The sequence below is a fragment of the Coloeus monedula genome (assembly GCF_965178545.1).
Source record: "Coloeus monedula genome assembly, chromosome: 15".
Taxonomy (NCBI): domain Eukaryota; kingdom Metazoa; phylum Chordata; class Aves; order Passeriformes; family Corvidae; genus Coloeus; species Coloeus monedula.
This window is the reverse complement of record NC_138795.1, coordinates 11503676-11647854: the sequence shown is the minus strand read 5'-3', so window position 1 is coordinate 11647854 and position 144179 is coordinate 11503676. Positions and strand designations below refer to the sequence as shown.

The following is a 144179-nucleotide window of genomic DNA, read 5'->3' as shown; positions in this document are numbered from 1 at the left end:
TTGCAACATAATACTGCCTACACTAACAGGGTATTTTAATTGAAGAAAAATGATGGTGGAATTGTGGACAGCAACTTCTTAGTGGAAAAAATTGTCTTTTCAAGTTCTGACTAGTACTGGAAAGATTCAGACAGACTTGCTGTGCCATGAATGAAATTGCAAAAGATCTTGCACTTAAGACAGTTTAAAAAGCATCACAAACAAGTGCAGGTCATACACAGTCCTGTGACAAAGTGGAAACTAGAAAGGGTCTCCCAAATACAGCAAGTGCAGGCATTACAGTGCTATACTGGCAGCAGGCATCCATGGGGACAAGACAGTATTAATGAACATGTCTTCATGGTTACACCATCATCCTGGGGACAAAAAAGATGATGGAGACATATATTCATCTCCAGAACTTAGAAACTTACTCCTTTTCTTCATATTACAGTAACTAAAGTCTTCTAATTTGCAATACATAGTTTTTCCTCCTCATTGAATTGGAACCATTTCAGGAAAAGAAAAGAGCTGGCAATGAGTGCCCAGAGTTAAAATCAATGGCTGTGTGAAGAGTAAGCAAGTCAATTCTCGCTAGTGTTTCATGTCTTGATCATTCAGATCTTTTCCTTGTTGTTGGGTTTTTTGGATGTTTTGTGTCAGGTTTTTTGGTTTGTTTGTTTCTAACCTTCTTGTTCCCAACTATCAGTTCTGCCCAGCAACTTTATTAACATGTTTGGCATTTCATTTCAAAAGCTAAACTTGTACCTTCTTGTCGGAGACTGAAATGTTATAATTAATGGCTAAAACATCTTCATTAAGGACTTTTGCCTATTATAGCAAAAGCATATAAAAGCTGCAGAGAAGACTACCGCACCCTGACTAAGGCCCTGCACTGCTCATTGATGGAGATAAGTAAAGTGACTCAGGTCTGGGCTGGGGAAAGAAGAATACATTCACAGAGGGATCAAGCTTAGCACCCTCGGGTTAGAGACCACAACCCTGGGGTTATCAGCTGCCAGGCTCGAACAGACCCTCAGACCAAAGGGTGGTGGGGAGAGAGGTTTTGGGTGTGTAGTGAAAAAGCCTCTGATGAGAGGCAGTGAACGCCCATCCTCCGCTGTGCAGACCAGCTCAGCTGTGGGCCCCTGCACCCCAGGAAAAGCTGCATCCACATGAAGGACAGCAGAGGAGGTGACATGGCCCATCAAAGGCCCCCCAAAGGGGTCCCCAGACCCTGCACCAGAGCACTGCAACATGATGCAACAGATCCAAAGTGTTGCAAGGGACAGTGTCAAACTTGCCCTCCCCAGGGGAGGCACATGGGCGTTCGCACCTGACCCAAACATAATTAATCCATTGGATTCTTTACATTTTGGTGGCAGTGGTGGGGGACTCTCACCACCAAGAAGACCAGATGGAAGGAAGCCACAAGATGTCATTGGGACCCCTGGAAGGGTGATATGTTTCTACCTAACCCCTTTCACTCTGTCGCCCCAACCCTGCACTCCTTCCTTCCTTCTTTTCTTGCTTTTCTTTCTTTCTTTTCTTTCTTTTCTTTCTTTCTTTTTTTTCTTTTCTTTCTCTTTGCCTCCTTTACTATTAAATAAAATATGTCACTTTCTTTGGCACCAACATCTAACCTCATTTGGTTTTAATCAAGTTTTGGGGTATATTTCGAACTTTTGTGGCTTCAATCTGTTTTATTCACAGAGACTTAGTTTTCTTTGCTCTTCTGTGTTTAAACTGGTTCGTAACACTTGTGTGTCACTGTGGCTCTCCTGAGGGAGTCTGCCTTTCCCAGACTAAACACAGACTTGTCACTGGTGTCAGCTTCAGCATCACTGACAGCTGCATTGGTGTCTGGTTCCCTTGAGGTCCTGTAAGGCTGCACTGCTTTTACCCTCAGGGTAGTTTGGAAGGGTCATGGTTGCTATAAAACAACAGACCAGGTGGCTGAGTACTTGAGGGACAGGGATTTCTCCAGAGGAGTGTTGACCCAAGCTGTATGATCATGTGACAAGGTGCTAAACCTCTAGGTACCACTAATGGAAAATTAATTTATGTAATTTGCCAATATAACAGGCTCTGTAAAACTATAAAACTTGATCTGGCTTGGGATCATGGTCTTTCTAATATAGAAATTCAGCTTGTCTCTTATACATATGTATGTTGGTAGAGGTGTACCTGTGTATCTGCACGTTTGTGCTTTGGAGAGAAGATACTTGAAAGTTAAAATGTTTAACTCTTTCTCCTCTGAAGGCTTGTTTTAAAATTCAGGTTAGATGGAAAAATGAAAACTAGCATGACCAACCCCAGAAATTTGCCATCTCATCTCATCTCATCTCACGTGTCACTCACAAAGCAGTTCTAGGTCTCAACAAATTTTGAACACCACGTTTTAACAAATTTTGGCATCTACCTGACCTGTACAGTGAGTGTTTTGGTAGCTCCTGTGCAAATGTGGATGCAGCAGTGGGGGGAAGGAAGCAGGAGGCAGCAGAGCCTCTTGTGCTGTTACTTCCAATGCTGTCCACTCCAGTAAATCCACTCCAGCTTTACAGCTGGTTCACCCTTCCATGAGTTATTGTTGTGTGTCATTGAGTGATATTTCAGGAACCAAGTCAAACGTGTTAAAAATAACTATCTCCTATAGTTTACTTTTATGAATTTATATTATTTTGAGTAGCAATTACTGGCTGACTCAGTCACTCAGGCAATGGAAAAAGTGTCCTTTTAAGTAACTCAGGCCAAGTTTTAAACAGGAATGAAATTATTTGATAAGATGTCAACAATGAAGTTTGCAGCCTTGTGAGTAATGACATTGCAAGTTCTCTTATGTCCTGTGCAAACTCTCATAACCTTTAAACAGGGGCTTCAGCAAAACGAATTGCTTATGTCACACAAAACAATGGGTCAAATCTAGACTGGAATAAATGGAAAGTTCAGTAGGCTCTTATTTTCTGGGGTTCTAAATCAATTCAAATATTTAATAAATAAAGTTTTCATAAAGTTGTACTAGCTTCTGTGGCTAAAGAACCTGACTTTGTGACTTGGAGACATAGAAGAATGTTAATAGTACTGTGTGATATGCAGTTTTTTGACTTTGAGCGTGAAAATCTTAGAGGCTGGAGTAGGTGGATATGATTAAAAAAAAAGGTGTTTATTGCAGAATGGGTAATGCTGTATACAGTTGTAAATGCAGGGTCTGTCAGTACATTAGTTCTTGAATTGGAACAAAAATCTTTATACAACAAACCATTTCTGCCATTGGAATAATTCCTCAGATAACCCCACCAATCAATTTTTAGAGTTCTGTTTTTATTTGAGTGAAACTCTACATTTAATTTAAAAGTAAAAAAAATATTCATTATGTCAAAGAGGTCTTCTTCTTTTGAATGGGCAAAAATCCCTCCAGTACTTGCAGAACTTAAATGTATAAACAAATGGCTTGTTTCATATGTCTGATTTAACCACAGAAAAACAGTGCACCAGAGGGCAAACACTCCTGCTTTGCAGAAAAGCAGTTGCCATTCACGCTTCATATTCCTGAGGATATTGGGTTGAATAGCTAAAGCCACCTCAGAAGTGAGTGGAATTGGCCTGGGAGAAGGTGCAGTCAGCACACCGAAAGGAATGTGTATCAGCTTTTCCCAGAAGTGGAAGTGAGGATTCTCTGAATCATGAAAGTTGCTGTCTCAGAACCAAGTGTTTACCCAGAGCTGTTCTGTGCAAATAGTCAGTGGGATTAACATGAACAGGAAAAGCATTGAGGGGCTGATGGAAAAGAGGTGACAAACATAACAGGATGTGCCATTTTTGGCCAGTGCACAGTCACTATTGCAGCCATTCACTTGTAACTGTTCATGTCCATACAGGCAATAACAGGTACTTATTATCTGTCTTTGTTAACTGCTGGGGCTTTCATCTTCCTCCTGCAAAGTGAGCCATTCTTTCCTAACTCCAGATGTAAGGTTTAATAACTCCTACCTTGCTTGGACATGAGAATGTTGTCTCATGTGTTTTCTAAAGCATCCCCTTTGTAAGGCTTTTACAACCTATTTTTATATTTGTACTTTGATGTGACTTTTTTTTACACCCAGCTCATAACACATGAAATAATAATAATAAAAAAAAAATAGATATAGGTACAATAATTGCCAACAGAGAATATTTGGCAGGAAATGACAGGTTCTTTCCATTTAAAAAAAAAAACACAAGGGTTTTCATATAGATTTGTACTAATCTCTTTAACAAATTGTTCTTATATTAAAGATTTTGCAGCTAATACATGTGTTACCTCAGAAAACAGTCAGACACTTTGAAAGCTCCTCATCAAGTTATTGTCTCTTTTTGAAAAATAATAAAAAAGAGCTTTTTTTGTTTCCAAAGGTATTCTATTAAAGTGTCCAGCTTGATAAATCTTCTGTAGAGAAAATGTCTGTAGTCAAGATAATAGTGACCAGCTTCTGTGACAATCGCTCCAGATGACAGACAAAAAGTGGAGAATCAGTTGGCAGTGCCCTGGCTAACATTCTCCACAGCTATTATTCACTTTTTCTGTCTGCTTCATCTATTCTTGTTTTCCTGCTTTACATACATTGACTTATTGCCACTATATCTCTTGAGGTGTCTTCTTTTTTTCCTTCCAAATGGTAAAAATCCACACTTGTCCTTAGTTTTGTGCCATCCAAAAATAATTTTTGTTAACTTTCTGTGTTGCTGTCTTTCAAGCCTCATTTAAAGAATGAATTCATGCTCCTAGATCTCATTGTGCCTTAATGTTTATTACTTCTTTTTATGGTAGAGGAAATGAAATGTCTTATCAACATCTAACTTAATATATTTTCTAATTATATCCATTCTTTTCATAACAGTCACCCTCAGGTTATAGAAGTGGTCTTCAAGAGTGCATCACTACCACAATGTGGTGCAATAGTGGAGGTCTCTCGGCTGGTTTTTCACTTGCTGAGATGTATGTGGTGTTATCTGGCCAGGACAGGAGCCTGGAAGTCTCTCTGTGCTTTTCCAGAATGCTGTACTTTTTACAGAAATTCATCTGCAGTACTTGAGCAGCATGTATAATGTGGCCTTCTTTCAATCCCTTCATTAGAAGAGAGACAAAAAAAAATTAAATAGAAACAAATCCAACCTTATTCTTCTCCACGTTAAGCTCCAGTCTTGCTCATGAATGGCTCAGCAGGGCTATTCACAACAGCTGAGCAGTTAAACTGAGCCTGCCCCAGCTGAGGTCCTGCCTACTGCAACTCAGGTGTCTTGGGGTCCAGAAGAGCAAATATGTTTCCACTCTGGAACCAGACATGTTTTTTCCACACACACTTCCTGGATCTGGTGCCTTACAGACACTGACTATGCAATTTTGCAGTTGTAGATTACTCCTCCTCAAAGTGTGGCTCAGATGGGGCTGTCTGGATCATTTCAATAGTTGTTTAAGCTCTGAAGATATTTGATCCCAGCTCCCATTGTGGGGATGATGATCCCTTCCCCGCTGCAATACTGACAGTTTTCTGAGCTTTTGCTGAAGATTTGCAGCAGTCTGTTTGCAGACATGAAGCTCAAAGAGCCCCTTCCACCATAGCTCTTCTTGCTTACCTGCCCTCCCCATAGAGTTCATGCTTTCAGCTGCCTTTGCTGCTTGAAAAAAGGCTCAGGCAAGTGAAATCCCAGGAGACAGAGCTGCCCAGGCTGAGGAAACACTGCCTGTCTAGTTTGCCAAATTAGTCTATAGTAATTACATTCTTAAACTGGTCCATTTTCATGGTTAATTTGGCTGGCAGAAAATAAATAAGCTATTTTTGCAGCATATATGCACCATATGAATATAATAACTTGGAAGCACTGCAGTCTCCAGGATGGAATGCTTTTTAAAAATTTTTTCTAATAAGCCTGAGGAGGCTCTGCTGTTTGCAGTTGTCTGGGTAACTGAGATGAGACCTTTACCTGGCTCTTCTGGTACCAGTGGAAGGATATACACTAATTCTGATGTCTGGGCTTTAGTACCCTAAAGTATTTTATGGAAACAGGAAAGGTCAAAAAAACATCTTTAAGACTCCCCATCCTGCATGCATCTGAGACAATGATCAAGCATTTGATCCCTTTCACAGGAGAGCTGTGTGTGACTGGAATAGAAAGGAGTTGGTTCCCTTCACTTCTGCATCTAATTGCAAATTCTATCCTGTGATGACAGGCACGAGGAGGCATCGTGGGTGTCTACTCCGAGTCTGATTGGACTTTGAGAAACAAGCATGGGGATTGCAAGGTGTTTTCCATCCACACAGTCAGGAGGTCTGTGGGAACCCCCTCCTGTGGGATCCTGGACCCTGAGGCCCCCAGCCTGGGCTGCTGGGCAGGGCTGGCTCTGCAGAGCACTCAGAAACACGTTGGTGCAGACAATGTCTGTCTGCCTTCACAGTGTTGTTTCCTGCAGGGAACGCATCTTCTCTGTGCAATTCAATAAGCTGCTTGAAATTTCTAAATTGCTTGTGTCCGAGTAAGCTTGGAGACTACATTCCTCCTACTGCTACAACAAAATTGTTAGAACCAAAGTTTAGTGGCCTTGGAACATTCTGCAAGGCTCTTTTATCTGGACGCTTGTAAAAGGGGGCAGATATGAAGGTGAAAATGGCACAGTATTGGTATGTCCTAGGTGTGGTAAATAGGCAAGGCAACCCAATCCTTAATGTTGAGATGTATTATACAGCAGATGGCTTGTGCAAGTACAGAGGAGAGGTAAGAGACAATGCAGAGGAGAGATTATCAAAAAATCCCACTGCTACCAGGAGGTGGAAAAAATGGATAAACATTTTAAGAAATATTAATTTAAATTTTACTTTAGCTTGTTCCTGACTTGGCATTTGTGACTGAAATAAAGGCTAGATTAGCTAAAAACTTGCTGCTGTTTTTTCCTGTGGAATAGTCAAAGAAAATCATTATGCAATAATTATGCCAGAATAGGCTATACTGTTAGAGCTTAATGGTAAATCTCTCTGTGTTGACAAGTTCACTGGCTGCCAAATAGACACAGAGGCCCTGAGGTTATTGCTGCCTCTTTCTGCTGCAATATGTCTCACAGGGGGTTTCACAGATGAGGACTGAGAATATGAAGTGGATTTTAAAATCTTTTATTTTTTAAACTGTGGGAAAACTAAACAGGGAACCTGAGATTTTTCTCCTTATTTAAGATTTCAATTTGCTACTTAAGAATAAAATCCCTTTTCTCTAAACAGGCCAAGAGAACTGTTGTTGTGAAACATTCTTCTCTGCAGCCTCTCGCAACTGCTTGATCTGCTATTTAACCTGGCATTTTTCCTAAGTGCCATTTTCCATCTGTATCTGTAAAACTGTGATTGTGTTTTTCAAGTTATTTCAATCAGAAAGCATGAGCGAATTCATACTGGATAACATGAAAAAACATACTGTTTTTTCCTAGGAGGATGAACAGAGTCCATGTATGATATAAATCCACTGAGACACAAATCTTCACGTCAGAAAACCAAATGAGTGCCACTGTTGTCATCTTCCTTTATACACAGCCATGTGCAATGGAATTTTTGCTTAAGAGAGCCATTACTGAGCATTGTGTTAACACATCTCAGAGCAAGGGAGTTCTGTGCATCAGAGTAGCATGGATGAATGCATTGACAGATGCCCAGGAAAATGAAGTGGCAGCAGTTCCTAAGATTAGCCTGCTTGCAAGTTCACTTTCATTGCTCAAAAGCACCTTCTTCCTCTGCTCTTCTGCATCTGGAGAGCTTGAGAACTGAACGGGCTATTAGGGAGCACTGGTTTCATAGAGAAAGCAAGGAAAGCTCAGGAAAGCTGCTGTGGCCATTCTGTATCTTGCTTTCTCATATATATTCAGTTTTCTGTTCTCTTTATGGAAAACAGCAGGGGGAGTATTTTCAGTGATCCCTGACAGGGAACTAGTTTTCTGCCACCTGTGACTTAGAAACCCTGTTGAAAACTCAACCTCTTTGCTTTAACTTTCTTCTACTCATACTTGGGCTGCGGTCAGGTGAATGATGGTGAATGACTAATGCAGGACAAATATCTTCAGAAAAATATTCTTTAGGAAGGTGGCAGATTGTCAGGAACTTGACACTCCATCCTGGGCTCTGTTGCAAATCTGCCTCACAGTTTCCCACCAAGAGCCACACATTCGCAAGAACACTTGAAAATAAGGCTTCAGTTATAGTTTGCTGATCTCCTGAAATTTCTGGCAGTAAGCTCTGCTGAAACCACCACCTTTGCAGCAGCCAGGGACAGCCCTGCAGGTGCCTTGTTAGCTCCCATGCAGCTCGGAGCCTGAGCTGTAACTGAAACACAGATTTAGAAGAAACATAAAATATTTTAGTTATACGCTAGCTGTGTTGAAATTAGTTAGAATAGGAAGGAATTTGGGCCCAGCTAGAGTTAATTAAAATAGTTAAGAGAGCTGGACCTGAATTGGTTTTAAGATGTTAGTAACTGATTACCAAATAAGTGATGATCTGTCATTTGTATGTTTGCTTAGCTGTGCTTAGAACAAGGAATAGAAACATTGCTAAGTTGGTGTAGGGAACAAGGACAATTACCGATTTCCTCCCTTAGTGGGAACCCATTCAAAAGTCATGCAAGAGGAAACTTAGAGGTCACTAAAGTAATTAGGATTGTTAAAGTTCAGAGAGGCGAAAAGGTCAAAATGAGGAAGATGAGTTACTTCATCTTTTTTGGGACCACTGACCCAATTCAAGACCACTGACTCAATTCAGGACACACACTACGCATGCTTAATGACATTTAAGCTCATTTCCATATGAAGCAGAGAATGGGAGGTGTTAATGTTATGAATATGCATTTGTATTTTGGATATTCATAATATTTGGAAATAAAAAGTGTCGTGTTTGCTTGTATCGGGGCCCTGCGTCTTAGGGAACTATCCCACGCAGTGCCTGGCGCCAAATAGAGATTTTTTGTCCCTCTCAGTTGGATATCGATATTAGATCAATATTCATATTTTGGTAAATCATTTTGGCAACTCTGGTGGGACCCTGCTCTATCTGGCTGAGGGGCCAGGGGTCTGGGGACCCCCCTCAGGCACCCGCCCTGCATTTTTGGGGAGAGGGGGCTCCTTGATCCTCTGACACCCCGGGGAGAGACCAGGACCTGCCGGAACCACAAAGAGGTGTGTTTTAGAAATAAAGGGGTACCTTAAAGAAGGCAGCTTGTAGGACACAGTGGGACACCCTGTGCGAAGTGGAAGCCTGGGAGAGTTTGGTTGTAAGTGTCCGCAGAAAGTATAGTAACTAATTTTTTTAACGGAGCGGATAACGGCTCCAAAGGTTCATCTCCCATAAGGGGAGTAGAGCTGCCTCTGTTTCCCAGGGAGGGGAACAAGGTACAGGGACGCTGCTTTGGTCTCTCGTGGAGGAGAGCTGAGCACGCAGCGTGGGTGGCGGTGTGGCACGTGTGGCTGTGGAGTTCGAGCGGCTGCAGGAACTCCAGCTTGGTTCATTCCCGTAGAGGGGAGCGAGGACCACGTGGTTGCACACCGGAGGAGTATGGGCGGTAGCGACAGGAGTGCTATCGGCTCCAGTCCGGTCGGTGGCTTAAAAGCAGCATTGGCTTGTAGTTTGGGATACAAGTGGTGAACAGAGAGAGAGAGAGAGACTAACTTTATTTTGAGTGCTGTGCGCATGCGTTAGAGACGCACCGGAGGTCTACAGGGGCCTCTTTAGGTCAAAAAGTACGGGCCCCCTAGCCTGCACAAGCACTGCAGGGGTATGGTGGCTGGGTTATGCCAAAAGGGTTTGTTGGAACTGTGAATTAGCAATGCGTGTTTAGTTTGTGAGAGTTTGTATTGTATGTGTTTGATTTGTGTGTATTTAGAGCAGATTAGCCATGTATTTGTATGAAAAAGTTATAAAAGTTTGTGTTTAGTGGAGTTGGCGGAAGGATTTTTTTGTGCTCGAGAGGGCAGAGGGATTTTTTTGTGTTTAGAGAGTGGGTTGTAAGAAAAGAACTAAGTAGTGTGCATGAGCTTTAAGTTGTGTGAATGGCGGTGGTGAAATTTGGTTAAGGTATTAGTGAAAAAGTGGTAACTGTGTGATTAAAAGTTGTTAAATTTGTGTTTAAAGGAGCGAGCGGAGCTAGTTTGAAAATATGTCTGGCGTCACTTTGGTGACTGGCGGAGTGATTTGAGTTTGTAGCTTTGGATTTTTGTTTTGGAAGTTTTTGGTATATTTCGAAAAGTTTGATTGCGAGTTTAAATTTGGTAGTTTGGTGCGGGGTAACATCCAGACGAAGGGCTAATAATTTTAACCTTAGCGGCAAGGCAGAGTGGCATAGCATGTAGCACAGGTCCAAGGCTCAGCAGCACAAGCGAAGAGGCAGGGGCTAAACCCCCCCCGCTCAGCAGTGAGTGAGGTGGCAGCACAAGCTGTAACTTGCTAGCTCACCAGATTTTAGTGGAGCCTTGTGAAACCCCAGCAGAATATTTGCTCAGGGTTGTGAAAGGCTTGTGGTGGGTTTTATAAGTTTAAAATTGTTGCTCTATGTGCTTTGAGTAAATTGTTTTAAGCATTTGAATGTGTGGAGTGAGTTTTATGTGCTGTGTGAATTTTTTTTAGATTTGAATAAAAAGAAGGGGGTTTTTTTGAGTAGTGGAGTGTGTGCGTGTGTTGTGAATTTTATTAACAAGTTTTTTTGTGGACTTTAAAAATGGAGGCAAACAAAAGCAAAGAGGTTCCTAAGAGTAGCCCCCAGGATGTGTTTTGACACACTGGAAAAAGATGATGAATCATAGTGGTACAGAGACCAAGAGAGAGCTTATTAAGTTATGCACCCAGTGGTGGCCACTTTATAAACTGGAACGGGGTGTGAAGTGGCCGCCTTTTGGTAAACTGGATTATGAAACATTACTGCAACTAATGCTTTTTCTTAGACGTGAGCAAAAATGGCCAGAGATTATTTATGCTGAATTATTTTTCACTCTTCAAAATCAACCTGAGTGACAAAAAGAGTGTTGGTCAGACCACCCTCTGATCCCTTAGTATTGGCTTTTGAAAAGGATAACAAAGTTAATAATGAAAAACCTAAGCAATGTTGCAGTGCATGTTCAATAAACCAGAGATGTACCCATCCTGACAAGGTATATCAGGTGGAAGCCCAAGAAGAAGAAGTGGCAGATCTACTTAAGTCACCCCCTAAAAAGGGAGATGGGGGAGGGGTAGCAAATGATACAGAATCAGAGTTACCATCATCTCCATCCCCGAACCTCGCTCCACTTTCTATTTCATCTCCCTCTGGGAAATCGATAACAACTAACCTGTACCCACCTGTCCTGGGTTGCAGTGTATTCTATTACCATCCCCATGAGCTGTTGAAATCAGGTGGGGCAGTGTTTCCTTGCCTCCTCCCCCCAGACTATCTTTCTGTTAATGGCCCATCATTGTCCTGCCTCATGACTCAGAGATAACTCCCTCTGGACTATCTTCTGTTAATGAGCCTTATCAACACTTGGCCTCATGACTCATTACCCCATTGTGAGATGCTCCACCCAGAGGGAGGAACCAAGCATTCCATCCTGGATATAATCTGAGATTCTGAACACCAGAGATAACCCTTCCACTGGATTTCCAGAGGACAGGAGCTACACAGCCACCACTGGACCTGAGGAGAAGCAGACCCTTTTTCTACAGGATCACCACTTCAGAGGACTGCAGCCACCATTCTATCGGACTGCTACCACCACCCTGATTAACAGGGAGTCAGATTGTATCTTGACTCTGTCAGTTTGAACCAGTGTTTTCTGCCTTTATTTTTGTTTTCCTATTAAATTGTTATTCTGACTTGGTGTCTCCCACTAGATTGTTTTCAGACTAGTACACCACTTTTACCAAGCAGTGACAGCGAAGAGGGTGAACCACCCTCCCCACAGGGTCCTATAACATTAAGGACCTGGGGGCAAACTAAAAAAATTATAGTAGCACCTTTAAGGGAAGCAGTAAATCATGAAGGGATTCCTATATTAGTTAAAATCCCCTTTTCTATTATAGATACAGAAGCTGGGGAAAAGTGGCCAGAAATTACTAGAGTGACCCAATAGGGGTTGCTAAGAAATTTAAATTTATGGTGAAGCAACACAATCCTGATTGGGCTGATATTCAGTTACTGCTTGATGCTCTAACTGAATCAGAAAAGCAATTAGTTATAAAGACAGCTGTGAATATGGCTGAGGATGATTGCAGGATAACACAGGGGGATGTTAAAAAGGTACTACCTCTTCAGGATCCAGAGCGGGACCCTAATGAGCCAGATGAAATGGCATAGTAAAAAAGGTAGTGGGGATTCATAATAAAAGGGCTAGAAAGAGCAATCCCTAAAGCCATAAACTGGTCAGCCCTGTATGCTATTAAGCAGGGTCCCTCTCAAACACCTTCTGAATTTTTAGACAACTTGCAAGATGCGATGCGTCGCCATACCACCTTGGATCCTGGATCGGAAGAAGGAGTGCAGCAATTGGTAAATTTATTTTTAGGACAACAGGAGACATCCGGCAGAAGCTTCAGAAGATGCAAGGTCCAACAAGCCAGAATCTAGAGACTTTGCTTAATGTGGCATGGAGAGTTTATAGCAATCGGGAAGACGGATACAAACAGGGGATGCAAAAATTAATAAGGGTGGTAAAAGAAGAAGAAAAAGGGCAAGGTCCACCAAGACAAGGACCGCCCTGACTGGGAAGGGACCAGTGCGCCTTATGCAAAACCTGGGCATTGGAAAAACCAATGCCCAAAAATGGAGAAAGGGTGATGAAAAAAGGAAATATGACCAGAGAGGTGTGGTGGTGGTTACTCATGTAAAAGAAGATTGGGTGCTACCCTAGGGGACCCTCTGGTTATAGTTAAACTAGGGAATGAAAAAAAGAAAGTGGAATTTTTAGTAGATACAGGAGCAACACATTCAGTGTTGAATAAAGCTTTGATACCTATATCAGGGGATTATGTTGTAGTGACAGGGGCAACTGGCCAATTTGAAAAGGCATACTTTTGTAAACCACTGAAATATAAATTGGGAAAACAGTGGGGAATTCACTGATTTTTATATATGCCTAATGCTCCATCTGCACTTTTGGGCAGAGATCTGCTAGAGCAGCTGGAGGCAAAAAATAATATTTAAAAATGGGGAAATCAGTTTGGAAGTAAAAGACCAACAATATCTAGAGTTGCTGAGCCAAATGCTAATAACCAAAGGAACTGAAATAGTGAATGAAGAAGAAATTATTAAGAAGATAATGGATCAAGTATTCCCTGGAGTGTGGGCCTCTGGTACCCCAGGGAGGGCAAAGAATGCCCTGCCAATTCAAATCAAGCTTAAAGAAGGGAAACGGCCTGTAAGGGCCAAGCAATATCCCTTGAAAAGGGAAGACAGAGAAGGGATCAGGCCAGTTATTGAGAACTTTTTGCAAATTGGATTGTTAAGGGAGTGGCAATCTGATTTTAATACTCCTATTTTACCCGTGAAGAAACCTGATGGGTCATACAGGTTATTACAAGATTTGAGGGCCGTCAATAAAGTGACTGAGGGTTTATGCCCAGTGGTTGCTAACCTTACACCTTGTTAACTTGTTTAACACCTGAACTAACCTGGTTTGATTTGAAGGATGCTTTCTTTTGCCTCCCTCTTCATGAAGCCAGCCAGAAAATTTTTTGCATTTGAGTGGGAGAACCCCAAGAGTGGACATAAAACTCAACTCACATGGTGTGTATTACCCTAAGGGTACAAGAACTCTCCAACTATATTTGGAGAACAGCTTGCAGAGGATCTAGAATCCTGGGAACCCCCACCGGGAGAAGGACAGCTGCTTCAGTATGTGGATGACTTTTTGATAGCAACCCAGACCCAAGAGGCATGTATGAACTGGACGGTAAGCCTCTTAAACTTTTTAGGCTTGCAAGGGTATCGGGTGTCCCAAAAGAAGGCCCAGATGGTAAAGCAAACAGTTATTTCCCTGGGCTATGAAATAAATGCTGGACAAAGAACCTTGGGATGAGAGCGCAAAGAAGCAATATGCCAGACCCCAAAACCCCAGAAAGCAAAAGAGCTGAGAACTTTTCTAGGTATGACAGGGTGGTGCAGACTGTGGATTAATGATTATGGGTTGCTTGCTAGACCTTTATATGCATTGACTACGGAAGGAAACAAGAGCCTGCAATGGACAAAGGAAGCAACACAGGCTTTCGACCAACTGAAGGCAGCTCTCATGTCAGCTCCAGCCCTGGGACTTCCAGACATGACTAAACCATTCTTTTTGTTTTCTCACGAAAAGCAAGGGATTGCCTTGGGAATACTGGCACAAGACTTGGGCCTGTATCGGTGGGCAGTAGCCAACCTTTGCAAACAGCTGGATGCAGCAGCCAAGGGATGGCCAGGTTGCCTCAGAGCCATTGCAGCAGTGGCAATAAACATCCAAGAGGCACACAAATTCACCCTGGGCCAGAAAATGGCTGTGCTAGTGTCTCATACGGTATCTGCAGTCCTGGAGGTGAAAGGGGGCCATTGGCTCTCCCCTCAGAGATTCCTGAAGTACCAGGCCATACTGGTAGACCAAGATGATGTTGAAATTGTGGTGACTAACATTGTGAACCCAGCTTCATTCCTCAGTGGGAATCTGGGAGAACCGGTGATCCATGACTGCCTGGATACCATCGAGGCCACTTACTCCAATCACCCAGATCTGAAGGACACTCCTCTTGAGGGTGCTGAGACCTGATTCACTGATGGAAGCAGTTATGTTATCAGTGGAAAAGACATGCTGGGTATGCCGTTACCATCAGTTGAGAGGTAATAGAGTCTTGACCATTGCCAATGAACACCTCTGCACAAAAGGCTGAAATAATTGCTCTAACCCGAGCCTTAGAATTGGCAAAAAGAAAGAAGATTAGTATTTATACTGATTCAACCATTTGGGGTACATTTGGGGTGGTTCATGCACATGGAGCCATTTGGAAGGAGAGAGGACTGTTAAACTCACAAGGGAAGAGTATCAAGCATACACCAGAAATACTGAAGTTATTGGATGCGTTTCAGTTACCTGAGAAGGTAGCTATCATGCACATCAAAGCACACCAAAAAGTGAGTTCTGAATTGGAAGAGGGAAATATGCTGGTGGACAGAGAAGCAAAAGACGCAGCCAAAGGTGAAGTACCCAATGAAAAGGTAGAGGCAACATTAATACCAGATGGAAAGATTTGCCTTGAAGGTAGGCCAGAATACAACAGGAAAGATAAGAAACTTATAAAAAAAGGAAAATGCAAGTTATAATCAAGAGGGATGGGCTGTAACTAAGGATAACAAGCTTATAGTACCTTCTTATTTGTTGTGGTCACTGGTGCAGAAAGACCATGAGAAGACACATTGGGGAATGGATGCTTTGTACAATTATCTGAAAGATAGGATTATGGCTAGGAGATTGCAAGGTGCAGTGATACAAGTAACTCGCCAGTGTGGTCTTTGCCTCTGAACTAATCCTAAGAGTATTCCAAAACCTAAAGTTGGACAAATTGGGAAAGGCTGCAGACCTGGGCAACAGTAGCAAATTGATTTTACAGAATTACCCAGAAAAGGAGGGTATCGATACCTATTGGTATTAACAGATACCTTTTCAGGATGGCCAGAGGCCTTTCTCACTAGGATGGCTAAAGCACAAGAGGTGACCAAAGCGTTGTTGCAAGAAATAATACCCAGCTTTGGAGTTCCAGCCATTATGTCTTCAGATAGAGGACCACATTTTATTTCAAAAATTGTGCAACAAATCAGTCACCACCTGGGAATAGATTGGGAGTTACATACCCCATATAACCCTCGGTCTAGTGGCCAAGTAGACAAGATGAACCTTTTGATTAAGCAACAAATTATAAGACTGGGACAAGAAGCAAATTTGCCTTGGCCCCAGGTTCTCCCATTGGCATTGGTGCGAATTCAAACAAAACCCAGAACAAAGGAAAAGTTAAGTCCATTTGAAATTTTATATGGGAAGCCGTATGTGGTTCAGGAGGGAACTTCACCCATTCAGGTGGGAGAAGAAACTCTGCATAGATATATGGTGGCCTCGAATAAACAACTCAGAGAAATTGAAAAATATGTGGCTGGGGCCCAAAGCAGAGAATTAGATGGGCCAGTACATGATGTACAACCTGGAGATTATGTGTATGTGAAGTCTTTTGCAGAAAAGACTTTGGAACCGCAGTGGGAAGGACTGTTCCAGGTGCTCCTCACTACCTTCACTGCAATCCAGATCAAAGAGCAGAAGGCCTGGATTCATCACTCCTGGGTGAGGAAAGCCCCTGAGGGAGTTTGGGAGGTAACGCCAGGCAACGATGAACTGAAGCTGAAGCTGACCTGAAAAGGCAATTGGTGAATTCAGTTATGATGGACATTATGTGGAAAGTTGGGACTTTACTAATTATTCTTATAATCGTAACAAGAGTTAAAGCAGTACCACGCCAGTCTAAAGCAACTGAAATATACCAATGCCAGGGGAAGGAATAGGATCCTCACTTTCGGAAGGCTTTGAACAAAATGCTCAGAGTCACAAATGCAAACCTGTGGGAAGAAAGGGATGTTTGAAGATGTAAATATGCATTCATTTGTGCAGGATGGGTTTCATGAGGCTTACCATCTGCCCATGAAGCTTATCCGATTTGGCCCTGACTGCTGTGAGAAATGCTTGAGCATTTAAGTTTAGACTTAAAATAGAGGGGTGTGCAACAAAAGCATATGATGAACAAATTGACCGCAGTAAGGAGTGACTTAATTAAATTGCAGCAACCATTGCAATCCTCCTTGCTGGCCCTGGGTGATAACCATTGGAAACTGTCCAAAATATTACCAGATTGGGAAGATACAGAAGAAAAAGACCATGAATTGAACTGTATTATACCCTTCTGAACATAGAATGTGGGCACAAGAAATTAAAAGCCAGTGGCAAACCATTAACCTAGAGCCCTGCTCTATGAGGGAGCAGTTAGGCTACATATGTGAAAGGATTTTAGGTAAAGGCATTTGTTTGGACACAGACCAAAGCATATGCCACTTTGAGGTGCATTCAATTAACCAAACAACGCAGCTATTGTATACCGGAAAAGGTTGCGTCTGCCTCAGGATGGCATGTCCCACCATAACGATAGACATTTGTCTCATCATTGGTGGGATGTGCTTTTCGGATGGTCACCGACAGCAACTGGTATACTCAATGCCTTGATTCATCCTATTATTTTATTGCTCATTTTAGTAAGTGCAAGTTGGATTTTATCCGTGGTGATGCCTGTTTGGTATAGGAAGATGCTGTGGAGAATAGCAGCCTCAACATCACTTTCCAAGGTGTATGGTTTAGTCTTGAATGAGAAAAAGGCTGACCACGCAGCTTGGATAAATGAAGAAGAATTTGTGTACTGAATAAAAGAATTTACTCACTGTTAAAAGAGAAGTGGGGAATGAAACATAGATTTAGAAGAAACATAAAATATTTTAGTTATACGCTAGCTGTGTTGAAATTAGTTAGAATAGGAAGGAATTTGGGCCCAGCTAGAGTTAATTAAAATAGTTAAGAGAGCTGGACCTGAATTGGTTTTAAGATGTTAGTAACTGATTACCAAATAAGTGATGATCTGTCATTTGTATGTTTGCTTAGCTGTGCTTAGAACAAGGAATAGAAACATTGCTAAGTTGGTGTAGGGAACAAGGACAATTACCGATTTCCTCCCTTAGTGGGAACCCATTCAAAAGTCATGCAAGAGGAAACTTAGAGGTCACTAAAGTAATTAGGACTGTTAAAGTTCAGAGAGGCGAAAAGGTCAAAATGAGGAAGATGAGTTACTTCATCTTTTTTGGGACCACTGACCCAATTCAAGACCACTGACTCAATTCAGGACACACACTACGCATGCTTAATGACATTTAAGCTCATTTCCATATGAAGCAGAGAATGGGAGGTGTTAATGTTATGAATATGCATTTGTATTTTGGATATTCATAATATTTGGAAATAAAAAGTGTCGTGTTTGCTTGTATCGGGACCCTGCGTCTTAGGGAACTATCCCACGCAGTGCCTGGCGTAAATAAAACATACACTTTCTAACTCTAAACTGTTAGAGAGTTTTTGGCCGTCTCAGTTGGATATCGATATTAGATGTTCGATAATGTATCGATATTAATGTTTTGGTAAATCATAACATCTGCAGCTCATCCCCAACACAGATTGAAAACTGTGCCAAATGCTGCTGCCACTCTGACAGACACTCCTGTTCCTGGGTACTAAAACACCAGCTCCTGTCCAGCCACATTCACAGAGTGACCTAAGCAAGCTTGAACCTCTAGGGCTCTAGATGGCAAGTGCTATTGGAGTGCTTTGGGAGTTTTCTCTTGCAGTGCCACCAGCATTTTTTTGTTCAAATGTGTTGTTTGGCTGCAAGTCTTTCTTTGCATTTGAAAGCTCACATAAAAACCTAAATCAACTTCTCTAGCAGTGTTGGCTGCTGAAAGATTATATTGCTTTACAACCAGGAGTCTGAAAATGAAAATGTTTTGCTTCTTTGCCACTTAGCCTGTTCAAACACTTGTGCCATCCTTTAAATAAAATCTGCTTATAAATGGCATCTGGAATAACTGGCGCAGAAAATCACAGAGCACAGCATTCTGTATTTATTGTTGGTTTTTCAGTGACATGAAGACTGTTTAGTGGACTTGATAGCAGTTCTTCCAAGTAAAGTATGTAACATAACTGCATTATGGCTTCTTGCTGTCCTTAGCCTAACTTCACCATCACAGTTTTTCAACATGAGGTCTCCTAAAAAAAATTAGCTCATTTCTATCAGTGATATGGTGGGCAGTGAGGAGGCAAAGTACAGAACACACCGAGGTGGCCGTGTCTGGTTTCTACTTGACTAACTGGGGTTGGTGTATTGGGTTGACCCTGAGTTGATGGACAGTCTTTGAGACCAATGACGCTTCTCACAATTTACATATTTAAACCGCACGGAAAGGCGGGACTTCCCTTTTTTGTCAGAGCTCGCCTGCTGGAAGGTGGGGTTGGCGGGCTCCGAGCTTCCCGGCCCCGCCAGGCCGGGCTGGGCCGGGGCCACTGCCCCTTCTCCCTTTCCCAACACTGCAGCACGGACCCTGGGTCACTGGGGGGGACTGTCCCAGAGCCGCAGGCAGCTAAAACCAGCCATGGACTGCTCACAGCTAAACCCATCCAGTGCGGGTTCTGGGGACAGGCGGGTTCTTCTCCTCTCCATGCAGAGCCGGCGGAGTCAACGGGAGCCGGCAGAGCCTCCTGTCTGCAGCCAGCACACTTCGTGCTGAACTGAAGAAGACACCATGGAGCCAGCAGCACAGAGGGAGCGAGGCTTTCCCCACCATAAAGCCTGAACAAGAACACCCTTCAACATGGCAGCTTCAGAGTCAGAAGAAAAAGAAGTGAGTCACGTGAGACGGAGCTGAGCATGGCGACGGGAGAAAAGAGGGCGGTGCTGCGATTCTCGCGCGTAGCTTAAAAAACCTTCTTGCATGCCGTGGTAAGAAACTGTAATACCACAAACTGTTTGTCTCTTTAATCCATTTGAAGAACGTGGGGGGATGGCGAATCCTCGTGTGCCTGTGAAGGCTGTGAAGAGTGCCTGTGCCAGGCTATATAGAAGTAGTAAGAGGCTGTTAGAGACTTGTGGCGAAGAAAAGCCTTTGTGTGCAGGCCAAAATAACTTATCCTTAAAAAGATGAATAACCCCATGTGATGGCCCATGTTTTGCAGTGTGAAGGAACTGTGAGATTTTTCATGGGGGAGATGTTCTACACACAGCAGATTGTTTGTTTCTGTGTGGGTCTGCTGTTAGTAGCAGTTTGGGAACCACATGCAACTGAAGAAAAACCCTTTTTTCCTTAAGCATAAGAGAGAGACTTTTCAACAACTGGAACACTGACTAACATCCCATGTTCTGTTATCCTTGTGTGAGCTGGGTAAAAGGAGAGAAGTGCTGGAAAGGGGGGGGGGGGGGGGACTTGCTTTAAATTTTTTTTGTTGTTGTTATTTTCTCTTTACTTTTAATTCTATTAGTAATAAAACTCTTTCATTGTACTGCAACTGTTTAAGGTTTGTGCATGCTTTGCTTTTCTCCTAATTCTTATCTCACAGAAGGAAAATAAGTAAGTAATGAATATTTTGAACCAAAACCACTACTTTAATTGGTGTTTCTGCCCGGTTTCGAACTCAACCCGCTACAGTTGGTCAAGGAGTAGGGGAAAAGGTTTCTGCCAGGCAATTATGAGGGTTGTACTGCTGTAGTTTGAATAATTTATCCAGTATGCCTGAGTGTAGCTGTAGCTCTTGTTTGCTGACAGTCAAATAACAGCCTATAACCCCTGAACCATTTCTTTGGCACTTACTGGGGTGTGGGAAGTTAGTTTCACCTCTAATCCTTATCGTTACTACCAGTCCTGTGGGAACAGCTCAACCCCTCTGATGCAGTTTAGAAACGCTGTGGTCTAAGCTCCCTTTGGAGCTTCACAACTCTAGTGCGACACACATTCTGCTCTCTGCCAGAGGTGGCCAGGGTTGGTCTGGCTGGATCTCTCACAGCCTTCTCTCATCAGGTTGGGGTCACTGATCCTTATTACAGTGCCACAGAAATGTGTTGCAATAGAAGATGGATACACCTCCAAGCTGTCAGAGTTTTCACATATCTCCTTTGGTTTTGATGAAAACTTCGTAGTTTTGATTTTGCTGACTTTTTTTTTGTCATATTCTGATCTGAATATATGATTCCAGATTAGTTGTATCCATTAACTGAGCTTCCAATTAAACTCACATTTAAAAATTTAGGAGTCAATTTCAAAAAGGCTGGGTTTAGTTAAATGAAAATGTTGTCAAAAGAGTTGCATTAAAGGCATTGCAGCTAAATTCTGAATGAAAATGTTTCATACTTCCTGAATATTAATTTTGATTAAATCTTTGACTCCAACAAAATTTCTCTGAATCATTCTACTATAGCTTCACTACTTTGTGTTGGAAATAATGTAGGTGTCCCACTTCTGATGCAGTAGCTAATTAGGTTAACAGCCCTAAACATGTATTAGACTGTAATTAAAAACTAGGCCACACTACCCATAACAAACTAGAGACATATCTGGCTGCAGAAATGTTTGCCCTTTATTCTGTACCTCTCTGGAGCATGAGTGGATTTTACAATGCAGAGAGAAGAAAGAGTACATTGTTCCTTCCCCTATCCTTTTTTTACTATCTAGTACAATTTCAAGTGGCTCTAAAAAAAAAAAAAAAGTTACTTGAATAAAAGGCTGTAGCTTTCAGGTCATGCCCACCTCTTCTAAAACACCTGCATTTTATATTGTGTCTAACTGGCTCAGTTGTGTGAAACAAGGAGGACAGTCTGAAATTGGGGAGATTTCTAAATATGTTCATCAGTTTAAACTCTGGACATCCATAGTGCTACAGTAATAGTGGATGGTGCTATTTTTCCAAGGTTTTCTGGATATTTAATAAATTGTTATTTATCCTTTATTGGATATTTGCATCTCCTAAGTGTAGATACTTAATTTAAAGCATTGACTTTGTACACTTATTTCCCTAGACAGTTTACATAAGACAAGAGACAGGTTCCTTGTATTATCTCAGATTCTCCCAAATCATCCTTTTCAAGTCTCTCACCTTTCCTTTTGCCTAAATGAAGATTAGGATATGAATATGTGTATTTTGGCAGTGAGTATCTCCCTAGAACTATTACCATCACACAGCAGAATTGGTACTCTTACGACGTCTGTGGTCTGGTCTCTGAATTTCTTAAGAAGTATCTGTGGTGCCTCTGTCCTTGGAGATATGCAGAACTTGAGTAGACAAGGCCCAGAGCAACCTGATCTACCTCTGAAGTTTGCCCTGCTCTTGTGTGGGACATTGGATCTTTAGGGGTCCTGGCTAGTGTAAATTATTCTGTGCCACTAAATTCAACAGCTCAGGGCATAACCTCACAAGAGTTTCCTTTCAAGCTCTCAATTCAGAACAGGTTCATCCCCTAGTTCCCAAGAAGCAGGAAATGAAGGAGAATACATAAATCTTATATGTTTATAAATGATACAACTATAATTCGAATTTGGATAGCAAGAAACATGCTCCTAGTGTATCATATATTTTCCCTTATATTTTCTCTGTGGTTTACTACAGTTCTTCAAGCTCTAATCATTCCTTGAAAGACAAAGTGCTCAGAAACCAGCAAAAATAATTTCTACTCTGTCTAGTAAGTCAGGAAGGAAAACAGTTCAGGATCTGGGGAGGATTTTCCTTGCTCTAAGTCTACAATGTTGCTCTCTGAAATGGTGCTTAACTATGCTGGATGAAAAGAGCATCCTGGATACAGCACTAAGTAGGTACAGTGATCTGGATGGGCTCTGAGGGCTGCTTTCCAGCCCATGTGGCTAACATGGATAATACGCCTGTCTCTTCCAATGAATAGTACAGTGTGGAGAATCCAGTAGTTGCAGGAAAACAGACTGAGAGCATGTGCCAAGAGGATTGTGAGATGGCCTGTTAAGTGCTGAGAACATAGTTTAGAGTGCGTCTTGCTGAAAAGGTCTGATTCGGTTGGTACTTGTTTCCAGCTTCAGCAGCACGTCTGGAAACAGAAAGGTACTGTCAATCAAAGCAGGGATATAGGCAGATAGAACAGGGAGGGGAAAGCACCTGTCTTCTGGAGCTGCCAGCAACGCGTGAGGTTCCCCAGGGGCTGTCCACATAAAGGAGCTGTCTGGGCAGGAGGTTTAAAGAAAGCCAGATGGCTGCAGTTGCTTGCAAGAAGGCTGATACGCCAAATAACTTTTTACGTCTCTAATGTGTGAAAAAGGATCAGCCCTTGACTTCAAAGTAACAAAGTGTTTGTCACGGTGCCTAATACTTTTCTGGCTTTTTTTCTGGCTTTTTTCCTTCCCACACAACAGGGTTTGCTATAGCCATCCTGCAAATAGCTCATGAGGTACCTAGTGCTTGATCTGTGAGCTGCCTAGCAGTCCTGCCACTGCAAATGGTGGGGATGCGGTGTTATTTAGTTTGGCAGCAAATGCAGAGTTCAGAGTTATGTGTATCTGGCTGAGTTCCAAATAGATAATTACATTCTGCCTACCTAAAATTCCCCCTTACAGCTTTTCAAAATCCATTGCTCAAAGTTGTTTTTATAATGTTGCTATCTGTTCTTAATTGGTAACTACCTTCCACTCTACAGGCAACTGCATGTCAATGACAAGTGAGGTGACCTAGTATGCATTGTAGTGTCCCCATCATCAACTGCAAATCCATGTAAAAAAATTATGGTTTTCCTGGATGCTTCACCCCATCTGCCATCTCCCCAGTGGTATGTTTCTTGTACTATGTACTTGTGTCTTGGGTTACAATGTAAGATGTAACCAAAAGTATGTATTCTATCACCATCTGTTAAAACCTGGTGGGGCAATGTTCTTTATCTCTTCCATGACACGTCCCTGATAACTCCCCCTGGGGCATATCTTCTGGTAATGGGCTATCAAGCCTCACTGCATGACTCATAAAATTACATCATCCCATTGTGAGATGCTCCACGCAGGGGTAGGAGCCAAGCATTCCTATCTGGATATAACCTGAACCCCACACTCAGCCCTTACCTACTGGATTCCCAGAGGACAAGCGCTACCACTGGACCTTCAGGTGAAGACCAGACTCTTCTACAGGATCACCGCTTCAACAGGACCACTTCATCTGGACTGCTACCACCACCCTGACTAACAGGGTATCAGGTTGTATCCTACTCTGTCAGTATTCCTGTACTATTGCATTTATTCTAATTTTCCTATTAAATTATAATTCGTACTTGCGATGTCCCACTGGTTTGTTTTCAACTAGTACAACTTGTAAAGTAGTTGCCTCTAGTTTACCTAAAAATTAATTTTTCAAAGTTTTTCTGTCACACAGTTACTTTCTGCTGTTTTAGCAATATGTCTTTTTTACCTCTTCTTGTTTTTTATCATTTTTTTCACTATGTGCAAAGCATCACTGGCCTGTATCCCTGTATTTAAAGCGACCTGAAATTCAGTGATGAGAAAGAGATTATTCCAGACGTGGACACCCCCTGCAGAAGATTCCACGCATCCAGAAACTGGCCATAGTGTTGAGTCATAACATTTATGCAACACAATGAACTAGTACAAAAGTAGGTAGTTCAACATCAGCACCCTCACTATTGTAGGAGATATTGTCATCCCGGTGGCTGGTCCATCCACATGGTTCATAAATTCAATTTTCCCATTTCAGGGCCATCTGAAAGCTGATGCCTTGGAGTGCTTATCACACAAAACTTTGAAGTAGGTAGTTGTCTCGGTTTTGAAAGACAGGTGTCTGCTAAGGAAGGCAGAAGCCCCCCTTGAAGTGGCAGATATAACCCTTTTCCCCTCCAAGTTATTATATTTTGAAATCAAGGGCCTTTAGGCAAAGATGTGGGAAATAGGAATAACAGTTCTTTACTATATATATATATATATATATATATGTATATGTATATGTATATAACCAGTCAAACAAAACAACAACAACTATGGCAGTAACAGCACACACAAACCCAGTCCCAGCCTTCTCGGCTGTCGGGCCCTTTCCCCTCGGGTGCAGTTCCGCTCGCAGCCGGCAGGGGCGCTGGCGGCTCCCAGTGAGCAGGGCAGGTGCGATGGTTCCCCCGCGGCTGCAGGGGGCGCTCCGGAGCGAGCTCAGGAAACACGCGGCACCCGTGCCCTGGAATCCCGGGAAGGGAAGGAACAAAGGCTTCACAAACCCCTGGGCAGCCGATCCCGGACTCTCAGGAACGGCAGGCTGGAAACGGCAGGCGGGAGCAGCAGGCTAAAGCGGCAGGCTAGAGCGGCAGGGATGAACGCAAATCCCGGGTGGCAGGCGAGATGTATCCAGGTGGGAGAACCCCACGGGTGCCCAGGCAGGCAGGGCGAGCAGGGCTACAGCGTAGCGAAAACTCGAAGCAGCAGCAGTGGGTCAGGGCAGCCACAGCTCGGCCTCCAGCAGGGCAGGGAAAGCGGCTTTTGGGGTCCCGGCGTTGTTTCCAGCAGGAAGAGAAGAACGGCCAAAAAGAAAGAAGCAGCAGCTCCTTTCTCTGCAGCTTCTCTCTCCGGACGCTCAGAGCGAACTGCCCCCACACCCAGGTGTAGACAAAAAAGTAGCCAGGCCCGCCCCACTCCCTTTTTGTCTTTCTTAAGTACAGCTATTTGTCCCCTAGCAACATGCATATGGGAGAAAATTCCTTTAACAGAAAAAAAACCCCTAAGACTAAACTAAAACCCCAACATTATCCACCCCGAATTTTTTCCCATACTAACATGTTACATGAAACTTAACTTTTTTTCTTAACCATATAAATCTATGCATTACCCAAATTATATACAAATATACATGCTGATAGTGATACAAGTACAGAGCCATGGGTAGTTCACCCTAAAACAAGGTCCCCTTGAGGTAAGCATCAGGTCTCTCCATCCTTTTGCATCACCCACCAGGTGCAACCTGGTCCCTGAGCAAAAACGACCCCACGGATGGGTTTGTCTTTGCTCAAGGCAGACTTTACCCAAACAGTTTTTCCAAGCATACCTCTCATGTGCACCACTGGAACCTTATCTCCGTCTGTTGTTTGTAGGGGTTCGGATTGGGCAGGGCCTGCTCGGCTGGTGGAGCCTCGGGTGTTAACTAACCAGGTGGCTCTTGCTAAATGCATCTCCCAGTTTTTTAAAGTCCCCCCACCCAGTGCCTTCAAGGTGGTTTTAAGCAATCCATTACACCGCTCAACCTTCCCAGCTGCTGGTGCATGGTAAGGGATGTGGTACACCCACTCTATGCCATGTTCTCTAGCCCAGGTGTTTATAAGGCTGTTCTTGAAATGAGTCCCATTGTCAGACTCTATTCTCTCAGGGGTGCCATGCCTCCAAAGGACTTGCTTTTCCAGGCCCAGGATGGTGTTCCGGGCAGTAGCGTGAGGCACAGGGTAGGTCTCCAGCCATCCAGTGGTGGCTTCTACCATTGTGAGCACATAGCGCTTGCCTTGGCGGGTTTGAGGCAGTGTGATGTAATCAATCTGCCAGGCCTCCCCATACTTGTATTTGGACCATCGCCCACCGTACCACAGAGGCTTCACCCGCTTGGCCTGCTTGATCGCAGCGCATGTCTCACAATCATGGATAACCTGGGAGATACTGTCCATGGTTAGATCCACCCCTCGGTCTCGTGCCCACTTATAGGTGGCATCTCTGCCCTGATGACCTGAGGCATCATGGGCCCATCGAGCTAGGAACAGTTCTCCTTTATGTTGCCAATCTAAGTCTATCTGGGACACCTCTATTTTCGCAGCCTGATCTACCTGTTTGTTGTTACGATGTTCTTCATTAGCCCAGCTCTTGGGAATGTGAGCATCTACATGACGGACCTTCACGGATAGCTTCTCTACCCGAGTGGCAATGTCTTTCCACTCTTCAGCAGCCCAGATTGGTTTTCCTCTGCGCTGCCAGTTTGCCTTATTCCACCTTTCCAGCCAACCCCACAGAGCATTGGCTACCATCCATGAATCAGTGTAGAGGTAGAGCTTTGGCCACTTCTCTCTTTCAGCTATGTCCAGAGCTAATTGGACAGCTTTGAGCTCAGCAAATTGGCTCGATCCACCTTCTCCTTCAGTAGCCTGTGCAACTTGTCTTGTGGGGCTCCATACAGCAGCTTTCCATTTCCGGCTAGCGCCTACAATTCGGCAGGAACCATCAGTGAAGAGGGCGTATTGTCTTTCACTCTCTGGTAGCTCGTTATATGGTGGGGCTTCTTCAGCACGTGTCACCTGCTCCTCTTCTTCTTCAGAAGATAACCCAAAAGTCTCACCTTCCGGCCAGTTCGTAATTATTTCCAAGATCCCAGGGCGACTTGGGTTTCCAATTCGGGCGCGCTGCGTGATGAGGGCAATCCATTTGCTCCAAGTAGCGTCGGTGGCGTGATGCGTGGAGGGAACCTTTCCTTTGAACATCCACCCCAGCACCGGTAGTCGGGGTGCCAGGAGGAGTTGTGCCTCTGTGCCAATTACTTCTGAGGCAGCTTGGACTCCTTCATAAGCTGCCAGGATTTCCTTCTCTGTGGGAGTGTAGTTGGCTTCAGACCCTCTGTAGCTTCGGCTCCAGAATCCCAGTGGTCGGCCCCGAGTCTCACCAGGCACCTTCTGCCAGAGGCTCCAGGACAGACCATTGTTCCCGGCTGCAGAGTAGAGCACGTTCTTCACCTCTGGTCCTGTCCTGACTGGGCCAAGGGCTACGGCGTGAGCAATTTCCTGCTTGATCTGGGCGAAGGCTTGCTGCTGTTCAGGGCCCCAGTGGAAATCGTTCTTCTTGCGGGTAACCAGGTAGAGAGGACTCACAATCTGGCTGTACTCGGGAATGTGCATCCTCCAGAAACCTATAGCGCCTAGGAAAGCTTGTGTTTCCTTCTTGTTGGTCGGTGGAGACATTGCTGTGATCTTATTGATGACCTCAGTGGGAATCTGACGCCGTCCATCTTGCCACTTTACTCCCAGGAACTGGATCTCTCGGGCAGGTCCCTTGACCTTGCTCTTCTTGATGGCAAAACCAGCTTGCAGGAGAATTTGAATTATTCTCTCTCCTTTCTCAAACACTTCGGTCGCGGTGTTCCCCCACACAATGATGTCATCAATGTACTGCAGATGTTCTGGAGCCCCACCCTTTTCTAGTGCAGTCTGGATCAGTCCATGACAGATGGTGGGACTGTGCTTCCACCCCTGGGGCAGTCGGTTCCAGGTGTACTGCACGCCCCTCCAGGTGAAGGCAAACTGAGGCCTGCACTCTGCTGCCAGAGGAATAGAGAAGAATGCATTGGCAATGTCAATAGTGGCGTACCACTTTGCTGCTTTGGACTCCAGCTCGTACTGGAGCTCCAACATGTCCGGCACGGCAGCGCTCAGCGGTGGAGTCACTTCATTCAGGGCACGATAGTCCACAGTCAGTCTCCATTCCCCATCAGACTTGCGCACAGGCCAGATGGGGCTGTTGAAGGGTGAGTGGGTCTTGCTGACCACCCCTTGGCTCTCCAGCTCGCGGATCATCTTGTGGATGGGGATCACAGCATCTCGATTTGTCCGATACTGCCGGCGGTGCACTGTCGAGGTGGCAATTGGCACTCGTTGCTCTTCCACTTTCAGGAGCCCAACTGCAGAAGGATTCTCAGATAGTCCAGACAGGGTGTTCAATTGCCTAATGCCCTCTGCCTCCACAGCAGCAATACCAAATGCCCACCTGAGTCCTTCTGGGTCTTTGTAATAGCCATTCCGGAGGAAGTCTATGCCCAGAATACACGGGGCCTCTGGGCCGGTCACAATCGGATGCTTTTGCCACTCCTTCCCAGTCAGGCTCACCTCAGCTTCCAAAAGGGTCAACTGCTGTGATCCCCCGGTCACCCCAGCGATGGATACAGGTTCTGCCCCCACATGTCCCGATGGCATTAAAGTACACTGTGCCCCAGTATCAACCAATGCATCATATTTTTGTGGCTCTGATGTGCCAGGCCATCGGATCCACACCGTCCAGAAAACTCGGTTCTCCCGTGCCTCTTCCTGGCTAGAGGCAGGGCCCCTCTAGCCCTGGTTATCATTCTTTCCCTGGGTGTACATGCTCGAGGTACCTTCAAGGGGATCCGACATATCATCCTCCCTTCTGTAATACCTGGCAGCTCGATCACGGGAGGCTGAGGCTACCTTCACCTTAGCGGAACCCCCTCGGTTAGTGCCTCCCTCCTTGAGTTCACGCACCCGCGCTGCCAGGACAGAGGTGGGTTTCCCATCCCACCTCCTCATGTATTCCCCATGCTCACACAGGAAAAACCACAGCTCAGCTCGTGGGGTGTACCCTCTCTCTCTAGCAGGGGGACGACGGGCTCTGACTTGGGGGCCTGTGACTCGCACTGGTGCCACACTGACCCTCCTCATCTCCTCCCTCATCTCCTCCCTCATTTCCTTCCTCATCTCCTTCATCTCCTCTTTGAGGTCCTGGACCACAGCAGAGACATGAGCTTTCAGCGGGCCATTGATCATGCTGTCATAATGCCTGAGCTTGCTGGCAACAGAGCCCACGGTTTCTCGGGTATTGTCAGCATCAATCGTTGCAATGAAGGTGGTGTATTGCGATGGCCCTAGCTTTGCCAGGTTCCACATCATCTGTCCTGTGCACCTGACCTTATCGGGGTCATTATCATGCTGTCCATCCCTCCCAAAGAGTACCTCTAATATTGCCACCTCTCTTAGCTGTTGAATCCCTTGCTCGAGTGTCTTCCACTGCATTCTATGATGATACTCCTGCATTCTTTCTTTGTGAATGAACCTTTCTCTCACACTCATTAAGAGCCACTCCCAGAGAGAAAGGGGCCCTGGCTCCCTCACAAATACCTGGTCCACACCTGGGTCCTGGGTCAATGATCCCAGATACCTTGCCTCACCACTATCTAGTTGCACACTTGTGCCCATAAGGTCCCAAACCCGAAGCAGCCAGGCGGTATAAGGCTCACGCCCCCTTCGCGCAATGTCGTTTCGCATAGCGCGGAGACTGTCGTGCGACAGGGACTCAGTGATGATTTCTGGCTCTGGCTCTCCTGCTGGTTGTGAGGGCCCTGGTTGTCCATCATCATTAACTGGTCGTACTGATTTGGTCTTACACTTCCTCTTTTGCACAGGGGCGACTGCTGCTGGCTGTGGTTGTCCTTGTGGTTCAGCTGAAGCCTGGACGGTTGTAACATCCGTGGGTTCTACTGCTGCACCATCGGACTCACCCTCTTTGGGGCAGGGAGAGGGCTTTTCACTAGCTGAGGAGGTGTATTCCCTTAGCAATTGGCATATCTCCTGGCGCACCTGGCCCATCTCCTGGCACATCTCCTTGCGCACCTGGCCCATCTCCTGGCACATCTCCTGGCGCACATGGCCCATCTCCTGGCGCACCTGGCCCATCTCCTGGCATATCCCCTGGCGCACCTGACCCATCTCTTGGCACATCTCTTGCATCCCTTTTGCCAGTACCCCCACCCAGTTTGGGTAGTCCATTTCTGAGGTGGACTGTTGGGCGGTATCAGTCTGTGGGGCAGGGTCTCTAGTGTCTGGGGCTGCGTCAGTCTCTGGGGTAGGATCTCTAGTGTCTGGGGCCGTGCCAGGTTCTGGGGCAGGATAGGGCTCTGGGGTAGGATCTCTTGTGTCTGGGGCCATGTCAGGTTCTGGGGCAGGATCAGGCTCTGGGGTAGGAACTCTACTCTCTGGGGCCATGTCAGGTTCTGGGGCAGGATCTCTAGTCTCTGGGGCTGGTGTCCGGGTAGATATCCAAGCCAATCTCAACTTATCCTTGAGTGCTAAATAGAGTAGGCCTATCAGCAGCAGATGGTTAATATTCAGAGGGAATTTAAACCCTTCGAAAATTGATGGGGTGGGCCCAAAGAACTGGTTGAGGGGTTGGGGGAAAACTTCCCCTGGTGTCATTTCCTCACAGAAGGTACCATTGTTAACATAACCCCAAAAACATGTGCTCAGTGTGTGATAGCCGTTTATCCATGTGCCCACATTCCGGAGGAAGCTAAAAACCCATGAATTCCTCACCTTCTCAACCCATAACGCAAGCTGGATAACAGCAATGGTAGCCTTAGTCAGAGGACCCATATTCAAGTAAGGAGCTGCAAAGGGGAAGAATATAGCTACGGCCACATGCCACCCGAACCAGGGTAAACTAGACCACATAGTGCAGCCTAACAAGGTTCCTATATCTGGCACACAAAATAAAGTTATCCAAGAACTGTTATTCCTTTTTTTTTCACCTCTCTCTCTTAATGCCCTCAGGCCTCACGTTGGGCGCCAAGATCTGTCTCGGTTTTGAAAGACAGGTGTCTGCTAAGGAAGGCAGAAGCCCCCCTTGAAGTGGCAGATATAACCCTTTTCCCCTCCAAGTTATTATATTTTGAAATCAAGGGCCTTTAGGCAAAGATGTGGGAAATAGGAATAACAGTTCTTTACTATATATATATATATATATATATATATATATATGTATATGTATATGTATATAACCAGTCAAACAAAACAACAACAACTATGGCAGTAACAGCACACACAAACCCAGTCCCAGCCTTCTCGGCTGTCGGGCCCTTTCCCCTCGGGTGCAGTTCCGCTCGCAGCCGGCAGGGGCGCTGGCGGCTCCCAGTGAGCAGGGCAGGTGCGATGGTTCCCCCGCGGCTGCAGGGGGCGCTCCGGAGCGAGCTCGGGGAGCACGCGGCACCTGTGCCCTGGAATCCCGGGAAGGGAAGGAACAAAGGCTTCACAAACCCCTGGGCAGCCGATCCCGGACTCTCGGGAACGGCAGGCTGGAAACGGCAGGCGGGAGCAGCAGGCTAAAGCGGCAGGCTAGAGCGGCAGGGATGAACGCAAATCCCGGGTGGCAGGCGAGATGTATCCAGGTGGGAGAACCCCACGGGTGCCCAGGCAGGCAGGGCGAGCAGGGCTACAGCGTAGCGAAAACTCGAAGCAGCAGCAGCGGGGCAGGGCAGCCACAGCTCGGCCTCCAGCAGGGCAGGGAAAGCGGCTTTTGGGGTCCCGGCGTTGTTTCCAGCAGGAAGAGAAGAACGGCCAAAAAGAAAGAAGCAGCAGCTCCTTTCTCTGCAGCTTCTCTCTCCGGACGCTCAGAGCGAACTGCCCCCACACCCAGGTGTAGACAAAAAAGTAGCCAGGCCCGCCCCACTCCCTTTTTGTCTTTCTTAAGTACAGCTATTTGTCCCCTAGCAACATGCATATGGGAGAAAATTCCTTTAACAGAAAAAAAAAACCCTAAGACTAAACTAAAACCCCAACAGTAGTGCAGGGTGCGGGTATTGAAGGCTGAAATTATACATGTTCTCCTATATTTAACTAATTAAGCAGATATTTGAGTATCCATTCATCTGGTTTGTGCTTTTTTAGGTTTGCCACCATTCAGTAAACACATAATTTTAGCTCTATTCCTCACATAAGGGATGTGCTTGGGAGTGATTAAAAATGTTAAGCTGTGCAAGGTGGACTTCACATTATTCTTGCAGAAAATGTGTTTTGATGCCATTTCCATACTGTCTCACTCAGCCTCCTCTAAAAAGGGGGGGGAAAAAATGAAGACTTATTTTAGGAGAGTGTGTTCCTTACTGGGAAAGAGAAGAAATCAGAAAAAAACATGTGCTGCACATTGGAGAGTTTCAAACTTGTTCTCAGCTTTTGCAAAAAGTGTCATAATGAACCTCCCACTTAGAGATCTGTAGTAAAATTGAATCTGTGACATTCTTGCTTATAACACCACGTTCCATGTTTCAGTAACCTGTTTATGCTCTGAGGCTTTGGAAAAACAACAAAACAAACAAATGGCTGAGCAGGTCAAGTTCTAAAGCCTGGTTTAGGACAGGAGTATGTCTGCTGCCTGTATCAGCCACTGCAGAACATCACAGCTACACTTGCACTGTAGCCCTTCTTTCAGGGAAGACTGCTGGTGCTCAAACTCCCACATTACTTACTTGTTCTCTGAGAGTGTATTTCTGCAGGCAGTCCTGTGAATCAGATTATATGATTTAATATTTTGTAGGACTTGTAATAACGAGGCAAGTAGAACTGTCCAACATGGAGCATCTTCCATTTCAACCAGTACGGGAAGCTGGAGGAGATTTATTGGAAAGAAATACTGCCTTCCTGCCATTAATAAAACTAAAGGGTTTAAGTAGTGCTGCACAGTTATTTCTCCATGTGAATTTATGAGGGCATTCAGGGAGACCTGTTTCTCTTCACCAGGTTCCCTTTCCCTTGCAGTGAGTGATGGTTGTGCCATGCTGGCTGCAAGGCAAGCAAACAGTTCATAAATGTAACTACCTTCAGGAGAGCTCCTGGAGCACAGCAAGGTGCTCTAACAGAGGAAGCAGTTAAGGTGGGCATGCTGTAAAATAAATGCATTGCTACTTAAAGAGTTGTCTTTGCTCTGTTTATACCTCACTTGCTGCCTGGTACAGACTGAGTGGAAATATTTTCAGTAGAGGTATCTCTGAATCTTAGGCAATTCTGCTCATCTTCAATGTGCTGTGTCAGTCACCTACTGCCTCTGTTCCTGTCCTGAAAATCTCTGTTGTGCTGCACAGGGAAAATAACCCTGAATCTGGGCTGGGAACAACTTGTGAACTTATAATAGTCATGTATCGAATTCTACTTGTACCTTGCACACTATATAAAAGGAAAGATTCTTACTCTTTTTAGTTTGTTTCTTAACACCATATAGCTCAGAGAGGAAGTTTGTTTAGTTTCTATGGTTCGAGAAGGGCACCTTCTAGGTTCATTAGGGGAAAAAAAGGAAAATTCTTAATAAATTTGTGTTCAAAATCTAATCTAGTAGAAAAGTGGGTTTTTTCCATAAAATCTGTAGATACTTTTCCCCTAAGGGTAACAAGATAAATATATTGTTTGGACTAAAACACTCATTTCTAATAAATGGCACTGACCTACTTTAGTGCTGTTACATGTGTAACTGGGGCAAAATAATGTGTTAACCTTTCTTTAAATATGGGAGTAGCCTGCAAAGCTCAAGCATGTAAACATAGGAAAAAAAAATAGGAAATAGAGCCCTGAATCCGCATTGTCTACCTGCTGTTTGCCTTTAAATATTGTGCTGTTAAAATAATACCTTGAATTTGCTAAGATCTGTTACTTGTAAAATGCTCAGCTGATGTGGGTTAAGGCAACATATTTTTCACAGTTCTACATTTTTACAAGAAATACTTTTATGTGAAATGCTGTTGGGATGAGTGTAAAACAGACAGTTGTTCTGAATTTTTTCCTTGCTGTGACACTAACAGTCATTTTTCTATTTGCAAAATGGGTGGTTCATTTACATCATCAGCTCTTTACAATGACTACCAGGTTAATGATTGCAAAACAGACAGAGGGCTTTAAAATAAGTGGTAAACTCTTTCTTATCCTGCTCTTATATCAAGTAGAGCCAGAATCATTTGATATGGCATCATTTAATATTTGAGCACTGTGACTGTTTTCTCATGCTGCCACTAGTTACCTGTTCAGTTGTTTCCTGGGTGATTAGTTGGGGTTGTTCAACCCTCCTGGCTTGCCTCTGCACTGAAAAATCTCTAGAAGACATTCTTTTTGTAACCTTAGCATCTGTGTTGCTATTCTTTGGGTAACCACCTATTTGAAGCATACTGTGTGACAGACCTTGAGGACAACTGCCTCATGTAGTACCACTAATCCCAAGAACCATCATCACCTTTTGGAAATGGTCTTTGCTTGTCAGCAAAAAGTGGAACTTGCTATACAATAGTCTTGAAAGTGCTTTTGTTCCTTTCAAATTTCTGTAGGAAATCCCCCTGCTGTGTCTATATATATACCTGTATGTTATGTGATTAAGAAAAGTTTGTTTTAGGAGAGATCCCTGCTTTATTTCTTAGTGTTATCAAATCAAGAATTCCATCAACCACATACTTAACATAGGAACAATTTGGTAAAACTACTGGCAAGTGTGGCAATAGGGAAGTATTGATGAGTGCTAACAGGAAATCAGGCTATCCACTCTCATGCCTCAGACAGCTACAAAACTAGGAACATTGACAGTCCATTTTTTAAAATAGCTCACTTTTCTCTTACTAGTGGAAGCACAGCTCCTTGGTAAGGATGCCACAATTAGCCCTTGTGAACAAGGTTCCTAAAGCGTATGTATTGCCTTTCATGCCAGTGTTCCATGAAAAATTTGCTTAGATATTACAGATGTACTAGACTGTTGTAATGGCAAGGCTGACCAATGTGACCTGTGGGTTTTGTCCAAGGGCAACTTCTGAAAATAATTTCTTTTTGTAGAATTCACATGGTACAGTAACAAACCATATCTTGAGGCACTGTAGTGCACTGATGAATGAAAAGGTGGTGTACTGGGTACAGAAATAGATGATTTTGCCGAGAGACTTTGTCTTCTAACTGCTAAGAAAAGCAGTAAAGCCATTATGCAGTAGCTTCTAGTTTAGACTGATGTAATAGTAACTACAGATTGCTGTGGTTATTTTACAGCCTTCACCCACTCAAGCAGTGATGGCGGTTAATATTATTAGAAGGAGCTTGCAAGTGTCACACCTCTGTTCCAGGCAATGTAACTCCCAGCATCCTATGGTATTTATAACTTCATTATATGCTCATGTAATGAGAAAAGACAGAGATAAACACCCACAACACTCACATTAGAGAATATAATTAAGGAATAGAAAAGAAGGAAGAATACAATTAAAGTTGTTGAATCTGTCTCTGAATTTAGAGGAAAAGAAGTTCCACTGTTTACAGCAGGTCAGCTGGGCTTACATAAGATACCTAACAAATGAGTAAAATTCCATAAAGTTAGACTGACAGCTTTCCAAGCTCATAGTACTCCCTGTTCAAAGCAAAGCTGTAAAAAAGATGGTTTCCATCACCCACTTCAGGGTTATAGCTAAAACCCATCTCAGTTAATAGCTGGAGAAGATGACTGAGTCAAGTTCCACGTGTAGCAGCAGATTGTAATCAACTTCAGTGTGAAGATACAGCTTACAATCTGGTGCTTTTAAAAGCAAGCTTGAAATCACTGTAGCAACGCACAAGTAGACTGCTCTGACAAAAACAGAACCTTTGGCAGTGATACAGAAGCTCTCTCACACATTCTGGGACCAGTTGTAACACTTCAGAATTCGTGAGGAAAACTTGGGTGCAAGTCTTTCTTGTGTCAGCAGTACAAGCAAGAAGAGGATGATAAGAACTTTTTTCCATTGACTCAAGAACAGACTCATGACCTAATGCGATTTCAGTGGAAACTACTGTATGTAAAAGGTCAGCCTGGAAGTGAAGTGATTTATACACCAAAGAGCATTAATGCTTTTTGTTGTGTTTGACTGAATGTCATCTGGTTTTGATTATAATTGAATTAATGGAGTATTTTGAATAACCAGTCCTAGTTTGCAACAGAAGTTAGCCACCCTCAAACTTTAAAGGCAAGCAAAAAATATTTGCTATTTTTGTTCAAACAAATCTTGGCTACAAATCATCAGAGTGACTTTATGCTTCATGTTTTGCTCTTTAAATACATACTAATTAAAACCTGAAATTTGTGCCAGTGTTTATGATAGTATAAAGTTCTACAACCAAACAAATAGCTTGCAGAAGAGAAGAACAAAACAGGTTTTCATGAGTTAGAATTTAAAGTCTCAGATTTTAGAAATTAAGGTAATAATAGCAGAAAAGGTATTTGGGTTGGTTGTTTGGTTGGGTTTTTTTTCATTTAGTGCAAATCTTCAGAATGTTTTTGCAGTCTGATACTTATCATTCTGCTTTAAGGACACATTTCACACGAGCAATCTTAAGCAGAATTAAAATTTCTTCATTTCCATTGGTTAAGTAGTAATTAACAACACAGATTATGATAATATTGTCTCAGATGTTGCAACCAGATGGAAATGAAGATCAGGCTTGGAATTAGATTTATTAAATTCATTTTGGATTCAGCCTTAACATTTTCTGTTCTGGTATCACTTGGATTCCATTCTGCCTCTCATTTCTGGGATCAGTCAACTGATTGCTCATTGACATGATTGTTTTGCATTCACAAAAATGACTCCACAAGTAATTTGTTGCAAAGCAACAAAAAAGTAAACCTAGGGAATCTTCAGAAGGACAGAGGCATGTATTTGCTTTTTACCTTAAGGCTTCATATGAGATTTCAGACCAGAAATAAAAATTTGCCAATGTTTGCTTTTCATTTCCTTATCAGAGATTTTGTGATAAACTTTACTCAAAACACAGAGCTTGAACATAGATTGGGAGAGGAAGTTTGAATTTGCCAAAGATTCTGACAAGGAAGTATTTGTATGCAGCCTGAGGAGATGCTCAGTTGGGATAACAGTCTGTTAGGCCCGAAATAATCACAGCATGGAGCATTTGCTTCCCATCAGCCCATTTTTCTTGGCCTTGCCTCATTGTATAAAATAAATGCACTGCTGAATAACAAAGTGGTGCCTCATCATGCTCCCTGGTTCTGGTATTTACATATCACTGTTCTCTAAATGCAGCCTGCTTATGCTGCCTCACTGCAGTACATCTGATACTCTGCAAAGATGTAGTTTCTGACGTGACTGAGTTAATTTCTCTTACTTCAGTTACGTATTTTTCTATGGGGATAAAATGTGATGTTTCCCAATTACCTAATAATTCCTGTTTCCTTGCAAAAGGTCTGGCTTGGGTCACCTTGCAGTACAAACATAAGCTCTTTTTGTGTCCATGGAACATTGCCTGTAGGCCACTTCTCCCTGATTTCTTGCTTTAGAAAGAGCCAGAATAGTTGACTAGTTTTAGGCACCTGCAGTAATTTGCAGTACAAGCGGATCAGTGTTTACCCCCTACCCCTGTCCTCTCCCACCTCCCTCTGTCACTGCTGCCTGAGCTGGCTGCCTGTCAAGTGACTCATTTTCTCTGGAACAAGGTGACATTTCCTAAGATTATGTTATACCTCTATGACTTGACAGATGGAGGAACAAGAAAGATCACAGAAGAAACGAGATATTAATAGGATTAGGTGGTTAGAAACCTTTCTAGGAAAACTAGCCTTGACTGGGCATACTGTAAATTTTGGTCTTTTAGATTTTATTAACATGGGTGTGGGGAGAAACACCCTGTCAACAAGTGAATTTTTGTATTATACTCTTTTGTGGTCTTATAAAATAGTTCCTCTCATATTACCCCATTTTATCTATCTAGTTTATTTAAATGCAAAAATGCATATCCTAGTTAACCTAGCCTGTGAGAGGATGGCCATATAGGAGGAGAGAGAGGATTGAAAGGAATTTTACTAAGGTTTTTAAAAGGGAATTAATGCTTCCAAGGAGCATTTCACAAGTACATATTATTATGCATTTTATTCTCAGATTCTTAAATCAAAATTTGTGGTGGTCTCCAAGGCCAAGGAAACCTGTGAGCAGGAAGGGGAGACCAGTTTCCTGTGTCCATTTTAACCTGTGTCCATCCTCCAATAGCTGACATGGTCCTCTCAGGTCTCCAGGTGTTCTCCATGTGGTGCATGACTGCCAGGAATGTGTTTCTGGACTGAAGTGATTTTCATGTCATTCTTTCAAAAATGCCTGAAAATAATTGCTCCAGGTAGAACCAGAACAAGTTTATCCTGTGTACACATTGTACATACCTGTGCCACCAGCCCAGGTTTCACTAGACATTCCTTCAACAATGCTGTGGGATTAGGTCCTGATCAAGCTTTCCCTTAATCTTTGATTGACATGGAACTGTGCCCTAGTGAATTGGCGGTCTTTTTAGCCTCTCTGTTTTTTGTTTCCATTTCATACAAATAAGTAACTATTCTCTTTGAGGCACTTTAATATTCAGATTTGGAGAACTGAAATTAGAGTCAGCACATTCTGACAAAAACATGGTTGCATAAAAGGTTTTTACATAAAGGATCTTCTGGTCAGTTTCCAGTTTATTTTCATTTTTTTTCTGCTTCCTTTTGGAATTTTTCAGCATAGCTGAGTTCCCACATGAACATCTGCAACATAATTTTCAGCCTAAGTGCTTTATAATCATACATACTATAAATATTAGATTGTCTTTTAGAGCCCATTTCACTTTGATTTTGAATATTAAGTGGAACAAACAAAAAAAATTATTATTCCGACAATTGCTCTAATTTTGGTGTCCTCATTTCTGGGCTAAAATGCTACTAAATTCTGCTATTACTGACGTTTGAAATACATGGTCTTCTAATTAAGTAGTGTGCAGGACCACTGAGAGAGCTGGAGACAGAGGTATACATTGGATAACAAGTATTGGTTTCTTTTCCAATAGCAAACTCAAAGGACTTCTGAATAGGCAGATGAGAGCACAAGGGAACATTTCCCCATCCTACAGCAGAGAATGCTTCTCATGCGATTTATTCAGAAAAACAAGAGACAGCTGTGCAAAAAGCCCCAGCCAGACATAGATATTGGGCTGGAAGGGTGTATTTGCGGTTTACTAAGTAAACCTTTTCTGATTAAATGGGTTTCCAGTACAGTGGGTCTACAAGTTGCCTCACTTTGCCTTACCATAATCTTCACTTGCCTCTCTATGCTTCTTTTTCCCCAGGATCTGGGTGGAGATTGCTTCTTACAGTGTTATGCTGGTGGCCAGGGTTGTGTCTACCCTGGAGGTTACTTTGCTCAAGCTGAGTTACTGTAGTCATGCTTAATTGATGTTGAGGAGGGCTTATTGCAGTCTGTTACTCCACGACTTCTTTTAGAATGGACTGGGCCCAAAATTCTTTAATACTTTTAAAATCCTTAAAGATGGACTTTTCCCAGCCATGGAGAGATGGTAAGAATTGTAGAATCCTGATGATGCTGGTTGCTGATGTTTTCTCAGATTATTGGTGTCTTCAGTGTTTTTATAGATGAGGCAGGTTCCCCAGATGCAGAATGCTGTCAAGAAGCAGATGTAAGCTAGAGATTTATGTCATGTCAGCTGAATCAGTGAGGGACACTGTAGCATACCCATCTTTTCATTTCCTTATCTGGGTTTCTTTTTCTGATAACCAGGTTATGGAAAGAATAAAGATGAAGTTTTCTAGAGCTCAGGAAGGAGTTAGGTCTGAAATATTTTTACTTTTTCTCTATTAATTACCCTTTCTTCTATAAGCAAAGAAAGGATTGAATGTTTGCCAGTATTTAAGACCTTATATGGAGGCTGTTTCCAAAGGTCAGTGGTATGGGCTGTATATACAGTTTTGTTTAGGCCAATGTATGTTCATGTGGCATAGAAAATTTTTTAGTATTATTTGAAGTGAACTATAAGAGATTCTGTATTATGTCTCTTATGTGTCTTGGATAAGAGTGATAAAGACCTGTTTTCAGAAAACGTCTGTATTTAGAACAGTACCTGCAAGTGCATCCTCAAAACAATATCCATGCCAAGACGTGTAGTTCTGACTATTTCTTAAAATGGCAACTCTCACTTCTGCACTGGCGTGAGCCTGCAATCTTCTGTCTGCAACTATGTTTACTTATTTGCAAATACATACGCACAGAAAATATTTTTAGGAATTCACTGCCAATGTCTGGCAGTAAGAAAAGCCACAAGAAGAGTCATGAAAACCACAGCCCTGGCTGCCATTTCCATCTGATGTCTCTAAGTAACACCTTGCCATTTTGAACTTTGTCAGGGCTCTGTGCAAATGTCATTTCCCAATGTGTCCTCAGCTGAAGATGTGAGTGGGGCAAATGTAATCCTTGTGTTGAAAAGTGGCAGAAGCTGCCTCTGCCTACACTTGTGAAAAATACAGTGAGCCCAAATGTAATAATAGCCCACTATAGTACTTGGGCGTGCTGGCAGCAGTGATACTCCTTGCAGCAAGCCAGATAACTTTAGTCTAACCATTTAAATAAGCACCTAATGTGGGAGACCAGAGCAAGCTCATTATACACAGAATGAAGTTAACACAGCACCCAGCATTACTGTTTGCAAGCTGGAAACTTCCTTCTTGAATAATATCTGATAATCATACTTGTCTGCATGACCTGTATGTCAGCATATGCTGAGAGCACATCTATTTTGAAACCGGTCTTAATAACACAGCTGCAGCCCTGCAGAAAGGAGAGCTGCCTGAACATGCCTCTGCACTGCTCAGCTACAGCAAAGTTCTGCATCAAGCACTGAAATTCTGCCCTGGGCTCAGGAAAGAGCCCTATAATTAACCTATTATTGCAAGATTTTGGGGTTTATTCCCTGAGGAAAGAGCATCTAGGTAAGACATGAAAAATGTGTCAATCTAGTACGGTAATAGAATAGAGAAACCCTGTGGTCTCATGACGTATTAGATTTACACAAAGCTCCTTTTTGTTTATGCCCCACAAGCACAAACTTGCACTCAAAACCATTATATAATTGTTAATCCATAATACATTTCTCTTGTCAGGTGAATGACAACAGTCTGCACTGACCAATTTTTTTTGAATGAAGTCATTTTTTGGAGCTCTTTTTTCATTCTAGTGACTTTCATGCTGCAAGTATTATAGCTCTACTATAAAATGCTACAGGATAATTTTAGGCTGTGGTCTGTATCCTGCTAATCAATACAACTGCATTCCTCATTCTCCCCTGTCTCCTTTCCTTTTTCAATTAGTCTTAACTACATGATATTTTCTCTGAAATGTGGCTGAGGAAGAATTTCTGTATAGTATCACCAAAAAGTGAAAGAGCTTTCTAGCAGATAATTGCAAAGCAGATAAAGTAGCTTGTGGCCAAAATTTCTATAATACTCAATTCACTTGGTAACGTTTATCTCTCAGGTCAAACCTTCCCAAGAGTGGCTCTTTTGAATGGATGCTGCATCATCCATATGGAGACACAAGAAGAAAAATTGTTGCTGCTTTCAGTTAGGAAATAAAATAGAACTTTTGGAATAATAGAATTAAGTCTTAGAGGGGACTTGCGTTATTTGAGACCTTCTTGATTTACAGGTAATGTAGAAGTGAAAATATCAGGTCAAAACTTGGAATCATTTACTTGGTTATAATTCTTGATAAGGCACACTCCTGCAAGCATTACCACTGCATTTTCTCACAGTACTGATTTTCAAAAATAAGCTCCACTGTGTCTGAAATTTTGCCCTGAAGTTCCAAAAAACTAGCTTTTGAAAACAAGGTGCAGATCTTGTCTTTCTTTGATAGCTCTGAAAGTGACTGTTAAGAATCTCTACCTTCTGAATTTGTTTATACATACGCCTATGAGCAGGGTTTTTTTTCATTTAATGTGGAGTCCTTTATAAACAGCACGAGGCATGATAGTGTAAAATTTTTGTGCATATGCAGGAGAGACAGGACTCCTTTCTCCAGCCTTTTAAGTCTGGGATGCAGAGATCTGCACCTGAGCCTGTTTGGCAGGAATGAGGCAACCTCAAAAGAGGGAAAATTGTTTTCTTATTGCTGGCTTTCTGGTGAGTTTTCTCCTACAGTTAGCAATACACAAGAGTCTTCAAAAAAGAGATAGCATTTGAAAAAATATTTGTATATGTCACAACCTCTCCTTCCTTGCTAATAACATCAGCATAGCTCTCTAATGCAGTCTGTTTCTATCATATAAGGGGGAAGTTTTCTCTAGTATTGGATGAGATGAAGCAATCACAAGGAGAATACTAATTATATAGGCTAGCTATGAAAAATTGAGAAGGGCTCTTTTGACACAGGATGCAAAAGGAAAACACCATCAGTACTCTGTTGTAGCATCCCTTTTCCAATAAAGGGAAGTATTTCCCAAATATGTTTTGCTGGCTTACAACTGCAGTAGTCACAAATAGAAGACAAAGTATTTGAAGATGTAAAAGCCAAATTGTGTCTACTGCATGCTAGGGTATTTAGTACTATCTTCCTTCTGGTTTCTTTCTTGTTAAGTTCTTAAAAAGAAAGTTCACAAGTTGCATAAAAATGCCTACAACTTCCCATTATAGTATGACATACATAAAATAATTTTAAAATAAGCATAGACCTGCCTGAGAAGGCTTGAGATGGGTGAGTATAAGGTATTTCATCTGTGATCTGCAGATCCATCTGTACATGTTGTAATCCACACTTGGAAAGAACTTGCCACTGTGATTCCCTTTGTCTCTGCCAACCCAGTGTGCCTTTCAGCTCTTCTAACAAAAGGAATAAATAATTATCCTGTTTCTCTCTTTTTTTCAAATGTGTTCATGTACCCTGGATACTTTATGTTATGGATACAGGCAAGGGCTATTTGTCAAATTTTATCACAGTGCAGGCTAAATCATGAGCACAGTGGCTTCACAGATGTTTAGGACAGAAATGTAACACAGTCTTACCAATGATGAAAGTTTCATTCATTGATTAAATACAGGAAGACGAAAATAAAAGAGGATTTCAAAACATGAATGGTGGTCTTGGTTTTTATAAGATAGAGTTAACAGCTGCTTATTGCAGTGAATACATTGCTGTTGTGTTTATTCCACATGCAAAATCGCCCTTAGGAGACAGGGTTGTTGATAGCTTTTCACAAACAGGAGCTTTTTCAGAGTACCATTACAAAACTGTTAGGCAAAAAGTGTCTCTTCCAGGAATAGCACAATGCACGCTTTTTAGTTAAAAGAAGATGGATGTTTTAATCACATGCAAATGACAAAGAAAAATTGTTTCCTTATGTTGTTCCTCTGAACTGCCTGATGACACAAGTTACCAAATCGAACCCCAGACTCTACAGAAAGAGTATGCCAGTACTCCGTTTTTTTGCAAAGAAATTCTCATTTTTCAATAGCTGCCTGATGACATTGTGAATGATACCATTTTAATTTACAGCATATTGTTTGCTACCTTCTTCCATTAAATATCACAAATCTTGAAAACTTTCTGGGACATACTTTCCTCCATAGCTTTTTGGGAGAGGTGCAAAGGTTTTCACACTTTTGTTATTGCTTCATATTTCAGACATTTTGTTGCAGCTTGTGAAATAATGTGAGTACTGCATCTACCCTCCTGCACTAACACCATCTTATACATTTATCATCTCACATCTTAGTGTAATTGAGTGCCTAGCTGACATATTTCTGTATGGTAAGTCACCTTCACTATAGATAGTAGTTTAATCACTTCTATGTTGATTGTCTGGTTTGTTCCAAATGCAGAAGTTCAAGAATTGAGAATACCTAGACATGTTTTAGATTTTTGCCCATCTCTTGAGACTGTAGTATCTCCACTGGAAGCACAGAGAAGAGTGAAAAAAAATTGGACTGTGGGAAGGAGTGCTTTTTCGAAAAGGAAGAATAAAAGAGGTAATGGTCTGTTATAATTTTATAGAATTGTAGTGGTTTGGTCCAAAATACTCATTACCATTTACCTTCTGTGAGATAAGAATTAGGAGAAAGCAAAGCAGGCACAAAACTTGAAAGAATATAAAGAAGTTTTTTAACAGACCTAAAAGAAGGGGGGGGGGGGGGGGGAAATCATACCACACCTTCAGAACACTTCTCCTCCCCCCATCTTTCCCCTTTCTCCCACGGTAAAAAGACAACCCTTGAAATGTTCAGTCTGTTTACCACTTCCATAATAACCTTGTTCAGTTCACTTAGGGAGAGGAGTCTCTCTTGCTCATGCTATGGAGACATCTCCACGAGAGGTTCTCTCATGGCTTCAGTATCACGAGACAGCCGCCCGTGTTGGTTCTCTGCTCGCATGTGAGAGTCCCTTCCCCCAACTTGCAGCTTTTCCCACAACTGCTTTTGAGGGTCCAATCTTGAGCTACTGGGGTACCATTTTAAGGTTGAGCTGTTCAAAAACAAAAGTTCTCTTCACCCATCTCTGGGAGTATCTTCATCTCTAAGAATAGAGGACCTCCTCCTTCCCTGGGAGAAAAAAAGCATCTTCATCTCTGAGACTATCTCTGGGAATATCTCTAAGAACAGAGGTCTTCTCCTTCCTCATTGCTTCCATCTCTCCCTGTTCAAATTTCTCCTCAAATTACAGCTGCTTCAGCATTTGCTTATTCCAGCACAGGTGCTTTTGCTCACAAGTACAAGTTGACCGCTCCACCCCTCATGCTTTCATGAAATTACAACGGGTACTCGGATATATCATAGTCCATCACCACCATAGCTTTACAACAGAATTTCAGCTTTAAGCATCTCCTCTTTCTTTTTAAGCATCTCCCTCAGGTTTTCAGCTCTTCACAGCACTAAAAGGGTTAATCTCACCTGGGCCTTGCAGCTGGAATTTTGCTTATCGCTGTTGGTCACATGATCTTTGCCAGGAAGTGGGTAGCGGGCAGCTTCAGCTGAATCTTCAGCCGCACTGGAGGGGGGGGCCACACTGTCTGCACAGAGCAGGGCTTGGGGTGGGGGGGGGGGGGGCGCGCGAGTGGAATAGGGCCGCACGGCTCCAGGATGGCTGTGGCCTGGCCTGGGCCCAGCCCAAGCAAGTCCTGGCCCAGACCCAGCAGGGCCTAGCAGTGTCCACCTGTCCCCCAGCCAGAAGCAAGAGAGAGCTGGCTTCCCAGGGTTTGTCCATTCTTAAATGTGGACCACAGAGGTGGTCAAAATTCTAAGTGGCTTAAAAATTTGTCAATATTCAAACTAACCTGTTACAGTGGGGATTACTGTAACACGCATATCAAACAAGGCGGCCCGTGGAAAAGAAATATATATATAGGCTGATTCTTGATAGATGTTTCAGAGATATTTATTTCTCCAGCCGCATGGCCGGGATCTGCCGAGGAACTGCCCCCAGTCACGGGACCTGAGGGTCCTTGCCCGCGCAGGGGAACACAAAACAACCAATGGGGAATGAGGTGTCTCCCCCCCAGGGCCCCTCTCCCAGGATTAGGACTACATGGTGGGGGGGAGGGACCCCGACATTTCACCCATTTATTTTTTAAAACAACTGGATAAACAAAACAACAGTTTTAAAACAAAACAAGCCACCCTTCTGAGTCTTTAAATGTCCAAACAGATTCTCTGGAACATCCTAAGGCTGACAGAAGGGAGACAGGACTCTCCGGGCATGCTTTGTGGGGAAACTGAGGCAGGAGAGAGTTTAATTTTTTTCCTCCCCCTTTTCATCCCCCCCTTGGCATCGGAGAAGAGTTGTAGGGAAAGGGAATTGTATAGGGAAGCCATGGCATGAAAAACGGATTAGGAATAAACTGGGGATGGGGTAAACTTAGGAAGGTGTTCATATTGGGTATAGGGTAAAAGGGGAAAGTAGGTTGAGGGTAGGGAAGTTGCTGGGATGGATATTGTTTATAATTTTGTGCATAATGGCTGCCTTTGACTGGAATACCTCCAGGCCCAGTAACATTCACTGCTTATAAACCCTTCTTTCCTTGTACTATATCAAATTGTACAACTTCCCCATCTCCTACACTTTGCAGGTAATTTTTAGGGTTATTCCCTTTAATGGCAGTTCTATGGATGAATAAATCTTCGCCTGTATCATCTCATGTTATAAATCCATCATTGTTTTTGACATTGTACCATTTCACAGTTCCTGTGATTTTTGTTGCTATAACTTCTCCTATCACGTGCTTGCGTGTTTGTCATGGCTGCTGGTCCTGCGTGACTGCCGCCTTGCCAACTCTGACGTCTTGGCCAGGCCCCTGCGTTGCAGCTGCTCTGTGCCCTCCGAGCGGCGCTGCTCCGGCACATGTCTGGGCTCTGCGTGGCCCTGTGTTGCCATCGCCACCGGCCCCGCGCCCCACGAGCAGTTCTGCTCCGCCAACTCCACGCTGCTTTGAGAGCGGCCCCGTTTCGGCTCAGCGCTGCACTGCGCGGCTTCTCGTGTCGCTATGGAAACCGCCGCTTCTCGCTCTACAGGGCTCTGTGAGCCATGTGCTCAGAGCAGGCTTTCACTCCGACCCCCGGTTCCTGGCTGCTCCTGGGGGCCGCCTCTCTGCTGCACGTGGCCCACAGCATCTGTGGCACCTGCAGCATCAATCCCTCATGGGGATGGGGTCTGCGATAAGGTGTGGGCTCCCGAGGGGGCTGGGCATATCCAGTGCAGGCACCTCCGCCGGCACAGCTGCAGTCACACACTCCTGGGATGGCTGCCGCATGGTGTCGGCTATGAGATTATGGCCATCCTCTGCTCTAGGGGTAATGGGACCATAGAAATGCTCCTCAAGAGCTTCACTGATTACAATTGATCCACGGAGAACTTCTGTCACAGTCCATGTTTTGTTTGATCCCTTATCTTATCCCAGATCTCATACCAAAACGACTTGAGGTTAGTTCCAGGAGGATCAATATCAAAAAGTAAGTCTCGAGAAATATAGAAGAAATTTTTGAAAATCCAGTTAAAAAAATGTTCTAGATCTCCCGGAACAAATATTTTCTTGTTTTGTTTGCCAAGGATTTCTTTAACTTCTAGATACATTTCTTTCTGTGGTTCAGAGAGATGCATTTCCCACGATTCTTCCATAGTCCAGAGAGAATATCCAAACCAAGGTCAGAAGAGAGAGATCTAGAGTGGTTTTTACTCACGAATTTTCTGTCCTTAGGGATTGGTGTCTTGCCAGCAATTCTCCACCATTTGTTATGGTGGGGATTACTATAACACGCATATCAAACAAGGCGGCCCATGGAAAAGAAATATATATAGGCTGATTCTTGATAGATGTTTCAGAGATGTTTATTTCTCCACCCTCATGGCCGGGATCTGCCGAGGAACTGCCCCCAGTCACGGGACCTGAGGGTCCTTGCCCGCGCAGGGGAACACAAAACAACCAATGGGGAACGAGGCTGACCAGGGGCAGGGAAACCCTGTGTCTCCCCTCCCAGGGCCCCCCTCCCAGGACTACATGGCAGGGGGGAGGGATCCTGACACTAGCCAGTTGGTAGGTTCTGTCAGGTCATAGAGGAAGCTGTAAGCACCTCTTTGCAAAAGACTCACTTCTGGGGTTATGCTTGCTAACCCATGACAATAATGAATATATCTCTGTGGGTCTAGAAATTTTGAGGGGCATCTACACAAGGACTTGTCCTAGGCTAGATTGCTTTTAGTGAATTTAAGGACATAGATGAGTTCTTTTTGTCCCCTCCTTTCCAAGCCTGACAGGTGCTGAGCTGCAGCTCAGCAATGGGTTGTCCATATATTTCTCATCCTGTTGCACAGGGACAGGGTGATTAAGCACAATGCAACTTTCTGCAGCCCTGGCTGCTCTTTCTGACCTTGTCCCATGCAAAGCCTCAAAATCCCAGTAAGAAATCAAGCAGGAGCTTACTGATTCGTTTCAAAGGCAGGATTTCAGAAGTGGCTGACAAAGCGGAGCTCAGGCAAGGCTGCAATAGTTCTAAATGTGCCAGCACTGGAAAAAGCACTTGTTGTAATCACTATGCTGAAGTGGAATAGATGGCAAATCCCAAACATAATGGTGTTGGAAAAGTCTGCATCACCTTAATCTTTCTCTTTCAGGACATGAATTGTGGTGCTGAAGCTTCACTAACCAGATGAAAGAAAGCCAGCTACTTTAGTAAAAGTATGTTGAAAAAATCCACACTTCATGGGTTCTTTCAATGATATCTCTGTGAAAACATAAATCAAATAAGTGTGTAAAACATTCTAGAATTGCAGAAAACGGATTTTAAGAAGGTCTTTCAGAGTCAGGACAGACACATTAAATATATTACCAAAAAGAATGCAATATTTTTTGTGGATTTCCTGCCATACGAAAGATGACATAACACATCAAAGTTCCAAAGAGTTGGAATATTCTTGTAAGAAGTTGTCTGAATTATAGATAATTGTCATTTTACAGAAGGACGTATCTTTGAGTGCTTTCTTCTTTCCTGTTAGGTGATCTGCTAATATTGATGGCACATTTAGGATCCTTTATGGTTTTAGTGATCTGAAACAACAAGTTCTGTTTGCTTCTGCTACTTTTTCATTCCCAGCACTGAAGTTCACAGGTCAAGAATGCCATTATCTTGCTGCTTTGATTATGCATCCAGTTATGTAATTCCCTCCACAGAACACTTGCTTGGTTCTGTGTGGTTTGTGAGGACATCTCTACATTTCCTGCAACACATTCAGTTTCCTGATGGCAGCAACTGGCCTCTCTCTTCATGGATATGACACTGTTTGACCACTGCCTTTCAAAGACTATCAGGAGGAGGGCTGATTTCCAAAGTGAATAAAACAAAATCGTTTCATTAATTCATTTATACACTAAGAAATTTTTTAAGATGGAGTGCAGAGACGCCCTCTTGTATGTCAAGCAGGCTTGCCTAATTGTGACTTGTGAAGATTTAGAAAGTTTCCCAGAAGAAGTTGTGGAAGACATGGTTCTATTATGTGTAAAGCTGCCTTAATTAATCTTGTCTGCTTTTATTTTTAGCAATATGCCTGAAACTATAGCTTTTTTTATTTAGAAATTCTAAGGAATTTCAAGCTACCTTGATGTATCTCAGATACCGAATGAGGTGCTCTGATAGGTAGTGTGTAACTCTGTCACCTACAACTTTTATGAAGATATATATATGTATAATGTGGTGAAAGATGTATGTAGTACAATAGGTGTCTGGGTCACTTTTCCATCCACTGTTCAGATCTTAATTTAAACTGAAATCAACTGGGGAGTTAATTGCTCAGAACAACAACAAGGTGGAAAAATTTTCCAGGTGTCGAGCCTTTAGCCTAGAAAATATGAGCTGCATCATTTGGCTACAATGTTTTCACTGAGTGCTCACTGTGTGTTTTTTGGTAACCACCAACAATGGAATTTCTGCCTTTTCATTATAAAATCCTTCAGCACCACTGATTGCACTTTAGGTCTTTCAGCACCTTAAAGGTTACACTGTAAGGATATGCTGGCTCTAAGACAGTATATGTTGAATATAATTTTGATTTCAGTCAAATACTCATTCATTTGCACACTGGCAGAGTAATTTTCTCTTCTTCCAAGACTCAAACATGTACATATTATTAAATATTATTAAGGGGTTTTTTTTCCAAAGAGGGTGACATACTCTGTATTTCCCCCAGTCTAAATGAGGTGGATTCAGTCACATGTTTTGTTCAGTGGAACCTTGAAGCTGTATAAGGCCAGTGCCTTTCATTTCTGGTTTGCTTTTGCACATTTAGTGCCTTGTCATTGTACAGCAGCTTCTAGTTCTCAAACTCACGCTGTTGGAGCAAGATCTTGTTATGTTTAGATTGAGCATAACAGCACCTATGCTTGCATGGCTGGAGCTCAAGCATCTGGCACGCTGGATCACACCTGCAGTTGTGGATGTGTGTACAAATCCGGAGACAAGTTTTCAATGATAATAGGATTAGTATTGGGAGATTTAATTCCTTTATCTCTCCAACCCATAAAACATCCATTGTTTTAGTGCCGGCTGGCATTTTCCTTTCAAATCAGGTTTCTCTGAAGACTTTGGAAAACTGTTATCTGAGTGTAAATGTGATTAAGCTGATACTGCAGTTCTTTATTATCTGAGCTATTAAGATTCAACACCTGAACCAGTCCCTTTATAAGTAAGAATGAACAGGAAAAGTATTGTAAGAAAGTCAGACATTTTGAGATGTTGTGGTTTGACGGTGGCTAAACACCAGGCACCCATGAAAGCCATTTGCTCACCTCTTTCTGTTATAGTTGGGCAGAGGAAAGGGAAAAAAAGAATTAATGAAGGCTTATGACTGAAGGACTGGGAAGAAAACACTCTAAGTGAAAAACAGGTTCAAATTTAAAGGTACAACATAAATTTATTATTAATAGAGTCAGAGGAGGATAATGAGAAGTAAAATAAGCCTTTAAAACCTTTTCCCCCCACAGCTCCTCCCTCTTTCCCACTGACAGCACAGGGAGACAGGGCATGGGGGTTTTGGTCAGTTCATCACTGAGCTCTTTTTCAGTTTGCTTAGGGAGAGGAGTCTTTCTTTTATTATGCTGTGAGTGCCTCCCACGGGATAAACGGTCTTCCCAAAATTGTTGTGGTGTGGGTCACTCCTCCACAGGTTGCAGTCTTTTAAGGATAGGCTGCTCTAGTTTGGAAGCAAGGGGTCTCCTTCTCTATTTCTGGAAGCAGTGGCCCTCTCTCTTTATTCTGGTCTCCCACTGGATCACAGTTTCTTCTGGCGTCCACCCACTCCGGCATGAGCACTTTTCCCACAGGCTGTGAGTGGATCTCTGCATCCCCTATGGACTTCATGGATTACAGAGGGACAGTTTTTTTCACCATGGTCTTCACCACAGCCTGCAGAGGAACTTTGGTTTCAACTCTTGGAGCACCTCCTCCCTGTCCTTCTCCACTGACCTTGATGCTGCCATGTTGTTCTCTCTTACATGTCCTCACTTCCTCCTCTTCTCTATCTAGAAGAAAAATTGCTGCCCATAGGTACTATTGTTAACAAGTTCCACTAATTCAAAGATTCTTGCAGCATCCCATAGTGCCAAGAGGTTGATTTTGTTTAGGTTCTTCATTGGGGAATCACTTGCCATGTTTCCACTGCTGGCCACGTGGCCCCTCCACTACCACACGGGTGGTGGTGGCTGCCACAGCATTGGCAGTATTTAACACCTCTCTTCATGCAGTGCACCGGGAAGGAGAAGATGCTGCTAACCCTGCCCTTCTGCCCACAGCACGGCTGGCTACAGGCAGCCAGGCAGGCAAGGCTCACTGTGGGCCACACTGAAATGGCAGTGGCTGCGGATCGCCATATGCTGCCCCAGGATAGCGGCAGTTGCAGTGCCTTGCCACCCCTTGGGAGAAAACTGTGCATGTGCTGGTTTTGATTTCCTTCTTAAGTATGTCATCACTGATGTGTTAACAACCTCTCTCTAATTGGGCCAACAGCATGTCCATCTTCAGAGCCATCAGAGAAGGTTCTAGCAGCTTCTCACAGAAACTACTTCTGTGCCCCTCCCCCCTCCCCCCCACTACCAAAAAACCGGGCTGTGCCAAATCAACACATAAGAAAAATGTCTGAATAGATTTGGTGGCACTTTATAATTTGAAAAATAGGATACAGGATTCATGATGGAAAAGCCATTGCTCACCCCTGTTAAATTGACTTTATAAGACACAGAAAATGGATTTTAGATATTTTCTGGTCCCCAGAGATAGAAATAGATTTTCTCATATTGAAGATTTTGTTGTGTCTTTTATTGTGTAAATTCTCTGCAGAAGTTCTGAGATGAAAGAACATACAGTGCACTGAGCAGGAGACTTGTCTTTGTGTTAAACCTCTGCTTGCAAAACATAAAGGGAATTTTCTACCAGAATGGAATTAGTTTTCAGCACTTGTCATGCATTTGTCTTTCAGCCTGCCATCCCTGCTGCAAATGTCTTCGTCTGTGGACTCAGCTTTGTACCGTTGGCAGTGACTGGGAGCTCAAAGTCCCTCCCAGGCTCTATCAGAATCAACACTACTGCTACTTTCTGTCAGAGACAAACCAAAACTCATTCTAAACAAATGAAGGATTGTATTACCTGACAATGGGAGACAGTGGAAAGACTGGAAACAAGCTTCTACATTTTATTCTGGAAACAGGAATATTCTGGAAACAAAATACACATGGTTCACTTTTCTGCCCCAAAACCTTTTTGGACAGTTTCACAGGTAAAAAAATTCATTCAGTGATCTGTGAGATTCAAAAACTCTCTCTGAAATGGTGATATTTGAGTGTGATGGAGAAGGGCTGCTTTTGTAGTTGCAACAGGACTAAAATTTAGGTGATGATAATTTGTAACAAAATTCATTTGACTCTGAAATTGTGGATTAAAGCAAGTAAGAACTGGGAGTCCTTAACCACTGCCGTGACCAGCTTTCTTAATAGAATGCTGCAACAGTTCTCTTTGTAAAAAAATAAAGTTTTTATTTAAAAATCCTTCTGGTTTTGTGTTGCATAAACCTCTGATTTTTAAGAGCACAAAAAAATTAATTGGATGTGTTGAGACACCTATGAAATTCTGTGGATTTCAGCAGCTCAATTTTGATCTATTTTTAATGTCAGAAAGTGACTGTCTACCGATGTAGAAATAGTATATATGTATGTGCAAGTGCTAGGTCAGGTTTCTTTCCAAGTGCTGGTTTGAAATTGTGTAAATCCCCCAGCATAAATAATCAAGGGTAAATAAAAAGATGCCCAGGGAACCATCATCACAATAAAGATAAATGGAAGTTGTATATCCATCTCTAGCTTTGAAATTTTTATTTTGTATACTAGATCGGCCTCTCATAATTTGACCTTCCATTTGCAGAATCCTCCATGGATTCCTGATGGGAACATTTCCACAGTTCATTGGTTTGTTTTTTAAGGTTTGGTTGGCTTTTGTTTGACTTTGTGCTTATTTTCAAGACTGAAGCGATGAGGGGTCATTAAAGACCTTGGAGATCCCAGAGATAAATAGTGTTTTTAACATGTGACAAAACTGGAGTTAGCTATAATAGTATGAAAATGTATCTCACAGACTCTGAAGAAAAGCAGCTGATCAATTCATTCTGGAGAAAGGAAAAGGAGGGTAGAGGAGTGAAATTATTAAAGTTCCTTTGACACAGAATGGGGGTTGTTCATTAAAGAAAGGATACATTCTAATTTCTGACTACTTTTAATATTTTTTATACCTTTTCAGGCTGGGTAAGCTTTACTTCTTTCTGGTGGTTCTGAACTGGTTCCCACAAGTGGAAGTCTTCCATACGGAGATTACAATGCTGCCTCTGGTTGTGGTGCTGCTTGCCAACATGATTAAGGATGCTATTGAACACTACAGAAAATACCAGTATGATAAGACAATAGACTTAACTAAAACCAGGGTATACAACAAGTAAGTAAACTAAATCAATTTTTTTTACTTGCTTCTGTTATGGTAGAAACTGCTCATCTGATTTTACAGTAATTCTCTCACGGACCTTTCAAAGTACTATAAGTTTGGGAAAACTGTTACAAAAGATTTTTTTCTACCTTTAAAAATGCCTTATTTAGCTCACTTAAATCATCTCAGTATCACTTAGGCTTTGTTTCATATCACAGCAGTGTGTGCTGATATATACAGGTTTTCATTCTAAGTTTTCAAAGCATCTTGCCAACACATACAACATCCTTTCCTGATAGCAGAAGGATCTGGAGCATAAATGAAACTTACCCAAGTCTGGAACAGAAAACTGGGGCTGTTAAGAAAATTGGAGCCATGTCTTTCAGATGTTTCACGCTAAAACCAGTAATACAGAAATTAATGATCAACTACATTCAAGGTGAATCATAATCAAGAGATGGAAAAAGTTCTAGGACTTCCAGTAAACAGAGAGATCAATACAGCCTAGCTTGGCTTTGGAGCTGGTACAACATCTGCAGGCAGCTGTTTGCTCAATACTGACTCAGAAGGGAGAAATATTTTCACTGCAATTCTTGTTGCAACATTTCGATTTCATCAGTTTCTTGTCCAAGTACTAACTTGACTTGAGACTGCCTAACTTGTCACTACGTTATGAAGCAAATAGGAGTTTTTGTTTAAAAGTTTAAATATTTGTGTGCTTTCCTTTTTTCATCTGCCCTTAAGCCCAGGCCATAGAGAAAAAAAATTGCTGTGGTTTGCATACATGTGATTAACTCTTCTGGAAATTAGCCCTCATCTGTGCTGACATACTTATGTGTCAGAGGAAGAAGGATCAAAGGGGAAGGGGTATCTGGGTGAGAGAGGAAGGTTTGGGGTATATTGGGGAGAAGGATCAGTCTGAGGGGCAATCCAGGCACATTGCCCTTCACTTGCTTATGGCTATTCCTCTGACTACAAAATCATAGGTTTACTTGGCTTGGGGGAATGGGGGTTGGTTGTTTGTTTAGTAATAATCCATGTTATGGTCATGAAAACAAACAATAGTAGATGAAATAAAAGAGAAATACTGTCTGTACTGAGGCTTGTAGCAATCTTCTGTTGACATCTGGGACGTGGAGCTCTGCCCATTACCTTTGAGCTTCCTGGCAACTCCCAGGGTTATAAAGTCATTCTGAAACTCGGGGAGTGACCTGTGAAAATTGTGTGCATGTTCTCAGCTGTGCCTATGCTCTGTGTTAAAGCAGAGACACTTCATGATAGCAGAGAGTTACTGCCAGGGAAATGGTCTGAACGGGGCCTCCAGGCATCTGCTGATAGGAAGAACAAAACATTCAGGATGCTTTTGGCATACGTGAGGTGCAGCTGCCCCAGCAGGCTCTAGGACCTGGTGCAGCTGAGTCAGGATGATCCCTGTCCCTGGGTAGCTGGAGGTTGGAGTGAAAGACGAAGCCCTGGGCTTTGGACATATCAACTCTTCTCTCCACCGCTTGGGAGTTCATTTGGATTATTGAACTCTTCTAACTTTGTTGGTTTTCATCTTGAAGATACATTTTGAAGGGAAAACAACATGTCAAGGAAAATTGTTCCAGGCTGCTTCTCTAGAATGATATGGAAAAAACATTTTTTCAAGGAAGCCTGCTGCCAATGTGGTGCTCCAGACATGGAACTCCAAAATGAGGAGCTGGAGAAGAGAGGAAAAATAAGGAAAAGAAAGAAGAAAAATGAAAATAAACGAGTGATCATCTCCAATTTTCCCTTTGGAAGTAAGAAGGGGAAGGAAAATCTGAGGAGATACTATGAGTCCAATGAAATTAAGACCACGAAATATACCATCTTAACTTTCCTCCCTAAAAATATCTATGAGCAGTTTCACCGCTTTGCCAATATTTATTTTGTCTTCATTGCACTGCTGAATTTTGTGCCAGTGGTAAATGCTTTCCAACCAGAGGTGTCTGTGATCCCAATTTGTGTTATAATGACCATTACAGCCATTAAAGATGCTTGGGAGGACTTTCGGCGGTATAAATTAGACAAAGAAATCAATAATATGGGATGCTGCATTTACAGCAGGTGAGCTTCGTATAGCTTTTATTACCAAAAACATTGGCTCGAGATCTTTTATCAATGGTGAGGCTTTTTGTTTAAAAAAATTAATAAATAACTGCTGAAAAATCAGTCATTAGATGAAATAGGGGAAGGTCATGGCTACTGTATATCACCTGGTATTTGTTCTCATGGAGGGAAAGATTTTTTTTTTTAAAGCATTTTTGTACTGGGAAGTTAAGTGTGAGTTTCATTATATTGGTGTGTCTATCAGCCTCTTAGACATGCAGTGTGCTGAAAATAGGTGCTTAAAGAGCTACAAGCAGCTGAATTTCTAACACATTTTCAAGAGGCTTTAATTCTATCAATATAAGGTAGCACAGAACAAGATCTGTCATGGGACTTATTTGCATTCTTAGATGCCAAGAAATCTCTTATAAACCTGGCCCTTTGAAATACATTTTATTTTCTACTCTACATTGTTGAGTAGCTTTCAGTTGTTTTTTTGTTCTTAGGCAGTATGTAAAATGAACATGTAAAAACACAGTATAGAAATGAAACATATATATATGCCTCTGTTTAGTCATCTCAAATGAATTAACTACATGTGTGTGTGCTCACTTCTTCAAAGTGTTTCATGACTTCTTGCTTTTAGGACATTCAGAAGATTGAAAATTATGTTTTGTTGTATCAAAACTGTTCTGTTAGCAAAGTAGCAAATTATTTCTCCCTGACAAAATATCACATCTGGGAATCAGAAGTGCAAAACTTTCCATCTCCGTGAATGTGCCTGTCATCCCTCAAATTAATCAGCAATGCTTTATATAACATGTGCTTTCACGAGCAAGATCTTGCAGAACTCTGGCTTTTATCACATGGAGCTGTCATTTCTGTTTGTTTCTTCTGCATGTGTTTGTCAGGTTTTTATTTTTATGTCCTGCTGGTTAAGCAGGAAAGCAATAGGTTTGCTTGTTTAGGGGCTAAACTTAGGCCCACATATAGAAAATGACTTGTAAGAAAAAAAAACTGCACTGCTCTCCTTTGCAACTTTTCCAAAAGAGCTGGCATTTTATAAGTTTCTAAATAATGTGGATTTAAGATTTCTTCTCTTCCATGGTGAAGACTGTCAATAATTGTAGCTCCTTGGGTAGGGTGGCAAACTGCCTCTTGTGCCTATCTTTGAGATTTCAATCTGGTTGAATGTTCTAGCTTTTCCAGTGTTGCATTAGCCCATGAGGCAGTGGATTGTTTGTTAATACTTGTTAAAACCAGTATGGGACAGAATAGGTGGGGCAGTAGGTGCTAATGAATAAATTCCCAGAGGGATCTTATTTATTTCCTCTTTACACACAGAAGCTATGTCAGTTTAGATCTGAAAGCCTTTTACCATGGGAACATGAGAAGAAGGGAATACAGTAAAACTTGTTTTGTATAAGGGAAAAATGTCCACGATGGAATTGCAACATATCTTCAAATCCAGATCCAAGTTATAGTTGTGAGTGCTCTGTTATGCAGCAGCACAAGATGGGCCTGCCTTAAAATTGGTTATTCCATCCAGTAAAAAAGATTTTGATCTATCAATCAGTCTTGTCTAGGATCTTGTCTTGCACCAAAGTTTTGTGGTCCAAAAAGGTGCTGTAAGGGAAAGGAAAATGAGAAGGGCTTCAGACTACAGCATTCATCCTGTCTGGAAAAAATGTGAGTAATGACAATTGCCATTAGATCAGTCACTACAGCTTATTATATAATGAATAATTTAAATCAGGCTTCTCTGGTGCTTTCAGAGGCTGATATTTCTTGTTCTTGCTAGATGCAAAGTCCTGGAAGGGCATGATGTCTTCTAGTTTTTATTCCTTATGAATCTTCTGCTGAAAATAGGTAATTGTTTTAACATAGGTGAAAGTCTTTTTGAGACACTGCACATTTTGTTAATATGGTGGCAACCAACAGTTATTTTTAATAGAACAACTGATCTTACATCCTAAGATGAAATATTACTTAGATTTTAAGAGGTAATCTTGGAGTGTATGTTGTCTTTATTTCAGATTTTAATAAAGACTATGGCACCTGTTCCAAAAGAAATACAAAGGCAAACCAAACTTTTCCAAATGCTGAATGTTCTCTAAAACTTTCTTGAAGACAAGGGGAAATGCAGTAACTTGCCTTCTTTCAACACAGAGCAAGGGAAGTTAAATAGGCTGGCCTGTAAACATATTTATTCTAATTTTCTTTTCACACAGATCAGCTGGAATGGGAAATCTAGTCTTCTGGTCAAATGAAAGAAAAGACACTTCCAGTAGTGTATTTAAACAATGTTTAATTGAAAAAATGAGAAAAATTAATAGGTAATAAAGTGTCTTGGGGAGGTGCAATAACCTAGATTTTTGATTGAAGAGTTTGTACTTTTGGAACCAAAACTTGGAATCATACTCTGTAGACAAACTGCTGTGCTGTTGGAACAAATCACACAACACCAAAAGGAGAGAACAAAAAATTGAATTGCAAATGATATAGACCTGTGTTTAAATGCCTGCTGTCTCATGGCATTCTTTAAAATATACTTTGTCTGCTTTAAAATTTTCCAAGCAAGGTGGACTTCCGTTACTACAAAATGCCAAAGCATTTTCTATGATACTATGCTTTATTATCCCTCTTTAATTGCATTTCAACTTCTCAAGCCACCTGATTTCATGCAACCCTAATTAGTTAGTCTACATCCATAACAGTTAATTAAAATCTTCAAATATGTGTGATTTTTATCACATTAATTTTGTTGCACCCTGACACCTTTTAGTCAAGACTGGTTCAGATTGCTCTTTTCATCTTTCTTGTCAGTCAGTCCCTCCAAACCTACCATGGTTATTTTTCTCAAAACTCTCTTCAGTTTGTCATTAACTTACTAACAGGCCAGCATTGAATGTGGTATACAAACCTGAAAGTGAATGTCAATACAATAGTTGCTAAAAGCTAGTATTTCATTTTCTTGAAGTTCTATAATGTTCAAGGAACTAATCGATATGTAATTATTATATAGCTTGGCTGTACTATACCCCGAGGGTTATTTCAAATTCTGTAAATACTCCATAGCATCTAGACAGTTTTTTGCATCAATTTCACTTTTTTGGGAGATTTTACCTATTTTTTCCTCAGTGTTTTGGTAGACACTAAGATACAAATGCAAGGGCTATGCACAGTTCAGTATGGCACAGCAGCCACAAAAACATTAACATTATTTAAGCTATTCATATTGCTTAATCTTAAGAACCTAAATTCAGATATCTGAGACTGAGACAGTGACTCAGAGAAGCCTTGTTTATATGCCTTGAATCATCCTGTGGAGCATTTGGAGATGTAGGTATCCTAAATGACAGGCATCCTAAGTAGCCTGATTACTCTTTCCATAGAAAGTTCCTCTGTAATGCTTTCAGGCCCTGTGGTTTTCAGGTAGTTCCTACAAGCATCAATCTCCTCCTCTTCTCTAAGTCCACTGATGTCTGTGGTACAAAAAATTTAGGCTGGCCTTCACTCTGACTCTTTGTCTGCTTAGGGTAAGATTTTAGAACATTTTAAGATTTTTGCATCAGCACTTACTCTGGGTTAGCCCTAGAGCAGAGATATAGAAAGAAGGAAAAAACAAAGAACTCATAAATGTGTTTCAGCTGAAAAGCTGAAAGTGGCTTAAGCTGGACTCAGTGGTTTGAAAGAGAATTAAAATATTTCAGTCAATTAAAGTATTGTAATTCTGTGCTGCAATTTTCTCTCTGACAGCAATGGAGATTTGCTTGCCTACAAGTGAATTTATACAGGGTACTTTATGTTTTCTTAGGGAATCTGGGCAGCAAAGGCAAAGGCTGCCCTTCTGTTTGAACCTCTTTCATATGCTCTGTTCTGCTGGATTTCTGAAAGGAGGAGAGATTGCACCTCCCGTGCATGCTCTCCATGTCTGGGATAGTGCCTGGGACTGGCCAGGGATGCAGTGACCAGGGGCAGTGTGGGGCATCTGGAAGAAAGCAGAGAAAAGGGTAGGGAACATGCTTGAAAACAGGAATTGACCTACTGTCAAGTCTCAGAGTTCAAAGAAAACCATTTTTCTCTGGACTCAGAAATATCATATGCAAGTCATTCAACCCAAGGTGAACCTGAAATTTTGTCAAGTAGAAAGCAGGATGAGAGGAAAATCCCATCCTGCCAAGGGCACAGTGAGCAGAAAGATTTCTTGCCAACACTTAATTTAAAGTATTGGTCAGCAGCACTGAGTTTTCACTTGTTAAAGACCCTTTTCTTTCTGCTTTATTATTTTTGTTTTCTGACAAAGCATAACTTTAAAGATTAGGAGCCTGCTGGAGGCTTTAGTAGGTTCATTTTATACACAAAAAAAGAAAGGTCTGAAGCCTGTGTCCCACTCAAAACCTCACCAGAGGCAAAATTTCAATCAATTTTCTCGGGCATAGCAATATCAAGGCTTCTACACCTCAGTGTAGAAATCTCTGAACAGTGCAGAAATCTCATCAGCTGGAGACTGAACACCTTCTGAATAGGTGCAGTCCTATGACAGCCACAAAGCATGAACTTGGATTAGTTGCAAGCTACTACCCCCCTAATGTCAAGCATGAGTGTGTAGTTCTCTGGCAATAGGCATCCTCTGCTCTGTCATCCCTACAACTTTTGTCTGTACTTCATGCACTGTGGAAATTTTGTATCTAGTTTAGCTGTGGATACCTGAATTAGCAGCGAGTTTGACTGAAGGTACAAACAGTACCTTCTGCTTGAGGCATTCTTCAACCTCCCAGTGAGCTGAGAAAATGTCCTTATCCAACAGTATACTCAGGTTTGTTACGTCACCATGATACTGCTTGAAACCAGTGGTACCAAAATTGTGAACAAATTAAAAAACCTTGTGTGGGGTATAATGACTGCATTGTGAAGAATTATGGGACATGCTGAACTGACTAAATGCAAACCTTCTCTCAGCTGGTCCAGGCACCACCATTTGAAAGTGAAAGAGTGGTGAGCTAGTAATTGTTGTCAGTCACAGTGTATTGCTACAGAGAAGATCCTTGGTCTCTGTGGAAGAAAATCCATAAAATACATTACTAAATCTACCACTGGTTTGTGTATTGCTTTGTCAGAGCTTTCTTCAAGATCTATTACCTGCCAAGGCATTTAAAGCTGCTTCACAGAAAAGGTGCAATGGCTTAGCAGACGGCTGACAGCAGGAGCTAATGACTAAACACTGGAACCAAATAAATGAGAATCTGTGGGGTTTGGCTCAGAGACCTGCAGAATCATAGCCTCATGGCATTAAGATTCATCTACCTGTCTGAACTTTTAAAATACCTTTAAAACCTGGAGAGTGGCAGGTTTCTACCATGTGACCTCAAGAGCTATATGGTCATATAAGGATATGACTACCAAAAAAGCTGATGTAGGCTATGCTTTCCAGAAACTTCACAAGTTAATGAGAGTCCCTAGAAACTAATGCTAACAATTAAGAGACATTAAGTGAGTGACCTTGGAATTATCTGTTCATTCCAGCTGGTGTCAAGAAGAATTGTAACAGTATTTTGCTCAAGGCAGTAAAAAACCCCCAGATTTTCCTAAATACAATAATGTACAATTTACAAAATGAACCTAGTAAAATCTAAGCAACACATTGTTTACATCTATTTTATTTTATTTCTTCAAAGGTGAGTTAAAAGAAATCCAAAACCATTTATATGAACAAATAATATTTTTATAAAGTTCTGGTACTTAAAGTTTATGTAAACTTCAGTTGGTTACAGAAGTTGAGCATAGGCTTGTATCAATGAGAAGTTACTTGTTATGATGCTATAGGCAGTTTAAGCACATAAAAAGATAGGATCTGTATTTCCACAGTCAATATTACCATGTTCCGCAGCCGTAGGGAGGAGGAGAGAAGATCCAGCAGGCAGGAATTGTGCAGCAAGATTGATTTATTTAATTATTTTACAAACTCTTTTAGAGACTTTTTCTTCATAGTCTAATTGGACAAAGGATCAGCCACCCCTTGGGGGGATTGGCTAAAATCCTAAAACATCCATTGTCAAAATATTTTTCTACTGTACCATAAACATAGTTCTACAAGGTTGCAGGTGTTCTTAGTTTACAGAATTTCTGCTATTATCTTTCATGAGAGAGAAAATTATCCCACAGTTTAGAAGAAGCAGGAAAATTCCTTGCTAACAGCATTTTTGTATCCACAGATCTGTTATTAGCATTGAGGAATTTGGAATGCCAGTATGATATAAGTGTATGTACTTTATTAGACTTTAGAAAAATTTCATTCCTATTATTTTAAAAAGGGCTTTTGCCGTCTTAACATAGTGTTCAAATACTGAGAGTTTGGCACTCTGGGGAAAGGCTGGGGCTGGATACAGGACTGGCCACTGCTAAATGACATCATTGGTGCTGCTGGGCTGATGTGCTGACATGAAAAACCCCTCCCACTCTGGGATGAGATCGTGGCAGGAGCCAGTGACAAACCCACACGTATACTATGGCATTTTCCTATGCTCAAACAGTATCTGCAGCTTGAGAACATTATCAGCCAATTGTGCTGTACTCTGACCTATGGACAGGTTTCAGAATCAGTTCCTGTTTGATCTTGAGCCTTCCTCGAGTCCTAAATCTGCTCCTTTGTTGTCAGTTTTTTTGTTTTGTGGCAGTAGCTCCTAATGGTGAGGTCATGGCCATAAAGTGATCTTTGAAAATGTTTTGTGAGGAGTTTGCGTATAAAAGCTGATAATCTTTGATAGCATAAAAGTGTGCGAAATTTCTATTTGCAAAAATAGACTGTGAAGGGTAAGCAGCTGTGTGATTTGAGATCCCGGAATATTGGCATTTTTTATAAAATATGTGATTCTTGAAAGAGGCCATTTTCAAATATAGCATTCTAGCAAATTTACATACAGAAAAATATTTATATGTCAGTTTCTCTATTGATGACACTGACACTGATATATTTTTCTAGTTGTCATGACGTGGTGACAATTTGGGTCGGGGTGGGGGGGGTATAGTGCAGAGCAAACAATATCTTTATTTCAAACTGCAAAGGATCCCAAGATGGAGCTTGCAGTAATTCTAGGGAATAAGATTCACTGGACTAATTATCCGATAAAATGCTTCTAGGTAACAAAGATTTCTGAAGATCTTTCTTTAAGGCAGTCTAGGACACACACATGCTGTGGAGTGCACAAAAAAAATTACTTTTATTCAATCTTTTCTGTATAGCAGAACAATAATTTTTATTTCCTTCCATTCACCGTCCATTTTGATCCAGTTTTTGTTTGAAATTTATCTTTATTGAATCCAAGAAAGCAAAATCAAATTGTTGACACAAAGTCAGTAATTTATTTAAGTTCCCCCGTGGTCTCCAACTGCAGCAGGGTCTTTTTATGGTCCTTTTTTTCCCAGAAATGACTTCATAAAATCTGTTTAGTTCACGCCTTCTGGTCAGATTTGATGAGTTCAATAACAGCACTGGCAGACGTCATTTTGAATGTTCAAGGCCTCTTTTCATTGGCACTATCATACTCTGATGGGCATCATCATGATATCTATTAACAAGGGAACACTTTTTGAATATGCTTTTGATAAATTGCCTAGTAAAAGAGAGAAGGGACTGAGGAACTTTTATCTTACATCCTGTCTTCAGTGTGCCACAGCCCTGATGCCGCATGCTATATGAATCAGATATCCAGATTCCCACCTATTGAAAATCACCACACCTTGTTTATTTTATAAGTTCAATACATTTGCCCTTTTCATATATTTCTCGTCAGACCATCTTGGATTTATTAAGCTCCTCTGTTTATTTAGCAACCAGAGCTTGTGCTATGAACTTTAATCACTGAACAGAAAATGGGCAGTGTTCCCAGTTACAGGGATTGCTGAAAGGAAACTGCTTCATCTGAAAAATCTTGTTAGACAACTAGGCCAGTGCTGCCATGGGGTGCACCAGTTTCATCATGAAGTACTTTTCTTCCTTTCATCTGCTGGAAATTCCCTACAATGTTCTAGAAAAGCTTTGTGCTATAGAAAATTTTTCATCTTACAAGTCCAGATGAAGAGTTTTCTTCAGGAGCAGAAAATGTGTGTTTTTTGAATATTCGCTGGGATAGAGGGACAGTCAGTTCACCTGAATGCAGGTTTGAGATTTTAGCAATTCCTGAACTGTAGTCCCTGTGCTAAGTAAGGCTTTTCCTCTGATCTGAAAGGCATCATTTGGCTTTTCTGACTCACTCTCTCCTCTGTAATTAGTGACTGGGTAGAACCCTGAAGCTTTACATGTATGTAGGTTTCATGGGGAGTTATTGAAAAAATATTACAAGTCCGTGATTTCCATGGATTAGTTGTGCTAGTCTGGTTTCTTTCAGCTGATGCAGAACACAGCCAGCTGGACAAGGCCCTTCTATAGCATTTTATGAGAGGACAAAATCAGAAATATATTCTGTAAACTTCTGAATTGCACAAGAGTTGACGTACAGAGAGGTAGATTGCTCTGCAGAAGTGACAGTAAACATAATATGCAAACTATAAATGGCATCCATATGTCTAGGATGGTAAGACAAGACATCTACTTCCTCTAAATTGATCTTGTACTCCTTCTTTCATGTTTTAAACAAAAACATTAAGAAGTCCTATTCAGAGGGTGTTTGGCATGGAAAGGATTAGTACTTACATAGTTGATTTGGTATATTAACTTAGTATCTGCTTTGTAGAGGATTAAATACTTGGCATATACTTGCTAAAACACTTTTCAAATAGAAATTTAGTTAGATTTTTTAAAAAACATCTAATTAACTTAGAACAAACTTCTGTTCTTCCGTGTGGTCTTTTATGTCTGTTTTTGAGCAAAAGAAAAAGGACATGCAGGTAAGTAGAGTCAGAAAAAAAAAGAAGAATGAAAAATACAGGAAAAAAATTAATGTAACATGAAAAAAATATTGCTACAACCCCATAGTTTAGTAAGTGCCTCAAAAGAAGCAGTAAAGGGATTCAAAGAATTAGGTTGAGGGGTTCTTTCTTTGAGTAAAAAGTGTGTGCCACTGGGAAATGTGCAGAATTTAACTTCTTGCATAACCTATACAGGTAACTGTTAGTTGATGTTGTTTTGCAGATAAGGGCATAAGCCAAGTGTGAGGGTTTGTCTGGCAGCATTGTGGCTGGCTTTGCTTTGCAGAAAGCCAGGAAAGTAGGTTAGCAGGAAGCATCCCTTGGCCTGGCTGTGAAGCAGTGCTTGGATGTGTGCTTTGAAGTGTAGCAAAACACTTTATCTGTTCTATCACTGCTCCCCTTCTCATGATATAAACACTTCAGTGAAAGATGGTATTCTCCAGGCAATAGATGAGGATGATTAAAAACTTAACCAGAAATGAGAATGAGTCATTACAAAAGGACTTTTATTGTCTGTCTGGTGAAGTATCATGAGCATTTCCCTCTCACAGAGCAAGGCATAAGGTGATTCAATGATTTATATTGAATAATAATAATTTCCTCTCAAGGAGTTAGAGGAACCAAGCAATTGCTGCCAGTGCAGTTTTCCCATTAACTAGTGTTAAAGTTTATTGTGCAGTTTTTGGTCTGCTTAGATGGTTAAGAGCAGTTGAAGGATTAATTATTGAAAATGTAAAGTCAAAAAAACTCTGCTGAACTTACTTTGTTGATGAAATAGTAATTTATTTTCCTTGAATCCCATAGGGTCTTTTTCTTTTACTTTTTCTTTTGTTTTAGAAGCTCTTTGTTTCTCACTTTACCTTTTCCATTAAACTTGTGCTCTGGTTGTATTTTTTTTGCTTAATACTAAGGGATCATTTGTCAGCTCTTTTACCTTTTGAAGTTGTTTCTGTATATTAAGCTCAAGATTTGTAATTACCTATTGAGAGTTACAAACTGGAAAGACATGAGGCAAGCGTGGCTGAGGTACCAGTTTTCTTCTTTCAGGATCTATATACTGATCTTGGAAAGTATCTGGGAAAGAGTCGTGTGGTCAAAAACAATAGGTTTTGGTGAAGTATTTAAATTTCTTCAATAAGAGACTCGAAAATATTGCTGTTAGTCTGAACTGCTTTCTATATTTTGCTGTGCAGATTATAGGACTAGTGCTAGAATGAAAGAGAACTTTTGCTGTATATTTTTTATTCCATGTAAAGATTTGGTTTGAATGTGACATATGGTGAAGTGGTGCTATGGAAGTGTCTGAATCATTAATTTCTAGCTTCTGTGCTGTGTCCCTTAAAAAAAAAAATCAGTGTGCCCCTATCTTCTATTTTCTCTTTTTGAAGCCCCACAAGTCAGCAGTCCTGCCTTCCTAATGTCACTTATCACCCATGATATGTTTTTAATACACAGGGAGGAACACGCTTATGTGGAGAAGTGCTGGAAAGATGTCAAAGTGGGGGACTTTGTGCAGCTGCAATGTAACGAGATCATCCCAGCAGATATCCTGCTGCTCTACTCCTCTGATCAGAACGGGATCTGCCACCTGGAAACTGCCAACCTCGATGGGGAGACAAACCTCAAACAGCGCCAGGTTGTGATGGGCTTCAGCAGCCAGGTGAGTCTGAAAATGCAGCCCACGGGCATATTGTCTCCAGCTATGGCCATTGTGCCACAGCAAAGCCACTACACTGAGGGATTTATTTTTGCATGGGAATTGGAGGAAAGCTCATGGTTCCCTGCCAAAGCATCCGTGCGTTTCCTTATGGATTCTGTCTCCTTTGTGGCTGACACACCACACTCACTTCATAGGCAGGTGGAGATGTGGTAGTTCAACTGGGAGCTGCTTAAGGCACACTGGGTTGGAAAAATTTTAAGAATGGAATCCTGTGTAGGAGTAGATTGAGCAGTTTAATAGGACCTCAAGGTAATTTTTTTTTTTTTTTTAAGTTATATATTTGACATCAACTTGTGATTCAGTTTGAATGCTTAAGATCACCATTTTTTTTCATGGACAGTATCATTTCCTTTTTACACTTTAGTGCTATATTCGCGTGGCCCATGTTGGATAAACCTGAAGTAAACTAGAAAATATGACTTAGGGAGAGTTTTTACATTTTCAAGTATCTTTAAAAACACAGCAGGGCAGTTTTTCAAATAACCCAGAACAAGTTTAAGGAGTGGTAGCATGTGAGGAGGAAAAATTTCTTCCACTGGAATCAGTCCAGCAGACAGGAAATAAAATCTCACAGGTAATTCTAGGAATTAAATTAATTTATTTAGCAATTAGTACCAGTGCCATTAGGAAGACTTTTGGGGTTACTGGTGTGTGGGACACAGCTGCCAGGGAGCAACCAGACTTATTAAATAAAAGCACACCATTTCCATGGCCAGTTGGGATCAGGTGCTGTTCTCCAGTGTTACTTGCTCATTGTTCAAATGGAAATCACTTTGCAAAGACAGTTAAGGGCATTCTCATATTGTGGATGCTATGGCACATAGCACAGGCCTTTTCCAGTGCCTTCCAGTGATGATTAGGGAGAGGGTTTGTCCTGAGAAACACTGGAAATTTTTAATATGTAGCTATTTAGCAGAAAAACAGTAAACTGGCTACTTAACATTTTTTTAAATGCTGCATTTTTGTCATGTAGTCCTACTTTACATGTTAGGTTTTCTATTTTTGCTTTTAGAGGAGAACAGGGTGCTCTACCATTACACAAAATGCAAACTTTTGCCTCAGTTGTTCGTAGTATGAGGAAGTCTTCCTTCACATCAGAAAATACCCACGTGCTAAATTATGCCCCAGACTGCCTATTCATGGTAATTTTCTTTAGACTTTGAGCTGTTATTGAGATAAACTGTATGCCTGGGAGTGTCCCTACTTAAGAACTCCTGTTACATTAGCAGAGTGGAATGCAGTTCTGGCCATGGTGACAGCCACTGTTCGGGAAGGTCAGAGCTGATACAGCCACCTGTATCACCCTGTTATTGTAGTGTGTTTGTGTAAACAGTGCATTGGATAAAAAAACCCAGCTTATGAAATATCACACATGCAGATTTTAGTGTGCCAAATTCTTCCTTGTTCTTTGAGCTTTGCTTAGTCCTGTGATTTATGAACTGCATAAAACCCCCTCAGATATGTCTGTCTATAAAGTGACTCTTTAAACAGGGAGGAAATACATATGAACTGAGGCTAGTTCTTCAGTTTAGGATGCAAGAAAGGTGGAAAGAGACTATTTACAAGAGCATGGAGGAACAGGACAAGGGGGAACGGTTTCAAACTGACAGAGAGTAGGTTTAAATGAGATATTAGGAAGAAGATCTTCCCTTTGAGGGGGGTGAAGCCCTGATGCAGGTTGCCCAGAGAAGTTTTGGGGGCCCCATTCCTGGAAGTGTCTAAGGCCTAGTTAAATGGAGCTTGGAACAACCTGGTCTAGTGGAAGGTGTCCCTGCCCATGGGAGGGGTTGTAACAACATGATCTTTAAGGTCCCTTCCAACCCAAACCATTCTCTGATTCTGTGATATGCTTAGGAATATTGAATACAACTATCTGTAAAAGACAGAGAAAGGATTATTATTTTTTTCCTTTTATGACATTTTAATTCGGATTTTAAAACACAAAATTCTTGTCACCAAAAGAGAAAAAATTAGAGAGAAGAATAATTCTTCCATACCCCTGTCTATCTAGAAGCCTACTACTTTTCTTTCTTAGCAATGAACATTCCAGGTGACTTTTGTGACTTTTGTATCTTCCTGTTCTCCTGTTGTACAAATACTTATAGCAAAACCAAGTATGAACTGATTTTCCTGTTAAGTTCACTGAGTTGAACAAGATTCAGCAGAGGTGAAAATTCTCTCTTAACAGGCATTCTAAAAATACTCAGCCACAAGGATCAGAAGGTATACAAAATGCCCTTATATTCCTGAAGCTTGTATATTTCCTCCAACAATTTTTTATCTATGCTCTACTTTTTTGTACTTATGTACATATATATAGTATAAAAAAAAAGAATATATGTTTCATTTACGAAAAAAAGAACAAGAGAGAGAAAATAATGTAAACATTAAAGCACAGTGCTTGCTGTAGAAAAAGGTAGGGAGGCCCAGCAGCAGACTTTATTTCCAGCTTTCCTAACAGAGGATTTTATATTAAGTGAGCTTCAGTTCTTTTAAAAATTCTGTGGCACAGCAATAATTATCATCTTTCATATTTCCCACATCCCATTTTTATTACATTTTCTTAATCAAAAATCAAAGTTCTGTATATTTTTCAGTTAAGACTAAATCACCACTTATGGCAGTCAGGTACCTCTCATGCTGACTGCTTTCTGGACTGCTTCATGTAGTCCAAACCCCAAGCCATTTCCCTGAACACTGGGGAACTCAAATAAAATCATGCTCAACTCCAAACTCTGTATGAGTGAGCCCTTAGCCTGAAAAGCTTTGTCTCATTTTGTCTCTCCCAGCAGTGTGAGCTTATTCTTCTGCTTTCCCCCTTCTGGATTTGTTTGTTCATTTTAGTGTTGGGTGGTGGGGTTTTATGCTTAGTCTTGCTTTTCATTTTATTTGATTATGATACATTCATTCAAATGTGTGGTCTCTTTACGATTATACCATCCTGGCCAGTAACAGAAGTCTTCTAGCATAATCAAAAATCCTGTTAAATCTGGAAATTCTTTACATTTGAGCTTGCTCTTGGTTGACTACTGTTTTTCTAAGTAATCTGAATATTTCATAGAATCATAGAATCCCAGAATGGTTTGGGTTGGAAGGAGCCTTAAAATTCATCTTGTTCTAACCCCCGGCCATGGTCAGAAACACCTTCCACTAGATCAGGTTGCCCAGAGCCCTGCCCAGCCTGGCCTTGAACACTTCCAGCCAGTTGTTATTCGAAGAGGGGGGAAATACTCAGCCCTTCTGAAGCTTTGCTTCAGGCTGAATGAGCAAAAATGACTTTGTCTCTCTTTCTAGGGCAAGTGCTCCAAGCCCTGGTGGTCTAAATTAAGCTTCTCTTAGTGTTTAGCATTTCAAGTACTCATTGGATTTGTCTCTCTCACTGTTTTTTCTCTTGCAGGAGACTGTGTTTGAACCCAAATTTTTCCAAAACACCATCATCTTTGAAATGCCAAACAATGATCTCAATAAATTCAAAGGTTACATGTAAGTACTTGTTATCCATAAATACCTTTTGGATCTGTACTTTGATACTACTCTTGGAGGAATTGGATGGAAGGAACATATTTTGAGGAAATTGATGGTCACTATTATCTATTCCCAGATTCAGAAGTCAACATAAGATGTAGACTTGGACTCCGTTTCATGGCAAGGTAGAACCAAGGCTTGGCATTGTATTAGCAGTTGTTTCATACAAATTATTTTCACAAAACTCCAGCTCTCTTCAAAACTTAGACATAAGCTCATTTACATTTGACCTGATAGTTAGACTGAGCTAGATTTTAGATAAATCCTTCTAATTGTTTAAAGGTATCCAGCTGCATGGCTCTAGTTTCTTCACATTTACAGACAAAATTCGGAGGAATGTCCAAAATGAACGTCCTCTGATAGAAGGCAGGTTACAGCCATCCCTCCCCCACCAGGTTTGGGAAGAAATTCCTCCTAGGAAAAGTGAAAAAACCTATTTATTTAACAAGTAAAGTGTACGCAGGCATGGGGAAAAAAATTGCTAAATAATAAAACCTCTCGCTGTGGAGAGAACATGGGTAGATCTCAGAGTCATTTGTGGGTGTGGCTTTCTCCTCTCCGGAGCTGGGGTTCAGCGTGCGCCCCTCCAGGCTGGCATGTAGGGTCTCCCAGATGATGTTCTGGTGTTGCTGAACAGTCCAGAAGAGAAGAAGAAGAAACTAAAGTCCCAGGCTCCATGCTTTAGCTAACAAACTAGTTAAAACCTAGCTGAAAAACAAGAGAATGCCACTCTCTTCCCTGCTGCAGAGAGCTGTGAGCTGGGAAAAGCAGGAAGGTGCTTTCCTCCACTCTGCAGCAGCCAGGAATGCAGGGGCATGTATATCTGTGTCCTTGAACACAAAGCCGCTCACTTTTTTTTTCCTCCCTTTCTCTAGGACCCAGCTTAAAGACACAGAAAGGCATAGGATTCGTGTCTGGCAAAGGGCAGATAATAGGGAATACAGTATCATACAGTAACCCCAGGACAGGTATCCAAGACCTAATAAACAATCCAGATTTTCTTCTTATTAGGAATGTAGAAAAAGCAAATATGCATCCAAAATACCTTTGAACCAATGCATTAGACTAGTATAAAAAAGTAGGGTGGGTTTCTTTTTTGTCTTTCTTCATTAAATAATTCTGGCACAGGCATAACAGCAAATTCATCAGATTTAAGCCTATTCATGAATTATAAGGTAAATTTCTATGTCATGGCTCATGTCCTAAAATTCTTTTACCCTCCAATACAGAGCAGCCTGTCCCAAGGCCCTCTTCAGAGTGGTCATCAGTCCATGCTGATTCCCACACAACAGCAGAGAATTGTCCAAAATACCTACTGCCCCAGACCAAATGCATGTCCCATTATTATGCAAATAATTTAACTGCATGAATGTGCCAGAATACTCATCCATGCCCCAGCTTTGCTAAGTTTACCAATAGATAAACTAGGAGTTAATGACTCTGCAAGAAACTGTGAGTGTTGTATCCGGAAGAGCTGCAAAATGGCTGGATCTCTGATGGAGTAAACCAAAGAGTTCTCTCCCATTAGCACGGGACCGTGTCTAATTTGGTTTTGAGGTTGTGCCCTGTAAGAATGGTGCCTCTAATAGCAATGCCATTTCTCCTTTGCTGCAACATCTTACAAGGGGAAAAGAGGTCAAGTTTGTATTGATTGCTGGCTGTGGTTGTTGGCTTCAGGGTATAATCTAAATTGAAGCTATTCTTCCAATTAGCCTGCTGTAATACAGCAAAGAGCACTGAGATTATAGAAATGTAGGAGATACGTCACAAGAAAACACACACAAATACACACCCTTAGGACCCAGGACTGACTTCAAAATATTCAACTTTCAACTGAAAGTCTGTAACAGAAATCTCTTTGGTGAATGCCTATGATCTCACCTGCTTGATGGAACACTTAGAATTAGCTGCCCTTCTCTTCCCACTTCAGGGATAGAAGAACTAATTTTCTGGGGAAAATTACTTGCTAAGAGTTAGTGGAGTTTCTGTCTTTGGTCTGCTGAGATTTGAGTTATTTTGTAAACACAAATTACTTGGAGCAGGCTACCTTTTTCTCCAAGAACCCTTAATAACTTATTAAGGCTCTATTGCCTTGCTATAAAATGTCAGGATTACTCTCTGCTAAAAATGATAGGAGATAACTTAGTGACATCCATCTCACATGTCGAATCACAGAAAATTCTGTTCAAGGGGATGCAAGAAGGCTTCTATTAAATGAGTTCCCCATGGCTGAATTTAGATTCCAAGAAAAACAGATTTCTGGCATTATGTTTTTGCAATTCCACCATCTGTAGATTGTTGGCACCTGCACCTTTTCCCTTGTCTAGTTCAAGTCATGTAATCATGTGCAGCTGCACTTAGACATAGGACTGTACTTAGCCCTGATATAACACCTAGCCTTGCCCTTCGTTTGAGAGTTGTGTCTGTTTACTGGTAAATGAAATGCAAAATATCAAATAGAAAGTAGAGAGAGATTATTATACTAGGAAAAAAACTCTTTTCCCACCCTGACATTTACATAAAAAACAAGACAAAGTATCTGAAATGGAAGCTCTCAGCTTTGGTAAGATCTCAGGAGGAACCTACCAGTGTAAAATAAAAGCTGGGGTAGGGGTAGGCGTGTGCCATTAATTTTCAGAGCCAAGTAACAAATTACCTGCCTGATGGAGCACTGACTTTATGGTTTTCATCAGTATGTTCTGCAAGCAGAAGGATCTGGTGAGTGATGGTGCATCCTTAGCCAGGATGAAAAGTCTTCTCTCCAGGATGAGAATGAGGATGAGCTCCTCAGCCTAAAGACTGCTTGAGTGAACTGAGATTCACGAAGACCTTTGGTGGCTGACAGAGTGACAGAGGCTCTTGCAGGGTATAGATGTATTCATCTGAACCTCTGCTCATCTTTATAAAAAAAATGTCTCTGTAAGAAGTTGCAGAATTACTCTTGTTTTCTTTCATAAGATACTGAATCTGCCAGGTAAGTTTCCAAGTGAAAGCCAAACTTGCTTTGTATTGGCATCATGACACACACTGTGCACATGGTCTTTAAAAGAAAGACTTAGACTTCTCTGTAACTTTTTGCTGGAGTCTTCCTTGAAACTGAAGGAATTAAAAGCAAAATAGGGCCTTCAAAGTTGCTTGATTTCAGCTTGAAACAGACATGCACCAAAAATTTGTGTTTAACGCCCCATTAGAACAGAAAAATTAATTGCTCTATTTGATTTTATTTCTTCTAGGGAGAAACCAAACCATGAACGGGTAGGTTTTAACATTGAAAATCTCTTGCTTCGTGGATGTACCATCAGAAATACTGAGGCTGCAGTAGGAATTGTTATATATGCAGGTAAGACATATTTTTTATTTAGGTTAACTGAGAATTTCCCTGTAAATATCCCTAAAGAAATAAGTATAGTCTAATATTGTAACATAATTTCACGTTTTGTTTTAAAAACTAGTAGTGCACAGAAAAAGTATATAACTTTTTTTTAAGTAACTCATTCATCTCCGAAGCCAGCAAGTCTTGCACTGGGTCTTTGGCAAGTGACCATATCCTTGTGCATGTCAAATATCTTGTAAAAATATCCAGAGAAGTAAAAAATTGCTAAGGTGTATTTAACCCTCAGCTCTGGCTATACTAGTAATTCCATCTGTCATAAAATCTACACAGCTCCCCTAAGGCAGGTCTCACTGGCTCCTCAGGGTAGAAACAGGAGCTGCTGAAGAACTAATTAGAAAAAAAACCCAGTCATCTGTGGATTTAATTCATCCATTCAATCTGTGCCAGTGTCAGCAGGCAGGAGGCAGTGAGGCAGCAGCTGGAGGTGACAGAAAAGGCAAGCAGCAGCACAGGTTTGTACTGACATAGACAAAGTGTGTCTGTGCAACCATGAATTTCATGCAGGACACACATGGACAAAAAAAGATGGTGTTGATGCCCAGATCAAATGCAGCAGTGCCAGGTCCAGCAGTGGGTCAGTTCATCTGTTTCTCAGCATCTTTTACCTTTGGAGTGTTACCACTGCTTTTACTTAGTGAGCATGATTTATCATTGCCTTTGCAGCTGTGACCTCTTCTGCATCGGATAGAATGTATCAGCTACCTTCTTATTTGTAGATTAAATAAAAGTCAATTCAAACACAATTAATCCCATTAGCTATTATTATCTTTCCAAAAGAGTTATATTAACTGTTTTATGTCTGATCAGCAGCAAGGGGTTCAGGGTTGAGCCACCTAAGAGAAAAGAGAAGTCAAATCTTTACAAGAGTCATTTAGCTGAAATTAATCTCCACAGCCCAGAACAATTTACCTGAAAACAGACTTGTTTATTTTACTACTACACTGCACTCTAAATGTCTGTAGCTCCCATATCTTACCAAGGTAGCTTTGCCTTTGTAGGTCTTTCATTGTGTGTCTCTCTTAACACCACATGCAAGGGTGGTGCCCACCAGGCAGAGGAGGAGAGCCAGAGCCAAATTCAGCAACCTTTTTTTTCCCAAAGTAGCTACTGTATAAAAATCTCAGTAGGGATCATTCCCAATATAATAGGAGTAATTTATCTTCCCTTCTCCTGTTGCAGTTCCTAATTTTCTTCTGTTTAGCTCAGATTTCTCAGTATGTTCCCTTGACCACCAGCAGAGATCATAATGTGGATCTCCATTTATGTTGCTTAAGCTGCCAGTAGCAAAGGTTGGAGTTTTAAAGTTATTCCCAAGACATGGTGGTTTTCATATGAGTAAGTCTTCAAATCAATTTCCACCTGAGTTCTTATTGTTAATGTCAGCATGAAAGTTTATTCTTTTTTTCCTAAAATTAGACTGGCTTCAGTCAGTATCACCTTCATTTCTAGGGTTCTTTGACATTGATTATACTCTGGCTTTTAATGATGGTCTGTGACCATTTCTGAACAATCAAGATCAGTCACATAATAAGATGGCACACTTTCCATTTTTGTAACTCTATTACTCCTCAAACTTGCTTTCTAATGGAAGCCTTTGTGAGGAGTACAGGCATCACTTAGTGAGATTGCTTGGTCTGTGCAGTTCTCATCTGACCCAAGGATTGTTATACTTTTCATGGCTACCCAAATTGTTCTACACAAAGCGACAGCATTAAAGCACAAAAATCTCATTACAGAGTGACAGCCAATGTAGTTTTCTCATTGTGGTTGGGACAGCAGTAAGAATTATATGCTTTTCAAATACTGAAGTACCAGAAAGAAGTTTTAGATGAGCCCATCAGCATCCAGAAATAGAGAGACAAGGTACCATTGGGGTAGTAGGTGAGGTGCTGTGTTTCATGGCATAGGGAAGTGTGAGGATTAGAGGAGAACAAAGCAGTTTATTCCTCATATTTCTGATTTTCTGTTCCTTACAAGATGATAACTGTGTTACAGAAGTATTCTTTTCCTAATGGTAACCTAAAGTGGAAAGGAATGGTAGAACTGATATTTGGAAAGAAGCTCTTAACGATTTCTTCCTGAAATAAATTCATCAGCACTTCCTTGAGCATTTTCTGGGAGGGATTAGAGGGGTTTGGCTTGGTTTTTTTTTTTCAACACAAAGCATTCCATTCTGCCTGACACAAAAGAAAAGTGAGGAACAAGATTCACACAGCTGCTGGAGGAACAGAAATGCAAGCAGCAGTCCCATCCCCTTCAGTGCACTTCAGTGGTTAGAGAATTTGTTCACCAAAGGGAAGGCTTAGGGTTTGTTCTCAGTTCTGCCTATATGGGAGTGAACATACATCTCCTGCTTCACAAGCTGTACACTGAATACCTGCCTAAGTGGAACGAGTGGGTTTGTACTTACATGTTGAGTTGGAAAGGCAGGGGCACTGGTAGTATAAACTGATCCCACTGACACAGCTCCAGGTTGTGTAAATAATTACATATTCATTGGAATAGTAAACAAGGAGCCCCAGCTCTTGAGTGAATGTCCTGAACATCAGGATGGAGAGTAATTTTCTCTGTAGTTCTCTTCTTAATTAACAATCTCTGATGTAAACCTGGAATGAATCCAGCAGGTGTGATTGAACTGCACCTAACTTACAGATTTTGGGTTAAATCACTTCCCTAGAGAAAGCTAAAAGGTGGTTTGGAAAACAGTCCTTGTCACACACATCATGCACATGCACACAAAAACTAAATACAAGTCTGCAGGGTCTTTATTTTCAGGGAAAAGGGCTGTAGAAATAAACGTGAAAGATACCATTTAATACAGCAACAGATGGTGTCCCAATATCCCAGTTGTGGAGCCACAGTTTAGATAATATTAATAGAATTGAAAAAGTAATTTCTGCTTCTTGACTTTTTACAGCACATTTGTTTTTCCATTAGAGGTATAGCAGTTCAATTCTAATTCACTAAGTTTAAGGATTGGGGATTCTTTTATTTCTCGTCAGTTTTGTCAGTACTTTACAACCAACTATTGAAAAGCTTAATATTAACCTTTTTCCACTGACTTGTTGAATTTTATTTCATATACAAAATGTATCTAGTGGTTTTTAAATACTTTTAAAAAAACAAACCAAAATACAAAATATTACATAAACGTGATAATATTCATTTGTGTTTTCAAGGTCATGAAACAAAGGCCATGCTAAATAACAGCGGTCCTCGTTACAAGCGCAGCAGAATAGAGCGACGGATGAATATGGATATTTTCTTATGTGTGGGACTCCTATTTGTGATGTGCCTTGTTGGAGCTATAGGTATGAAGCACTGACAAAAGTCTTTCTCCTAAATGGAGATTGTTATGAATGAATGTCTTGGTTTGAAAGACAGGTGTCTGCTAAGGAAGGCAGGATCCCCCCTTGGAATGGCAGATGCAACCCCCTTCCCTCTAGTTATTATAATTTTGAAATCAAGGGGCTTTTAGGCAAAGATGTGGAAAATAGGAATAACAGTTCTTTACTATTATATATCTGTATGTGTTTAACCAGTCAAACAAACAACAATAACTATGGCAGTAACAGCAAACAATCACAAACCCAGTCCCAGCCTTCTCGGCTGTCAGGCCCTTTCCCCTCGGGTGCAGTTCCGCTCGCAGCCGGCAGGGGCGCTGGCGGCTCCCAGTGAGCAGGGCAGGTGCGATGGTTCCCCCGCGGCTGCAGGGGGCGCTCCGGAACGAGCTCGGGGAGCACGCGGCACCGGTGCCCTGGGATCCCGGGAAGGGATGGGACAAAGGCTTCACAAACCCCTGGGCAGCCGATCCTGGTGTCCAGCCGGACCCTCGGGAACAGCAGGCTGGAATGGCAGGCTGGAACGGCAGGCACGAGCACAAATCCCGGGTGGCAGACGAGATGTATCCAAACGGGGAACCCCCCTGGAGGTCAGGGCAGGCAGGGTGAGCAGGGCTACGACGTAGCAAAGGTTCAAAGCAACGGCGGGTCAGGGCAGCCACAGCCCAGCTCCCAGAGGGGTAGGGAAGGCGGGCTTTGGGATCCCAGGGCTTCTCCAGCAGAAGGAAAAGCAGCCAAAGAAAGCAGCCTCCCTCTCTGTCCAAACACCGGAGACCGACTGCCCACACACCCAGGTGAAACAAAAGAGTAGCCAGCTCCTTTGTTTTGAAATATCCAGCCATTTGTTCCCCTAGCAACATGTATGGGGAAAACTCCTTTAACAGAAAAAAAAAAAAAAAAAAGCCAGGAGAGCTCCTAAAACCCCAACAATCAATTATGTGGGTTTAAATAAGCTCCTGCCTTTTGTCCAGGCCTCTGGCAGCAGGCAGTCGCATTATTGAGGTGGCCAGCACTCCAAGACCCACTCTCATTTGCAAGTTCTTTAATAATGGCTGATTCAGTCTATTATAGAATGAATTATTTATTAATAGGCACAAAACTAACAAATGTCAGACTTAAAACAGACTATTACTACACAGGAATAAGACAAATGGGAATACTAGTATTATACACGTGGGGTTAAAGGTACCATGAAATTTACAGCTAGCTAAGAAATAGTATAAGTTAGGATCCATTGTTTCTTACCACTAAATTGTTGAAGGGGCACACATCGAAATCCTTTCCCTCAATTTCTGGAAAAGTAACCATGGAACCTATGTCCAGACTTCTGGAAGAAATCTTCTCACATGTTCCCAAGGGGTGTGTAAGAGACTTCTGCCTCTGTGATAATTCATGAGGACTTTTATAGACATAAGAACCGTGTTTTTTGGTAACCGATATTTATTTTCTTTTATCTCTTTCCACATCCGCTCTCATACAAAGATGTATACTCAGGGCTAGGGCTCAGACTCTCAGTTGCCTGGAGATGCCTGGAGCCCTTGCTGGGCTCTCTGACCCCTTGCTGGGCTATTAATCTAGCCCGAGTTATCTCTTCCAAATGCCCCAGCCATGAGAGAGAGGGAGCCACAGTGATCAAAATCAATCTTGTAGACATGAGTGAAATCTAAAGCAGGATGCTTTTGGTGTTCTTAGACCATCCTTGTTGTTTCCAATGGATGAGTTAAAATGGCAGATCTGAGCAATTCAGATGAAGAAAACCCACTCATGGCTATAAATGTTTCAGATTAGATTCATCCCCACCATGGTATAATACATGTAAAGCAAGAGAAAGCCGTTCTGTGACTTCATTGTAGGAATTGGTATTTGCCAGCTGAGATCTTCCTTCCTTCCTGAGCACTTCCTGAGGCAGTGTTTGTTCCTTGTGCATAAGAGAAAAAGTAAAATTATTTTGCTTTACTTTCATTTCAGTAGCGTCTTCCTCTAATATGTTTGGGAGTGATATTAGACAGAGACACACAATTTAGAACCTAGCTGCTCATAACTAATTCATTCAGTTTACATCCTCCATGGCTTCCTTCCTTCTCACAGCCCTTTTACATCAGGCTGTGAGATGGAATAATTGCTTATGTTCGAATAGCCTGCTTTTTTCTGGGGGCCTTGCAGGTGAACACATGAATTTAGTAACTGGTGTTAACTGACTGGAGTTTACTGGATTGCTAATCACAAAAAGATCATCTTTGCTGTGTGTGCTGCTTGCCTTCTAGCTCTTATTATAATCTGTCCCAGGCAGGCCAGAATTAATAGAATCTCATAATTCTGAGCAAAGGACCAAATTTTAACTCCACTGACTTTTACATGGGGCAATGCTTTAAAGAGAAAACAGGAGCTCCCATGAGCCCATTTTTCTTTTAATTTGTTTTGTTTTAGTGATAACTTGCTTAGTGCTACTGCTCTGATTTAATGACAGTCAAATCAAGTTTTCCTGTGCCTGCCCTGGAGGTATGGTATGTGGCACACCAGTCAGTCATCCGTGTAATACCATGAGAAGTAAGGGCCATCCAAAACAAATAAACAATTTGAACTGACTTAATCACTTCTTTCATTTTACTGCTTCATGTTGCAGTGGGCCTTTTTGGCACCAAAAGGGGATTTCAGTTTGACAACTGAGCTCTGTGTGAGGGAGAGATTTTATTTTCCTTGTTCCCTGTCTGCTGTCATGGGGATTTAGAGACTTGTCTTTGTCTGGTGTGTAGGAGCCCTTGAGAAATAAAATCCTTCAATTTAAGGTTTAAAGAATTCTCAGATGAAAAAAATCTGCATTTAAAAAATAATTTATCTGCTCAGCTTAAAAGAAATCAAGTGAAACATGTAGAACAGTAAAAAGTCCATTAGCTTTCATCCAACCAAAACGTCCAGAGGCTTTACCATGACTTTGTGCTTTGCAGCCTTGTCTGAGTGTAGGGTTCGAGGAAGAAGTATCACTGGTGGATCAGTTATCAGGATTGTTTTTGCACACTGTGATAAATTGGGGTAAGAAGTGGCTTGTAGAGCAGATTTGTCCTTATTCAGATGTGACTGTGGTCTGAAGCAGCCAGAGACCATTGCCAAAATAATTTCAATATTTTTGGCAGCATTTTAATGCTGCAAAACAACTGCAGATGCTGCAAAACAACTGCTAGGTTCACTGGTGCTAATGAAAGTTTTATTGGAGCTGGATATGCAATGTGGACTGATAGAGGTTTTTGGCATCTGGACAAATGATGCAACGAGGGGAACCAAGTTGTTGCCTTAGCTCCGTGGGAAGTTTCTGATGCTGTAAATTTAATAATGTCCTTGAGAAAAGTTTATTTCAATAAGGACAGTATGGAAAGTGGTAAAACAATTGTGATGGGATGTTGTTAAGTCCTGGAACAGAGGCTTTGTTGTAACAGTGCAATAATATCTACTGATGTTTAAAACACAGAGGAAGAAACAGTTTGGGATATGATTTAATTGAAGGAATGTAAAGATGAGTTGCCCAGACTGAATTTAGGGGGTTTGTCAACTCTTAACAAAGACAGATTGAAATCAAGAATGGCCAGGGAGAATAAGAAATATTTTAGTTTGCCTATATACAAAGGTTCTAAGTTTTATTTCTGTAACAGGAAAGAGAGTCTTCAGCACTGAGGATTTTTATGGGTAGGTGATAGAGATGGAGTCTTCCAGCAGGGAAACGTAGAATGAGAAAAGATCTGTGCAGAGTTAAGAGCCATAGAGAACACCTGCTGAAGCAGAGATGAATTAAAACATCCCTGAATATTTATTTCTCACTAGCGTATCAATTATGTGCATGTACTACACAGATCTGCAGGTGCTTTGCATTCTCCAAAATATTTGCAGCATTGCTTGGGGAGCATTGTTTTGGAAATGCTCTCTCTGTTTTATTACCAGAGCAGTCCATATCTGCACATTTCAGAAGCTTTGTCACTTGCTTCACTGCTCAGCCGATTTCAATCTTGTATCTCATTCCTACAGCGCATGGCATTTGGACAGGAAACTTTTGGGAGCACCCACCTTATGATGTCCCAGATGGGAATGGCAATTTTGTGTCTCCAGTTCTTGCTGGTTTCTACATGTTCCTGACAATGATAATCCTGTTGCAGGTAAAAGACAAAAACCTCTCTGTTACCTCCAAGGAAGAAGCTAATCAAATTTGAGTATAATCACTAATGAACAATCAATATCAACTAATAGCTGTGCAGTGCCTTCTTAATTCTATTTGAAAATATTGCTAGGAGTGTTTCAAATCATCCGGGTGTGAAATAGTTGGTTTTTTTTTTCTTTCTAACTGCAGATTTTTTTTCTTGCTATTGAAACTGCACAAGGCTATAAATAGGAAACACACGTATAGTATCTTTAACTCAGAATATCTAGCAGATGCAATAAAGAGGATGTTTACATCCAAATGTCAGCTTTTTTTTTCTGCCTATATCCAGAATTCCAAACTAAGGATGCCACTTAACATCTCAGAAAAACAGTGAAACAAAAATTTCCAGTTTGTCAGTGGGGAATAATAACTAGGTATGGTTCATCTAGTCCAGGAAAGAAGCTAAATTGGAAGTAGGATACTTGTATATCTGAGTGTGATTAAGTCTAACTGGGAAAGAATATTTTATTGGGTGAGGAAAAGAATTACATTTACTTTTCAGATTTCTTGATGTCACTGCTGACATTTACATGGACAGAATTTCTTTAATATGAACAAAATCAGAATATAACTTTCAGAGCTGCTCAGGGATTCCTTGGGGGATTATACTTCATTACTGAAACAGAATATCTGTGCATCTAAAGAAATCATTATTATTTCAGGGCAAGGAAGATCGTGGGTGGGAGATCTTGTGTGCAAAGTAATGGTTTGTGAAACTTTTCTACACTAAGAGTTAGTCTGTTTTAGTCCATCCTTTCAGAGTTTCAGAAGGGTAAGAACAAGCATGATCCTATGTCCAGAAAATGTGCTTTGTAAGGGTATCCTCTGAAAGACCCATCTTTGAATTTGGTACTCTAGGAGTTTTGTCTTAAGTTTGCCACTTATTATCCCTGTTTCTCCATTTCTATTGTGTGCAGGATTTTTTTTTTCTTCCCTGAGTTATTATTCATCAGTACTATAATATGTCTCTAGGAAGAACTGTTTCTTTGGAAATCATTAGTATGCCTATGCCAGGACACTGCTGGTAGAAAGCAGCAAAATTTTTATCACTGCTCACTGAGAATTTAAATTCTCTTTCAGATTTTAATCCCCATTTCTCTTTATGTGTCAATTGAGTTGGTCAAATTGGTCCAAGTCTTCTTAATTCACAATGACATTGACCTATATGATGAAGAAGCAGATTTGCCCATCCAGTGCCGTGCCCTCACTATTACTGAAGACCTCGGACAAATCCAGTATATCTTCTCAGACAAAACTGGGACACTAACAGAAAACAAAATGGTATTCCGACGCTGTACTGTTGATGGAATTGAGTTTTCCCATCAGGAAAATGGTGAGAGACACTTTAATATAATTGCTTTTTTTGTCTGAGCAATTAAATGTTATTAATTTAAATATTAAACCTACTGAGCCCTCTGATTGAATGTAGACCTTTGTGGATTAGTCACTATTTTGTGAGTGATTGCTGATACAGAGATTCACAAAAGTGAAGGCATTTTAAATGATTCAGAAGTCATATGGGAAAGGTTTTCCAGATCCTTCTGCAGGCACCTCCAGGATTTACCCTGCATTCAGTACCCACTAGAGCACATGGAAAGAACATTTTCTCTTTCATTTCTAAGTGAACACTGGACAACCTTTTATAAGCTCACAAACTGATATTAGTTAGTATTTAAACTCAGTGGGTCCAAAAGTAATTACCATACACTTCCATGTGGTATGAAGAATACAGGCACCCTTTTCCTGAAAGTGGATTCTGGCTGCAGTCCAGATCTGAAGGATCTTGGCAATTGGTGTTCTGATTTCAGGAGGTTGACTCAGGCCCCTCCTTCATCATTACTTTCATGCTCTATGTAGTGGAAAGGATCCTGTTAAGATGGCAAGCAGCTGCCAGAGAGATGTTTGTGTTCTGTGACAGAAAATATTAGCAAATTTGTGAATTACCATATTTCACTCTCCTATTCCAAATGCAAAAAGCAGTTGAAGAGACAAAACATTTAGAGAAGCCCATAAAACTGACTGATCACTTTGAAAACACATTTTCTTGCAATAATAACAGCAGCAGTTGCCAGAAACTGCAGTGGACAGTGAAATTTTTCTGGTGCTAAAACGTTTTGGCTTTAGTTTAGTTTGTTTCAGGTTTTTTAACTGATCAAGGAATTCCTCCTAAACAATGGAAATGAGGTAAGGTTGCATTTTTCTTTCACAGCCAGGCGCCTGAAAACACACAAAGAGTTGGATTTAGACAATGAGGACTTTGCAAAACTTCAACATTTCACTCTTCCTCCCATGAATCTTGAGAAACCAGCCACTTATAAGCACAATAGCATGAGAACTTTGAGGAGGTGCCAGAGCGCTCGGGCACATTTTCAGGGGCACACAAGGAACAGGTCAGTCGGTCGACGTGACAGCAACCAGTCTCAAGTGGCTTTCAGCAGCACCATTGTGAGTACCAACAGACTGAGCTAACACCTTTTAAGTTATGCCTTCTATTGCATTTTGTGTTGGAGAAATCCAAGCCTTTTCAGAGCTAAGAGAGGGAAGGGGGAGACAAAAAATCACAGTCCTCGATTGGAGCATGCAGGCCGCGGTCCAGGGGGTTCAGAATCTGTTGCAATTTAGGTCTGAAACTTACCAAATTCACACACAGCCTAATTAAAGTCAGACTGTTCTGCTCTTCTTGAAAGTGTTTTAACAGACATTTTAGACAATGCTTTTGTGAACACTAAGAGAAGGTCATACACTTTCAAAATTAGAATTCCAATTAAAATTAAAGGTCTTGAATATACGTACAAATCTTCATTAAAAAAAGTCTAACAAATGCAGCATTCTCAGAACTTTTTTTGCTGCAATTGTTATAAGATACTACTTACCTCATTCAGTTCCACTGTCATGTAGTAGATTCTACTCAACACTCCTCTTTCCTTGGAATGTGGGTGTTCTGTCAGTTGCTATCCTAGCATTTTCCAACCCAAACCTCATGAGTTGCTGAGAACATCTCAGTGGATTCTTGAAAACACATGACTTCTGAGAACTTCTTGTAGGTAATGACTATTGAAAGGTGATAAAGAAATTTCTTGCCAGTGTATTTTTCAATTATATTTTTCACTGCCAGGTCTTTTCTTTTTCTTCTAGAAATAACCTTTTTTTTTTTTTTTTTTAATTCACTGTAAAGCAATATCTGAGGAGCTAGTATCAAATACTTCTTTTGTAGAAGATTCAGCTGCTTTCATGGAAATAACCAGCCTTAGTTGATCATAGGTGTCATTCTATCTGGATAAATTGTTTAACCCCCATGACACTTGTGAAGATGCAGTAAAAATGGAGCCATTTAGATATTGCACAGAGCCTGCCCTGTATGATGTCCTTTACATGACATAGTACTAACCCTTTTTGCCAGCTGAGCCAATTCCCTATTAATAAAACAGAGATAATAAATTTTTTCATGTCTCTATGGTTCCTGCCCTTTGGAACTTACATCACCTTGTCTGATGCATTTTTACTCTGCTACAAATCTGCAGCATCCTGAGTACCCCTGGAATACAGTGTGTTGCAAGCCTGTGTGTATGTCAGCAGACAGAGGTTTGAAAGAAAAATTCATCTTTCAACAATAGAACATGATAGAGAATTAACATTTACTCTCTCTACCTTTAGGTGTTCTTATGAATTAAGAGAGTGACAGTACATTTCCTTCTATATTTAATAGTTCAAATAAGTAGTGCCTTGCTATTAGAAGCATTTAATAAAGATTTCCATTGTCCTATGGTATCAGGTTTTCATGCCATCAAGTAGAAGAAATGCTATAAAGTTAATGAAGAAACCTTTAAACTGAATGGCACTAGACATTTTATATCAACAATTTCACTAACAAAATTGTTAACATTTTAAATGTAAATTTAAGTGATCACCATCGTTAGTGCTGTTTGTCTCGGTTTTGAAAGACAGGTGTCTGCTAAGGAAGGCAGAAGCCCCCCTTGAAGTGGCAGATATAACCCCTTTTCCCTCCAAGTTATTATATTTTGAAATCAAGGGCCTTTAGGCAAAGATGTGGGAAATAGGAATAACAGTTCTTTACTATATATATATATATATATATATATGTATATGTATATAACCAGTCAAACAAAACAACAATAACTATGGCAGTAACAGCACACACAAACCCAGTCCCAGCCTTCTCGGCTGTCAGGCCCTTTCCCCTCGGGTGCAGTTCCGCTCGCAGCCGGCAGGGGCGCTGGCGGCTCCCGGTGAGCAGGGCAGGTGCGATGGTTCCCCCGCGGCTGCAGGGGGCGCTCCGGAGCGAGCTCGGGAAACACGCGGCACCCGTGCCCTGGGATCCCGGGAAGGGATGGGACAAAGGCTTCACAAACCCCTGGGCAGCTGATCCCGGACTCTCAGGAACGGCAGGCTGGAAACGGCAGGCTGGAGCGGCAGGCTAGAGCGGCAGGGATGAACGCAAATCCCGGGTGGCAGGCGAGATGTATCCAGATGGGAGAACCCCACGGATGCCCAGGCAGGCAGGGCGAGCAGGGCTACAGCGTAGCGAAAACTCGAAGCAGCAGCAGCGGGGCAGGGCAGCCACAGCTCGGCCTCCAGCAGGGCAGGGAAAGCGGCTTTTGGGGTCCCGGCGTTGTTTCCAGCAGGAAGAGAAGAACGGCCAAAAAGAAACAGCAGCTCCTTTCTCTGCAGCTTCTCTCTCCGGACACTCAGAGCAAACTGCCCCCACACCCAGGTGTAGACAAAAAAGTAGCCAGGCCCGCCCCACTCCCTTTTTTTGTCTTTCTTAAGTACAGCTATTTGTCCCCTAGCAACATGCATATGGGAGAAAATTCCTTTAACAGAAAAAAAACCCTAAGACTAAACTAAAACCCCAACACTGTTTTATTCAGTTTTCTTTTTGCTTGGTTAGGGTTTTTAATATATGTTCAGGCTGAAAATTCGGGTCAGCGCTGTTTTCACTTAATGTGAAGAAGAAGATGAAAAAAAAGTTCTGATAAATTCTGATTTGTTTTGTTTAGTTTTGTTTTTAAAACCTGTCTTGGAGGCTTCAATTAGACTGATAATTTTCAATTTCCAGAGGAAACTTTTGAGTTCAGAAAGTTGCTGCTGAAGTGAAATGCCACTGTCCTTTTTGACAAGAACTTGCAGCAGACATTGAGGATATAGGTCAAAAAGAAATTGAGTGGGACGATGACAGATAGGAGAGACTGAGATCCACATGTAATAATTTGGTGTTTGTGGTGTTCATTCTAATTGCAGCAATGCATGAAGAAATTGGATGAAAAATTGTGCAAGGTGTTGGTGAAATTCTAATCCTTCATGTTCCAAATTTATTAGAATTCCCAACATAACTGTTTGGATAGTTTTATCTGCACATATGTATTCTTCATTGGAATTGTCCTGTTAAGCTATTTGGGATTGTTCTATGTACAAAGCATAGTACTGGCACAGTCCCATTACCCACAGAACTGCTGCAGTGCAATATTGTGAAATAGTTTCTTAAAATAGGCAGCTTTAACTTTCCAGCCTCTGATTCTTTTTAGGAGACCAGAGAAGATAACAAAAAAATCAGGCTTATCCTCAGCATGTAATAGTTTGTTAGAGAAAAGACTCCATCAATACTGCAAACATGTCTTTGTATGTGAAGTAAAGAAGCATTAAAACACTAAGCCAGAAGAACCAGAGCTTTCCACAGCAGGGAGAGTGCAAAGCCTTGTTCCAGCTTTGGATTTCAGTTGAAATCCTGCAAATGAAATACTGCAAAATGAGCAGTAGATTTATTTGCAATTATTAGGAAGAATCGCTTGTCACTTTAGCAAGCAAGAGATAGAATGTAACATACTCAGCTCAGCACAGTACAGCCAAAAAGGTGCTTGGGTGACTTCTGTTCCATGATTACGGAACTTGGGAAAACTGTGCCAGATTGAATGAGGTGAGGGTAATAGCTGAGATGAACTAGAAAGCAGCTAAATAACTTCGGCAGTTCCTTAAAGAAGGCGTGCAAAACTGTTGGCTCATGGGAAGAAGTCTTTTAAATTTGGAAGTTGTTGTTAAATATGGCCCCAAATTTATTCCAAACCAGATCTCACTAACATGAAATTTCCATTATAAGTAATATTCCCATAGCTCTACATCAAATTTAATTGTAGGGAAGTGACACTGTTAAGTAGTTTGGCTTGCAGATTTAGGTTTGATTAGAAAGAGTGTGCTACTAAAATTACAGAAACATTTCAGGAACAAGTAAATATGTATTTATTGCAGAAACTGGAGAAGAAAAGTTTGAGAGCATGTCTTTTTCTGGGAGCAAAATGAAACTACTCTGGAAACTAAAAGTGATACTGCTGTAACTAAACCATAAACACAAAATATTCTCTGTTGAAATAACTATCAGCTTCCACACTGAACTGGGAGATCCCAAGTATACATTCGTCTCCTTTAATTCAGGAGTCAGCAGTTTCAAAGTTAAGGGATGCAGCATAGATTATAAGGATTTTTAGTAGATCTGAAAAGAAATAAAATTCTGAGATCATCTTCCTTTGGAAGATGCATTTCCTTCTAATTATCTTGTTATGCAGCTTTTTGAAATATACCTTTTTTCCATAGATGTTAAGTACAAAAGACATTTTCTAGAAGTCTGTGAAGTCACTAGTTGTTCCTTGAGGACAAGGGTAAATTAAAATAATTCTCACTAAGTAATTTCTCTTCCAGGAAAAGGACGTGACTCCCGATTGCAGGCTGCTGAGGCGAGTGAGAGAAGCTGCCCTCGAGACTGAAAGTCTTTCTCCTCTTATACATACGAGGACTTCCACATCCTTTACTGACTTTTTTCTTGCCCTTGCCATTTGCAATACAGTCCTGGTCTCCACAGCTACTGAGCCAAGACAAAGGGTAATCTAAATACATGAGGAAAACGGATCATGCTTCCATTTAACAACATAGAGCAGTGTCCATCGAAAACTGAAATGGTGAAACATGGCTTGTTTGGAAGTTCTCCTCTAGTTCCTTTACCTTTTCTGTAATACCTACTACTTCCCTGCCTGTGTATCACTTTCTAGCTTGTCTTTTTATGTTTGATGAATAGCTGTGGTGACCACAGGATGGCCACTTTTTCTTTTAGCTTTTGTATTATATATGATGTAAGAAGTTTTTTGAATACACTGGGTTTTCTCTGATCTGCCAGGCAATTGACAGAACTACAAGGGTTTGATTACATCTTTGCTTCAGGGGTAGAGATACAAATCAACATCAAATTTGGATGCTAACTCACATATGACTCCTCTATTGAGTCCTTGCACCACAGTTAAATGGCAGGAGAGGGAAAAAGGGAAAGTTGCAGTTATTATTATCATCATTTGGATGCAGAAAAGTAGAGAGAGGTTTTGAGAAGCTCTTGTAGTTCACATCTAATTATTTTTAACCTTCATTTTTCTCATATTTCTAGGTCACAATCCCACCACCAATAAAACCTTCAGGAATCACCCTGGAGAAGATTCATCAGATATTTCAAAGGCTAAAATTAGCAAGCCTTAGTCAATCATTTTCGTCATCTCAGTCTAGTTCAGACCTCAGTGCCAGCTCCAGTGCAAAGAACACTGAGGAGCCTCTTGCTGTGCTGGAGAGTTGTGACAATGAAAATGATTGCTGTGCCAGCAGGAGAGGCCAGGAGCTCCAGGACAAGGGCAGCAAAGATATTGGTAGTGTTTCCTTGGATGAGGTTTTTACGTCTGTGACTAAGAGTTCTCTGCCAACAGACTTTTGTTATGAGGCTGAGAGCCCAGATGAGGCAGCTCTTGTCTATGCTGCTCAGGCCTACAGCTTCACTCTCGTGTCCCGGACACCAGAACAGGTCACCGTGCAGCTGCCACAGGGCACACTCCTGACTTTCGATATCCTCTACACTTTGAGATTTGACTCAGTCAGGAAAAGGATGTCTGTAGTGGTGAGACACCCTCTAACCAAGGAGATTATTGTCTATACAAAAGGTGCTGATTCTGTTATAATGGACCTCCTGGATGACTCTGCCAAAGGTAATTAGCCAGGGAGATATTTCTGTTGTGTCTCCTAACAAAGAAGTTTGCAGTAGTCTTTTCTGCATGAAATATTGTATCTAGGTATTTGAAATATAAAAAAAGAATAAACTTTCTCTCATAGTAGCCTTGCAGATCAGAACCAAGGTATTTATTTAACCCCAGAAGTACTTAGAATATGGAATGGGTTAATTAAAACTCACTGACAGCACTAACTCATGTGGACTCTGTACTCTGCAATAGTACTGTAATAAGGGCCTGACCATTGTTTTTCAGGTTTTCAGCAAGGGTGCTATAATACTAACAAAGAAAAACACAAGTAATGTTGTCTTAAAAGAAACAAGGATCTTTAGCAAGATTTCAGCTTCTACACAGCCAACACTTTTGAGCTATTAAAGAACTTGGTATTATATTGTAATCCACCTGTCTCTAATGCCCACTCTTTTTTTAATCTTAGGCCATTAGATCGAAAATTATCTGTGCTTAAAATATGGAATCTTTTCCTTGTGTTTCACAGGTGATATTAGTGTAGAGAAGAGACTGAAAAGAATAAAAGAAAAAACACAGAAGCATCTGGACTACTATGCCCGTGATGGACTGCGAACTATGTGCATAGCTAAGAAGGTGAGAGAGCACCGGGCTCTGTACATGTCAATAAAATTACTAGAAAAATACAGTGGTTATAATTCTGCTTCAGACAACTAGCCAGATAGAGCCCATCTTTTTCTCCTTCTATTTGCCTTGTCTGGACTCTTTTTTTCGTCTTTTTCCTCAATATGAACAAATGATGGATTTTAGTCAGTCTCAAAGCATTTATTTCTGTTTCTCTTATGGTAAGTCTAGCTAACCTAGTCTACAGTGCTTCCGAGCAAGAAACAAAGAGTCTGCAGAGCAGCCAACCTTTCTTTCCTTTGCTTGGCATTCAGCTTTCAAAAATCTTGATCTCAGCCTGAGTTAGTGTATCTTGGTGTATCTTACTTTCATACAGAAGTTGTCAATATGCAACAAATAGGTCATATTCAAGCTCTGGAGAAATCTAAATCAACCCTCAGAAACTGTGCTCTCAGCTAAGCAAGAATTGTGCGAGCAAGAGTTTGTCTAGGTCATATTTTTGATCTCTGTTGTAGGTCATTTGTACAAACTACTTGTTCTTGCAGTTTTCTTTTGGAAAAATTGTGTTAAAGATGACACAGTACTTTTTTACCAGTAAGTAAAGTTAAAGTTACTTAAGTTTACCAGTTTGGATAGGAGTTAAGGCTCTGTGATCCAGAATGTTGGCATTCCTCTCTTATTTAAATTTCAAATAAGAGCTGTTTAAATTGTGTTATGCAGGTCTTGAATGAAGATGACTTTCAAAAATGGGCCAATTTTCGTCGGGAGGCAGAAGCGGCAGTTGATAACAGAGAGGAGTTGTTAATAGAGACAGCAGAGCATCTGGAGACCAAACTCAACCTGCTGGGTAGCTAAAAATGAGAGTTGTCATTGTGTGAAGTATCACTTCCTCTCCATGTTGGCAATAAGACTGACAACAGTGTTGTAGTCTATATCTAACACACTTCCTCTGCAGTTTGGAAATCTCCAGGCTAGGGACATAAAATCCAATTACAGTGTCTACACAAGTTCTCATACATTTTGGGCAGCAGTAACTTTGAAAAAGTGTACTGAAACTATTTTGTGCCCCGAGCAAATAACATGTACATCAGTTGTTACTGTGGCTCAGCTAACACAGTAGATAATGAAGGTGGTACAATTTAATTGTGCATCCATGTTCTTGGATAAACCTATAAAATACTATAAATTAGCTTCAGTTTTGAGCACAAATTCCAATGGAAGTTTTGTAATTGAACTGTATTATAAAACCCAGTAACTTAAACATGTAGGCATTTTGCTACTGAGTTCCTGCTGTTGTTGCATTGTTGTGCTTGCTTTGTGCACTTCGTAAAAAGATGTTTAGTATTAAAACTTACGTTGATTGACATTTTTGCATCATTCATCACCATCATATCTAACATCATTCTGTTAAATTATGGAGCATTCAGTGCTTTCTGTTCTATTCTGTTTCCAAACATTTGTTCTTTAAGACTTTGATTTCTGGAGTTGTCTCAGTCTCATTTTTCCCTGAATACAATTTGTGCCCATACTTCATTATCCTGAATTTCTGTGATTGCAGGATATCAGCATTGTGGCTTCTCATAATCTCGGCAGTGATTTTAAAAATTAGAGCAATAATAGTAAATGCCATATGGAGAACACATAAGTGGTAACATAGATCTTGTCAGAATCTGTTACCTTTGCCAATTATTAAGGCTCTATGTGCCCTCACAATTTAATTTCCAAAAAGTGTTCCCTTAAATCGATCTCTAATGTACAACAGTTACAGCATCTTCAAACTGACCTCTAGTGGAAGGGGTAAGTATTGTAATGTTCAGATGGTGACTTACCAACATCATCAGGATGAGTGTTGGCATCTAAGTCTGTGCATTTTCAAAAAGAAAATGTACTCTCCTTTTTCTTCTGCATTTGACAACTGAAACATCTGACTTTACAATAGGGACAGCATGCATTTAAACAGTCAAAGTTCATCTTTTCTGGTTGCTTTGATAGGACTTAATGCAGTATTTCTAAAACGCATATGGTGTGAGTCTTCTGCCAGCACATTGTCATTTTGGATTATTAGGAAGAAATGAAACGCATTGTTCTTGCAAAAAGCTAAATTAAGATTGTTAGACTTGATTGTTGACACATTCAGACCTTAATCTAAATGCAGATCATGTGCCTGTGTTTATTTGCTGGTCAACCTTGGCTCAATTCTCGGTAAGTTCAAGAGCATGATCGTCAAGCAAAGAGCTTTTTTTTAAGCAAGAAAATAGCAACTTGGTTTTCAAGAAAAATAAAATTATTTCTCTTCTTTTCCTGTTTGCCCAGGAGCAACAGGGATAGAAGATCGCCTGCAAGATGGTGTACCTGACACTATTGTGGCTCTCCGAGAAGCTGGGATAAAAATTTGGGTGTTGACAGGAGACAAACAGGAGACAGCAGTGAATATTGCATACTCCTGTAAACTTCTGAACCAAAGGGACACTGTCTTCACCATTAACACTGAAAATAAAGTGAGTAAAGACAGACAAAATGCAGAGAATTTGCTATCTTGCCCTTTCTTTGTGTCTTGCAGTTTGGCATTCCTTTGCTTTAGATCTCACTCAACAATGAACAGTCAAAAAACTCCACATAGCATTAGGCCAGAAACTCTGCAGACCACACATAATATGGTGAATTGAAATATAAGGCACTTACGTAGTGTTTCATTCAATTAGAATACTCTGATTTTTCCTAATGAAAATATTCTTCTTAAAAATTACATGAATTGCTAGGTATTACCTGAATTAGTAGCTTTAGGAAGAAAGTAATACGCAATTTAAGTGCCTAATTCCTTAATAACATGGATATCTGGATTTCCACCTTACAATGGAAATTTCAGTTTAACCCTAGGTGATATCTTTTACAAGACATTTGGAAAATGCTGTATGAGTCAGCCGAGAAAAAGTATGAAGTTATAGATTTAAGTAAATTCAGAACTTTCTAATTGCATTTTCCCTAACAGGATTAGACTTAATCAGAAATTTATTAGCAAAAAATTTAATCCAGTATCTTTGTTTAAGCAGGGGCCAGTTAAAAACGCAGTCACTTTCTTGATATTCTATGGTGGCAAACATATTTGCTGACGTGCACAAATATTTTGTCAATTTCCATGGGCAACAAGAAGGGCAGGCTGTAGGTGAAGCAAGCATAGTCCAAAATGAGGATAATCACCTCAAGGGCAGGTCTGACACCTCCTGTGAGTCACTAAAACACAGTGAGCAAACTGTGGTGCAATCTATGGCTATTTCTAACATCTGTACAGAAGAGAGAAAATAGAGTCCTAACTTCCAAAGAGGGTAAATGCCATTATGGATGGTGAAAGTAAAAGGCTTTAAACAAACCAATATGGTTTTTGCTGGATGTGGAGCAATATAAGCAAGGTACCAGGAAAATTATGCCTTAATGTCAGAAAGTGAAATGGCCATCACTATGCACAGCCTCACACCTCATCCTGTCAGACATCCGGCCGGGACAGATTGCCTTGTGGATGGATTATGGGGACACCATGTACAGACATGGTGAAACCAAACCCATTTGCTAAGGAAGGTCAGCCCTGACCAATTCTAAACACAAAATGATCTAAAATTCCAGCTTTGATGCCCTTTTTGCATTTTCTTGCTGGTGACCTCCTACTTCCTATAGAGACCTGAAAGCCCCCTGAGGTGCCCCCAGAGCAGCTGCTGCCTTTTCCCTGCTCTTTTTTTGGCAGCATCATTCATGGCCCTCACTCAGCAGGAATAGGAGGCACAGTGAGTTCAACTCTTCCAACAGTTGGCACGAGGCTGTGGAGGGCAGGCAGGGCTTCCTTGTGTGATCAGACAAGTCACCCATCTGGATTGTCTCAGCTTTTCTCCCCAGAGAACCAGGGTTTCCAATACAAGCTTGCTTTTCTCAATAAAGCTATTGTGAAGATTAATTAAATATTGTTAAAATACTGACTGTTTGCTTTATGGTAGACAATTGCATAGAACAGTGAGATGGCCTACTTTCTAACTGCTTTTCTTGCAGCAAGTAGCTCTCCAAATGAGAATATTTTATTCTATGCAAATAGCTGTCTCTTTTAATGTCACGGAAATAGAGAAACACGCAATGATGATACGGAATCTGGCACGGAAAACATTCCTTGCTTCAATGTATAATTTCATTTGAAATGCATATCTGCTTTAATCAGAAGCAGAATGAATACATTTAGGATGGAAATTAGAAGGTGGTTTCTGCCAGAGCATAGATGCTACAGGCAGGACCACCCTGGCTCCTGGAAGTGCTGGCACAACTGCTTACCTACAGCAGCCTCTGTGGCCCTAGATCCAGTCTCAGGAGCAACCTGCATACACACAGGGACTCGTGGGAAACCCCATGGTTCAAGGAATACTGGAGTTTCTCCACAATAAGGTTTAGTTCCCTCCCTTTCAAAATGAAAACAAAGACAAACTTCTGAAACGAGCTCCCAATAGCAGCAGTGAGGAACACAAGTAATATATACAAAGTACTTAACCTGTTAATTTTGCAAGTTAGGTCTTGAAGTGACTTCAGTGTGAAGGGCCTCTGTTTACCCCCTGAGACCAGCAGGCTATTCAAACACTGAGAATGAAATATCTTCCAGGAAGATGCAACGTAAATAGGTAGCTTGGCTGATTTGTTTCAAAAGGCAAGTCAAGGCAAACCAAGAATTTCCACTACTGTTTTTAGTTTATTTGCAGAAGGATGATGTTTCTTCAATATTTTTAGGGGATTTAAATGTGCAGGCTAGATGCAGGTTTTTATTAGATGTCAGAGGCACATTTGATTCCAGAACCTCCCACTTAAGTGTAATTTAAATCTTGCAAACATCTTACACATGTACCTTATGCTACATAAAGTGAAAATAGCATTGTAAAGCTGAATCATCACTCAATAAAGCTGACAGAAAAGGTAGAAAAAGGAGTGATTAGCTCCTCAGATATTCATGGCCATGCCACAGAAGGAGGATTTTGAGTATTAAGAGGGAGCAAAATATCTTTGATATAATTTTGGGTTTTCTCTGATAGTGATGTGCCGATTTAGGAGATCTGAATGGGAGAGGTAAGAGTGTTCCCCTTAAGTCTGTTTCTATCTACCACCAAGTCAATTCCAGTTGTTGGCATATAAAAGGGAACTTGATCCAAAATTAAGCAGATTTGCTACGACAGAAGGACTTTCTCTTTGAGGCACAGTCCTGGAAAATACGAAGTTTAACTTCTATTCCTAATTGTGACGCATGCCTGATATGTGACTTAGGGAAGGCCACATTCTGAAAGTTACTGGATAATTTTGAAAATCTGAACTTCTTGTTTCTCTTACCACAGTTTATTTCTCAAGGAAGCCAATGCTGCAATATCTCACATCATTCATATCAGAACTAGATTTTTCAATAGCCTTAAAAGAAAAATTCTCTTTTTAATTTCTGAATGCCCAGCATAAATGCAGATATGCCCTCCTGATATAAAGATTATTATATTTTCTCTTAAAATAATTCCTTACTTCAGTTAACTGGCTGATAAAATGTGCAGTGTTTGAAGGATTGGAGGGTGTTGTATTTATTTCAATATGTCAAATCAGATGAATCAGTGCATTTCTCAGTAAGCTTTCCCTAACGTTTTTCTGATAGGCTTAAACCCACTGGCATGATTATACAAACATGCACTTGGCAAGGTGCTGTGCTGTAAAGGGAGATGGAGATAACTATTTCTCAAACCACGTCTGTTTTCTCACAGGAAACTTGTGAATCTCTCTTGAATTTAACCCTGGAAGAGGTGAGGAAGAATTATGAATATGACAAACCACGGAGTAAATTTTTTGGCATCACCCCAACATCCTTCTCAGCCTCTGAGGCCCCCAGCCCTGAGTTTGGGCTGGTGATTGATGGACAGACGCTGAACATCATCTTCCAAGGAGGGTTGGAGGAGAAGTTCCTAGAGCTGACACAGTACTGCCGGTCCGTGCTCTGCTGCCGCTCCACTCCTCTGCAGAAGAGCATGGTAGTCAAGCTCATCCGGAGGCAGCTGAAAGTGATGACCTTGTCCATAGGTACCTCCACTCTGAATCTCGCAGGAGAAAGGGGAAGGAGGTTCTTTCTTTAAGAGAAATGTGTAGAAATTTATTGTACGGGGCAGATTTTTGTGCCGTAGACAGACGCAGTGAGGAAACAGCATTGATTAATTTTTCCTGATCAAAACCCAAATAAAAGTCCTTTTTCAGCTTTCACAAAGCATATCTGCCCCCCTTTAAACAAGATGAAGATGCTCTAAATTCAGAATCTCCCAGCAGTCCCTTTCATGCACAACAGTACAAACACACATACATATTCCCTCCAAAATGTCCTTGTTTTGGGCCTGGAAGGCACTCAAAATTAGTCAATATTTTATCTTTTCATAAAGCCCTTTTCCTGTCAGATTTTCCCAACTGGTAAAAACAGTTATCTTCAGAGTGGTATTAAGCACTGACTCATTTGCCTTTTACCTCCAAATAATGTGAAATGCTTTGAGGTTTTCTTCCACACTTTCGGTAAGTGATGCCACTAAAAACCTTGCAGAATTGATTTAGATGACTCCAAACTAAAAAAATACACCTCTATGGACAAAACAAAAAAGGCAGAGTGCTGACTTTCAGCGGGGGAAGACAGGCAGACAATCAATGTGATTGATAATGCAAGCTTCGTTTATTAGCAATACAGAGGCACTTATATAGTGTGAAAGTACAAGCTTACCAGTTCTTTAATTAGTTTAAACTTACGAAAGCGCATTCTAACTTCTACATAATTGGGTTAGATAAAAGACTACATTTAGCAAGCTTCTATTATTTATGTTTTGACTTGAGAGATCAAAGATCTTCCTCCCTTCTCATGGTCAGTACATCTTATCAGCACAGGACTGTACCTCCTTAAAACTCCATTTTGGTTCTCAGGCCTGTTTCTCACACAGGCATTTTCTCATGGAGGCATTTTCTTGTGCAGGCTTTTGCTTGTACAGTTCTTTTATTGATTTGTACCCTTTATCAATGATCCATGTCCCTGATCCTCTAACCATTCTCCAACAGCAGAGTCTGTTGTATTTTTAAAATTTTGCTTTGCCTTACAGTTCAAAACATTAGCTTTCAGCCCTCTGCATCATTTACTTTACCAGCTAACTTAATGTACAATCTCTACATTGAAAGCAGCAATCGGCTGTTCTGTCCCTGGAAATTTGGTTATATATTTAACATACTGTTCTGAGTTGAAATGAGCAAGATAATTCTTGAAACTGCCTTGTTACATTGTCATCTGAATAAAATTTTTCATAGATTCAGAGAAAGTAAGGTGTTGCAAAATTGTTCCTGAGTACATGGATTTGGCCAAGCAAAACCACAAAATTATGCTGATGTAAATGATCTTGGAGTGGCTGTGTCACCACCCAGCCGGTCCTAATGCTGGGTTTTGCCCTGGTGGAGCCAAGTCTCCTGGGAAAGAGGGAGGATGTTCCTACCAAGACCAGAGCCTTGATGTCATGCCACGTATCAGTTTTCCTGATCAAGATGCATGGTAGTCCGGAATAGTTGAAATAATCAGCATAGCTGAGATTATGTCCTTCTTTTGATGGAGGTAACTTTTCTTGCACTGTTATTGTTCCCTCCTGTCTTCCAACTCTAGGGGATGGTGCAAATGACGTAAGCATGATTCAAGCAGCTGATGTTGGAATTGGAATATCTGGCCAAGAAGGCATGCAGGTATCATCTCAGTTTCTTTCCTTTCCTCTTTTGTCAGGTAGTCCATTGCGGCTTAATAAGTTTCATAGCACCCAACACTCTAAAGTGTCATCTTAAAAATGCAAGGTGGCTTCATAAATTAATATACACTTCATAATTATGGGTCCAGCCAAATAAAAGAACATTTTGAGCCAAAATTAGCATGCAGGGACAAACCTGTGTTTACTTATGAGCCTGGAAAATTAGCAAATGTCTGTCCAGTATTAGGTGAGCAGCTGTATTCTGAATGCTCTCAGCTGCTGCATTTACAGGTTTTGTGGATTCTCTTCCACTGTCTTCTGCCCTGAATCATTTCCCAAACATGCCCCTTCCTTTTCTTCCTGAAATTGAGAGTTCTGCAGAGATTGAAAGTTCCAAATGTGTTCTTGAGGGTTAGTTTGATGTTTTCTTTCTTCTACAATATAAAATAAGAGAGAAGTATTTCACTGTCTATGATGAAATTTCATTGTACAGACTGTGAAAAAGATATACTGTAAATGATGTTCTATTCCTTTTCCCAAAGGCTGTGATGGCCAGTGACTTTGCAATATCCCGATTTAAACACCTCAAAAAGCTCCTTCTTGTCCACGGACATTGGTGCTATGCTCGCCTGGCGAAGATGGTGATTTACTTTTTCTACAAAAATGTGGTAAGATGATTAAAATTATGAAGTTTTCATCCTAGCAAATCTTAATTCCAGATCTGAGGGGTTTTTTTGTTGTTTGTATTTGGTTTTTGCAGGTTATACTCTTACTTTCTATGAAGCTGTAGTTTGTGTTTCTTCATTTTGCAAGGTTATAGTACGCCTCTTCCTTCTTAGCAAGGTGCTGCATAGAGCATTGAGGATAACACAGGCTCTAAATATATTTTGAAATAACATTATTCCAGAGGGAAAAAGGACTCAAGGCTTAGTAAATTTATATGGTAGCACAAGAAATTTTATTAATAATATCTATGAGCCTCAAAATAAAATTTGCATAAGGAATATCAGATTAATAGCACTTGAATGTAGAAGATGAGTGTGCACTAAGAATTGCCTGCCTGTGAAACCTCTGCATTTTTACAGGAATAACTTGAAAGAAAAGATGCAGTCATATCTGTCATTTTTATTAAAAATTTAATGTATACACAAATGAGCTCTGCATTGAAGTATAACATAAAATGGAAAAAATGAAGTAATTCAGTTTCTACAAGACTGGGCAAACAAGTCAATTTGACGTGAAATACACTCTGAGCATTAAAAGTTTTTTATTTAGAATTCAAGGTATCTTTTGTGGAGTTTTTAATGATTTTCAATAAGGATTACTTCTTATCACTGTTAAAATTTGTAGTGGAAATTAACACTTTTCTTTCTTTGATTGAACATCCTTTTAGAGTTCAAAGGATATTTATTTGCAATGTGAAATAGTTCTCTAGACTGGGATGCTGCTGTTCTTTCATCTCCCCAGTAGCAATAGGGAGCAGCACGCCTTTAATTCCATATGGACAATGAGACTGTAAAAGGATTTTAAAATCTGGTGCTCACAGCTGTGAACAGTTTACTTAATTATTCTCTGATATGTTCTTAAAGAAACATAATGGCTTTTAAAAAGCTGTATCGCAGTGGATCACTGTGAAACAGACACTTAAGATACACTGAGTTATGGAATGAAGTGCAGTGCCTTTAACCAAAAACCTGTCTGTTAGGATACTCTGTTACAAACCAATGTCCCACATAAATGTCACAGGTGGAACTACGTGTTTGTATTTGCTTCTCCACAGTGCTATGCCAACCTGCTCTTCTGGTACCAGTTCTTCTGTGGGTTCTCAGGCAGCACCATGATAGATTACTGGCAGATGATTTTTTTCAACCTCTTCTTCACCTCAGTGCCCCCTCTTCTCTTTGGAGCCCTTGATAAAGATGTTTCTGCAGAAACACTCCTACGTCTGCCCGAGCTGTACAAGAATGGACAAAATTCAGAGGTATGTCATGATTGCTAAAATAACTGCTTGATAATACCAAGGTAAACAGGTTTTTTGGTTTAGGAATGAGGGAAGGAAGAGTTTAGGCTTACTTGGAACGTTGAAACAACAGGAGCCCAGCCTTCTGTCTCTCCAGTATTGAATTCCACTCCATGGGAGCTGTCACCCCTGCCACTAGATAAGTTTACTATGACAAATAGTCAAATTAAAATGGCAAAAAATAAATGCTTCACTAGAAGAAAGGATTTTTTACCAAATGTATAACTCTAGAAAGAGTTTTGATAAAGAATTTGAGCCATAATATCCCTTCTGAAGGGATGCAACAGTGAAATACAGCTTTTAAGACTCCTTGTAGAATTGTTAATATTCCTAAGGTCTAGTTTTACTTAACACAGAGATAAGCCTTTGGTTTAATCAGTGGCACAGGAGGCATTTACTCATGGAGGAGACCAGTTAGCAATAATCAGTAGTCTGAATGGAAGAAAAACAGACAGCAATTATGTTTGCAGGACAGACTAGAGACGTATATATCCCATCATAACTACTGTCATCTATTAACTCTTGCAGATATACAACAGATCAACTTTTATTATTACAATTTTGGATGCCTTCTATCAGAGCCTCATTTGCTTCTTTGTCCCCTATTTGGTAAGTAACAGGCTCATTAATATTCTCAGGCTCCTGTCCTCCTTAGAAGTAGGAAATTCAGTTCTGAATAGTCAGGGCTCACCACAGTCTCTCTACCTGTTTTGTAGGCGTACGAGGACTCTGATATAGATGTGTTTTCCTTTGGAAACCCCATCAACACCATTTCCCTCCTGACCATTCTCTTGCACCAGGCTCTAGAAATGAAAACATGGGTACGTGTTGGACCTTTCCTATTCACAGCACTCTTGGTTTTTTGTGAAAGTTGCATCCCGTGTAAGCATGGAATATCATTTACCTGAATTCTGGGTCACAGAGTAAGTAAAAGTTGAGCTGAGATTTCACATAGTGCCAGAATTTTTTATTGGCCCCAGCTTAATATTGTCATGTGCACAGTGACAGAATTTTTTTCTATCATGCCTTTGGACAGGATAGTACACAATATTTGCATACTTCAATATATGAGGAAGTGTTACTTAGAGAACTGGATTCACTGTTGTTTTCTAAATTCATTTCTGGCTAATTCTCCTACTGCAGATTTCAGTCAAACACACTGTTAGATGCATTCTTTCCAACTGTCTCCATCTCCTCCTGTCTTACACCCAGTCAGGGTCTCACAGGCATCACTTAATTTTCTGCACTTGTGCTTGCAGACTCTGATCCAGCTAGGAACAATGATCTGCAGCGTGGCCTTTTACCTCATATTCTCGCTGATCTACAACATTGCCTGCCTGGTCTGCAACCCGCCCACCAACCCTTACTGGATTATGGAGAGACAGCTCAAAGACCCCATCTTCTACTTACTGTGCCTTATTACCCCTGTCATCGCACTCTTACCAAGGTTTGAATGTTTTCCTCTCATTTTTCCTTTTGTGTAGACATGTGAGTGAAGAAACAATAACGATGTGTACAGATATGTGATTGTCTTGGTTTGAAAGACAGGTGTCTGCTAAGGAAGGCAGAAGCCTCCCTTGGAATGGCAGATGCAACCCTCTTCCCTTCGAGATATTATAATTTTGAAATCAAGGGCTTTTAGGCAAAAATGTGGGAAATAGGAATAACAGTTCTTTACTATTATATATACAACCAGTCAAACAAAACAACAATAACTATGGCAGTAACAGCAAACAATCCCAAACCCAGTCCCAGCCTTCTCGGCTGTCGGGCCCTTTCCCCTCGGGTGCAGTTCCGCTCGCAGCCGGCAGGGGCGCTGGCGGCTCCCGGTGAGCAGGGCAGGTGCGATGGTTCCCCCGCGGCTGCAGGGGGCGCTCCGGAGCGAGCTCGGGGAGCACGCGGCACCGGTGCCCTGGGATCCCGGGAGAGATGGGACAAAGGCTTCACAAACCCCTGGGCAGCTGGCCCCGGTGTCCGGCCGGACCCTCGGGAACAGCAGGCTGGAACGGCAGGCTGGAGCGGCAGGCACGAGCACAAATCCCAGGTGGCAGACGAGATGTATCCAAACGGGGAACCCCCCGGGAGTCTGGGCAGGCAGGGCAAGCACGGCTACAACGTAGCGAAGGGTCGAAGCAGCGGCAGGGCAGGGCGGCCACAGCCCGGCCTCCAGCGGGGCAGGGAAGGAGGCTTTGGGATCCCGGGGCTTTCCAGCACAAGGAAAAGCAGCCGAAGCAAGCTGACTCCTCTCTGTCCGAACGCCAGAGACCCAACTGCCCACACACCCAGGTGAAACAAAAGGAGCAGCCAGGTCTTTTGTCTCTCTTAAGCACCCAGGGATTTGTTGTCTTAGTAACAGTTTGGGGGGAAAATTCCTTTAACAGAAAAAAACTAGACCTCTTAAAACCCCAACAGTGATGTGTCAGACACATGTGCTGCACAGGGATAATTGATCAGTGTGGAAGTCAGGTGCCTGAGTTCAACCTTCCAGATCATAAACCATTCATTTATTCAGTTATGCAACCCTAGATAAGTCACTATATACCTTCTACTTTTCCCATAAGGAAAACCTTTCTTACTGGGTTGCATCAAAGTTTACCAGTACAGATCTGCTATGCTATTGTTCACTGTCTTATCCACAATGTTGTTAAGCAGATCAAGAATATAAGCAAGTCTTTCAAATATTCCTTTATGTTTGAGAATTACGAAATATATCCTCGGTTTTAAGTACATTAGTGTGCATTACTAAGCTGAATTTAAGAGCGTTTCTATATGAGAAAAATATACTGCATCTAGAATTTTAGTTTTACTCTGTGTCGCTGTTGTACCAAGACGGCGCAAAGAACGACACGGATTCAGTATCGGGTTCAAAGTCCAGAGAATGGCTCTCTTTAATTATATAATTCAGCCTTTATAGCTTTATTCGCAAGGGTGGCATAAAACCATTGGATGCTTGACCATCCGCCTCCCAGAGGGATTGGCTGAACGGCATATCACCCATTTTCAAAATATTTTTCCCAGTGTGGAAACAAAGGCACAAACAGCTTGTGCACCTGTGAGATAGTTTACAAAACACAGACCTCTTTCCCAGCTGGTTAGCGTGAGAAAGGAGACTTTCACAGGCAGCTGTAAAAATACAAAAATTTCTCTGCCTCCTCTCTTAGCATCTACAATTCCCCCTTTTTGTTTTAAAGACCAAAAAGGTAGTGTTTGTAATCCTCTGCAGGATCCCTTGCAGCGAGGAGAACAAACACAGCAAAAAGGATCTGTTTGGTAATGGCTGTTACCAAGCTAAATCCAAATCAGATACTAACTTAGTGTAGGCAGAGAGATTCTCCAGCAATGCCATGGGAAATATATCTAGCAAATCCAGCTATATGTCCAGTCATTAATCCTAAATAGCCTTAAGGGCTCTACATCATTTACTAATTCTGAATAGCCTTAAGGGCTCTAACATTCTACATAACATTCTGACTCCATAGCCTGAGAAATTTGAAGTTCAATCTTTAAAATTCAGTCTCTGCTTGTAGAAGGACCTGGCTGATGGTCGACATCTTGGTCATCATCAGAGAGATCATTCGCTGAATGATCTACATTCTGGTCATCATTTGAAGGTTGCCTTGGAGGTTGCCTGTTCTGCTGCTGGTGCCGCAGGTCAGGCCGAATGCATCTTGCAGGTAGCCATCGTACCCCAGTATCTGTGGAAACGCAAGCATAACCATGTGTAGTGGTTTTGTCCAAAATACTCATTACTGTTTATCTGCTGTGAGATAAGAATTAGGAGAAATGCAAAGCAGGCACCAAACTTGAAAGAATATAAAGAAGTTTATTAACAGACCTAAAAGAGGAAAAAAATTATACCACCTTCAGAACTCTCCTCCTCCCCCCACCTTCCTCCCTTCTCCCACTGACAATGTAAAAAGAAAACCCTTGAGATGTTCAGTCTGTTACCACTTCCATAATAACCTTGTTCAGTCCATTTAGAAAGAGAAGTCTCTTCTTGCTCGTGCTATGAAAACATTATCACAACGAGACAGCCGCCCACTTCCAAATATCGTTCAGTCCATTTAGGAAGAGGAGTCTCTCTGCCTGCATGTGAGTCCCTTCCCCCGACTTGCAGCTTTTCCTGCAACTGCTTTCGAGGGTCCACTCTTGAAGGTTTTTGGGGTACAATTTTAAGGTTGAGCCGTTCAGAAACAAAAACAGAGGCCCTTCTCCTTCCCTGGGAGCAAAGGGTCTTCATCATCTTCATCTTTAGAACTATCTCTGGGAGCATCTCTAGGGACTGAGGTTTTCTCCTTTCCCATTTGGAACAAAAGTCCTCGTCTGGTTCATCTCTCCCTGTCCAAACTTCTCATGAAATTACAGCTGCGTCAGCATCTGCCTATCTCAGCGCAGGTGCTTTGCTTACAAGTTGAACACTCCACCCCCCATATCTTCATGAGATTACAACGGGCTACTCTGATATATCATAGCTTCACAACAGAATTTCAGCTTTAAGCATCTCCTCTCTCTCTCTTCCCTCAGTTTTTCAGCTCTTCACGGCAGTAAAAGGGTTAATCTCACCTCGGCCTTGCAGCTTTGCAGCTGGAATGTTGAATTTTTCTTATCACAGTGGAGAGGGGGGAGAGCCGGGCTGCTCCGGCTGCCCACGGCAAGGCAGTGGGGGGGGTTCCACGGCTGGAACAGGTCCATCGGCTCCAGGATGGCCGTGGCCTGGCCCGGCCTGGCCCAAGCAGGGCCTGGCCGGGCCCGCTGGCCCCCACACGGGGCCTGCAGCCACCTGTCCCAGCACCGGAAACGAGAGAGAGCTTGGAGGGGGAGTTTGTCTATTCTTAAATGTGGATCACAGAGGTGGTCACAACTTTAAGTGGCTTAGAGAATTGTCCATATTCAAACTGGCCAGCTGATAGGTTCTATCAGTTCCCAGAGGAAACTGTAAGCACCCCTTAGCAAGGACATCCCTTCCGGGACTATGCTTGCTAACCTATGACACCATGACCCCAAGCAATGAGCTCATGAGGGCCTTCCCACTTCTTAGTGAGGAAGTCCTGTACCCAGACTTTTGCTCGAGGCAGGTGCGTCTCGCCTGAAGACTGCCATGAGAGTAAATGGTTCAAAATAACAGGATTGTTTGAATTTTGTGGTACTGTAAGGTGATTAATTGTATATAATGCTTTTTCTAGTCGGCTCTGTGGGGTTTCTCCATGCATTCCCCCTTTTTGTTTCTCCAGAACATGCTTCAAAGTGCTGTGAGTGCATTCAACAATGGCTTGGCCAGTAGAAGAATGCGTAATACCCAAAGTATGATCTACACCCCATAGGTGCAGAAACTGCCATGTCTTCTGAGAGACATAGGCAGGGCCATTATCAGTTTCACAGAAGAAGGCACACACAAGATTGAGAAAGCGAGTTTCCAATGGGCAATGACATCGCGGCCTTTCTCCCCAGTATGAGCAGACGCCCACATAGCTGAGGAGAACGTGTCAATAGACACGTACACATACTTAAGTCTGCCAAATTCAGGAATGTGTGTTACATCCGTCTGCCAAAGCTGCAAGGCTTTTAGGCCTCTGGCGCTTACCCCCGATGGCAGAGGTGCAGCGAGTCCGTGACAGTCAGCACAAACACTGACAATGTTCCGAGCCTCAGTTGGCATTAGGTGGAACTGCTTCTGCAGGGTATGCGCACTTTGATGGAAAAAACTGTGCGATGCTTTAGCTTGTGCAATTTTGTCAGGCTGAGGCGCCACCCAGGCAGGGTTAGCTAGTCTGTCAGGGCTAGCATTGCCTTCTGTTATGAAACCTGGCAAATTGGTATGGCTTCGAATATGCAAAATGTAATATGGATGCACTTGAGCTTGAATTGCACTCCACAAGGCTCTCAATAGTGAAAACAGAGCCGCATTATTCACTTCCTTCAAAAGTGAACAATCTAAGTGTTGGGTTGTATCTGCTACATAGGCAGAATCAGTGACCAAATTCCAAAGAACCTGAGAGAACTGCTGAAAAACCATGGTGACAGCCCTCAGTTCAACCAGCTGAGCTGAGCCTGACTCATGTCCTTCCAGCACCTGCCACTCAGATCCTTCCTTCCAGGTAACAATAGCTTTACCAGTTTTCCCGGACCCATTGGTGAAGACGGTGGGCCCTTTCACTGCCACCCGACTATTTTTGGTCATAAAGTGAAGCTTGTTGATTTTGCCATTTGTAGTAATTTGTGGCTGGGCAGATGATAAGCAATCTGTCCCGCAAAGTTTTGCAGCGCACTTTGCAAAGGAGCACTGTTCATAAGGCTCCACTCAAAGTATTCCTGCCAAATCGGAATAACAATTGTTACAGGATCTGCTGCCATTAATTGCAAACACTGATGACAGCATTTGATTATCAGACAAGCAATCAATTCAAACAAAGTAGATGCTGTCTTTTTTGGCTGATGTGGCAAAAAAACCCATTCCAGGATATGCAAAGGCTTGGGCTAACGCTGTCCCTGGCTCATTTCCATGAGCTCTGAAATGTCCTCAGTCAGAAGAAAACGCAGTGTTACTTCTGTGACATCCTACAGGACCAGCTTCAGCAGCAGAAAGGTGCTGGCTGGGCGCACGTGCTGACTCCTCTACAGAGGAGGCACTTCAGGGAGCCAATGGTCTGGGCCCACATTAACCCAGAGGCAAAGGAAAAGAGAGGAGCTTCTGGTCTGGCTTCTAACAGGTTTATTGTCAGAAGTTCAGCAACCAGAACATGGCAATAATCATAATGGTGCCGAGAGGCTTTTCCCTCAGTTTTATAGGGGGTTTGAAAACCGCGGGGAGAGGAAAGGCAACCAATGAGTTACAAGCCAGGGGGAGGATACAATTCAACAAGAACCAATGGGGGAAACCGGGAGGCAGGAGTTACTACAAAGAACCAGTGAACAACTGAGTAACAGAGAATTTTCCCGAATAGGGGGAGGCGGTTTGGACCCAGGTGCCGCCCAGGGGGACGTGGCTTAGGTCTCTGTGCCACCTATAGACTCTCCCTCATTTTCACTGTCCTGGGTGGGGAATTCTACCCAAGGGAGTGCCCTGAATTGATTGACATTCCCCTGTCCCAGCCCAGCAGTGGGCTGGGTCACAGCAACATGGGGCCACTGTTTATTCCATTGGCCAATGATACCTGTAGGATGTAGATCTGGAATGGTAATGAAAACAGTGATATCAATGGAGGGATCCACTCAATAAACCTGACAAGCAGAAACAGCCTACTGTACCTCCTCCAGCACTTGTCGCACTTCAGGAGTCAATTTTCGAGGTGAATTCAACTCAGGGTCCCCCTTAAAAATATTAAAAAGCATGGAAAGTTGTGCCGTGGTTAGCCCTAGATAAGGACGTAACCAATTAATGATACCCAGCAATTTCTGAGCATCATTCAAGGTCTTAATAGAATCCGAGAATTGCACCTCTTAGTTTTGTATGGTCAGATCCAGAATTTTGACTCCTAAATACCTCCAAGGAGGATGCTGTTAAACGTTCTCCAGAGCCACTTGCAAGCCGTAAGAGTGCAGAGCAGCGAGCAGCTGAGGCTGTATCCTCAGCAGCTCATCTCGAGTGGATGCTGCCACCAGGGTATCATCCATGTAATGGTAGCAGCATGCATCAGGAAACTGCTCATGAACTCCAGACAAAGCCTGAGCAACATACCATTGGCAGACAGTCGTGCTGTTCTTCATGCCCTGAGGTAGAACCTTCCATTGATACCTCTGTGCAGGTTCGTCATTGTTAACTGCAGGCACAGAAAAAGCAAATTTTGGCTTGTCATCAGGATGCAAAGGAATAGTGAAAAAGCAATCCTTCAAATCAATGATCAGGATTTCCCACCCTGTTGGGATCATGGTGGGTGAGGGCATTACCAGGTTGTAATGTCCCCATAATTTCCATCACTGCATTGACTTGTCAGAGATCCTGTAACAATCTCCATTTCCCTGATTTTTTCTTAATTACAAAAACAGGAGTGTTCCAGGGACTAGTAGAAGGCTCAATATGTCCCTGTTGTAATTGTTCCTGGACTAACTGGCGAAGGGCGACTAATTTCTCCTCTGGTAGAAGCCACTGGTGAATCCAAATAGATTTGTGTACTAGCTACTTCAAAGGCAGCGTAGGATATACTGCACCCTTCGGCACAGTGGCCCTCATCAAAAATTTGTCCCAATCCGCACCCCACAAGCTGCCAACACATCCTGTCCCCAGAGGTTAAGCAGAGCTCTAGTGACATAGGGCCGAACTGTAGCTGTTTGCCCCTCTGCATTTTTCACCACCACAGGTCGTTTACTTAAATAGCTCTATGCGGTTCCTCTCAACCCTGCGATGGCCGACCCCGCAGGGGCCAGAGGCCAATTGGAAGGCCACACAGAGGAGGAGATAATTGTCACATCAGCGCCAGTGTCGATCAAACCTCGGAGCTGGATCTTAGGCAACTGGGCATCTGGCAGGATTGCGGTACACATCATCTGCAGCTTTTTGCTGGAGATGTCTGCAGTCCAGAAGACCCGAGGAGGTCCCATAGATCCAAAGCCACCATCTCCACGACTGCCTTGTTCTGCTCTGGGAACACATGACTTAAAAGGCACAAGTTGACTAATTCTAGTCTCTTCAGGAATAGTAACAGGGGGGTGGGTGTGGAAACAATAGCACAAATCTGACCTGTAAAGTCAGCATCAATAACTCCTAGGTGTACAAAGATCCCTTGAAGAGTGGCACTAGATCTGCCCACAGGCAATGCACTGAATCCCTGTCCCAGGGGCCCAAATGCATCCAAGGGAACCTTATGAACACAACAGGAGTCTAAGATGACTGTTGCTGCAGTGTGCACATCCACCCCAGCTGATGCCCGGGTGCTGGCTGCAAGCTGGCTGAGTAGGCCTGTGTCGGAGGAGCTTGGGGAAACATTTGTATCTGGGCGCAATTCCCCCATGCGCCCCCCAGCCCACTTTTTCCGGGGCGTAACAGGGCTCGACCATCGACATGATATGCAGATTGACAGTAGTCTGAGGAATGATCTGGCCTACCACACCTCTTGCATAGAACAATTCCTGTTTTCCTTATTTCTATTCTTTTGCCTAATCTGTTTCTGCTTGTCCCCAGTCTTAGGCTGTCCTTTTTGTCCACCAGAATTTACTTGAAGAGGCCGTAGAACTGCAGCCAGACCAGACCTATGCTCCACAGATTCCACTTTAGCACAGGCTTCAACATTCTGTGTAAGCGTGGGTTCCCCTGGCAAGGCATCAATAATCCTTCTGCACTCATCATTAGCATTATCTCTTGCTAGCTGTCTGCACAACAGCTGCCTCACGGCCTCATCCTCAACTTGCTTCTCAAGGGCCACAGCAATCTTTTCCACAAAAGACAAAAAGTGCTCTTTTGGCCCCTGAGATATTTTCACATATCGTGTTTTAGGAGCAGCCATGTCTATGCCCTTTAATAAGGCTCCCATACCAATCCTCTGAGCCTGTTCAAGGATCTGAGGATGCCAGGCAGCTTGGGCATCAGGGTCCCCATAGTTACTGAGTCCCATGAGAGCATCTGCAGGAACTCTACATCTGGGATCAGTTTGAGGCAACTGCATATTCCCAGCTGCAGCCTTCTCAGCCATCCTTCTCCGGTCAGCTTCAAAAACTTGATATTGTACAGGTTGAAATAACACCTGACCTAAATGCTTAATATCAAATGGAGAAAGCAGATCAGTATTCAGTACTCTAATAATCTGCATGACCTCAGGAGAACCCAATCCATACTGAGCAACCTTAGATTGCAGATCCTGTACCACTTTCCAGGCAAAGATTCCATGCTTGTCAGGCTGGCCTGAATTAGGAAGAGCCTTTTGTACGGGAAAAGCTTGGAGTTTACCCTCTGTATCACTATCAGCTTTGTCCCTCGTTAGATCACTTTGACCTGCCTGATTCTGAGGTAAGGTAGCAACCTGTTCAGGTCCCCTTTCCTCTTCAGGCATCCCAACTCTTTCTAGTAAATCCCAATCCCCAGCTTCCAATGCCCACCTTTTAAGCTCCTCCCAGGACTGTTTTGAATATTTTGGGCGAACAATCACCGTGCATTCTGGAAGGGTCCGAGGGCGGTTGCGAGCTGGCCGAGTTCCGGATTGCTAGCGCCTGAGTGCCTTCACAGCCTCCCATAGCGAAGTAAGCGTTTCCGTAGCAACGCTGCTCGCATCGTCAGACGGAGGTGTGTCCGATCTCCCGGGAGGCTGACAGGACGCAGGCGCCGGGAGAGCGGGCGGTGCGGCGGCGGGGGCTGGAGCGGCGGGGGCCGCAGGCAGCGGCATGGGGGGCAGCGATGTACACTCGCGGTGGTACAGCTTGGGGCGCTGCCACTTGGGGCGGCATGGCTGTCCCTGCAGGCGCTGTCATCTGCGCAGGCGCTACGCTCGGTGCCTCGGCCGGGGTTGGCTGCGCCGATGTCGGCGCGGGTCCACCTACGGCAGCCTGCCGCACCAGCTCTGGGAGCGCTGCGAACTGCTGCATCGCTTCACGTAAAACAACCATAAGTTGTTGCATTAAAGCGTCCTTCCCCAATAGCTGTGGGGTCTGTTGCTGCACCAGAAGCTGCCCGGCTGTCGAAGCATGCGCCTGATACCCGAGCGCTACGGGTCCCGGAGAAGGACCGGGAGGCACCGGAAGCGTGGCCACAGGAGACGATAGTGCCACACCCGCACTCCGTAACGGCACAGTCGGACCCTGCGGCGCCAGTACAGCTGGTTGCTGCACGGCAGGCACCGGTACCGGGTTCGGCTGCCGAGCCCCCGGCACCGGGGCCGCCCGCGGAGCAGCGGCCGGCATCGGACTCGGCCATGGACCAACAGCCGGCGCCGTGGCCGTCTGCAAAGCGGCAGGCTGTAGCTCGGCGGGCAGCGCCGCGCTTGTCCACAGAACAGCAGCCGCCGACACCGCAGTCTGCGGAGCAGCGGGCTGTGATGCGGCCGGCAGCGCCAGACCCGTCTGTAAAGCGGCATGCGCCGAGGCAGCGGGAGGCGTCGCACTTGTCCACGGAGGAACAGCTGGCACAGCGGATGCCTGCAAAACGGCAGGCGCCGGGGCAGCGGCCGCCACGACACCCCCGACCTCTCCCAGTTGTAGCCAAGGCGGGGCCGTGGGGAGATCCCGGGACAGTACTCGAGATGGATGGCTGGACGGGCGGCTGTAACACGGAGGGGGGGAGGGGAAGTCGGTGGGGCGAAAGGTGGCGGGCGGTCCAGCTCTTGAATTGGCTCAGAGCATCTTGCAGGGACATAATTCCACGGGGAGGGGTGAGATCCCCGCTGCGTCCCCCGGCCTCGTCTCGGAGAGAGGGTAAGCGTACTGTTCATGGTCTCTTGAGTTAGACCTCCCTCAGTTAACTCATCATCTGCTGCAAATCCCGCAGAATCTCCTCCCCCAGATTGATCAGAGCTTGGGTGCTCCTTTTTATCTCTTCCTGTCGCCCATTTCGCAATCACCTCGTACAAGGTCCCCCATGTACGAAATAAATCGACTACATTCTTATCGCCAAATGCGACCTCTTGTATTAATTCATTCCCCAGCCTTTTCCACGTTTCTGGGCTCAGAGCATTGTCAGATTCTGCGGTAAACCCATGGGCGGCAGCCCAGTCAAGTATCGCACAGAGAGCTTCATCACTTATAGCAGCTCCTGAGATCGTTATCACAGATTTAAAAGCAGAATTACCGTGTTTTCTTTTGAAACTCTATGTCCCATCTTCGCAGCTTAGGGTCCTGTCCCCGCAGCTCGGGGCGGCGGGGTGGGGGGAGGGGGGTGGGGGGGAGAGGAAGAGGCGCGTACCTTCTTGAGTCCGGTTACGGTTGCAGTACACGTCGGCGGGTCACCAGATGTCGCTGTTGTACCAAGACGGCGCAAAGAACGACACGGATTCAGTATCGGGTTCAAAGTCCAGAGAATGGCTCTCTTTAATTATATAATTCAGCTTTTATAGCTTTATTCGCAAGGGTGGCATAAAACCATTGGATGCTTGACCATCCGCCTCCCAGAGGGATTGGCTGAACGGCATATCACCCATTTTCAAAATATTTTTCCCAGTGTGGAAACAAAGGCACAAACAGCTTGTTGCACCTGTGAGATAGTTTACAAAACACAGCCCTCTTTCCCAGCTGGTTAGTGTGAGAAAGGAGACTTTCACAGGCAGCTGTAAAAATACAAAAATTTCTCTGCCACCTCTCTTAGCATCTACAACGCTGTATTGCAAAAATCAGATATGTTAAAGATAACCTTAATTGAGATTGGATCATATTTGGAAATGAATAATTATTGTGATGTGTTGCTGAAAAAAAAAACGGTTTAAAAACATAATGATTCTGTTCCCATATATTTGCATATTCATTATGCAAAACTTACTGCTTTTGGTGTTCAATACCTTACTATACATATATGTTTTGAGTTGCAGCGCTTGTTTCAAACATTTATTTGTTATATTTGCTTGGACATTGGAAGCAATGGGTTAGTTTGACTAGCTTGCTAGTTTCATTCTCATCCTAATTCCCATGAAGTAGTGCAACACACTGGTATTACAAAATTCAGGGCAATATTTTTAGTATCTGTAAATATTTTAAGGCATCTGAGCCTTAACTTTGACTGCAAAGGAACCTTTCAAGACTAGATGGTATTTTTCTTCAAATCTTTATTATTATTGTCCCATTTGAGATGCTCTTGTGATTTCACGATATATGGTATAAGTTCAGATCAGAATAAATAGCACAGTTCAGTACAATCTCATGTCTTCTAGGCAGAGCATCCTTTTCCAGTATGTTTGCTCCTGTGAGATTTTACCTATCAGCCCACATTCACAGTGTCAATTTTGACCCTGAGCTTTCTACTGAGAGCTCCATCAAGCGCATGGTTAGAGAACTCTTATCTCCATCTTGGGAATTTAGCACAGTTAAACTCTTAGCAGGTTACTGAGGGTAAGGGCTATATCTTCATATTTTCAAATCTGGAGAACTGCTGTTTCTTCGTATACATACCCTAGACTATTTTCTGCACAGTCCTTCATCTGCAGAATATCCAGGCCCCGTTTCTGCTGCAACGGAGCTGTGCCAGTAGAATACAGCACTGGTGAAACCACATTTTGGTAAAATGTACTGAGTTGTAAGTTCCATTCCATGGTCCATCTCACTGTGCTGCTTGCTCCGTATCTCCTCACTTGGAGTCTTGATGTTCTGGTTTCCTTCTAAGAGGTTTTTTAAAAATCCTTGCTCTCCTGTGTTCTTCCCCTCAGTATTGCCTTTTGTTCAAGCTGCAGCACTCAAGGGGAGGCTTGGCCTGTGCCCTGCCTGCTCCAGTCTTTCTGTGGAGCACTGTCTGGCATTGCTTTGCACATCTGCATCTCAATACTGCCTCTGCACTTCGTTTCTCGACACAAACCACACAGGATTATGTACAAAAGCCCACAAGTCTGAGAAGAAAGGGGTCTAAATTTCATGTTTATATATTGGCAAGCAAAGGCACTGTGTCTCTTGGAGTTTTTCCACATGTGAACCTGATTATTTCCTCAGTTGTGGAAGGCAGACTATGCTCTGCCAGGACGCCTGCAGAGACCCAATAGGTAATCAGGCCTCACACCCTGCAAGGCTGTGGGAAGGTCAGGATAAAGTGAGAGAAGTTCACAGGATGGGAGACACAGTTTCCCATCCCTACTCTGTCCTCCTCTCTAGTTTACCTGGAACTTGCAAAGAGAAAGAAATCGAGCTGAAGGGAAAGACACAAGACAATGTGATCCACAGCAGATTTATGTACAGATAATCTTGGGCTCTCCCATGCTCTTAACTTCCAGACCAGAATTGAGATTCTGTTGATATTGACCAGCCTGAACACAGGCACAAGCAAATAGACATTATCCACTGCTGTTTGAGCAAGGCTGAGAAAATCATTGCCTTAAAATCCCCTTCTGTATTGAGTGTCGCTTGTTAACTTTTTAATGTTGTTATTTCTGTTTATGCACACATTTAGGACCAGGATGTGAAGATGGCAGCTTTTTCAATGGAATTCACAGAGTACCTATGTTTTAAAATACGTGTTGAAGCCACCTATGTAAAGGTCAAATCCTAATAAAAAGGTGCTTTGAAAGAGACTTTGGTTTTCACACAAAGCTGACATGACAGGGAGAGAGGATATATGCTTTCTCACAGCACACAATATTTAGTTACATAAATTCTCTATTCTGCAAAGGGCAGGTAGGACACTTTTGTTGCTGCTTTCTGAAAGAATTCAAAAGGTGAGGTTTTTAATTTCTTCTTTTATCTAACAAATTAAGATCCCTTCTTTAGCTGTTTTAGCAATATAAATTCAACTTCCATCTTTTCCAATATTGCCTCTCTTGATGAGATTTTTCCTATTTTTCTTCACTGTTCAGGAAAAAAGTAGTAATAAATACTAAAAAAATGATCATATATACATATAGTTGACTCTATACTGTGGATACAAAATGCTGCTAGCAAGAATTTTTCTTGCTTCTTTCCAGTCCCGTGAGATACTTTTCTCTCTCACGGAAGATATTAGTGGAGTTCTATAAACTATGAACACCTGCGACCTTGCAAAACTTTGTTTATAGTACAGTAGGAAAATATTTTGACAATGGATGTTTTAGGATGTTAGCCAATCACCCCAAGGGGTGGCTGATCCTTTGACCAATTAGACTATGAAGAAAAAAGTCTGTAAAAGAGTTTGCAAAATAATTAAATAGAGGAATCTTGCTGCACAATGCCTGCCTGTTGGATCTCTCTTCTCCTCCCTACCACTGCGGGACAGCATGATACTGTACAAGTCAAAGTAAATATACAGTAACATGTTGTGTTAAGATCCAAGAGACAACTTTAATCTGCCAGGTATTAGGTGTCTACCAGATGGCTGTGGAGAATGGAAAATTAGTTTCTGTATTTTTGATGTAGCATACGTAACAAGCCCACTGGTAAAAAAAATCCGTTCTCTTCCTCTTTCATCAGGCTCTTTATTTTTGCTCTACGAGGAACCCTTGGAGCATCTCTTATTCTAAAAGCACGGCGAATAGATACACTTCCTGAGGGGCAACAGCTTCTTGAAATCCAGAAATTAAGATCAAGAAAAGAAGCCACTTCGTGTGCACCTGTGGCATCACCTGCATCTACTGATGGCCTTGACCAAAGCATCAGCCACTTTTTTGTGTCACCGTTTCTACATCCAGCAGCAGCTCTGTCTCACGGGGACAAAGAAAATCAGGGATTTTCTGCCTCTGAAGTAAATCCTCTCGAGAGGCGGACACCTGAGGAACACTACTACTTCTTCAATAGGTGGGCAGAGGAAGAATCTGCTGCTACAGATCCTTCAGCAGGGCCTTTCTCTGGACATCATCCCTTTGTACCCAGCAGGGTAACGCCTCCTGGGCAGGAGGTTGGCAATTTGACTAAAGAGTATCCTAACAACTTTAACAATGGAAGCCACCGGCGGTCAGTGAGTTCAGTGACACTCTGAAAAAAAATTCAGAAATGGAACCCACAGCCCATGTGGAGAAGGACACCAAAGGGAAAATAAAAATATTTATGCTTAGCAATTATGCTCACTAGAAATGGAAAGAGAGGCGACTGGATTAGTGCAATAGCAACTCTAATATGCAACTTTAGCTGAATACATCATTGTCTGGGTTTCTCATTACGTGACTTTGTTCTTCCTGGTTTGGTCGTGTTAGAGGAACATGAGCATCACACAGTTGCTGAGAATTGCACAATTACTTTTTTCAGCAAATAGTGTATCTTATTAATAGGGAATACTTGTGAGGTTTCAATGGTTATTATTATGCTATTGAGGTAATAGAAAGAGAATCCATTCTTTTTTATACCAAGTCTTAAAACAGCGTATCCCACTTCAGGTTTTATTATCAAAATCTTAAAAATTGCTTACTAATTTAAAAATTATAATTCTGCATGAAAAATTGTTGCCTGCAAAAAGTAAAGCACAATAACATCAATGGAAAGACATTAGAATATGTTCCAGATTTTTATATATGTACTTTAGGCATACAATAATATCTGCCCTATAGCCTGTTTTCACTGAAGAGTCAGCTTACGATTTTTATGCAGATAGCGATTTGACTTGATACTGTTAAGAAAAGGAAAAATGAGCTTACAAAGATGAAGAATACAAATACTGAACTATGTGAACTGCCAGGACAACTCAGTGATAAGTGGAGTCTGCTTCTTCATACTTACAAAAGTAGATAAATATAGCAAGTCACATTCAAGCATTTATTCCCTAGAATTCTAAAGCTGTCCCCTGATTTTTCCTCTAGAAATTCAGTTTCTTATTTCAATTCCCTGTATTGTTATGTGGTGCTGCTGCAGTCAATCAAGTATGGATCATGCTCCTCCTCACAGTTCATCGCATATATTAGTTGATGCATCACAATAACGGAGATTTTGACAAGTCATATGTGAAAGTCACTAATCACACTGTACAAAGTACATGGTGTAAAATGACTAAAATATGCATAATATATTCACCCTTTTTGGTATCTCAGGGCAATAAGATTCAGGAAAAACCATAAGATATCACCATCATAACTACTTATTGCAATGCAATGAAAAGTGACTTTGGTATTTCTTATAGAAATGTTGACTAGTAAGACCATTTCCCAAGTTACTCTTCACAGTGTGGGATGAAATCTTACCTAGTTTTAAATTCAAGCCATCTGTACTTTTGTGAATCTACCACTGGTTTTGATTTAGTACGTTTTAAGCCTTTTTAATACATGCTGTATTTAGCTCTTTGCTACCTATCACAACGTGTGATCAGTCTACTAACATATTTAGCAATTGCTAATTTAACTTCGTGTTGTTATAATAATTACTGTAGCTAGAGTCTTCATGTTCTTACTTTAATACAACTCGCGCAAAATTGAGTAGCATATCTCCCACTGTGATTTCTGGTAGCCAGAGCAAAATTATATGTAAGAACTCCTTTTGTTAGACTATTCATTGTCAGTTGTTCAACAATCCAGTAAATTTTTTTGCATGATGAAAATATTGAGGAAATTAAGTGTAGCTGAGGTTATTGTTAATGGAGTGTGAGATTGTTCAAATGTTTGCTTACTAGCTGGGAATGGACCTGGTGTGACAAGAGGACAAACATCAATCCTTTACCATTCACAGACTTTTTCTAAATTAAATGGTCCATTTCCTTTGAATTTAAAGATGTCAATTCTTTACACACTGTACTACAAAATGTAAAGTGTTTCATAGAAATAAATGTGATATAGTCACGCCTTTGCTGTGTTGTTGAGAGGACAAAAACAGAGGCGAAGGAATGCTTTTCCTACTGTCATCCATGAGCAGCAAACTGATATTTACGCAGACTGCGCCTCTGTATAGTAGGAATGTTTGTCTGAAGAAATACTGAAGGTCTGAAATGTCTGAAGGTGACAAACTTATCTGAATGTGCAAGGGACTAGACATGTTACAGTTACCCAAATCTGGAAGAGTTCCTGAATTGAATGCAAAATGCATGCTTTCCTGAATTGAAAGTGTAGCGGGTTTGGTTCTGTAACCAGGCAGAAACACCAATTTAGTGTAGTGGTTTGGCCCAAAATACTCATTACTGTTTATCTTCTGTGAGATAAGAATTAGGAGAAACGCAAAGCAGGCAGCGACTTTGAAAGAATATAAAGAAGTTTATTAACAGACCTAAAAGAAGGGAAAAAAAATTATACCACCTTCAGAACTCATTCTCCTCCCCCCACTTTCCTCCCGTCTCCCACTGACAATGTAAAAAGACAACCCTTAAGATGTTCAGTCTGTTACCACTTCCATAATAACCTTGTTCAGTCCATTTAGAAAGAGAAGTCTCTTCTTGCTTGTGCTATGAAAACATTATCACAAAGAGACAGCTGCCCACTTCCAAATATTGTTCAGTCCATTTAGGAAGAGGAGTCTCTCTGCACGCATGTGAGTCCCTTCCCCCGACTTGCAGCTTTTCCCGCAACTGCTTTCGAGGGTCCACTCTTGAAGGTTTTTGGGGTACAATTTTAAGGTTGAGCCGTTCAGAAACAAAAGTTCTCTTCACCCATCTCTGGGAGCATTTCATCTCTAAGAACAGAGGCCCTTCTCCTTCCCTGGGAGCAAAGGGTCTTCCTCATCTTCATCTTTAGGACTATCTCTGGGAGCATCTCTAGGAACTGAGGTTTTCTCCTTTCCCATTTGGAGCAAAAGTCCTCATCTGGTTCATCTCTCCCTGTCCAAACTTCTCATGAAATTACAGCTGCGTCAGCATCTGCCTATCTCAGTGCAGGTGCTTTTGCTTACGAGTTGAACACTCCACCCCCCATATCTTCATGAAATTACAACGGGATACTCTGATACATCATAGCTTCACAACAGACTTTCAGCTTTAAGCATCTCCTCTTTCTCTTCCCTCAGTTTTTCAGCTCTTCTCAGCAATAAACGGTTAATCTCACCTCGGCCTTGCAGCTGGAATGTGGCTTATCGCAGTGGAGAAGGAGGAGAGCCAAGCCGCTCCGGCTGCCCACAGCAAGGCTGTGGGGGGTTCTGCGGGTGGAACAGGGCCCATCGGCTCCAGGATGGCCCACAGCCACCTGTCCCAGCACTGGAAACGAGAGAGAGCTGGGGGGGGGGGAGTTTGTCTAGTCTTAAGTGTGCATCACAGAGGCGGTCACAATTTTAAGTGGTTTAAAGAATTGTCCATATTCAAACTGGCCAGCTGATATGTTCTGTCAGGTCATAGAGAAAGCTGTAAGAAGAACATCACGTCCAAGACTCAGCTTGCTAACCTATGACAGAAAGGCAAGAATTTATTTCATGTTTTCTCATGAGTCTCTGCAAAATAGTTCTACTGTGCATTTTGCATTGGCTTAGGGTCAGAAATAGAATAGAGGGGAGGGTCCTTTTAAGAAAGGAAGGGAAAACAGGATTGATTAAGAACGCCAACAAAATGACCCCTAAAAGTTTTTTAGTGATGGAGTTCCTGCTATGTCTGGGAATAAAAGAAGTGGAAGAGTCCTTTTCTAAGTAGTTTCTAAGCTTTAACCAAAAATACTTAGGTCTCTTAAAAGAAAGAAAGAAAGAATCCAATTTTGCATGGATGCATTAAATAATTCTGTAGCTAAACATATAAATCGATAATTCTATTATGTGGTAGATGACCACAAATGGTCCAATGGATGAATTTACCTGGACAGTTTGCAGCATAAAGGAAAATAATTCTTTTGTTTTCCTTGATCTTTGAGGAGAGAGAAAACTGAAATAAACAGAAACAAAAGGAAGCATCATGCAAGGCTTGGCCTCTGCATTCCAGCTGGCACCAGAACTTTCTGTATCTTCCCTCCTGGGTGACAGTGCTGCCAGCCCTCTGCCAAAGCTGATGCTGCCTCAATTCTGGACTCATATTCACTGCTAAACAGTTTGATCTTCCCTATGCTCTTGGCTATGCACTTACCATGAACTATCGCATGTTAAAAAGATGGTGAACAGGCATTTACTTCCCTTTGATAATGAGGTAAATTTGGGATGTAAGATCAAGAAAAAAACCCTTTTTTTCAGTGAAAACAAGTCTACAGCAAGACACACAGTCCCCCAAGGAATTTCTTTGGAAGAGGGGAAGTTTATTTATTAAATGGGTTATTTAGACCTAACTGGATTTCCAAGGTAGCTGTATTTCAAGACATATTTAATAATACTGTCAAGGTCCATGTTTCATTAATTCTAATGTGAATGCTTCATAATAGAAAAGGTGTCTCACTTTTTAAAATATCCTCCGGTGATCTTCAATATTTCATTTGCTTGAGCAGTAAAGCGTAAAATTAATGAGGGGGATGTGTAAAATTACTGCATTCTTTTTATTCTTGTCTCTGATGTTATTTTAATAATGATACTGCATATTCAGCGGTGCTTTGAGGTATACAGAGCTGTACCTATCTGAAAAACAGGAGGTGAGCAGGAACTGACCTGCTAAGTCTCTTGCCTAACAGATACGGTCCCCTGCTGCTTGCAAAACTCAGTGAAGAGCCATCCCTCATGTTCTCAAAACAGGCAAATTCTAGGCTCTTTTAACACAAGATTCAGGAAATAAGAACACATCTACAATTTGTTCATGTCTCTATCAATATGGCCCGCTGGAGATGTCTCTGATAGTTATAGATCTGCTGCATGTCAGCAATAACTGTGCAGTTTAAAACCCAGAACTCTTCAGGTGTGAGAGAGGAAGGACTCCAGTTTCTTCTCTTTTCTAATACACATCAGTTTTAAAACTCTGTGGAGATGGGTTCTGTGCTGAAGCACGGTGAACTGCTCCTTTTCCCAAGGATGAATTGCATATATTTTGCCACTTCCGTTGACTGATACTGCAGTGTTTATTCATCTGTTTGATTGTAGTTTGAGGTGGTGTATGGGTGCAGGTCTATTAGCTTTAAGGGTAAGGTGCCTGCAGGCAGGATGTGGCATGATTAGGTACTTGTAAGCAGCACTGATGAGTAAAAATATAAACATGGAGACAAGAGACTCTTGAAGATAACAATCACGGAGGATGGGATTTAGAGAGACAACCAAATAATACTGAAGAGCTTATAAAGTACTTTTGACATTGCCAGTGACTGGAACTTGCTCCAATTATCAGTATGTGAGACAACTGCAAACAGAACTTGCTGTCTGGCTGTTTAATACAACACCCACTTATTCTCATTTACATAAACAAGGTTGAGAAAGAATACAGTCTGAATCATTATTTTTCAAAAAATATATGGGGATCTGCTTTCTGAAGGCATACAAGGCAAGGGTTATTCACTCACATTCCCGGTGGAGCTACTGAAGTATGCTCCCAGCTCCAGCCATACTTTCCGGGTTAGTGCTCAGAGACCTGGTGTGGTTATTGAGTTCTTCAGCAGGAGAGCAGAGATCTAAAAGTTATCAACTTAAATGAAAAAAAGTTTTGGGTCACAGAGACTAAATGTTGACCTTCACTTTCAGAAGCCAGGTCATGATGCTACAGTTTCTTGTACCCATTACTGTTCAACACTATAAAGCTGAAACATTAAAAATATTTGCAAAAAGTAGCCAATAAAATGGAAGACGAGTCTAAACAGAGATGGTTCCTTGCCTTTTTTATGCTTGTATTCCTCTATTTTATAAACATTTTTCTATTTAACCTCAAACAGATCATTTAAGGAACTTCTGGATATTTATTTTTCTATTCAAAAAAGGACAAACATAAATCAATAGACTGCAGGCAGATCAGGAGAGCTCATTTGAAATCAGCTGGATTCCATTGGAGTTTTATTGGTGCCTATCTCATTTTGTTTCTACTTTAATTCTAAAGACTTTGCCAGGAAGAACAAATATGTACACATGCTCAATCAGAATGGATCCTCTTTCACAAGGTTTAGGCAGCTTGTGGCCAGAAATTTCATGGTCTAAATCAAGATCTGAAGAGCAGAGCAGACTCTTAATTCTCTTCCTGTGTACAAGGGGTGGAGTGGGGGTGAATGATCAGTTTCAAGACAAGAAGTACACTGTAATGATAAAGGAAGAATACGAACTCTTACAAGAACTTCTGGAGCATTCTAAACAAAATCTTGAACTGCTTTCAAGCATTGTTCAGAGGTCATTAAGGGCTTTAAGTGTCCATCTAACATGTATCACGTAGAACAAGTAAAGTGTGCATCCATGCATGTAAGTTCAGAGGACTCTGAAGAATTGTCACTCTCTTGCAATAGCTAAAGTGAACTTGGTTTTAATCATATTTTGAGAGGAGGTAATGCTGTAAATATTCAAATGCGCCTTCTCAAAACTTTTAAACATGTGATTAATGGGAATCTTTTCTTAAGATCCTTTGCTCCATTTCATAATCTTAAATTTCACAGTAGGGAAGGAATATAGTCCAGAGACATCAAAGAGCCAAAATTGTGTTTGCAGCTATTAGTTCTTAGATGAAAAAAACCCAAAGCTGTAATTTAGACCCAAAAGGATTCTAACTCTCCAGCACTCTTCAATAATGCACCAAGCACCACACCAAATAAATATTTTAATTCCTAATACTAATTTTGAAGACAGCGTATTTAAAAGGAATGTTCTGGCACAATGTGTGTATTTGACTTGTGTTCTTTAAAATTCAAAATAAGTTGCAGTGTCTTGAGATTACTTCACATAACTGGTTATCCATTATATATTTTCGCAGAATCAGTCGAGTATCGGAGGATAAAGACAATCCATGTCACATATTTTTCTACCCAAGTTTTATTAACAAAAAACCAAACTCAAATCCTGTGAGAAATGAGACTAGCCCTACAGTGGGGCATGCTTGAAGAGAATATGCTTATTGGAGTTTTGAAATTCGTTCACTTTTTTTTATCAAAATAAAGTTTTTCTTTACTTCTAATGTATAGGAATATATCACAATAATGGTAAGGATGAGGAGCAAGCTCATATGCTGTGATAAATGACAAGACTTCCATAGTGTTCAAGGCATTATCAGAATCCATTTCATACCCGATCTGTTATTGTAAGCATAAAATGGGCAAATGTCCTTCACTGTTATAAATGTCTGTGTACTGGGGGAAAATGCTTTGATTTTCTATCAGCAAATAATGTTAAGTTATAGAGTGTTTAATCATGCTTGGTGAAGGTGATGAACTTTAGAGTACAAGTTTCCTTCCAATCCCTCCATCTTCAGTTCCCCTGAACTTTTACAAAACCCTGAAAATTACTTCCACAGCTTGGAGGCTTCCTGGTGGTTCAAGGCTGAAGGTAGAGCACTAAAATGCAAACCATTTAGACATAAACATTACTTTGATTGAGGAAATCAGGTATTTGAGCTTATAGTTTGCAAATAAACTTTGAAAATCAGAACTCTCTGATTTTCTGGCACCTCTAGGCAGTGAAATTGCCTGCATTTATAGAAGAGTCTACATTTTCTGGTATGACACAACCTAAAAACAGTTGATTTCTAAATAAAGCAATTGTATTCACGAGGCCAGAATGTAAGTTGTTGGAAGGTAGGAGGGCTCCACTGGAGTTAGTGAAGATCTCAGGTTTTATATGCGTGGAGACTCTCACCTAGACTCCCCACCTGCTCTTTCCAAAACGAAAGGCGCAGGTAAAGGCATGGAGGGGACTTGTACAGGGGTTAAAGAATATAAAATTTCAAACACCAATAACATAGTGGAAGGTAATTCTGGTAGTATCTTAGCAACTAGAGACACTTCAGGAAAAGCTGTATAGGGAAATAAGCTATAGCATTTTTAAGGCCTCTCTCTGGTTTACATTTCTTATGTTTCTGAAACTGGATTTCTCATCACAGTATTTGAAAACATAAATTTTTTTATTGGAGGACTTCATCATCTTCGGTTGCTGCAGAGGAAGATATATTTTTATATTTGGATCAGTAGTCACAAATTTATTAGACCATTTTCATTAGCGTGTGTCAGACTGGAAGGCAGATTAGGACAGACAGTAGTGAAAGGAGGAGTTGGTGCTGTGCTGGAGAACCCTGCTTCTGTGAGGTCAGTGGCAAAGCGTCTGGTTCTTCAATTGCACAGAGACAGGGTCTGCATGTTCTGAGAAACAGGAAAGTTTTTTATGCCATATCTTCACTTTTTTTTTCTGTATAAAGTGGTTTCATCACTGTAACTACAGTCTAGATTTTCAGGATTTCTGTGTCACCCCAATATATAGAAAGCAAAAGGGTTTTTTTAAAATCATCTGAAGAAAAATATTCCATAGCAGTCAAGGGTCATATGGAAAAAGTTTTATCACAATGCAGAATTAATAGGCATCAGTGTATTTTCAAAATACCAGCTTTCCAATCAGTGCTTTTGCTATAAAAATGTAGAAATGTTGAAGGAAAATGGAACTTGCAGTTAGTCAAATATTAGAATAATTGAGGTACATTAATGCCAGTACATTAAACTGTCATATTCACTTTGTTGCTCTTTGACTGTAGGCGTTTCAGCACCTATTGATTACTATTATTCCTATAATAATTAACCTCCATGATAACGACCACAAACATCAGAAGTTTGAAAACTATTTCATTGAAAGTATGTTGTTAAAGATGTTCTATTCGATACATATAATAATGGTTTACTCGCATACTGGAAGGTTACAATTACCTAAGAAAAAGGAAAAAAAAGTTGAAGAGCAAACTAGTTATGTTTGGTAAAAAGCAGATAGCTGAAGTTTTTCTGTGGGCAAACCTCTGTTTTGCAATTTATTTAGAGCTGCTTGCTGTTCAGTGATAAATGAAAATCTTTCTAAAGATATACAAGATAAAGGCAATTATGCAGAATCCTCTAAATGCTCACAGTCAAGACATATATTCTCTGCTTACTTCTCTTTATGAACACTAGTGAGTTACCTGTGATGGACAGAAAAGACGGTTTCAGCTTACAAAAGGCAGACAGATAATTTATTGTAAAAACACTGTGGTTAACTTGTGTATAGTTCTTTCTTTGTTAAGCCGCTAATCACTCAACTCTGCTAAAAATCAGACATTTGGGGAAAGGAAAGTAATTAATTTTACTGTATTTCTGAAAAAGAAACTGTACATAAGTAGTTTTAATCATTTGGCACTAAGACTTAGGCTCTATGTATTGAAACCCTCTGTCTGTCACCAACAGTAAGATCTTATAAGTCTTGTTATTTACTAAAAATTCATCCCTCTCCAGGGCCTTTATGTTTTGTTACCTGATTTGAAGCTGTCTCAACGGCAATTTTTAATTAGAATTTTGATGTTAAGATGTCGCTTGTTTGTACCCCAGGCCGCTTTGAGCCAGCCCCTTAAGGACGGTCTGCCCTCAGCACAGCCATCCTGTGAGAATAAGCAGGCTTTAAGTTATAGTGACTGGGATACTTAGAGAAGTGGGGGATGCTGGGCAGAAAATATTTGTGCCAAATGTGGAGAGAATCCAGATCAGATTTATAGGGAGATATCCCTACCAATATTTTTAATCCTATGAGAACTAAAAGCTGTTTTTTCAAAGGGAAATATAAATACATTCACAAAGTGGAAATTTTAAATGACTATGAATGCTAGTAGTTAATATCTTGAACAATAAACTGGAATTAGCTCCTTGTGCAAGTAGAAATATTCACCAACACTGTTTCATGTCCTGCCACTCTAGCAGCAGCCATCCATGGCATTAAAATTTCTATAAGTCTTTCCGGTCAATATTAACCAGACTCTGAATGCTCAGACTGCACCTGCCAATTAGACTAAATTGACTAGTTTACTGTCTTTATAGCCTTTTGAAGTGTGATAAGCACCTGCTTTGGTTAACGGAGAAGATTTCTTGATTATAGCCTTTGAATTCTTTCTGGGAGGCTGCTGATGGCTCTCCTCTCTAGTTTGGAAAAAATTGAATAAGACTGAATGCTAAGAGATGATGCTAGATGAGAAAGCTTATGTGATGGGATATGAGATAATGCCTCAATCTCTTTTTCTGAACAGTAAGGGAAAGACAGGCTGGAGAATTTAGTGGGAGAGATAAGCACAGGGTTAATACATGGAAACCAGCTAACAGGAGAATGTTGAGCTGCTCTGTATTACTGAGATTAAGCACAGGGTTAATACATGGAAACCAGCTAACAGGAGAGTGTTGAGCTGCTCTGTATTACTGAGATGGTCTTAATATAGAAGAGGAAAGTTTTCAATTTACGTAATTCTGAAATTCCACTCAGGGCAGCAGGCAGGTAAGCAAGGGGTGGCATTCAAAGTAGCATACTGATCCAGCACTCTCTCTTCCTGGAAAAATGTGAAGAGTCTTGTTTTTCAGGTATTAAGTACTGAGCCCTAAAGGTGAGAATCTCAACCCTGTCATGAAAGGTACCTTTTTGTGCTGAGGATGTCTATGAAAGGTGATACCCAATAGTGGGAAGTTTGAATTGCTAAAATAACTAGAAATATTCCCTACCGGTTTTTGCACTGTACAGGTAGCCTTTTCTGTTTTACTTTTTTTGTTCAGCAGCAATGACTTTGTGCAGACTTCTACTGCACCTGTAAACACACGTTTTTCCTGCTTGCTTATTCTCTGAATGATTCCAAGATTCCCAGGAAGGCAATCCTCACCAGGCAGTCAAGTGGGCAACAGTGTTACAAATAGTTTCTTCTTGGCCAAAATCTAAGTGCTTCTATTTATGTATATATGTATATGTATAATGTATACATTTTATATATGAAGAATGCATAGAAAGAAAATGGCTGCACATGGCGGTTTACTATCGCCAAATAAATGTGAGATGAGGCCTGCTGACCCCACATCATGTTTTGTCTCAACTCACACTCAGCCAAAACCCTCCCAGCGGGTACTGAGAATGCCTGTGGCTTCCTGAGCCCAGCCTACTGCAGAGGAGGGAAGATGAAGTAGGGTCTTCAGAGGTGAACATGCAGTGGCCATTAACAAGGAAAGAGGCTACCAAGTTTTGCACCTTGATCCAGATACTGACAGGTTTGTCTTTCTAAGTCACTGTTCCTTGCACAGATGCAGCCCAGATTTATGTAATGTTTTATGAAATGAGTTCTCTCCTCATTAATTTTCCATTTGCAATTCCCATCCACTTCTTTTCCTTTGCTTTCTTGCTTCTTCTTGGATGTTTTCCTCTGCTTCTTACTTCCCAAGGAGGTATATAAGTATGAAAACCAAGAACAGAACAGAGATGAACTAATTAGCAGCTGCTTTAACTTATTGTTTACCCTGCACAGGAAGGCATCTTAAATTAATACTAGTTGGTATCACAAAAATGGTGCTAGATAGACCAAAGCCTTGAAAGCCCATCGACACTCTCTTTTCAAATGCACCATTTTGCTTCAGAGGACTCCCACAAAGAGACATTTCCTGGCTCCATAGGTTCCTGCCTGGAGGAAAATTGTTAACAAACACATTCCTCACCAGTTCAGGGTAAGTGAAATCACCTTGTGAACACTCTGAGTTAGTGCAGCATCATTGCTAGTTGAAAAGAGGGAAGAAAGAAATCAAGAAATACTCGTTTTGAGGAAGAGAAAAAAAAGGAAAATGAAGAGAAAAATTAAAAGGAACTTTGCTCTTTTCCTCCTTTTCACTATCATAAAGCTCTAATATTACCTATTATGGTTCCAGTTACTGGGAAAGAGCCAGAAAAACTATGTTTGTTCTAGATAAAGATCCATATTTTCAGAATAGACTCATCAGTCCCTGGTGCACAAGCACATAATGCACATACATATGTTTGTGTTACACGGACTGGGATCATGTGGGTTTGCAAATTCTCTGACTGGGTGTGGAGGAGGTTGCAAAGATGCAGTTCAGCTCAGCAGTTCTGCATTTCAGTGCAGGCAGGAAAACAAGAATTAGCTACATCTATAGTAAATGCAGTTCAGTTTCGAAGCTGTGAAATTTGTTCTATTTTCTGGATCACTCTATATGGTTTCTCATGCAAATATATGAATTTGCTCTGATTTCCTTGGAAACAACGTGGAAAGACTTGTACTGGCTTTATGAACTAAATCACAGCAGGCAGAAAGTATAATTTGAACTTGCTTGCAGTTCACAAAAAAATCTACAGTGATGTGCAGAAAAGAAAAAAGCCTCTGTCAAGATGAAAGCAGGCTGTTTAGTTGAATACACTGCATCAACTCTATGAGCTCTGATTTGTTTACCAGGCTGAGGTATGACAATGTCACTTAGCAAATTTTGAAGGTCATTCAGACTTGACCGTGCTGAACTCCATGGAAAAGCCTATAAATACATTAAATTACCAATTAACACTTTTTATAAATGTGTTACAATCATCACATTTGGCACTAAAAAATTAGCACTGTACAAGAGGAGATGAATCAAAAAGTAACTCTCATGCTGGCAGTTATGCAGTGAGAGGATTTAAAGTAGTAATCATGAAATGGTGTAACACTGGGAAGAAAAGGTGTTCATTTCCAAAATCTCTCCTCTGAAAGGGATACATGCACAACAGAAGATTTATATACATCTATGTATACTGTATCTATGTACATTATTTTAGATAAGTTACATGTTTTTCCAGGCACTTATATTAACAAAGAGGAAAGAGTATATTTGTTTTGTCCAAAGAATTTACTTCCTTGTATGTACAATTCCATATTCTTCAGTAAGTCCATACTGAACTTCTCTGAGCCCACATGAAGATTGAGGCATGGAGAACTATGGTGGGATGTACTGTTAAAATCAAGTAGCTTCCCATGGCACCGGTGCTGCCAAAACTGATGGAGAAGATAAATCTCTGTGTGGAAGAGTACAGCCAAAATGAACAAGCATGGTGTTCAGCAAGACTTGGGCTGCTTTTGGCTGGTGTATAGTGTATGAACTTAAACTATGAAAAACTAGAACGAGTAAAAGCTAATTTAGGCTTATGATAATTTGTAATAGGGTATTTTGAGTAGTTAGTTCCTCATGAGGCCGGTGTAGGCCTTCCTTTGCATATAAAAAAAGTGTTCCTTGCAGTGATTTTCTAGATTATATTTTTATAATTAAAAGCATTCAAAGAAAAAAAGGGAACATTCCTAAGAATTTTCAGACTTGTAATGTATTAAAAAATGCCCTAGGGTATATTACCGTGTCCCGCAGCCGTAGGGAGGAGGAAAGATCCAGCAGGCAGGAATTGTGCAGCAAGACTGATTTATTTAATTATTTTACAAACTCTTTTAGAGACTTTTTTCTTCATAGTCTAATTGGACAAAGGATCAGCCACCCCTTGGGGTGATTGGCTAAAATCCTAAAACATCCATTGTCAAAATATTTCTCTACTATAGTATAAACAAGGCTTCTCAAGGTTGCAGGTGTTTCATTGTTTACAGAACTCTGCCACTATCTCTGTGAGAGAGAAAAAGTCTCTCACGGACTTAGAAAATAGCGAGAAAATCCTTGCTAGCAGCATTTTTGTATCCACAGTAATGCACCAGGGCATTTACTAAAAGTAAGGGAATTAAAAATTCCAGAAAAAGAGAGGACTGCGTGCACACTGCATGGCATTGTCTGGCTACTTGTGATTTCCGTTTACCTACACAGAGTCTGCAGGTGAATTAGCTGATGCCTGCAGCTCATCCCTGCAGTCTGCTTTTTTTCTGAGTTTGCACTTGTAGCCGTTCATCACCCTCCAAGTCACCCAGAGGGACTGCTCTAAGGTGGGGGAAAGAGCACGTGCTAATGGGATCTGCCAGCAGGCTGGTCTGAACAAGCTATTCCAAAATACATCTAGGAAATCTACAGTGCTTTAAATCAAATCTGAGCCTGAAAAAGAGGAGTAAGTTTGAGTATGAGTTAAAAAAAAAAAAAACAAAAAACTTTAATGGCAGCAATAGTGGAAAAATATTTTACAGTAATTCTTGAATGGCTCTACCTCAAAATTTTTCCTCTGTTGCTCTCCTCCCTTCTCCTGTAAATCTTGGACTTAACTTCCATTCAAACTGGGAATCAGCAGTTGGATACCTGGCTGCTCAAAACCACTGTAGCTCCTCCAGACTTAGGGGACATCATCATTTCTCCACTGTGTGGGCAGGAGTGAAAATTTTGCTGCTTTTCTTTATTTTTCTGCATATCTCCAGTTGATATAGGAGAAAACATCTTACATACTGTCACTTGCCTGCCATGGTGCTGGTTTGTCATGGGGAAAAAAGAGATGAGCCAGGCAGGGCAGCCCGCTCACACCTACACACCAAAAGCCAGACAAGTGTCAGAGCTTTATTTCTGTTACATTTGATTTCTTGATTCTCATGCTTCTCTCATTTGTTCATCTGAGGGCCAAGGCAAGTGTCACTTACTACTTTGGCACCAAAGAGCTTCTCTTCTATACATTGATAAGCACAGGTGCCACACACTTTTTCCATTCCCAACTGACTGTCAGAGGAAAAAGCTCTCCATTTCCTTGACAAATTTGTCAGTGGAGGCAGCCAAAAACTCTGGCCATGAAAGGGACAAGGCAAACAAAAAAGAAATCAATAACATGATGATGCTTTCTGGTGCATCTGTTTTCTTCTTCGAGGAAATGATTGCAGCTGTATGACCTTAAAGCACCGCTGGCAGTCAGGTCCAGGGTGCTTAGATTGATGGGTAGAAATGGATGGCTGTCTTTGGTGCCTACTGACCCAGGGCAAACAGAGGTTTGGTAAATGTCATTGACACCTAGTCTTCTTTAAGCAGCCTGAAATTAATCTCAAATTTCATCATTTCTGCTCCAGCAGTCCTGGTGTGGGACCCATCCTTCTTATGCAAGGCATATGTGTATGTCACTCTGTTGGAAAAAAAAAAAGGTCTGTGGACTCCGGCAGGGAGAGAAATTGCAGTCCAAAACCAGTGTGGTTGATAAAAGCAAGCTCCGTTTATTAGCAATCCAGAGGCACTTACATAGTATACCAGCTTGTTAACTCTTAAGTGGCTTAAAACTTACCAAAGCGCATTTCTACTTCTACCTAATTGGACTTACATTGGCAAGCTTCTACAGTTATGTTATGATTAAAAGAATTCAGAGTTCACCCTCCTCCCTCCGGGTCTTATCTCCACAGCTGTACCTTCTCAAACTCCCTTCTTGTTCCCAGCCCTGTTTTTCACACAGGGATTTTCTCATGGAGAGTTTTTCTCACACAGGCCTTTTGCTTGCAGGCTCTTGCTTGTACAGTTCTTTTATTGATCCCATAATTCTATCAATGATCCATGCCCCTAATCCTCTAACCATCTCCCAACATCACTCGTGCTCTGCACTGCCCCAGGGAACCCTTGAATCAAGGTTCTAAAAAGTTAAAATTTTAGCTAAGAGTTAGAAGACATTTGTATTGATTAAGATAAAAAGTAGAAAAACAAAAGATAAGTTAATGATCAGTAGATGCCTAAGCTAGAGCTAAGTGATGCATTATTTGCCATTATATTTTGTTTTAAGCTTTGTTTATAGAAGGAAACAGAATAAATGAACTGTCATCAAAAAAATTGAAACTAATAGAATCAAGAACAGCACCTGGCTTTCATAATAATCAAGAGTTCTTGGGCTGCACCAAGAGGTCATGAAGGCCTGCCAACAGTAAGAAGGTAGAAAGGTCACTGTGAGGAAGACATTCCTGATTTCGTCTTTCAGGACCACTGACCCAATTTGAGACCACCAACCCAATTCAAGAGAGAAACTGCACATGTGTGAAAGACTAATGATCTCATTTTAATACAAAGTGAAGGATGGGAGGTGCTGGGGTCATACATATGTAGAAGTTGTAAAACTTTGAGTAATAAATAGGGAACGAAAAACCTTGTACCTTGCTGGCATGTCTTTAGGAGGCTACTCCCATGCTGCCTGCTGGTGCCTGAATAAACATACCACTTTCTAACTTTAATTAGTTAGAGGGTCTTTTGTCCGTGGATATTGGGACTTAATGAATCATTCTGGCTAGCCAGGCAGAAGAAAATTCTGTTTGGCTGTGAGACCAGCCCAGGCTGGTGGACCCCTCGGGGTGCCCCCAGGATATTCCTGGAGAGAGGGCCTCTGCTGCCCAGATTGTTCATCCAGCAACAGACAAGGACTCCTGACTACTAAAACTCCGGTATGTTTAAAGATAATACTGGAGCAGTGGAACCAGTGACCTGTAAGGTGTACGCGTGTCATGAAAAGTCGTCGGTAAGTCAGAGGGAGACATCCCACCCACAGCTGGTGCCTGTGTGCTTGCAAGCTGCAGTGGTGTCTAGTGGCCAGCAAAAGGCTGTGGAGCTGCGATGCCAGGCCAGGGAAGCTCAGGCATTGCCTGTTGGCAGAGGGGATTTTGCTGTTTGTTGTGCCATAGAGGGCTTGGTTTTGGTTTGCTACCAATTCAGGGCTAGCAGTGTTAAAGGCAAAATCCTTGTTTGTTGTGCCATAGAGGGCACAGTTGTTTATGTTGTTGTGAGTGCCATAGAGGGCATGGGTTGTCAACAAGAGCTAGCAGTTGTTGTGCCATAGAGGGCACGGTTGTTTATGTTGTTGTGAGTGTGTTTTAACTGTGTGAGCAGCTGTGTGAGGGTTTGTTGAGATGTGCTTAGCACGGAGCAAGACAGGAGTTTGGATCTGCAACGAGGCAACCAGAGAGAGACAAAGCGTGTATGGTGAATGTTCGAAAGGGAACGCTGTGTGCTGTAGTTTTTTTATTGTAATTGTGATGCGTTACTTGGTTATGAGGGCACAGTATTGGCTGTAACACCTGGTGTTCACGCTAAAAGGGCCTGGACCCTAAGAAGTGATAGAGATAGCATTTTAAAGGTAATACCACCATCCTGTGTCAAAAGTTATAATTGCAGCCTAAGCGAAAAACTAAGTTTAGATACGAGTTGTGTTGGAAAATTGCCCAAGTTATAACAGAAGTGAGTTTAGTATAAAATTATTAGGGATATAGAAATTGAAAAAGTGAGTAGAATAGCTTGCGTTTGGAGACATTTTTGTAATTTTTAGTGAAATTAGAAGCCAGCATTGTGTAGACATTATTGCAGTGTGGGTTTTGTACCAGACGTTATCAGTGTTTTGTAACCCAGTGCAGAAAGTGTAGTCAGTAATGACAGCCCCTTTAAGTTGATTTTAACCAGAGCTGAGGACCATGCAGAAAGGACTGTAAGAGAAAGTTATGGGAACCAACCAGAGTAAAGAGATTCCTCAAACTAATCCCTTAGGATGTATTTTGACACACTGGAAAAAATTAGTGGGTTGTAGTGGTACAGAAAACAAAAAGCCTCTTATTAAATTTTGCACACAATGGTGGCCACTTTATAAGCTCGAAGAGGGTGTTAGATGGCCACCAGCTGGAACTGTAGACTATGAGACCCTATTAAAGCTTATGCTTTTTTGAGACAGGAGCAGGGATGGGAAGAAGTAACCTATGCTGATTTATTTTTCTCCCTCCAAAACCACCCCGAGTGGCAGAGGGACTGTGGAATTAAGCCCCCTTCTGATCGCTTAGTATTGACCCTAGAAAAGGATAATAAAATTAATAAGGGAAAGCCTAAACGATGTTGCAATACCTGTTCAATAAACCAATGCTGCAGACACCCTGATGGTGTATCCAGCTGACTCACTGGAGCAAGAGCTGGGGGATTTCTTTAAATCATCTCCTAAAAGATGAGGGGAATTGACTCCTACATTAGCCCCCACCTCATTTCCCTGGGGACCAACTCCTATCCCAGCTCCTATTTCACCCCCCACTCCAGTTAAAGCTTTTACCATCTCAAAACTATTTCAATCTCAATTCCAGCTTATGTTCCATCCCCCACTCCAATTAAAGCTATTACCATCTCAACTGCAGCTCCAGCTTGAAGTACAGCTGAATCAACGGCAATCCCATCTTCAGCTTTCGCTTCAATTTCCATTTCACCCATACCCTCTGGGAAAAAGACCCTTAAAGCTTTACTATTGCCCAGCAGTGACAGTGAAGGGGAAGAGCTGCTTTCCCCAGAGGGCCCTGTAGCATCCCTGACCTGGAAACAAACTAAAGAAATCATACAAGAGAGGCAGTAAATCCTGAAGGAAAAACATTAGTTAAAATTCCTTTTCCTACAGTGGATTTAGAAGCTTGGGAAAAGATTGCTAAACGATACCGAAGTGATCCAATAGGTGTTGCAAAGAAATTTAGATTCATGGTTAAGCAACATAGACCTGACTAGTTAGACTGTCAGCTGTTGTTAGATGCCCTCACAGAGACAGAAAAACGACTAGTTTTGAAAGCAGCAGGGAGTTTAGCAAAGGACGCTTGCAAAATAACACAAATGAGAGTTAAGGATGTTTTTCCTCTCCAAGATCCACAGTGGGATCCTAATGATGACTGGCATGTGGAAAGATTAGAGGATTACCAAGATTTCATAGCAAAGGGACTGGAGAGGGCAATTCCTAAAACCATGAACTGGTCAGCCCTATATGCAATTAAGCAAGGTCCCTCTGAAACACCGTCGGAATTTTTAGAACATTTGCAAGATGCAATGTGTCATCATATGACATTAGACCCCGAATTGGAGGAAGGGATGCAACAGCTAGTGAGCTTATTTTTAAGACAATCTACAGGGGACGTTAGACACAAACTTAAGAAAATATGGGGCCCTACAGCACGAGATTTAGAGACTTTGTTAGAAGAAGCATGGAGAGGTTTTAGCAATAGAGAAGAAGGATGTAAACAAAGGATGAGAAAATTAATAGCAATAGTAAAAGAAAAAGAAGGGGGGGGACAAGGGCAAGGACCACCCTGGTTGGGAAGAAATCAGTGCACTCGGTTTTGCAGGAAAATCAAACATTGGAAGAACCAATACCCAGAACGAAGAAAAGGCAATCATCAAAGAAGAGAAGACCAAAAGAGGGAGGGGGTGGCTGCTTGCGTTAAAGAAGACTGAAGGGGACCGGAGGTTCCCACCCTAGGGGACCCTCTGGTTATAATTAAACTAGGGAACCAAGAAAAAGAAATGGAGTTTTTAATAGACACAGGGGCAACATACTCAGTGCTAAATAAAGCTTTAATGCCAATAACAAAAGATTATGTTGAAGTGAGGGGAGCAACTGGTCAATCTGAAAGAGCATACTTTTGCAAACCATTAAAATATAAACTTGGGAGACAATGAGGAATTTGTAAGTTTTTATACATGCCTAATGCTCCATCAGCACTTTGTGGAAGTGCTGGAGCAACTGGAGCAACTAGAGGCAAAAATAGTATTTTAAAATGGAAAAGTTACTTTGGAGATTAAAGATCAACAAGACATAGAATTGTTAAGTCTGATGTTGATAGCAAATAAAACCAAAGTTGAAAATTAAGAAGAGACTAGCAAGAAAATAGTAGATCAAGTATTCCCTGGGGTATGGGCCTCTAACATACCAGGGAGAGCAAAGAATGCACTCCCTGTACAAGTTAAGCTTAAGGAAGGAAAACAACCAGTTAGAGTAAAACAATATCCTTTGAAGAAGGAAGACAAGGAAGGAATTAGCCCCATAATTGAAAACATTTTCAGATAGGACATTTAAAAGAGTGCCAATCTGAATTCAGTACTCCCATTTTACCTGTCAAAAGGCCTGAGGGATCATACTGAATAGTACAAGATTTAAGAGCTGTTAATAAAATAACCGAGGACTTAACACCCAGTGGTTGCCAACCCCTATACTTTATTAACGTGTTTAACACCCGAACTAACTTAGTTTACCATTTTAGATTTGAAGGATGCTTTCTCTTGCCTTCCTCTCCATGAAGCTAGCCAGAAATTTTTTGCATTTGAATGGGAGAATTCCATGACTGGATGCAAAGCTCAGTTCACATGGTCCGTACTACCCCAAGGATTTAAAAACTCCCCCACAATATTTGGAGAACAGCTCACAAGAGATCTGGTATCCTGGGAAGCCCCATCAGAAGAAGGACAGCTGTTACAATATGTAGAAAACCTCCTGATTGCTACTAAAACACAGGAGACGTGCGTGGAGTGGACAGTAAGCCTTCTAAATTTTTTGGGTTTACGGGGGTATTGAGTATCCCAGAAGAAAGCCCAAATGGTGAGGCAAACAGTTATTTATCTGGGCTACGAGGTCAGTGCCGGACAAGGAACCTTAGAGCAAGATCACAAAGAAGCAGTATGCCAAACTCCAAAACCCCAGACAGTAAAAGAACTGAAAACCTTTCTGGGCATGACGGGGTAGTGTAGACTGTGGATTTACAATTATGGGCTGTTGGTTAAACCCTTATATGCCTTGGTTGCGGAAAGAAACAGAGACCTTCAATGGACGAAAGAAGCAACACAAGCCTTTAACCAACTTAAGAGGGCCCTCATTTCAGCCCAGCCCCAGCCCTGGGACTTCCAGATGTGAGTAAACCATTCCTTTTGTTTTCTCACGAGAAGCAGGGGACTGCATTGGGAATACTAGCACAAGACTTCGGCCCATATCGCAGAGCAGTCGCCTGCCTCTCTAAGCAGCTGGATGCAATGGCTAAAGGATGGCCAGGGTGTCTCAGAGCTATTGCAGCAGTGGCAGTGAACATCCAGGAAGCATGCAAATTCACCTCAGGCCAGAAAATGACTGTGCTAGCGTCCTACACAGTGTCAACAGTCCTGGAGGTAAAGGGCGGACACTGGCTTTCCTCGCAAAGGTTCTTGAAATACTGAGCTATAATGGCAGAACAAGATGGTGTAGAAATTGTGGTAACTAATATTGTGAACCCAGCTTCCTTCCTCAGTGGCAGTACAAGAGAACCATTGATCCGTGATTGCCTGGAGACCAATGAAGCCACCTACTCCAGTCGCCCGGATCTAAAAGACACTCCTCTCAGGGACACCGAAACACTGATGGAAGCAGTTATGTCATCAGTGGACAAAGACATGCTGGGTATGCAGTCACCACAAGCAAAGAAGTCATAGAATCTGGACCATTACCAACTGTTGGAGAGGATGAAAGTTTAGTAAGAAAGTTTCACAGATACATAGGTGTTGAGGAATGGTTAGGGGATCAGGGGCATGGATCATTGATAGAATTACGGGATCAATAAAAGAACTGCAGCAATAGGCCTGTAAGCAAAAGGCTCGTGGCTGAGAAAAACTCTCCATGAGAAAATTCTCGTGTGAAAAAAAGCCAGGGATGGAACAAAGAGGGAGTTTGAAGATTTGCAGCTGTTCAGATAAGACCCGGAGAAGGGGAGGGTGAACTCTGAATTCTTTTAATCATAACATAACTGTAGAAGCTTGCCAATGTAAGTCCAATTAGGTAGAAGTAGAAATGTGCTTTGATAAGTTTTAAGCCACTTAAGAGTTAACAAGCTGGTATACTATATAAGTGCCTCTGGATTGCTAATAAACGGAGTTTTGTCTTATCAACCACATTGGTTTTGGACTGCAATTTTCTCCCCCTCTGGAGTCCCGGGCCTCTCTTCTTTTTTCAATTCTAACACGTAGGCTTGGCAGACAGATCTCTGAATGTAGAAACTGAGGATGAGATAGAAATGAAAGCAAGTTTTGATATAGAGTTGTTGAAGAATGGTTAGAGGATCAGGGACATAGATTATTGATAAAGACAAATCAATAAAAGAACTGCACAAAGCAAAAGCCTGCAAGCAAAGGCCTGCATGAGAAAAAGCCTACATGAGAAAATGCCTGCATGAGAAACAAGTCTGAGAACCAAAAGGGAGTTTTTAGGAGGTACAGTGCTGTTCTGATAAAGATGTTCTGACCATGAGAAGGGAGAAAAATCTTTGATCTCTCAAGACAAAACATAAATAATAGAAGCTTGCCAAATGTAGTCTTTTCTCTAACCCAATTATGTAGAAGTAAGAATGTGCTTTTGTAAGTTTAAACTAATTAAAGAACTGATAAGCTTGTATTTTCACACTATATAAGTGCCTCTGTATTGCTAATAAACGAAGCTTGCATTATCGATCACATTGATTGTCTGTATGTCTTCCCCCGCCGGAAAGTCAGCACAGAGTAAAAGATGTTTTGCTGAAACACTGATCGCTGAATAACTGAGAAGGCAAAGGTTGAGATGAGTTGGAAGGAGATTTTTATGATTAGGACAAAGGTATGTGACTACAAACAAAGACATGTTTTTCACCAAGTGAATAAGTCTCAAGAAGAGCATGAGTAAATAGAAAACATGTTTTTACCAAAAAGAGCTATCGCAGGCAAACAAGAAATGTCGATGTAGCAAGAAGAAGAGAGGTCTGAGAATTTTCCATTGTAAGCTTAAATTGTAACTTACTTACTCTTGTGATTGGATAATAATGACTATAATATGGTAATGGTAGTAGTTATGATAGGCTATAGGCAAATGTAAAGGTATTGTGTATGGTGCTTATTGGTTGTTATGTGTAGGTACAAAAATGCTGTTAGCATATTTTCTAAGTCCGTGAGAGACTTTTCTCTCTCACAGAAGAGGTAGCAGAGTTATGTAAACAACCAAGCCACCTGCAACCTTGAAAAGTCGTGTTTATGGTATAGTAGAAAAATATTTTGACAATGGATGTTTTAGGATTTTAGCCAATCACCCCAAGGGGTGGCTGATCCTTTGTCCAATTAGACTATGAAGAAAAAAGTCTCTAAAAGAGTTTGTAAAATAATTAAATAAATCAATCTTGCTGCACAATTCCTGCCTGCTGGATCTTCTCTCCTCCTCCTCCCTATGGCTGTGGGACACGGTGATATACCGTAGGAACCAGGCCTGGGGTAATAGTTATGTATTAAGATACTCTGCAAAGAAAAGTATAAAATGCTTTGTAACTTGAATAGAAAGGGGCTTCAGGTATACTGACAGCTGTAGGGCTGGATCTGGATACCCACTCCCTGAAATGCTGTAACTTCACCTATGCAATAAACAGCTTTCAAGAGAGCTGCCTGAAGTCCAGACATCCTTTGTGAAACTTTCTCCTATAACCAGCTAACAGCTCTGCACAAAAGGCCTTAACCTGAGCTTTAGAACTGGCAAAAAGAAAGAAAATCAACATTTATACAGACTCAAAGTATGCATTTGGGGTGGTTCATGCACACAGAGCCATCTGGAAAGAAAGAGGACTGTTGAACTCGCAAGGGAAGAGTATCAAACATGCACAAGAGATAATAAAACTATTAGAAGCTGTCCAATTACTTGAGGAAGTAGCCATCGTGCACATCAAAGCACATCAAAAAGTGAGCTCTGAATTGGAAGAATGGAATGAGCACTAGGCACTAGCCAATGGAAATTGTTCAAAATACTGCCAGAGTGGGAAGACATAGAAGAGCGTGACCATGACTTAATCATTAACGCCCTAGGCACAGCTAGTGAAAACATTTCCTTAGCCCTTAGACGTATACAAGCACAGCTGTAGGTGCAATCAGTGGCTGCTTCAGTCATTAGAGAACGAGGAGAAGGCACATTCCCTGCCGAAATTGGTAAAATTGTTTGGGACAACGCCTCACATTTAAAAAAATACCTCCAATCCTGGTGAGTTGTCGTTAATTTTACCTATGACCCTGTGACAAAGCATGGTAACAGCTTTTGTTTTCACTATAGACAATGCATCAGTAAGATTGATAGTCCAATTGTCACTTTAGGACTAAATTATAAGGGGACCATATTATATCTTTCGGAACAAAGGATGTGGGCACAAAAAGTAGAAGGAAAGTGAAAAACAATTATCTTAGAATCCTGTTCAATAAAAGAAGGGAAGCGTAATTACTTCCATAGACAGCTGCAAGAGGACTAGGCAGCAGCAAGCACAAGTAACTGCCGTGGAATTTCCTCCTTCCCAAGGCTAGAAGGTGAATTCAGCAGGCAGGAGAGGGGCAGCCACGCTCGTCTTGCAGCCCGTACACCGCGCAGCCGAGCCCTTTTCAAACACACCGCACCTTAGTTCTCCCGGAGGCGGACGATTGTCTGCTTGTTGCCCAGAACACTGTGCCCGGCAGTGAAGCACTCCAGAGCACTGCTTCTGCCTAAACACGCCTGAGCTGTGCCCCTTTCCTTCTGAGCGCTACGTACTACCACTTTCTGCCCCTCTGGTCGTCTGAAAGGAAAGGGAAAGCTTCTCGCCCGCCTCTCGCACAGAGAACAGTGTCAGGATGACAAGCTCGCCTGGCGTTTGCCCCTGATACTTGCGGGAAATTATAGCTGCCAGCACATTCCAGGGGCGGTCCGCTTTCCCTCACAACCTGCAAAGCGCCTGTCAGATGGTGGTGCTGTCTGCCTGCTCCTTCTCGCCTCGAGCGTACCCTGGCGCACACTGCAGTCTCGAAAGGAGCAAAGGTCTTCGGTAGCCATCTGGCACAGCAGAAAGATGCCAGGACAAAGCCACTTTCTTTATCAGCTCTTCTTGTGGCCCAAATTGTGGTGCTGCATTAGACATCTTGCACACTGAAAGACTCCTCCGGCAAGTGCTTCTCCCCTGGCACACTTTGCTGAGTGAGAACTACATGGGCAGGGTGGACTCAGCGAAAGCGAAAGGGTGCCCTTGTAGCTGGAGCCGAGGAAAGAAACCATGCACGGTACATCGTGGCTGCATGCAGCATGCCCACGGAAAAGCAGCAAAGTTCAATGCCTCCGCTCGCCTTCTCTTCCATCCAGACAACGTAAGGCAAAGAACAAAGCCGCAGAGCACCGAGCTTGCATGTGCAGTGCACCGAATTGCAGAAGTCCGGCAAGGGCTCGTTCACAGTCCCGGTCGGCTGAGAGCGTTCTCGCTTCTCCCAAAAGGACCACGCAGCCGTAGCGCTTCATCCCACAGCGTGCACATAGGCACTTTCCCAGTCGTTCAGTGTTGCAGAGTCCCTGCCGCTAGAGGTCATCCACGAGCATGTGTGAAAGCAGAAGGCTTTCCTAAAGCACCCTTTCTCCAAGCAGCCTACGGAAAGCACACATCACATTGTGACTATGCGCCTTTCTTCTAGGAAGAAGAGGCTTTTCCCATGCCATCTCTCAAATTTTATGCTAAGTTCCTGGCCATAGCACCCTCTTGCTTTTCCCCTTTGGCTGAGGTACTCAGGAGGTATGGACTTCCTGAACTGCCTACTCTATGCCCCCATCTAACATGCACCTGGCTTTTGGTATGAAAGAGGAAGAAGAAGAAACTATTCCTAATTCTATTAAGTCTTTGTTGCCTTGCTCTAGGTTCCAGAATTTAACACTGCCTTGGCTGAGTAACAGTCTCTGTTGATTAGTAACAGTTTCTAGAACTAATACTTTCTTCTGTGTCTTCCCTATCTGTAAATTCCTAGCCTTGTCTAAGGGCAGATTCACACGGTCCGTTTGTAAAGAAACATCTATCTTACTCCTTTCACTCCCACACCTTCTTGGCAGTGGGACGGCTCCCCCCTGGCACAGCACCTGGCACATAACCCCCGTATACACACACACACATCTGCACTCACCCTACACTCCGCTGCACACACGCACACACACACCCCCCGCACAATAACACCCACCTCCATATCCCTACCATGCTGCTGTCAGCCGCCCCGCCCCCACCGTCCCAGCCGGCTGGCAGCACCCTCTCCTCACATGCTTCCCCATGCCTTGCATTTCCTTGATGCCCTCTCTGTAGCCTTCCCTCAACCTGACTTTTCTCCATTGCCTTGCATTGACTTGCTCACCCATCCCCCACCTGAATTCCTTTCATATTCGTCTGGGTCTGGCCTTACCTTTCCTTTTCCTTCTAGGACCCTCATTGCCTTGCCTCACAAAGCCACCACTTGCCTTGCTTTGTGATTTAACCCCTCCCTTGCCTTGCATTACCTTGCTCACCCCACCCCCACCTGGAATTCAAGACCCCTTTTCAATAACATATTCTGGCCTTGCCCTGCCCTTTCTGCTCCTCCTAGGAATCTCAAGGCTCTCAAGCATCTCCGGTGTTTCAGGATCACATGAGGGGAAGACCAGGGGAGGACACATGTTGCCACACTCATCTGTACGGGCAGCCTTTGTCCGACACCAATCCTTGCATGGCTTGAACCTTGGAAGGGCAATTCACATTTTGCCCTTGAGCTCCGGGACCAGAATGAGAGTTCTTTTGCATACAAAGGAAAGCAGGTAACTCAAGTCTTTTAGGTGCAGATTAGAGATGACTCACACGTGATCAAGGCCACACAGAGCACTTGGTCCTGGCCAGTTTTGTGTACCAGAAGACCATGAATGGACTTCTCACCTGCCTTACCTTTCCTTGCCTTGCCTTGGCAACGCAACAGTTTCCTTGCCTTGCCCTGCTAGCCCTCCGTAGCCTTGCATTTCTTTGCATGGCCATGCCGCACAGTTGACCTGCCTACTGCTTTCCTCCAGGGCCTTGGCTTGCTGAGCCCTTCCTGTTTTTTCCTGGCCTACCCATCGTTGGACTTTCCTTCCACCTAGAGGCAAGTCTTGCCTCTAACTTCTCGGCCTTCTCTTGCCTACCATTCCATTTGCTTGTCCCTCACTGCTCTGGCCTTGTCTACCTCTTGCTTGACTTGCCCACAATTGCCTGCACTTGGTTTGCAGTGCCTTGCCTGCATGGAAGGCAAGGTGAAGAGTGGTAGGCAGGGCAAAGCAAAGCCAGCAAGTTGTAGGTAGTGCGAGGCAAGGCAGACATAGGCAAAGGAAGCAGAGCAAGGGTAGCTTAGGAGAATATAGTCAAGGTACTGAAGGCAAGGCAAGGCCACGTGACTCGGAGTGCCTTTCCTTGGGAAGGCAAGGACAGAGTGCCAGTGTTGCTAGAGTAGACGTTAAGGTACTATGGGGAGGAATAGTCCACCAAGACATTTTTCTCCTGGCCCCTTCCGTGTAGGGGCAATTGTTGGACATATTCAATACTGGAGGTGGATCAGTCCCTGGATGTGTTGTATTTTGGAGGAGGGGATGCCGTTTCTTTGGAGATGGGCTTGTAGTTGCTCTCTTTGGCAAGGAAAGCAGGTTTGGATGTGCACATGAGGTGGTCTTAGAGATTTTAAAGGTTTTTCCCAACAGGCAGTTCTCTGGCTTAGAGCTGTTGAGCTTCAGCGGGAATGCAAAGGCCAAGTTCATGACCCTTTTTTCCTGGTACCTTTAGTGTGTGAGCAGTCCCTGGTGCCGTTGTCTTTGGATCCTGACTCTGGGAGAGGGATGGTACCTAGAGCTGAGAAGGAAAGTGCCGAGAGCAGCGTGTGTGCTGCTGGTTTGAAGGGTGCAGTTGAAGTTGTAGGCAGCAAGAGCTTCTTCAGCTGGCACTGTTGTGAGCTGTGTTTTTGCCAGATGGTTTCAAGCTGGTGGGCGGACTCTGTGAGAGGGAAAAGATTTGTTTGGGCAAAGAGGTTAGTCTGGCTCTTGGAGTGTGGTGCAAAGAAGAGTCTGTTCTTGGAAGGGGAAGATTAGGGAAATCTTTTTGTCCTGACACCATTGATTTGAGTGCAGGGACGTTTCCAACTTGCCTCTGACCTTGGGGTGGTTTTGAGCTGCGCAAGGTGCGTGTCCTTCTTTGGCAAGTCGTCAGCACCATCGTGTGGTTGTTTTGATGAGCGCTGACAGTGCCAGGGAAAAAGCCAAGCGCTTCGCTGGCGCGGCGCCAGTCGTGTGGGAGCAGTTGGTGGAAGAGCTCCGCTGTGCATCCTGCCTCTAGGAGACATAAAAGAATGTGTTCCTGCACGTAGCGGGGAAGCAAGAGGAATCCTTTCATTGTTGGCTGTGCAGTTTCTAAGCGGCAAAAGTAAAGGCAGTTCCAGCACAGCCTCTTTCTTTCAGAACCTTTTCTGTGCCATAATGAACATGCTCAACATGTAACTCGCATCCACTGAACTGCATCAAAGGCCCTGGAGCTATGCACTTTCCTTCAAGCTCTATGTACCATCCTACCCTCCACCTCTCGTGGATCCAAACCCCTTCCAAACATCCAGCAGCTGCACGTAGAGAACAAGTCCTAGAACAAAGCGTTGGCCTTCATAGTCCCTCAAAAGTCTGTAAGCTAAGCAAAACATACCAGTGACCAGCACTTTCCTTCTCAACTATGTATAGAGCTTCATCACATTCTCTCAAAGTGGGTAAGTCCACCCTTGCAGCGCTGCATTTCCAGCCGCTGTTCAGACTGAGAGATGTGCCAAGAGAGAAAGCATTTGCTGACTTTCCTTCTTCTCTGGAACACTTGATAGTTGCAGCGCAATCACTTTCACACACCTTCAGTGTGCCCAAGTTCAAGCAGCTAGAGCTCACAGAGATGGGAGAGTCAGGGCAGAAGACGTTCCAAAAGTATCGTGTAGTTACGGCAGCATTAAAACTGTGCACAGCGGTCTGCAGCACTGCAGCCTACTTCTCCGACAGACATGCTATCCCGTTGTTGGCTCTTGCAGCTCGGTTGCAAGCTGCTCTTGGGAAGAAAAGAACTAGAAGAAAAAGCCAATGATGGACTGCGCCTTCCCCTTGCCTCGCGTAAAGCCACTCCCTGCTGCACTCTGCACTTCCCTTCTCCGCTGCATCGACCACTGTGTTTTCTGCATTTCAAAGCCTAAAGTTAAGCGATATTGTTTCCAGGGAGGGCTGGAAGAGGAATAGGTAGCAGGATAGCTAAAAGTAGCAGTCGCTGAGCTTCCTCCTTCCCAATGCTAACGTGAATTCAGCAGGCAGGCAAGTGGCAGCCACGCTCCTCTCTCAGCTTGTACACTGCATGCAGGAGCCCAGTGCTCTTCACCATCGTTCGTCCTCTTAAGTACCCATGTCCCGCTTTCATTCTGCTGGAGTTGAACCGTTGTCTACTTCTGGCACAGAGAGCACGGTGCTGACAGAGAAACGCTCCAGGCTGCTGCTTCTGCTGAAACATGCCTGGGCTATGCACTTTCAGCGCTGGGTAGCACCACATTCTGTCTCCGTTGTAGCCTGAATCTTAATGGAAAGATTCTCGGCTAAGTCTCGCACAGCTTTAGGTCAACAAGCAAAAACAGAGCTTGCCTCCGACCTGTATTTGAACGACATTCCAGTGGTACTCCTCTTTCATTTACAGCCTGCACAACGCCGGCAGAGGGCGGAGCTCTCTGCACCTTCATTATCGGTTCCAAATACCACCGCGCAACTTATAGGTTTTCAGGGAGCAAAGAGGTGGATAAGATGTCTCGCACAGAAGAACGTGCCAGGACGAAAAGATGTTCTTCCTTTCACCTCGTCGTCGCCCAGACTGTGTTGCTGCATCGAAAGTCTTGGCAAACGAAAAGTTAATCTAGCAAGAGCTTCTCTCCAAACAAATTTGCTAGAGCGAGAGCTACATGGACGGTTTGGACTCTGTGAAACAGCAAGAAAATGCTTGTCCGTCGAGCTGAGGAAAATCCCTGCACAGCACACTGTGGCTGCGTGCAGTACTCACGCTGAAGAGCGGCAAAGCTCCAAGCCATGCCTGGGCTTCACTTCTCTCCAGAGCACAGAAGGCGAAGAAGCAAGCAGCTGGGCACCGGGCTCGTGTACTCAGGGGAGCGACTTTCACATGTCCAGCCAAGAGCTGCTTCACAAGCACATTCAGCTGAGAATGCTCTGGCTGCTTCAGGAAGGAAGGCGCAGCCCTTGCACTCCTGGACACAAGCTGGCCAGAAGCAGGTTCTTAAACCTTCCGTGCTGCAGAGTGCATGCAGCTGGAGCACAGGCAGAAGGAGGCGTCCAGAAAGAAGGCGTTCTTCAAGCACCCCCCCTCCTCCAGGCAGCCTTGAAACTGAGCGCAACACACTGCGCCTCGGCAGCTTCCTTCTCCCATAGACCGACCGTCCCCTTGTTCACTCTCGCAGCTCCCTTGCCCACTTGCAGCAGCTGCTGCCAAAGAAAAAGGCTCCAGCAGTCAAAGCCTCTGCTGGGCTGCACTTTCATTTCCCCT

General features: G+C 42.1%; 1 protein-coding gene across 1 annotated transcript; it reads left to right on the top strand.

The window, feature by feature from the left end:
* Nucleotides 1-53317: 53317 nt before the first annotated feature.
* ATP10B (ATPase phospholipid transporting 10B (putative)) lies at nt 53318-102520 on the top strand (the record flags this gene model as incomplete). The annotated part of the gene is made up of 15 exons (XM_082291442.1): nt 53318-53400; nt 55174-55479; nt 65824-66028; nt 69486-69571; nt 72847-72953; nt 76187-76318; nt 80363-80490; nt 81615-81867; nt 88286-88561; nt 89079-89185; nt 94933-95226; nt 98699-98899; nt 99655-99759; nt 100198-100385; nt 102466-102520. The coding sequence occupies 15 exons, from the start codon at nt 53318-53320 to the stop codon at nt 102518-102520; spliced, it is 2526 nt and encodes an 841-aa protein (XP_082147568.1).
* Nucleotides 102521-144179: the final 41659 nt, after the last annotated feature.